Genomic DNA, 135617 nt, shown 5'->3' on the forward strand with positions numbered 1-135617 from the left:
GTGCATGGATATAAGTGATGTCACAGGGCATGGATATAATAGTGATGTCACAGCGCATGGACATAAATAGTGATGTCAGTGCATGGCTAAAAATAGTGATGTCACAGCGCATGTATATAAACAGTGATGTCACAGCGAATGGATATACAGTCATCAACACAATTGTGAAATTTTTGGCTCTATACACCCACCACAATGGATTTGAAATAAAATTAACAAGATGTGCTTTACCTGCAGACTGTCAGTTTTAATTTGAGGGTATTTAGATCCAAATCAGGTGAACGGTGTAGGAATTACAACAGTTTGCATATGTGCCACCCACTTGTTAAGGAACCAAAATTAATGGGACAATTGGCTTCTCAGCTGTTCCTTGGCCAGGTGTGTGTTATTCCCTCATTATCGCAATTACAATGAGCAGATAAAAGGTCCAGAGTTCATTTCAAGTGTGCTATTTGCATTTGGAATCTGTTGCTGTCAACTCTCAAGATGATGTAATGACCAGCGTCACGCAAAAGGAGGGAAAGGGGAAGGCCCTGCCCAAGGGAGAGGGAAAAGTGGTGACCCCTGACTCACCTTGCAGCTGGCACCTGACGTCCCTAGACGGGTTCCTCACCCGTACGCCGATCAGGTGCCTTAACCCTGGCTTTCCCTAAGATGAGCCCTAGGTAGTGAACGGGGCGGTGGGATCACTAGTCCGCACCACTGACACTAAGAGGAAAACACCAAGGAGAGGACAGACAATACAGACAAACATATAATCCCAGATGGGCAACAACAGCAGACCACAAAGGCCCAACAGGGATCCGGAGGGTAACATTCTGGAACAACAACCAGAGAACGCAGCAACACAGCTCCAGTGGGTCAGTATAGAAGTCCAGGCAGGAAGCTCTATATCTGGCAACCAGAGAAGTGTGAGAGGGGAATATAAGGAGGTTGGGAGTGCTGGACAAGGAACAGCTGAGGAGAAGGAGCTACGGATCCCTGAGTGAGCCAAAAAGGGTTGCAAAGCAAACCCAGAAAGCTACCATAAAGAAACAGCCCTATCTTTCTACATAGAGCGCGCAGCCAACCGCTGCGACTTCCTGACCCCGGGTATAACGGAGTCAGGCGTGGTTCTTGACACCCTCGTGACAGTACCCCCCTCTCTACGAGGGGCCTCCGGACACTCAGGACTAGGTCTCTCAGGATGAGAGGCATGAAAAGCCCGAACTACCCTGTCGGCGTTTACCTCAGACGCAGGAACCCACATTCTTTCCTCAGGACCGTAACCTCTCCAATGCACCAGAGATTGAAGAGAGCGGCAGAACCGACGAGAATTAACAATTTTGGATATCTGAAACTCTAGATTACCATGCACAACAACAGGAGGGGGTGGCAGCGGTGACGGTTCTAGAGGTGGGACATATTTCTTGAGTAACGACTTATGAAAGACGTTATGGATTTTAAAAGTCTGAGGTAGCTCTAGGCGAAAAGCCATGGGGTTAATGATGGCTACAATTTTGTAAGGGCCAATGAACCTAGGACCCAGTTTCCAAGAGGGAACCTTTAATTTAATATTCCTAGTAGACAACCACACATAGTCATTCACTCCTAGGTCCGGACCTGGCGACCGTCTCTTATCAGCCATGCATTTGTATTTACCTCCCATATTTTTCAAGTTAGCTTGCACCTTCTGCCATACCGATGAAAGAGATGACGAAAACCGTTCCTCTTCGGGAACCCCAGAAGACCCCCCCTCTTTGAAAGTACAGAATTGGGGATGAAAACCATATGCACCAAGAAATGGTGACTTGCCAGTGGATTCCTGACGACGATTATTTATGGCAAACTTAGCTAACAGTAAATATGATGACCACAACTCTTGGTTTTCAGACAAAACATCTTAGATATGTCTCAAGGTTTTGGTTGGTACGCTCAGTCTGTCCATTCGACTGAGGATGGAAAGCTGAGGAAAATGACAAGTGTACCCCCAAATGGGAACAAAATGCTTTCCAAAATTTAGAAATAAACTGGGTACCCCGATCAGAAACAACATCGGAAGGGACCCCGTGAAGCTTCACGATTTCACTGATGAATACCTGAGCAAGAGTCTTAGCATTAGGTAGTGCGGGTAACGCAATGAAGTGTAACATTTTGCTAAACCTGTCCACTACTACCAAAATAACTGTTTTACCTGCAGACAAAGGTAAGTCAGTGATAAAATCCATTGACAGATGTGTCCATGGTCTATTGGGAATGACAAGTGGTAATAAAGACCCTGCAGGACGTGTATGAGAGACTTTCGCGCGTGCACAAGTAGAACAAGTAGACACAAAATCCATTACATCCTGACGCAACCTTGGCCACCAAAACGACGAGACAATAGCTCCAAGGTTGCTTTACTACCCGGGTGCCCAGCAAGTGCCGAATTATGATGTTCCTTTAATAATTCGAAACGCAGGTTCAACGGTACAAACAATTTCTCTGAGGGGCAAGAGACCAGGGCGTCCCCCTGGGCCTCTAATACCTTCCCCTCCAGAGCAGAGTGTACCGCAGAGACAACCACTCCTCTTTGTAGAATGGGTACCGGATCACTCACATTACCCCCTCCAGGGAAACAATGAGATGTGCATCAGCCTTGGTATTTTTTGCCCCAGGACGATAGGTAATAACAAAGTTAAACCTGGTAAAAAATAGCGACCACCTAGCTTGTCTAGGAGTGAGACGCTTAGCTGATTCGAGGTACAGAAGGTTTTTGTGGTCCGTAATCACAGTGACGGGGTGGATTGCCCCCTCTAAAAAGTGACGCCATTCTTCAAACGTTAGTTTAATAGCTAATAGTTCCCTATTGCCAATATCATAGTTCTTTTCTGTTGCAGATAGTTTTTTTTCTGTTGCAGATAGTTTTTTAGAAAACCTCTGACGCATCGACTTCAACAATAAAAGGCTGGGAGACATCAGGTTGGACTAGTACAGGTGCCGAAAGGTAAACCTCTCTTTTAGAGAGGAAAAAGCAATTTTAGCGGCGTCAGACCATTTAGAAAAATCAGTCCCCTTCCTAGTCATGTCAGTAAGGGGTTTTACAATAACTGAATAATTTTTAATGAATTTCCTATAGAAATTTGCGAAGCCCAAGAACCGTTGCAGTGCTTTGAGGTTCTCAGGAAGATCCTAATCTAAAATTGCCTGGACCTTCCTAGGATCCATACGGAAACCTGAAGCAGATAATAAATAACCTAGGAATTGTATCTCCTGAACGGCGAAGACACACTTTTCAATTTTAGCATATAATTTATTCGTCCGTAGGACCTGCAGTACTTGTCTGACATGCATCTCATGTGTTTTCAGATCCGACGAATAAATTAAAATATCATCTAGGTATATTACCACAAACCTGCCGATAAGATGACTAAAAATGTAATTAACGAAATGTTGGAAGACAGCAGGAGCATTGGTCAGACCGAAAGGCATGACTAGATTTTCATAATGCCCCTCAGGGGTGTTAAAAGCTGTCTTCCACTCATCCCCCTCCTTGATACGAATCAGATTGTAGGCCCCCCTAAGATCAAGTTTGGAGAACCACCTAGCACCCGCAATCTGATTAAACAGGTCAGGAATGAGAGGAAGAGGGTATGAGTCTCGGATGGTTATCCGGTTTAATTTGCAAAATCTAGGCAAGGACGCAGGCCCCCATCTTTCTTTTTAACGAAGAAAAACCCTGCAGCCACGGGTGAAGAAGAGGGTCTGATGTGTCCCTTAGCCAAGCTCTCGGAGATATAATCTTTCATGGCTTGTCTCTCCGGACCCGAAAGATTATATAACCTGGTCTTGGGTAATCTTGCGTCGGGAATAAGGTTAACCAGGCAATCATAAGGACGGTGAGGTGGTAACTTCTGACAACCCTTTTCAGAAAAAACATCCTCAAAGTCCGAAACAAATGTAGGTAGGGTAGCTATGGAGGCGACTAAGCAATTGCTATTTAAGCCATTTCTCTGCAATGCTGGATTGTGCGCTACCAACCAGGGAAGGCCCAGCACCACCGGAGTGGGAAGCCCCTCCAGAACATAACATGAAAGCATCTCGTTATGGTGGTCCCCTACCCGAAGGTGTAAGTTATGGACAATGTGGGTGAGGTTTCTCTGAGACAGAGGAGCAGAATCAATAGCGAAAATGGGAATAGGTTTCTGTAGCGTACAGAGAGACAAACCCATAGTGTGGGCAAAATGGGCATCTATCAAATTTACTCCTGCTCCACTGTCTAGAAAAAAAGAAATAGTCTCCATCTTAGCGCCAAAAACAACAACCGCTGGCAACAAAAATTGCGATGTTCGTGTGGAGGAAACATATACCCCCCGGCTGACATCCTCCACACAGCCTGGGGTTAGTCGTTTTCCGACGGTCTTTTGTTTTTGAGGAAAGAAGGACAGACATTAATGAAATGACCCCTCTCCCCACAGAAAAAACAAACCCCACGCCTACGGCGAACCTCCGGAGGATGGACCTGACGAGTAGTTCCTCCTAGCTGCATAGGCTCGTCTAAGTCCGTACAGACTAACTGCTGCTTGGAGGGGGTTACCAATTGCTCCGGGTCTTTCAATCTGTCCCTAAGACGTCTATCTATTCGGATAGAAAGGGACATAACCGCATCAAGGGAAAAGGGGGTCTCATACAGCGCAAGCGCATCCTTAACCCTTTCAGATAACCCAGAGCAGAACTGACTCCTGAGAGCCGGGTCGTTTCACTGGGTATCCGTAGCCCACCTACGGAACTCAGGGCAATACTCCTCTACTGGCCGCTCTCCCTGTAGGAGTCTCCGTAATTTTGATTCAGCCAGTGCGACTCTGTCAGGGTCGTCATATATGAGACCCAAGGCCCCAAAAAATTCATCCACTGACCGGAGAGCCTGGGAATCAGTGGGTAAAGAGAACGCCCAGGATTGCGGGTCCCCCTGCAGCATGGAAATAACAACCCCCACCCACTGTTCTTCATTACCAGAGGACTAAGGGCGCAGCTTAAAATATAATTTACAGGCCTCATGGAATGTCACAAACTTGTCCCTTCCCCCAGAAAATCAGGGGAAGGGTCAGGGAGAGGGACCTTGGGTTCCGCAACAACCTGGTTGCCAGTAGCAACCGCTGGGCTTGCGGTCAGTTGTAATTGCTGCTGTTGCTGGAGGACCGACGCCTTCAATCCTGCCACCTCCAAAGACAGGCCATGAAATTGCTTTGACAAAGCAGCAATTGCATCCATACTGGATTCTAAGTAGGTAAAAAAAAGTTTTTTTTTTGTTTTTTTTACCTACACAAAATAAGGGCCAGATATAATGTAATGACCGGCGTCACGCAAAGGGAGGGAAAAGGGAAGGCCCTGCCCAAGGGAGAGCGAAAGGTGGTGACCCCTGACTCACCTTGCGGCTGGCACCTGACTGCCCTGACGTCTCTAGACGGGTTCCTCACCCGTGCGGCGATCACGTTCCTAAACCCTGGCTTTCCCTAAGATGAGCCCTAGGTAGTGAACGGGGCGGTGGGATCACTAGTCCGCACCACTGACACTAAGAGGAAAACACCAAGAAGAGGACAGACAATACAGACAAACATATAATCCCAGGTGGGCGACAACAGCAGACCACAAAGGCCCAACAGGGATCCGGAGGGTAACGTTCTGGAACAACAACCAGAGAACGCAGCAACACAGCTCCAGTGGGTCAGTATAGAAGTCCAGGCAGGAAGCTCTATATCTGGCAACCAGAGAAGTGGGAGAGGGGAATATAAGGAGGTTGGGAGTGCTGGACAAGGAACAGCTGAGGAGAAAGAGCTACGGATCCCTGAGTGAGCCAAAAAGGGTTGCAAAGCAAATCCAGAAAGCTACCATAAAGAAACAGCCCTATCTTTCTACATAGAGCGCGCTGCGACTTCTTGACCCCGGGTATAACGGAGTCAGGCGTGGTTCTTGACACCCTCGTGACAGATGAGATCCAAAGAGCTGTCACTATCAGTGAAACAAGCCATCATTAGGCTGAAAAAACAAAACAAACCCATCAGAGAGATAGCAAAAACATTAGGCGTGGCCAAAACAACAGTTTGGAACATTCTTTAAAAAAAAGGAACGCACTGGTGAGCTCAGCAACACCAAAAGACCCGGAAGACCAAGGAAAAACAACTGTGGTGGATTACCGAATAATTCTTTCCCTGGTGAAGAAAACACCCTTCACAACAGTTGGCCAGATCAAGAACACTCTCCAGGAGGTAGGTGTATGTGTGTCAAAGTCAATAATCAAGAGGAGACTTCACCAGAGTGAATACAGAGGGTTCACCACAAGATGTAAACCATTGGTGAGCCTCAAAAACAGGAAGGCCAGATTAGAGTTCTATAGTAGGTTGGGATGGCTCACCCTCCAGCTAGCAAGGAAAAGGGTGCTCCCCCTAAAAAAGATACCCTAATCTTGTGAAAAGATGCAATGTGTAAAAAGATAGTGGGGCACACCTACATCCGGAGATGACACAGAACACTATCGGGTATTGTTGCTAAATATTTATTGCATAATAGATAAAAATAAATAAAAATATCAGTAGTTAACAAACATCTATAAATATATCGATAAAAATAGCATTTATATATAACTATATACGCAAGATTGTTAAAAGTCTGTTGACCAGTCAATAGGTATTGAATAGGTGCACCTAATAATACATAATGATATAATAATACTGCTATCAACAGTCTTGGATATTGTTATTGGATTGTGGCCAGTAATTAGTTTTTCTTAGGTATCCAACTTGGGTGCACTATTTGTGTGCGTAGTTCCCCTTTATAGGACCACTGAGAAAGGAGTGTGTGTTAACTCCGAAACGCGTCTGGTGTATACAAGTCTCTAAGAAAAAAAAACGCAGTATATGAACTTTCAGAGCACTCCCAATACTGCATACGAACAAAAAACAGCCTTGCCGTGTCTAGATCAAATAGACACGTGGAACGCCGACTAGTAAAGAGGGCCTAACACTTATAGACCCCGGCGTCTAGTAGACTGCTTAGAGTTCAATCACTCACCGTAGAACAAGCCGGAGGTAAAATCTTCTGTGCCGCAACATGTCGGACACCGCTGTAGGCACGAAAACCTCGGACACCATCGCTTCAAACAGTGAGTACGGTAATACAGCCTTTATCAGCAACAGTGTAGTAGCAGATTATTACATCGCAGCTACGATTACACCTTTACTAACTGAGAATATCATTCTTATCTGTATGGTATCATCTATACTGGAACGTAAATACTAACAGGTCGCTGCAAACAATGCCGATATAAAGGGGAACTACACACACAAATAGTGCACCCAAGTTGGATACCTAAGAAAAACTAATTACTGGCCACAATCCAATAACAATATCCAAGACTGTTGATAGTAGTATTATTATATCATTACGGAATTATTAGGTGCACCTATTCAATACCTATTGACTGGTCAACAGACAATCTTGCGTATATAGTTATATATTAATGCTATTTTTATCAATATATTTATAGATGTTTGTTAACTTCTGATATTTTTATTTATTTTATCTATTATGCAATAAATATTTAGCCACAATACCCGATAGTGTTCTGTGTCAACTCCGGATGTAGGTGTGCCCCACTATCTTTTTACACATTGCAGATTAGAGTTTGCCAAACGACATCTAAAAAAGCCTTCACAGTTCTGGAACAACATCCTAAGGACAGATGAGACCAAGATCAACTTGTACCAGAGTGATGGGAAGAGAAGAGTATGGAGAAGGAAAGGAACTGCTCATGATCCTAAGCACACCACCTCATCAGTGAAGCATGGTGGTGGTAGTGTCATGGCGTGGGCATGTATGGCTGCCAATGGAACTGGTTGTCTTGTATTTATTGATGATGTGACTGCTGACAAAAGCAGCAGGATGAATTCTGAAGTGTTTCGGGCAATATTATCTGCTCATATTCAGCCAAATGCTTCAGAACTCATTGGACGGCGCTTCACAGTGCAGATGGACAATGACCCAAAGCATACTGCAAAAGCAACCAAAGAGTTTTTTAAGGGAGAGAAGTGGAATGTTATGCAATGGCCGTGTCAATCACCTGACCTGAATCCGATTAAGCATGCATTTCCCTAGCTGAAGACAAAACTGAAGGGAAAATGCCCCAAGAACAAGAAGGAACTGAAGACAGTTGCAGTAGAGGCCTGGCAGAGCATCACCAGGGATGAAACCCAGCGTCTGGTGATGTCTATGCGTTCCAGACTTCAGGCTGTAATTGACTGCAAAGGATTTGCAACCAAGTATTGAAAAGTGAAAGTTTGATTTATGATTAGGGATGAGCGAACCCGAGCTGTATAGTTCAGGTTCGTACCGAATTTTGGGGTGTCCGTGACACGGACCCGAACATTTTCGTAAAAGTCTGGGTTCGGTGTTCGTCGCTTTCTTGGTGCTTTTTAAAAGGCTGCAAAGCAGCCAATCAACAAGCGTCATACTACTTGCCCCAAGAGGCCGTCACAGCCATGCCTACTATTGGCATGGCTGTGATTGGCCAGTGCAGCATGTGACCCAGCCTCTATTTAAGCTGGAGTCACATAGTCACATAGCGCCGCCCGTCACTCTGCTCTGATCAGCGTAGGGAGAGGTTGCAGCTGCGACTGTTAGGGCGAGATTAGGCAGATTAACTCCTCCAAAAGACTTCATTCAGTGATCGATCTGCAGCTGTGGATCATTGAACTGCTGCTATTCAATTGCTCACTGTTTTTAGGCTGCCCAGAGCGTTTTTCAGTCACTTTTTTCTGGGGTGATCGGCGGCCATTTTGTGTCTTGTGGTGCGCCACCAAGTCCATTTAACCATCACTAGTGTGGTTATTTTTTTTGCTATATCCTACATCAGGGGCTTGGCTGTGCTTGCTATTTTATTGAGGGGTGAAATACAATTGCCAAAATAGCAGTACCCTAAATCTGGTGTTTCAGCTGTGGCCAGCCAATTGTAATACTGTCTGCTGTCTGGCAAAGGATATATTTTTGTTCTGGGTTGAAATACAATTCCCAACTTAGCAATTCCCTAAATCAGTGGTTTCTGCTGTATCAGGCCTACTTTAAATCTATCCCTAAAAGGGTATATTAGATTCAAGGTGCTGATAGGGTCATCCTCAATAACTTCACACACACGCTACGGTGCATATCCCAGTCTAATTCTGTCTGTAAACGTATACCTGTCACCCAGCGCCTAAATAATAGGCCTACAATTTATATCCTGCTAAGGCCTCTTTCACACTACCGTTTTTTTTTTCCGTTTTGCGGTCCGTTTTTTGCGTTCCGTATACGGTCCGTATACGGAACCATTCATTTCAATGGTTCTGCAAAAAAAACGGAATGTGTTCCGTATGCATTCCGTTTCCGTATTTCCGTTTTTCCGTTCCGTTGAAAGATAGAACATGTCCTATATTTGGCCGCAAATCACGGTCCGTGGCTCCATTCAAGTCAATGGGTCCGCAAAAAAAAACGGAACACATACGGAAATGCATCCGTATGTCTTCCGTATCCGTTCCGTTTTTTGCGGAACCATCTATTGAAAATGTTATGCCCAGCCCAATTTTTTCAATGTAATTACTGTATACTGTATATGCCATACGGAAAAACGGAACGGAACAACGGAACAGAAACGGAACCACAACGGAAGCAAAAAAACGGAACAACGGATCCGTGAAAAACGGACCGCAAAACACTGAAATGGACATACTGTAGTGTGAAAGAGGCCTAAATCTGTGGTTACTGCTGTGCCTGTATTAGTGTAATACGGTACCTAAATAGATAGCCAGATAGTGTTAGGTATATAATAGAAAAAGGATGGAATGGTCACTCTTATATGGAAATATAGGACACTTTATTAAGCATATATATTGGAATTATGTGCAATAAAATTACAATAAAATATTAAAACTATATAAAAAAAACGTAATCAATAATACAATATAAAACGGACTAAGCAGATATTGAATGGGTGCTGATGGTTCCCAATAAACCCCTCTCTATCATCCAGACTAATCAAGTCCCAAGTACGATGACTTTGTCAACTTGCAGAGATAGGTTGGTGCAAAACCAGCATCCGTTTAGCTGAAAATCCAAATGGTTGCAAAATACATCAGATATATAAAAAATATTGAAGTGTATAATCCTATATTCAATTAAAAAGAAATATTACACCCTCGGGTCTGTGAGTCTCTGGATTTTTGTTGTTCACTGATGTTTGAACACACTTTGTTCCAACGTCTGTATCAAAGACTGCTGCAAAGACTGATTAAATAGTGTCAGTTTGCCTACTGCTGTCTGTTGCAGTCTGCTATTGTTTGATTTAGTTGTAACAGAAAATCTTCACTTGAATAACCAACCACAGTTCATTTGATTATGCGAGACTTCTAAGTGTAATACCCACTGCTGTGGGCTTATTGGGAACCATCAGCACCCATTCAATATCTGCTTAGTTCGTTTTATACTGTATTATTGATTACGTTTTTTTATATAGTTTTAATATTTTATTGTAATTTTATTGCACATAATTCCAATATATATGCTTAATAAAGTGTCCTATATTTCCATAAAAGAGTGACCATTCCATCCTTTTTCTATTATATATCTCAAACTTTGAGGGGTGACTCAAATTTTGGTTTGGAGCACCTATCCTGAGAGAATAGAGGTGAGCGGATCCCTTCCTTTGAATCTACAGATAGTGTTAGGTGTCTGTAAAAAAAGGCCTGAATTTGAATTCAATACATTGGGCCAAATAATTTTTTTCTTATTGTGGTGAACGGTAACAATGAGGAAAACATCTAGTAAGGGACGCGGACATGGTCGTGGTGGTGTTAGTGGACCCTCTGGTGCTGGGAGAGGACGTGGCCGTTCTGCCACAGCCACACGTCCTAGTGAACCAACTACCTCAGGTCCCAGTAGCCGCCAAAATTTACAGCGATATTTGGTGGGGCCCAATGCCGTTCTAAGGATGGTAAGGCCTAAACAGGTACAGGCATTAGTCAATTGGGTGGCCGACAGTGGATCCAGCACGTTCACATTATCTCCCACCCAGTCTTCTGCAGAAAGCACACAGATGGCGCCTGAAAACCAAGCCCATCAGTCTGTCACATCACCCCCATGCATATTAGGGAAACTGTCTGAGCCTCAAGTTATGCAGCAGTCTCTTATGCTGTTTGAAGACTCTGCTGGCAGGGTTTCCCAAGGGCATCCACCTAGCCCTTCCCCAGCGGTGGAAGACATAGAATGCACTGACGCACAACCACTTATGTTTCCTGATGATGAGGACATGGGAATACCACCTCAGCACGTCTCTGATGATGAAACACAGGTGCCAACTGCTGCGTCTTTCTGCAGTGTGCAGACTGAACAGGAGGTCAGGGATCAAGACTGGGTGGAAGACGATGCAGGGGACGATGAGGTCCTAGACCCCACATGGAATGAAGGTCGTGCCACTGACTTTCACAGTTCGGAGGAAGAGGCAGTGGTGAGACCGAGCCAACAGTGTAGCAAAAGAGGGAGCAGTGGGCAAAAGCAGAACACCCGCCGCCAAGAGACTCCGCCTGCTACTGACCGCCGCCATCTGGGACCGAGCACCCCAAAGGCAGCTTCAAGGAGTTCCCTGGCATGGCACTTCTTCAAACAATGTGCTGACGACAAGACCTGAGTGGTTTGCACGCTGTGCCATCAGAGCCTGAAGCGAGGCATTAACGTTCTCAACCTTAGCACAACCTGCATGACCAGGCACCTGCATGCAAAGCATGAACTGCAGTGGAGTAAACACCTTAAAAACAAGGAAGTCACTCAGGCTCCCCCTGCTACCTCTTCTGCTGCTGCCGCCTCGGCCTCTTCTGCTGCTGCCGCCTCTGCCTCTTCCTCCGCCTCTGGAGGAACGTTGGCACCTGCCGCCCAGCAAACAGGGGATGTACCACCAACACCACCACCTCCGTCACCAAGCATCTCAACCATGTCACACGCCAGCGTTCAGCTCTCCATCTCACAAACATTTGAGAGAAAGCGTAAATTCCCACCTTGCCACCCTCGATCCCTGGCCCTGAATGCCAGCATTTCTAAACTACTGGCCTATGAAATGCTGTCATTCAGGCTTTTGGACACAGACAGCTTCAAACAGCTCATGTCGCTTGCTGTCCCACAGTATGTTGTTCCCAGCCGCCACTACTTCTCCAAGAGAGCCGTGCCTTCCCTGCACAACCAAGTATCCGATAAAATCAAGTGTGCACTGCGCAACGCCATCTGTGGCAAGGTCCACCTAACCACAGATACGTGGACCAGTAAGCACGGCCAGGGACGCTATATCTCCCTAACTGCACACTGGGTAAATGTAGTGGCGGGTGGGCCCCAGGCGGAGAGCTGTTTGGCGCACGTCCTTCCGCCGCCAAGGATCGCAGGGCAACATTCTTTGCCTCCTGTTGCCTCCTCCTCCTACTCGGCTTCCTCCTCCTCTTCTTCCACCTGCTCGTCCAGTCAGCGACACACCTTCACCACCAACTTCAGCACAGCCCGGGGTAAACGTCAGCAGGCCATTCTAAAACTCATATGTTTGGGGGACAGGCCCCACACCGCACAGGAGTTGTGGCGGGGTATAGAACAACAGACCGACGAGTGGTTGCTGCCAGTGAGCCTCAAGCCCGGCCTGGTGGTGTGCGATAATGGGCGAAATCTCGTTGCAGCTCTGGGACTAGCCGGTTTGACGCACATCCCTTGCCTGGCGCATGTGCTGAATTTGGTGGTGCAGAAGTTCATTCACAACTACCCCGACATGTCAGAGCTGCTGAATAAAGTGCGGGCCGTCTGTTCGCGCTTCCGGCGTTCACATCCTGCCGCTGCTCGCCTGTCTGCGCTACAGCGTAACTTCGGCCTTCCCGCTCACCGCCTCATATGCGACGTGCCCACCAGGTGGAACTCCACCTTGCACATGCTGGACAGACAGTGCGAGCAGCAGCAGGCCATAGTGGAGTTTCAGCTGCAGCACGCACGGGTCAGTCGCACTGTGGAACAGCACCACTTCACCACCAATGACTGGGCCTCCATGCGAGACCTGTGTGCCCTGTTGCGCTGTTTCAAGTACTCCACCAACATGGCCAGTGGCGATGACGCTGTTATCAGCGTTACAATACCACTTCTATGTCTCCATGAGAAAACACTTAGGGCGATGATGGAAGAGGAGGTGGCCCAGGAGGAGGAGGAGAAGGAGGAGGAGGAGGAGGAGGAAGAGGGGTAATTTTTAGCACTTTCAGGCCAGTCTCTTAGAAGTGACTCAGAGGGAGGTTTTTTGCAACAGCAGAGGCCAGGTACAAATGTGGCCAGCCAGGGCCCACTACTGGAGGACGAGGATGAGGAGGAGGTGGAGGAGGATGAAGCATGTTCACAGCGGGGTGGCACCCAACGCAGCTCGGGCCCATCACTGGTGCGTGGCTGGGGGGAAACGCAGGACGATGACGATACGCCTCCCACAGAGGACAGCTTGTCCTTACCTCTGGGCAGCCTGGCACACATGAGCGACTACATGCTGCAGTGCCTGCGCAACGACAGCAGAGTTGCCCACATTTTAACGTGTGCGGACTACTGGGTTGCCACCCTGCTGGATCCCCGGTACAAAGACAATGTGCCCACCTTACTTCCTGCACTGGAGCGTAATAGGAAGATGCGCGAGTACAAGCGCACATTGGTAGACACGCTACTGAGAGCATTCCCAAATGTCACAGGGGAACAAGTGGAAGCCCAAGGCGAAGGCAGAGGAGGAGCAAGAGGTCGCCAACGCAGTTGTGTCACGGCCAGCTCCTCTGAGGGCAGGGTTAGCATGGCAGAGATGTGGAAAAGTTTTGTCAACACGCCACAGCTAACTGCACCACCACCTGATACGGAACGTGTTAGCAGGAGGCAACATTTCACTAACATGGTGGAACAGTACGTGTGCACACCCCTCCACGTACTGACTGATGGTTCGGCCCCATTCAACTTCTGGGTCTCCAAATTGTCCACGTGGCCAGAGCTAGCCTTTTATGCCTTGGAGGTGCTGGCCTGCCCGGCGGCCAGCGTTTTGTCTGAACGTGTATTCAGCACGGCAGGGGGCGTCATTACAGACAAACGCAGCCGCCTGTCTACAGCCAATGTGGACAAGCTGACGTTCATAAAAATGAACCAGGCATGGATCCCACAGGACCTGTCCATCCCTTGTGCAGATTAGACATTAACTACCTCCCCTTAACCATATATTATTGTACTCCAGGGCACTTCCTCATTCAATCCTATTTTTATTTTCATTTTACCATTATATTGCGGGGCAACCCAAAGTTGAATGAACCTCTCCTCTGTCTGGGTGCCGGGGCCTAAAAATATCTGACAGTGACCTGTTCCAGTGTTGGGTGACGTGAAGCATGATTCTCTGCTATGACATGAAGCCTGAATCTCTGCTATGGGACCTCTCTCCTCTGTCTGGGTGCCGGGGCCTAAATATATGACAATGGACTGTTCCAGTGTTGGGTGACGTGAAGCCTGATTCTCTGCTATGACATGAAGACTGATTTTCTGCTGACATGAAGCCTGAATCTCTGTTATGGGACCTCTCTCCTTTGCCTGGGTTCCGGGGCCTAAATATATGACAATGGACTGTTCCAGTTTTGGCTGACGTGAATCACGATTCTCTGCTATGACATGAAGCCTGATTCTCTGCTGACATGAAGCCTGAATCTCTGTTATGGGACCTCTCTCCTCTGTCTGGGTGCCGGGGCCTAAATATATGACTATGGACTGTTCCAGTGTTGGGTGACGTGAAGCCTGATTCTCTGCTATGACATGAAGACTGATTCTCTGCTGACATGAAGCCTGAATCTCTGTTATGGGACCTCTCTCCTCTGTCTGGGTGTCGGGGCCTAAATATATGACAATGGACTGTTCCAGTTTTGGGTGACGTGAAGCATGATTCTCTGCTATGACATGAAGCCTGAATCTCTGTTATGGGACCTCTCTCCTCTGTCTGGGTGCCGGGGCCTAAATATATGACAATGGACTGTTCCAGTGTTGGGTGACGTGAAGCCTGATTCTCTGCTATGACATGAAGACTGATTCTCTGCTGACATGAAGCCTGAATCTCTGTTATGGGACCTCTCTCCTCTGTCTGGGTGCCGGGGCCTAAATATATGACAATGGACTGTTCCAGTGTTGGGTGACGTGAAGCCTGATTCTCTGCTATGACATGAAGACTGATTCTCTGCTGACATGAAGCCTGAATCTCTGTTATGGGACCTCTCTCCTCTGTCTGGGTGCCGGGGCCTAAATATATGACAATGGACTGTTCCAGTTTTGGGTGACGTGAAGCATGATTCTCTGCTATGACATGAAGCCTGAATCTCTGTTACGGGACCTCTCTCCTCTGTCTGGGTGCCGGGGCCTAAATATATGACAATGGACTGTTCCAGTGTTGGGTGACGTGAAGCCTGATTCTCTGCTATGACATGAAGACTGATTCTCTGCTGACATGAAGCCTGAATCTCTGTTATGGGACCTCTCTCCTCTGTCTGGGTGCCGGGGCCTAAATATATGACAATGGACTGTTCCAGTGTTGGGTGAGGTGAAGCCTGATTCTCTGCTATGACATGAAGACTGATTCTCTGCTGACATGAAGCCTGAATCTCTGTTATGGGACCTCTCTCCTCTGCCTGGGTGCCGGGGCCTAAATATATGACAATGGACTGTTACAGTGGTGGGTGACGTGAAGCCTGATTCTCTGCTATGACATGAAGACTGATTCTCTGCTGACATGAAGCCAGATTCTCTGCTATGGGACCTCTCTCCAATTGATATTGCTTAATTTTTATTTATTTTATTTTTATCCATTTCCCTATCCACATTTGTTTGCAGGGGATTTAACTACATTTTGCTGCCTTTTGCAGCCCTCTAGCCCTTTCCTGGGCTGTTTTACAGCCTTTTTAGTGCCGAAAAGTTCGGGTCTCCATTGACTTCAATGGGGTTCGGGTTCGGGACGAAGTTCGGGTCGGGTTCGGATCCCGAACCCGAACATTTCCGGGAAGTTCGGCCGAACTTCTCGAACCCGAACATCCAGGTGTTCGCTCAACTCTATTTATGATTATTATTCTGTCCCATTACTTTTGGTCCCTTAACAAGTGGGAGGCGCATATGCAAACTGTTGTAATTCCTACACCGTTCACCTGATTTGGATGTAAATACCCTCAAATTAAAGCTGACAGTCTGCAGGTAAAGCACATCTTGTTTGTTTCATTTCTAATCCATTGTGGTGGTGTATAGAGCCAAAAATGTTAGAATTGTGTCAATGTCCCAATATTTATGGACCTGACTGTAACTAGTGATGTCACAGCGCATGGATATAAGTGATGTCACTGCATGTATATAATCGTGATGTCACAGTGCATGGATATAAGTTATGTCACAGTGCATGGATATAAATAGTGATGTCACAGCGCATAGATATAAATAGTGATGTCACAGCACATGGATATGTGATGTCACAGTGCATGGATATAAACAGTGATGTCACAGCATGGATATAAATAGTGATGTCACAGCGCATAGATATAAATAGTGATGTCACAGTGCATGGACATAAACAGTGATGTCACAGCATGGATATAAACAGTGATGTCACAGCATGGATATAAACAGTGATGTCACAGCATGGATATAAATAGTGATGTCACAGCATGGATATAAATAGTGATGTCACAGCATGGATATAAATAGTGATGTCACAGCGCATAGATATAAATAGTGATGTCACAGTGCATGGATATAAACAGTGATGTCACAGCATGGATATAAACAGTGATGTCACAGCATGGATATAAACAGTGATGTCACAGCATGGATATAAATAGTGATGTCACAGCGCATAGATATAAATAGTGATGTCACAGTGCATGGATATAAACAGTGATGTCACAGCATGGATATAAATATTGATGACACAGTGCATGGAAATAAATAGTGATGTCACAGCGCATGGATATAAATAGTGATGTCACAGTGCATGGATATAAACAGTGATGTCACAACATGGATATAAACAGTGATGTCACAGCATGGATATAAATAGTGATGTCACAGCGCATAGATATAAATAGTGATGTCACAGTGCATGGATATAAACAGTGATGTCACAGCATGGATATAAATATTGATGACACAGTGCATGGAAATAAATAGTGATGTCACAGCATGGATATAAATAGTGATGTCACAGCGCATGGATATAAACAGTGATGTCACAGCATGGATATAAATAGTGATGTCACAGCGCATGGATATAAACAGTGTTAAGCAGGAGAGAACATAGGCCGGGGATCATCCCCCAGCGCTCACCTGTTCAGCTCAGCAGGAGCAATAACGTGACTGTTCCCCTGATGAATGGAGCACATATTGTGTTAAGGGGCGGGGTGCTGTAGAGGTCACTGTTAAGGGGGCGGGTTGTTGTGGAGGTCAAATTTTAAGGGACCAGGACTCTGTAGAGGTCACTGTCAAGGAGGCGGGTTATTATGGAAATCACTGTTAAAGAGACTGGGTACTGTGGAGGTCACCAATAAAGGGGCGGCCGCTGTGGAGGTCACTGTTAAAGGGGGGGCGCTGTGGATGTTACTGTTAAGGGGGCAGGCCGCTGTGGAGGTCATTGTTAAAGGGGCGGGGTACTGTAGAGGTCACTGTTATAGTGGATACTGTCAATATCTTTAACGACACACACAAACAATAAGTGAAATAGATGAAATATACCCGTGCGAAGACAGGTCCTTCTGCTAGTATGATAATAAACATAGTGATGTCACAGTACAGCTATAATAAACAGTGATGTCACAATATAGTGATAATTAGAGATGAGCGAATTAAAGTTGACTAAGTAGAATTCGATCCGAATTTCAGGAAAAATTTGATTTGCACCAAATCCAAAATTTCCTGACGCATTTGGTAACTAATCGCATTTTTCCTAAAATGGCTGCTGCACATGTTAGGACATGGAGCAAAGAACTAGGAACTAGGGGTCACCCACAATGCCATGCATGCAGCCAATCAGCAGCCAGCCAGCCCTGTGATGTCACAGCCCTATAAATAGCCTCAGCCATCTTGGATTCTGCCGTTTTCCAGTGTGCTTAGTGCAGGGAGAGACGTCAGCAGGCGCTAGGGACAGTGTTAAAAAAACTTAATTGTGCTAAAAAATCGATTTACAAGTGCAGGGCAAGATTATTCGAGGTGTAGGGAAAGGATAGGGAGGCATCATCTACACTATAAAAGCAGAACATGGTGCAATAGGAGAGTGTACAGCCTGGGTAATAGAAGCGATTCTGTTACACCTTGCTGCACTAATTGGGGATCCTAATTGCCATTATACGGCTGCTTTTAGGTTTGCACTAGATGATACCTCTGTAATTCCAGCAAACCTTGTTTGTTATTGAGGTGCAAGTGCTTTGTTGCAGGGTGTATTTATAGGAAATACACGTACGTCATATTAACCGTTCTGCGGCGCATTTAAATAGTTCTACAGTTTCTTTTGGGGTGCATTAGTGTAAAAAAAAGGACGTCTGATTTGCCATTCTGTGGTGCAGTTAAATTGTTCTACACACTTTTTTTTGGGGTGTTTTAATAGTCTAAAATTTACATTATATTTGCCGTTCTGCGGTGCAGTTACTTTGTATTACAGCCTATTTTGGGGTCTTTAAGTGTAAATCAAATCTTATTTGCCATTCTACGGGTCAGTTACTTTGTGCTAGTGTTTCTTTGGGGGGGTATTATTTTAAGTTAATTCTTTTATTATACAGTATGTCAGACAGACAGGTGACAGGCCCTTCAAAGGGAATGGGCAGTGGCCGCCAAAATATTTCTGTCGCACGCAGCAAAAGAAAGGGGGGGGGGGAGCAGGAGTCGCAGCGAGAGGCCTGAGCTCCCAGTGTCATCTAGCGGTCATGTCTTGACCAGCAACTCAGTGGTGCTTGAATGGTTGATTCAGTCTTCTACACCCCTAGCCAACAATCGGTGACACAACGCTTATTTGGCATGGCCCCGAGCAGGCCCTGTGCCCTCACTTGTCCTCAACCTGCCTTTGTCCTTTTCTGTTCCCTCTGCTAGAGAACTATTATATGCTGTAGGCTCCGCTCCACTTTTCAGTGAGAACGAGTTACTAGAGGGCAGTCAGCAGCTACTGCCCAGCCAAGATCTGGAAGAGCCACCGATTCCTCCGGTAGGCGGGCAAGTAGTGATGATGAGAGTCGCGTTGGGAGCTGGTGTTACGAGCGGTCAGGCTCCTGGTCCTGAGACCATTGAGGGGGACATCAGTGGCGTGCAGACAGTAGCGGATGATGATGAAGTCGATCGCACTTGGGAGCCGGGTGAAGAAGGGGGTTCATCATCAGGAGAAGAGGGTGGTGTCACGGCGGACAAGCACTCAGACACACAGAGAAACCAACAATCAGGGTCACCTCCTAGCTAACCTCTCTCCCTGCACTGCTCAGCCCACAGGCAGACCTTGGTGGTAGGAATGCTGTGTCCTCGTGCCTGGGCTAATTCACCCTAAATTCCCTGAGATGGTGAAAAGGGGAAATAGGAGCAGCCTGCTCGCACAGAACCTAGATGGGAGAGATGACACAAACACAACTACAACAGCAAACAACAAAAACAGAAACCACACTTATCTTATCAGAGCTGGGACAGAAAACCTTCCTTCCTTGCTTGCTTGCTTGCTAGGCCAGACTGATTTCTATAACCCGCTCAGGACACTGGAATTGAAAGCCATTTAAACTAATGACCCCACCCAGTGCACCTGATGGGAGGCGGATCCAGCACGACTCCAAAACAAACACTACACACGTGCAGCTATTCTAGCCTCCGCACATAGTCAGAGCCGGGCATGACAGGTGGCAGCTTGCACGTGAAGCTGCGGCTAAGCCAACAAGGTGGTAGCGTGGCCGGGAGTCAGCAGGGTGGCAGCAGTGGGAGGTCGGGAGCCAAACATGCCCGGGGTAAACTGCCCGCTTCGCAGGAGACTACCTGCCCGGAAAGTAGCGATGCAAGGATTCACAAAGGCAGCGGTAGCAGGCAGTCAGTACAGAGTGTTGGGGGGAAAATGCCATACTCGGCGGTGTGGCAATTTTTTGTTAGGCCTCTGGAGGAGGTGAACATGGCCATTTGTCAAATTTGTGGGCAGAAGGTGAAGCGTGGCCAGTGTGTCAATGTTGGCACCACGGCCCTGCGTCTTCACATGCAGCATCACCAGGGGCGTAGCTAAAGGCTTACGGGCCCTGGTGCAAGAGTTCACCTGCGGCTCTCCTTCACTCATTGCTTTGTGGCCAGGGCAGAAAAGCACATAGCCTTCGTGGTGCCTGAGGCAAAAATTGAAACAGCAATTCCCCCCCCCCCCCCCCTCATGTCAAATTCTTGATCTAGCCCCTTCCCTCCAGCAAACGTTGTAACTTGACCAACATGTACTTTCTATAATACTGGTGTCTTCTTATGCACTACAAGGGTCTTTGGGCTCCCTCAGGCTTCTGGGCCCGGTAGCGACTGCTACCTCTGCACCCCCTATAGCTACACCTCTGAGCATCACCATAAAAGGGGCCTGGGAGAACCATGGCTCCGATGTGGTGGTGTCACGGAAGGTATATCAGCAGGGAAATAACCAAACACAGGTAAAACAAACTGAACAATAGACTAGGCCCAAAAGCCCAGGAGAAAGGGTCACCTCCTAGCGATCCCTGAAGCTTTCCCTATACTGCTGTGCACATGTGCATACCCTTATGGTGGATATGCACATGCCCTCGTGCCTATGTCTATATACCCTGGGACAACTCTGAGCAGAAGGGAAAGGGGAAGAGGCGACCTGCTTCCTCAAGCAGGAGGAAGCAAGCGTCTCCCTAGAGGCCTAGACGAAATACAACAAGGGAAGAAACAGAGAGGCCTTATCTTGAGCTTAGCTGGAGCAGACAATCCACAACACATCCAAAGCCCACAGGAATGAACTATAACCCGGGAGAAGGAGGAATAAATAGCCTCACTAACAATCAACCCAGTACACCTGAGGGAAGGAGGATCCAGCTCAACTTAAACCAAAACAAAGAGATGAGTCAAACATGTGCAGCCAGCCTGTCAGATCTCCGCACATTCACAGGGCAACCCAGTGGCATGCACCCAATTTCATGTACTTAAGGCTCCACCACCTCAGCCGAAAGGGAGCTGGCTGCCCTTCTACTCCTCATCAGTCATTCCGTCAGCAGTTAATCACCAAAGCGATTGACAAGAGACAACAGTATGCGTGCACTCATCCAACGGCGCAGAAGCTGAATGTGCTCCTGGCCAAGTTTCTGGTGCTGCAGTCCCTCCATTTCCAAATGGTGGACTCTGCACCTTTCAGAGAACTGATGGCTTGTGCCGAGCCGAGATGGAGAGTCCCAAGCCGTCATTTCTTTGCGAAAAAGGCAGTACCCGCCCTGAACACATATGTAGAACAGAAGGTGGGGCAGTCCTTGAGACTGTCGGTGTCGCCGACGTGTGGAGCTGTAACTACGGTCAAGGACAATATATGTTCTTTACGTCCCACTGGGTAAATGTGGTTCCTGCTCAGCCACACCAGCAACTTGGCCAGGTGACGCTGCTTCCGCCTCCACATTCTCATGCCGTTGGTCCTGCGACAATGTCCGCCTCTGCCTCCTCATCCTCCACCGCGTTCTCAGCCTCCACTGCAGGAACAATTCACAGTGCCCCACCCCATGTGCAGGGCATGGCGGTGTCATGCTGTTCTGCAACTAGTTTGCCAGGGCGAACTGAGTCACACATGGGAGGAACTGCTCCACGTCCTTTATCAAGAAATCGAATCCTGGCTTTCTCCTCGACAACTCAAAATCAGAACCATGGTGACAGACAACGGGAAGAACATGGTGTCTGCGCTGCGTCATGGAGGGATGAGCCATGCGCCCTGCATGGCGCACGTGTAAAATCTGGTTGTAAAGTGGTTCCTGAAGTCTTCCGCCCATCTAAAAGACATCCTGAAAATGGCCAGGAAACTTTGCATGCCCTTCAGCCACTCGTACACCGCAAAGCACGCCCTCCTTGAGCTACAGTGCTATAACGGCATCCCCCAACATAGGCTGATATGCAACGTTTCCACCCGTTGGAATTCCAACCTCCATATGTTGGACCGATTATATGAACAGAGAAAGGCCATAAACGATTTCTTGATGATACAAGCGGACAGAGGTACTCCCCTGTGTAACTTAGATGTTAGCCAGTGGCAGCTCATGCGTGACACCTGCTGTTTACTCAGGCCCTTTGAGGAGGCCACTTTATTTGTCAGTCGCCAGGACTACAGGATGAACAACGTCATTCCACTGGTTCATGTCCTGGAACAGATGCTGCTAAATCTGGCTGGACAGTAGACGTGGCGACTACATCGGAGGCTGAACTGGAGGAGGAGGAGGACATTCGAGCCCAAGCAATGCGTAGAGAAGTGGGTGGTTTTCCTACACAGGTGACAGGAAAGGAGGAGCAGGAGCAGCTGGAGGAGCTACAGGGCGATAAGGAAGACGAGGCAGATGACCCAGACACACAGTGGCAGCATGCAGTGGAGATGAAGGCAGGGAGTCCCTCCGAGTCACTTGCGCAAATGGCCCAATGCATCCTCAGTTGCTTGCGTAGTGACAGACGAATTGTCACCATTCGGCAGAGGGATGACTACTGGCTCCCCACCATGTTATACCCTCGCTACCGGTCCAAAATGGGGTCTTTTTTACACCCGCTCAGAGGAAGGACAAACTGAACTACTATTGAGAAATCCTATGTAGTCAGTTAGCTGCTGCCTATGTGCACCATCGCCCATGCAGGTCTGCCCGGGGGGGCCCTCTGCTTTCACGTTCCACTGCCATGGCTGCTTGGGGGAAGGGGGGGCAGGGGCAGTACCAGCTCCATCAGCAGTAACTTAAGTCTAGAGTCGCTCATGAGCAGCATTCTTCACCCGCCTACTGAAGAAACTACTCACCAGCAGCAGCTAGACATAGAGCAAAACCTGAACCTGCAGATTGTGGCATAATTGGAGTGCACCCTGCCACCCCATATCGAAGATCCCCTGGACTACTGGAAAGCCAAACTCGATTTGTGGCCGCAACTGCTCGAGTTTGCCCTGGGCAAGCTTTCCTGCCCGGCCAGCAGTGTGGCATCAGCTGGCGCCATAGTTACCCCAAGGAGAACTCGCCTGTTTACCCAAAATGTGGAGAAACTGACATTTGTGAAGATGAATCAGGCGAGGATCAGCCAGGATTTTCAAACGCCAGTGCCTGATGCATCAGACTAGATCATCCATGATACCACACCTACATTTTGACAAAAGTCCTGTTTCTTCTGGCTACCTTCTTAAGCTACTGTTCTGATGCTGCCACCCGCCTGATGCCAGGTGCTCCTATTGCCAGCCAACATCTTCAGCTGGTACTGGTATTGCCCCTCACCTCAACACTCTGTCACTGTACCACTCTGTGGTCTCCTCATGCTGCTGCCACCTCAACACTATGTCACTGGGCTACTCTGTGGTCTCCTCATGCTGCTGCCACCTCACCACTATGTCATTGTGCCACTCTGTGGACTTATCATGCTGTTCCCATCCTCCCCACTTCATGACTGGGCGACTATTTTGCCTTTTTGGCCTGGTTGACATCATCGTTTATTTGACCCTTCTTCTGATCTGTCAGAAGGAAGGAAAAATGAGACGCACAGCGGATCCTGTCCTTGTAGCAGCTTTAAGGCCTGTATGATATGGTCCCATCAGAATTGGCTTATGATTTAGTAGCCAAAAGCAGGAATGGGTACATAACATAGAAGACATGCAAATATTCCATTCACGTGTCATCTGTTTTGGATCCACTCCTGTTTTTTTTGGGCTTTAGCAATACTGATGGATTACTGACCAAATGTTGACTTAGTAAAGGTGGATGCTCCACAGAAAGGATCAGTTTATTTGTTATTTGTTGATCAGTTAATTCAGGTGTTTAGATCTGATGGACACGTCACGTGACTCATCAATTAGACCTATTTAAACAGGTAACCTGCTGGCCACAGGTTGCCTGTGATTATTGTCTTATTACTTCACTAGCGCTCTCTGTATGTGTGACTTTGTTTGTTTAACTTCGGCTTGTATTTGACCTTGACCTGGTGTTACCCCTTGTACTGACTCGATCTCTTGGCTCCTGACCTCGGCTCGTATTGACTTCAATTTTGTATTAACCCTTTGTGCCTGTGTTACCTCCTGGCTCTTGACCTCAGCTTCCAGTTGTTCCTGTTGTGGTACTTTCCCAGCCTGGGAAACTTTGAGCTTCTATTTGTTCTGTCTTTGTCTTTTGTTTTCTTCCCTCGTTATTACCTTCCTTTAGGCCCCTGCACGTATGTAAGCTAGGGACTGCAACCCAGTTGTACCCTGTCGGTTAGGATGGACCGTGCAAATAGGTAGGGATAGAGGAATTGGTGGAGTTTAGGGCTGCACTTATCGCTACCTTTTTGTGACAGAATCACAGGCCTTACCTAAACCATGGACCCTATGCGAGTCTTTACGGATCAGGTATATAATCTCGCCCAAATGGTGCAGGAAATGGCAGAGAGGCTACAGCAGCAGGAGTTGCTTCAGACCCCATCTATAGCGGCCTCCTCCTTTCAGAATCCTGAACCTCATGTTAATTTTCCAGATCGTTTTTCTGGGGATCGTAAGCAGTTTCTGACATTTAAGGAGAGCTGTAAGCTTTATTTTGGTCTACGCCCACACTCATCGGGTTCCGAACAACAAAGAGAAGGCATTTTTATCTCTCTGTTGCAAGGAGACCCACAAGAATGGGCTCACTCACTTCCCACGGATTCCCCTTGCCTAGCTAGTGTTGAAACATTTTTTCAGGCCTTAAGTGTACTCTATGATGAATTCGATAGGTCGGCTGTGGCAGAGTCTCAATTAAAGTCTCTTAGCCAGGGAGACAGACCTGTGGAGGAATACTGCCTGCACCAAATTCCCGAAAAGGTGCGTTTCCCCTGGCTGGAACGATCCAGCGTTTAAATGTCAGTTCAGGGTAGGGCTCTCTGAAGACTTGAAGGATATGTTGGTCAGTTATCCCATCCCGGACACCTTAGAATAGACTATGACTTTAGCTGTTAGACTAGACCGACGAATAAGGGAAAGACAAAGAGAACAACTGACGTTTCCACAGGTGGTAGCTAAACCTGACTCCTCACCATTGAGAGTCAAATTGGAGGATCGTCTAGAAGAGCCCATGCAGCTCGGAATGACCATGAGGGATAAAAGACGTCAGAGGGGTGCCTGCTTTTTTTGTGGAGAATCGGATCACTGGTAATGTAGTGTCCCACTAGGTAGGGGTGGGCACTACACAAGGGTCAATTGGTGTGCGCGTTACTCCTACTCACAAGGAACAGAAATGTATTTAATTCTGTATTTAATGTATGTTCTGATGTGGTTTTTACATGTAATGTACCCCTGTATGATGCAACAGCAGGCCTAGTTGGGTGTAGTTAGACATCCCAGACACTAGAGGGAGATAGGGAGCCCCTAGTATAAATGTCCAGGCCCAGACAGGGAGAGTTAGAGTGCAGAGTCAGGAGTCTGAGAAGACAGAGGTTAAAAAGCCTGCTCCTGACATGCAGCTGGATAGCCCTGGCTGCTAGTGATGTCCAGGAGGCTGTTGAGAAGCTCCAGCCTGCCTGAGAACAAGAGAGCCTAAGTTAGCTCTGAAGATACCCCAGTTGCAGAATCCAACCTCCTGGGAGAAACCTACAGTTATCCACCTTATAGGAGAAGGCGACCCAGGGTAAGCTGTGACCCTGATGGGCAGAGGACCTTAGACAGTGCAGCAAGAATCTAATACCTGAGGAAGTCAGTAACCAAGGATTTAAGCCACCCTTTTAGGCATCCGGGCCTTGGGAGATATAGAGCCAGAGCGGGAGTTCTAGAAAGGACACTGTACATTGATTCTGAGGAAAGGTACAACCTGCTGCTGAGTGCTTGTGAAGTTTACCCTCTGCGTATCTTGCATATATATATTGCCTGCCATTTTGTGAATAAGCCTCCTTGTGGAACTGTGTATGAAAGACTGTACTACTACCTGCTGTACAAAGTTGGATTGTCCAGTAAAGTTTACGTTTGGTTCACTGTATACTGGTGTACCTTCATCATTCCAACCACCAACCGGCGTGCCACCGTCCAAAGGCACTGGCGTCACGAATACCACAGGGACCTTGCCCCAGGCACACAAAATACCTGTAACATCCAGGGCACCTCATCCACCATCAGGCCTGGTCCCTATCTACAGAGCGTGCCCCAGAGGAACCGTGTCTACCTCTCCTTCACTGCCACGCGCCTGCCCAGGGTTCTTCAAATATAGTGAGTACCCTCGATTGCCCATAACCGGGACCTCACTTCGTCTACACCCTGCAGGTCTGGCGTGTTGCATAAATTGGCGTCATGAACAGGATCCGAATATTCCTGCGCCATAGCGGATTTAAAAACTGTGTGCTGAAAATTGTCTTAAAGTGACATGCCCCAATTGTTTTATTGAAAATTGCTGGGCCAAAGTGAACTGTAAATAATTGCGGTTTGAAAATAGCATTGTGTGGACTGTTTTCTACTTATTTAACCACCTCCCGACCGCCGTACGCATATATGCGTCCGGGAGGTGGTTGCTTTATTCCTCCTGGACGCATATACGCGTCTTCTCGCGAGACGCGAGATTTCCTGTGAACGCGCGCGCACAGGCGCGCGCGCTCACAGGAACAGAAGGTAAGCGAGTGGATCTCCAGCCTGCCAGCGGCGATCGCTCGCTGGCAGGCTGGAGATCCGAATTTTTTAACCCCTAACAGGTATATTAGACGCTGTTTTCATAACAGCGTCTAATATACCTCCTACCTGGTCCTCTGGTGGTCCCTTTTGTTAGGATCGACCACCAGAGGACTCAGGTAGGTCAGTACAGTCCCACCAAACACCACACTACACTACACTACACCCCCCCCCCGTCACTTATTAACCCCTTATAAACCCCTGATCACCCCATATAAACTCCCTGATCACCCCCCTGTCATTGATCACCGCCCTGTCATTGATCACCCCCCTGTCAGGCTCCGTTCAGACGTCCGCATGATTTTTACGGATCCGATCCATGTATCCATGGATCCGTAAAAATCATGCGGACGTCTGAATGGAGCCTTACAGGGGGGTGATCAATGACAGGCGGGTGATCACCCATATACACTCCCTGATCACCCCCTGTCATTGATCACCGCCCTGTCAGGCTCCATTCAGACGTCCGCATGATTTTTACGGATCCGATCCATGTATCCATGGATCCGTAAAAATCATGCGGACGTCTGAATGGAGCCTTACAGGGGGGTGATCAATGACAGGCGGGTGATCACCCATATACACTCCCTGATCACCCCCTGTCATTGATCACCACCCTGTCAGGCTCCATTCAGACGTCCGCATGATTTTTACGGATCCGATCCATGTATCCATGGATCCGTAAAAATCATGCGGACGTCTGAATGGAGCCTTACAGGGGGGTGATCAATGACAGGGGGGTGATCAATGACAGGCGGGTGATCACCCATATACACTCCCTGATCACCCCCTGTCATTGATCACCCCCCTGTCATTGATCACCCCCCTGTCAGGCTCCATTCAGACGTCCGCATGATTTTTACGGATCCGATCCATGTATCCATGGATCCGTAAAAATCATGCGGACGTCTGAATGGAGCCTTACAGGGGGGGTGATCAGTGACAGGGGGGTGATCACCCTGATTACCCTGATCACCCCCTGTCATTGATAACCCCCCTGTAAGGCTCCATTCAGACGTCCGCATGCGTTCTGTGGATCCGATCCATGTATCCATGGATCCGTAAAAAATCATGCGGATGTCTGAATGGAGCCTTACAGGGGGGGTGATCAGTGACAGGGGGGTGATCACCCTGATCACCCTGATCACCCCCTGTCATTGATAACCCCCCTGTAAGGCTCCATTCAGACGTCCGCATGCGTTCTGTGGATCCGATCCATGTATCCATGGATCCGTAAAAAATCATGCGGATGTCTGAATGGAGCCTTACAGGGGGGGTGATCAGTGACAGGGGGGTGATCACCCTGATTACCCTGATCACCCCCTGTCATTGATAACCCCCCTGTAAGGCTCCATTCAGACGTCCGCATGCGTTCTGTGGATCCGATCCATGTATCCATGGATCCGTAAAAATCATGCGGACGTCTGAATGGAGCCTTACAGGGGGGGTGATCAATGACAGGGGGGTGATCAGGGAGTCTATATGGGTGATCACCCCCCTGTCATTGATCACCCCCCTGTCATTGATCACCCCCCCCTGGTAAGGCTCCATTCAGCCATTTTTTTTGGCACAAGTTAGCGGACATTTTTTGTTTGTTTTTGTTTTTTCTTACTAAGTCTCATATTCCACTAACTTGTGTCAAAAAATAAAATCTCCCATGAACTCGCCATACCCCTCACGGAATCCAAATGCGTAAACATTTTTAGACATTTATATTCCAGACTTCTCACGCTTTAGGGCCCCTAAAAAGCCAGGGCAGTATAAATACCCCACATGTGACCCCATTTCGGAAAGAAGACACCCCAAGGTATTCCGTGAGGGGCATATTGAGTCCATGAAAGATTGAAATTTTTGTCCTAAGTTAGCGGAAAGTGAGACTTTGTGAGAAAAAAAAAAAAAAAAATCAATATCCGCTAACTTATGCAAAAAAAAAAAAATTCTAGGAACTCGCCATGCCCCTCATTGAATACCTTGGGGTGTCTTCTTTCCAAAGTGGGGTCACATGTGGGGTATTTATACTGCCCTGGCTTTTTAGGGGCCCGAAAGTGTGAGAAGAAGTCTGGGATCCAAATGTCTAAAAATGCCCTCCTAAAAGGAATTTGGGCCCCTTTGCGCATCTAGGCTGCAAAAAAGTGTCACACATGTGGTATCGCCGTACTCAGGAGAAGTTGGGGAATGTGTTTTGGGGTGTCATTTTACATATACCCATGCTGGGTGAGATAAATATCTTGGTCAAATGCCAACTTTGTATAAAAAAATGGGAAAAGTTGTCTTTTGCCAAGATATTTCTCTCACCCAGCATGGGTATATGTAAAATGACCCCCCAAAACACATTGCCCAACTTCTCCTGAGTACGGCGATACCAGATGTGTGACACTTTTTTGCAGCCAAGGTGGGCAAAGGGGCACCTTTCGGATTTCGCAGGCCATTTTTTTACACATTTTGATTTCAAGGTACTTCTTACACATTTGGGCCCCTAAATTGCCAGGGCAGTATAACTACGCCACAAGTGACCCCATTTTGGAAAGAAGACACCCCAAGGTATTCCGTGGGGGGCACGGCGAGTTCCTAGAATTTTTTATTTTTTGTCACAATTTAGCGGAAAATGATGATTTTTCTTTTTTTTTCTTTTTTCCTTACAAAGTCTCATATTCCACTAACTTGCGACAAAAAATAAAAAATTCTAGGAACTCGCCATGCCCCTCACGGAATACCTTGGGGTGTCTTCTTTCCAAAATGGGGTCACTTGTGGGGTAGTTATACTGCCCTGGCAATTTAGGGGCCCAAATGTGTGAGAAGAACTTTGCAATCAAAATGTGTAAAAAATGCCCTGCAAAATCCGAAAGGTGCACTTTGGAATATGTGCCCCTTTGCCCACCTTGGCAGCAAAAAAGTGTGACACATCTGGTATCGCCGTACTCAGGAGAAGTTGGGCAATGTGTTTTGGGGTGTCATTTTACATATACCCATGCTGGGTGAGAAAAATATCTTGGTCAAATGCCAACTTTGTATAAAAAAATTGGAAAAGTTGTCTTTTGCCAAGATATTTCTCTCACCCAGCATGGGTATATGTAAAATGACAGCCCAAAACACATTCCCCAACTTCTCCTGAGTACGGCGATACCAGATGTGTGACACTTTTTTGATGCCAAGGTGGGCAAAGGGGCACATATTCCAAAGTGCACCTTTCGGATTTCACCGGTCATTTTTTACAGATTTTGATTGCAAAGTACTTCTCACACATATGGGCCCCTAAATTGCCAGGGCAGTATAACTACGCCACAAGTGACCCCATTTTGGAAAGAAGACACCCCAAGGTATTCCGTGAGGGGCACTGGCGAGTTCCTAGAATTTTTTATTTTTTGTCGCAAGTTAGTGGAATATGAGACTTTGTAAGGAAAAAAGAGAAAAAAAAAAAATCATCATTTTCCGCTAACTTGTGACAAAAAATAAAAAATTCTAGGAACTCGCAGTGCCCCTCACGGAATACCTTAGGGTGTCTTCTTTCCAAAATGGGGTCACTTGTGGCGTAGTTATACTGCCCTGGCAATTTAGGGGCCCAAATGTGTGAGAAGAACTTTGCAATCAAAATGTGTAAAAAATGCCCTGCAAAATCCGAAAGGTGCACTTTGGAATATGTGCCCCTTTGCCCACCTTGGCAGCAAAAAAGTGTGACACATCTGGTATCGCCGTACTCAGGAGAAGTTGGGCAATGTGTTTTGGGGTGTCATTTTACATATACCCATGCTGGGTGAGAAAAATATCTTGGTCAAATGCCAACTTTGTATAAAAAAATGGGAAAAGTTGTCTTTTGCCAAGATATTTCTCTCACCCAGCATGGGTATATGTAAAATGACACCCCAAAACACATTCCCCAACTTCTCCTGAGTACGGCGATACCACATGTGTCACACTTTTTTGCTGCCAAGGTGGGCAAAGGGGCGCATATTCCAAAGTGCACCTTTCGGATTTCACCGGTCATTTCTTACACATTTTGATTGCAAAGTTCTTCTCACACATTTGGGCCCCTAAATTGCCAGGGCAGTATAACTACGCCTCAAGTGACCCCATTTTGGAAAGAAGACACCCCAAGGTATTCTGTGAGGGGCATGGTGAGTTCCTAGAATTTTTTATTTTTTGTCGCAAGTTAGTGGAATATGAGACTTTGTAAGAAAAAAATAAAATAAAAAAATCATCATCATTTTCCGCTAACTTGTGACAAAAAATAAAAAGTTCTATGAACTCACTATGCCCATCAGCGAATACCTTAGGGTGTCTACTTTCCGAAATGGGGTCATTTGTGGGGTTTTTCTACTGTTTGGGCATTGTAGAACCTCAGGAAACATGACAGGTGCTCAGAAAATCAGAGCCGTTTCAAAAAGCGGAAATTCACATTTTTGTACCATAGTTTGTAAATGCTATAACTTTTACCCAAACCATTTTTTTTTTTGCCCAAACATTTTTTTTTATCAAAGACATATAGAACTATAAATTTAGCGAAAAATTTATATATGGATGTCGTTTTTTTTGCAAAATTTCACAGCTGAAAGTGAAAAATGTCATTTTTTTGCAAAAAAATCGTTACATTTTGATTAATAACAAAAAAAGGAAAAATGTCAGCAGCAATGAAATACCACCAAATGAAAGCTCCATTAGTGAGAAGAAAAGGAGGTAAAATTCATTTGGGTGGTAAGTTGCATGACCGAGCGATAAACGGTGAAAGGAGTGTAGTGCCGAAGTGTAAAAAGTGGCCTGGTCATGAAGGGGGTTTCACCTAGCGGGGCTGAAGTGGTTAAGTCACCGCTTGCTGTCAGTGAATAGACAGCTATTCTGCTCAAAGATGGCCGCTGAGCTTGATTGAAATTGTTTGCTGCGTCATCTTCATCTTAAATTGGCGGGAAAAATTGGCGCCTTCTGCTAAAAGTGCGGGAAGGCTGTATGCTGGCGCCACCGCCCTGTCTGGACATTTGCATGTCTGCTGTAATGGACTCCGCCTCCCCCATACTGGAGTACCTGGGGGGCGGCCTCCCAGTGCAATGGGAGGATCTGTCTGAACTTGCTGGCGCCACCCTGTCGCTCTCCAGAGAAGGATCGAGCATGTTGAGGAGTGAGGACTTTCCTGCTGATATGTCCGCGCCTGATTTATTAACCATGAACGTGACTGGTGTTGAGCAAGAGGATGCTCCACCGGCCTACTCTCCGGGACCGGAGAGACCCGCCTGCCCGCCACCGAGGACGCAACCGGAGACCTACTATGGCTCCTGGAGAGACTTCTTCCAGCCCTCATTCAAGTGGTCAGCTCTGATGGCAGAGATCCGGGAGGCCGCCATAAAGAAGACAACTAAAACCAAGATATACTATGAAGAACTGGCAAAGACCGTTCATGAGTGCCACACCGACACACAACCCCGCCTGGAAAGGAGAATGGGGTTGGTTGTGGCCTTTGACAAGGACCGAGGCTTCGGTTTCATAAAAGACTACCTGACTGGAAGAGACTTATATGTCAATAGGAGGTCCGTCAAGCGGAGCTACCTCCCAGAACGTTTACATAACCTCCGCGAGGGAGAGGCGGTTGAATTTACCCCTGCTGAGGGCCTGCGAGGCCCCTACGCCACTGCCGTGTCCCGTCCGAAAAAGAAATCGGAGGACTGGGACCTTGATGAGGACTACTCTGGCTGCGAGCACGAACCTGTGTGCTCTCCGGAGGACAACCCTGGCTGCGAGCGCGAACCTGTGTGCTCTCCAGGCCCGGCCCATCATGCCTTCCAGGAACGGGGCTCTTTCATTGGCCCAAATGTATTCTGGCAGCCAACAGTGGTGGAAAAGAGGGTTAGCCCATGGCCCTCACCTGAGTTGCCTCGCAGGGAGAAAACTGTCCGTGAGCTTCAGGATGCCGAGAGATTCCGAGCTACCCTGGAAAATATCCGCAGAGGGAGGAAAGCAGACGCCTCACCTGAGCCTGCAGCGGCTGCGCAGGACGAACCACCCACCTTCCAAGTGCCGACAGCGACAGCGGAGACCAGCGATCCCGACTCCGAAAGCCTGGACGACCAGATCGTGCGGCTGGAGCTGAAATTGCGGGAGCTACGCCAGACTGCCTCCGCCAGGATCCGGACTCCACCTGACCTACAAGAAAGAGGACGTAAGGACTCGGACGTCTCCGGGTCTAAGGTGAGAGTACCTGTCCCTGCCAGTCGTCCCTCCTTAGTACCGGCACCTGCGGTGGGATCCTCATACGCTGTCGTTCCAGAACCCACCGGAGCCAGTCGTTCCAGAACCCACCGGACCGCTTGCAGCAGCGGTACCCAGGCCAGTGCAGCAGCCCACGATTGTTATGCCTGCTCCGGTGAGGTCAGCGACTTTGATTACCCCTAGGCCTATGGGGCCTATACCTATCAGGGGTCCGTTTATGTTGCAGTTGCCCCCCAATACAGTGTTGTGGGCACATCCATCTGTTGAATCTCAATACAGGCCCAATATACAAATGGAGCCAGGGAGCACCACTGAAATGCAAAGTGAATATGATATGCCCCTGTGAATTGGCCTGCTAGGCCCTTGATGTTTGCTTTATTTACCAAGGGATCCTAAAGAAGACTTAACCCTTCCAGGACAGGAGTCCTTCGTTGTTTTGGCCCTCTGTTGCTGCTGCCAGTTACCCACGGCTCAGTGGAGGCAGCAAGTCACTGAAATACCACATGCAGCAAGGCCATCTTGTTTTACAGGACCTCCTGCCTGCTTTCTCCCTGTTTGGTGGAAAAGAAAAAAGAACCTGGGTACGGACTCATTTTAAATGCTTTGAGCCTCCAAGAATTGTTATTTAATAGTTTTTATATTTTCCATGGACTACAACTGTTCTATCATGGACAATTTGCACTTATGGACTATCCTGGTTTATTGTTACGCTGTGCCAGGTCAGCGCCCCTGTTCCCATTGTGTTATCCTGAGAGAAGATCTCTGCGTCCTGACGTCCAGAAGGATAAGGTACTCCCCAAGGTGGTTAAAGAGAAAGTATTGTTACCTGTGGTTATTTCTTTTGGCACTTGTAAGGGTTCTGGGAAGGCATTTATTGATTCTGGGTTCGCCTCTAATTTTATTGACCACAATTTTGCTTTGTCTCTTGGTGTGCCCATTTTATCTCTTGCTAACCTCATTCATATTATTGCTATTGACTCCACTCCCTTGGTGGGTGGAACAGTAGAGTATTGTGACCCTTCGAGGATGGGGTAGGGGCAGTACAATCCCAAGGGGCATCAACTCTCACCAACCTGAGGCCTTGCGCTTTCTTTTCTCATAAGTTCTCTTCTACTGAGAGAAATTATGATATTGGTAATCAAGAGTTACTTGCTATTAAATGGACCTTAGAGGAATGGCGTCATTTTTTGCAGGGGGCTCAACATTGTGTGACGGTGCTTACTGATCATAAGAATTTAATGTTTTTGGAATCTGCTAAACGTTTGAATCCCAGACAGGCTAGGTGGGCATTGTTCTTTACACACTTTAACTTTTGCATTACTTTCAGGCCAGGAAGTAAAAATGTCAAAGCTGATGCCCTATCCCGGAGTTTTTGTGCCTTTCAGTCTCCTGATACTCCACTAGAACCTATTTTGCCGGCAGGTATCATTGTGGCTGCGATTTGATGACAGAGATTACTGCGGGACAACACTTAGTTCCGGTACAATCCCCTAAAGATACGTTGTTTGTCCCTGGTCATTTGCTCCTCTGACTATTAGGTAAGTGCCACAATTCTGGTTTTAGTGGGCATCCTGGCATAAATGCCACCAAGGAACTTGTTTGATCTATGCCCCCATTACGCCAGAGATCTAACTTTTATAATATGCTAATTAGCCTCTAGGAGCAGAGAGGGGCGTTGTTCCTGCTCCTGGAGGCTCCGTTCTCCCACCTTTGTCGCCTCCCTCCAAGTCCTGATTGACAGGGCCGGGCAGCGCTCGCATCTGTCTGCCAGCCTTGTGCTGTGGTGAAATCTCGCGCCGTTCAGCATTCGGCACAAGCGCGGTGAGGGAAAGACGCTGGCAGCCTCCTCACCACGCCTGCGCCGAATGGCACGAGATTTCTCCAGAGCACAGGCTGGCAGACGGATGTGAGTGCTGCCTGGCCCTGTCAATCAGGACTTAGAGGGAGGTGACAAAGGTGGGAGAACGGAGCCTCTAGGAGCAGGAACAACCCCCCCCCCCCCGCCCCCGCTCCCTGCTTCTAGGGGCTAATTAGCATATTATAAAAGTTAGATTTCTGGCGTAATGGGGGCATAGATAAAAGTAGGAACAGGCTAGTTAGCTTTAGCTGACATTAGCACATCGCTAATGTCAGCTAACTTAATAGGGTAAAATCTGGTGACAGAATCAGTTTAATTACTTTTTAACCCCCTCCCCCCATATCTTGTCCTGAAGTCTCAGCATAAAAATATTGAAAATGTTGTCGTCACAAGAACATAACTGGACCTCTACAACCCGATAATAGCCGTTACTTTCTAGCACTCATTGCCTATTGAGTCCCCAGCACAGACCAGGGCCTGACGACTCTTTTTTTTTTTTTTTTTTGACAGACCAGCGAAATCAATAAAGTTTTTTTTTAAAAAGTGGCAAACTAAGCCCAAAAGCAACATGGCCGCCGCGATAGCACACGGACTACCACGTGACGTTCATTGTGCATTTCAATTGGTTGCTTGGAGTTCCGCCGGCTGTTCGTGACTGGAGCTTGCAGTTTCTCGCGATAGCTGCTTTTCCCTCTTTCCACAAGAAAGATGTCCGCCGGGGGAGAGCTGGTGGAGCGGATGGTGGTTACGTCGGAGATTGGCGGCTCCAACGCGGCCGCTGCTCCTTCCTCAACCACCTCCCCAACAGCAGCGAGCACAGCCACCGCTACTACAGTGACTGCGGGCGAAGGAGGCGGGGATGAGGAGGAAGAGTGGCTGTATGGGGGTACGAGTCTTGCGTGTGTTGTGCGTGGTTGTAGTGTGGCCTGCAGTGAGAAGCCTGGTGGCCGCACGGTGTGAACTCATGTGCTTCCTCCGTATTGCGGTTCCATGAGCTCAGTATTGTGGCAGCACGTGTCACCCTAATGTCCTCCACTGTCCAGCACATGTCAGCCATGTTATCAGTCCCTTCTGGCCATAAAGGTGTTCTCCCCCTTGTATCCTGCTCCCACCCACAGCTTCCAAGGGGTTTCCCCACAATAGACACTTGTCACCTATCCCCTGCATGAGCGCATGCTCAGCGCTGGCCTATGCATCCTCTTCCTCACTGTAGTCGTGCGGAACCAAGTTATGGTCCGTGGTAGCGGAATCCATAACGCGATTCTAAGATACGCTGAACTTTAGACGCCGAACTTAGAAAAACACAAGTTCGCTCAACACTATTCAGCCCCCAATCCCGCTGGGGTCTCAGAGATTCCCGGTAGCTGCCTTCTCTCTCCGTATGCAGGTGTATGGGCCCCTGACGGATGGCTTTACACGTACAGCTTTCTATCCAGTCAGTGGCCTATTGATCTGATTGAAATTTATCTTATTCGTCAGAGATCTCCTGGAAAATCATTGACTATTACATTATGACTGTAATCCTAGTCATCAGTGTTTAATGCCAGAGATTTATTGTACAAGTCATTGTAACTGAGAAAGCGGGTGTCTCGCAAAAGGCCTTCAAGACATTATACAAGTTGTCCAGTTGCTTGCTGCTATGCCATGCTCTGGATGAATGAGAACCTTCACCGAAGTATCGAGGTCTCTTCAAGACTGCGTGTCACCACAAAATGTAGTGCCATCTGCAGACCGCCAAGCAGATTGATAGTTTTATGGAAAAACTGTGTAATTTATACATTCATCTCTTTCTGGGCACATCCTCTGCTGCTTCCTCCTCAGACATCACATCCATTGCCCTTGTGTCTTCTGCCTGGTGCTGGAGCATGGACGCCCTTCTCATCTATGTGGACAGGTTCCCCCCATTCTCTAGTAGAGCAGAGAACTGAATAGATGGTTGCTAGACAGTGAAAAACCCCTCCAAAGCTTACAGGGCGGTCAGGCGAGGGGAATATTTGAAGTCTGTTTTCCCTGAGTCTGGCTTGATCTCCTCTTTGCCACACATTGTTAAATCAGGCTTACCTTTGGACCTAACACCTTTTGTCTAGAAATGCTTCTCCAGTTTTCTGCACCTGGAGTGGCTTTGAGACATAAATCTGGAGTGAAGCTCATTAACATGGCGAACCATGCCCACTCATTTATCTACTTTTCAAAACTGGAGCAAGTGGTGTAAAAATGCAAAAAAGTTTCCCCAAATTTTCGGCAAGCGAGCTAAAAAGTCACAAGTCCTATTGGGTGACTGAAGACAGGATTGTGGAGCGCAGGGCTGATAGTGTTTCCTACGTGCTGTGCCCCTGTAAAAAGCACTTGCTGGTGGAGCTGGACAGGGTGTTTTCCGATATGTTTGCATGAGAAAATGTTTCTTCCTATGAAATGGAGGACATGACATTATAGGGGTTTTCCCTGGAGCTAAATATTTATGATCCTTCCTTGAAATAGGCCATCACTATCAGTTGATTGGGGTCTGAGCACGCGGTACCCCTGCTGATCAGCTGTGGGAAGCTTCTCCAACCTGTGACGTCGGGTCAGCCCGTTCTCCAACCTGTGACGTCGGGTCAGTCCCATTCAAGCTGCAATACCAAGTACAGCTGCTATACGACGTATAAGGCTACTTTCACACTGGCGTTTTGGCTTTCCGTTTGTGAGATGCGTTCAGGGCTCTCACAAGCGGTCCAAAACGGATCAGTTTTGCCCTAATTCATTCTGAATGGAAAAGGATCCGCTCGGAATGCATCAGTTCAGTCTCCATTCCGTCTCCATTCCGCTTTGGAGGCGGACACTGCTTGCAACGTTTTGCTGTGCGCTTGACGAAACTGAGCCAAACGGATCCGTCCTGGCACACAATGTAAGTCAATGGGGACCGATCCGTTTTCTATGACACAATCTGGCACAATTGAAAACGGATCAGTCTCCCATTGACTTTCAATGGTGTTGAAGACGGATCCGTCTTGGCTATGTTAAAGATAATACAAACCGATCCGTTCTGAGCGGATGCAGACGGATGTATTATCTGAACGGATCCGTCCATGACGGATCTGCACAAAACACGAGTGTGAAAGTAGCCTGAAACTGTGCCTGGGGATACTGTAAGGAGGCTTGAACCTCTTCAGACAACTGATCAGCTGGAGTCGGACCCCCACTGATGTGATATTGACGACTTGTCCTGAGAATAATACACCTATATTTAAAGGGAATCTGTCCCCAACGTCCTCCCTGTCAAACTGTTTGCATAGACACATAGCTGTGGTTCAACTGCTCTTATTTTGTTGATCTGAGTCTCTGTTCCCAACTTCTAAATATGCAAATTAGGCTTTTGGTGCAATGAGGTCGTCACCGTTGCTCTTGTTGCACCCAAGTTCCGCTCCTTTTGTGTGGTCAGTCCCTGGCTGCTTTCATTGACAGGGCTAGGCAATTACAAAGCAACGAGGGAGGGTCTGGCCACAGAAAGAAGTGGAGCTTGGGTGCAATAAGAGCAATGGTGACACCCTCGTTGCACCAAAGGCCTCACTTCCATATTAAGAAGTGTTATGACTCTGGAACGGAGCCTCAGATCAACAAAAGAAAACCTGGCTTTAAAAGGGTTTTCTGAGATTTTTTTTTTACCGATTTAAATATCCTTGTCTGATCGCTGGGGGTTTGACACCCAGGACACCCGCGGATCAGCTGTTTGAGAAGGCATTAGTGCTCCTGTGGGCGCTGCGGCCTTCTGGCAGTTCACCAAGAACAGCGCCGTACATTGTATAACGGTTGTACTTGGTGTCGCAGCTCAGCATCATTCACTTGAATGGAGCTGAGCTGCTCCTAGGCCACGTGAACGACGTCACTGAGAAATGGCTGTGGCGCTCCTAGCTGATCGGCTGGGGTCAGACCCCCGCCGATCAGGTACTGAAGACCTTTCCTGAGGATAGATCATAAGTTAAAAAAAAAAAAAAAAAAAAATCTCTGAAAACCCCTTTAAATCAGGTGAACCACAGCTATGTGTCTATGCAAATAGTTTGTGGTCATTGGTGACCGATTCCCTTTATCTCCCAGAAAACGCCTTTATAGGGGTTGTCCGGGATTTTACAAGCGATGTCCTATCTTCAGGAAGGCCGTTTGATCAGCTGTGGTCCAACACCTTGCATTTCCAGCTGTTTGAGTAGCTTTAGTGCCAGAACTCCACAGCTCCCTCTATTGTGTGGTGGCCAGAGCTGGTTACTGCACAGCGGCTCCTATTCACTTCATTGGGGGCAGCGCTGCAGTAACCAGCTCCATCCTCTGCACATTGTCAGGGCTGAAGGATGTCGGATAACCAAAAAGATTGGATTATGTGAAATTCAGCTTCCATTTTTGTCTGTTGTGTGTTAATATAGAGGAAAATGAAGCTGCTGGGCCGGAGGTTGACGATGAAGAGGACATGTCAAGGTGAGGCTTTGTAGCAGTCAGATCGGCTTTTGCTTGCATGCCGCATAATTGTCGCAGAAATGTCTGACTGAAAAAGTGGGTTGCTTCTGCACGTAATTCGTCACGGTCACCCTTCTCATGTATGGGAAAAGTTGATGAAATAAACTGCAGTTCACAACAGGGCACATCTACAACAGTTGTACAGCAGCCGTCTGGTTTACAGTTCTCAGCCGCTCCTGTCAGAACTTAACGGAAGTGGACAGTGCTCCAGCGGCCCGTCTGATCTACAATCGTTAATGCATGAAAACTGGCGGAAAAAATAGATCCTTGATTTCAGTTTCTGGTGCTCAGACGGCACAAGTTGGGGCATCTTTTAATACATTTTCCACATCTTACCCTGGGTGATTTTTTTTTATTTTTTTCCCTTCATGTCGTATAAAAGGCCAGTCTTCATAAATCTGCTCCATTGTGTTTCGTGGATAGTCAGTGATCATGTCCCTATAGTGTAGGTATCAGTGAACCTTCACAGTAGACTACTAGTGCATCCCAGCAAATTTGAATATCATTGAAAAGTTAATTAATGTAGCAATTCAATTCAAAAAGTATAACTTGTATATTATATATATTCATTAAACACAGACTGACGTATTTCAAGCGTTTATTTATTTTAATGTTGATGATTATGGCTTACTGCTAATGAAAACCCAAGAGTCAGGATCTCAGAAAATGTGAAAAAGTTCAATATTATAGACTGTCACACTCTAGTCATCTAGTCAACACAAAACTCCTGCAAAGGTTTCCTAAGCCTTTAAATGGTTTAGTAGGCTACTCAATCATGGGGAAGACTGCTGACTTGACAGTTGTCCAGAAGACAGTCATTGACACCTTCATGCTAAAGAAGCCGGCTGTTCACAAATCACTGTATACAGACATATTAATGGAAAGTTGAGTGGAAGGAAAAATGCGGTACAAAAATGTGCACAAGCAACAGGGATAACCGCAGCCTTGAAAGGATTGTCAAGAATTTAGGGGAGATTCACAAGGAGTGGATTACGGCTGGAGTCAGTGCTTCAAGAGCCACCACACACAGATGTATCCAGGACATGGGCTACAACTAGTACACTCCTTGTGTCAAGCCACTCATGACCCAGAGACGATGTCAGAAGCGTCTTACCTGGGCCAAGGAGAAAATGGACTGGACTGCTGTTCAGTGGTCCAAAGTCCTGTTTTCAGATGGAAGTAAGTTTTGCATTTAATTTAGAAATCGAGGTCCCAGAGTCTGGAGGAAGAGCAGAGAGGCACACAATTCAAGTTGCTTGAGGTCCAGTGTGAAGTTTCCACAATCAGTGATGGTTTGGTGAGTTCTGTCATCTGCTGGTTTTGGTCTACTGTGTTTATATCAAGCCTGAAGTCAGCGCAGCCATCTACCAGGAGATTGTAGAGCACTTCATGCTTCAGTCTGCTGACAAGCTTTATGGAGATGCTAATTCCATTTTCCAGTAAGACACTGCCCACACATCCAAAAGTACCAATACCTGATTTAATAACTACCGTATTACTGTGCTTTATTGGCATGCAAACTTGCCGGACCTAAACGCCATAGATTTTCTATGGGATATTGTCAAGAGGAAGATGAGACACCAGACCCAATGATGCAGACGAGCTGAAGTCCGATATCAAAGCACTGGGCTTCCATAACACCTCAGCAGTGCCACAGGCTGAACGCCTCCATGCCACGCCACATTGATAGAGTAATTCATGGAAAAAGAGCCCTGACCATGTATTGAGTGCATATCCTGTACATACTTTTCCATAGACCAACATTTCTGTATTAAAAATTATTTTTTTACTTGGTCTCGTATAACATTTTAATTTTCTGAGATCTGTCTTTTGGGTTTTCATTAGCTGTAAGCCATAATCATCAACATTAGGCCTCATGCACACGACCGTTGTTCTGTTTTTCGTGATTTTCTGTGGACCTTATGACTTTCAATGGGTCAGTCGAAAACTCAGCTAATGCACCGTTTGTCATCCGCGTCCGTGGTTCCAGTCCGTCCCAAAAATATAACCTGTCCTATTTTTTTTCACTGAAAACGGTTCGCGGACCCATTCAAGTCAATGGGACCGTGAAAAAACGCGGAGGCACACAAGATTGTCGTCTGTGTCTGTTTTTTTTCCTATCATTTGCATGGCAAAATTGACTTTTTTTTTTTTACTTTCCTTCATGTCTGGAGAGCCTCCAAAAATAAAGGAAGACACACGGAAACAACAACGGTCGTGTGCATGAGGCCTTAAAGGGAACCTGTCACCTGGATTTTCTGTATAGAGCTGAGGACATGGGTTGCTAGATGGCCGCTAGCACATCCACAATACCCAGTCCCCATAGCTCTGTGTGCTTTTATTGTGTAAAAACCCCCCGATTTGATCCATATGCAAATTACCCTGAGATGTGTCCTGTATGAGAGAGGAGTCTAGTGTGAAGGAGCCCAGCACCTACCCGCATCCTCCGAATCTCCTCCTTGCTCCCCAACGTCAGAAAGCCAGAGCACCTTAATCTCGCGATGCGCGAGCGTCGTCATAGTGTTCCTTCCCTGTGCTGGCATCAGCCCCAGGGAAGGAACTGCGCATGCGCTAGCTCGCGCATCACGAGATTACGGCACTTTGGCTTTCTGACGTTGGGGAGCAAGGAGGAGATTCGGAGGATGCGGGTAGGTGCTGGGCTCATTCACACTGGACTCATCTCCGGGACAGGACACCTCTCGGGGTAATTTGCATATGGATCAAATCGTATTTTTTTTACACAAAATAAAAGCACACAGAGCTATGGGGACTGGGTATTGCAGATGTGCTAGCGGCCATCTAGCAACCCATGTCCTCAGCTCTATGCATAAAATCCCTGTGACAGGTTCCTTTTAACAAAATCAACTTATTGCAGTAAATCAGTGTAACGTTTTGATGATATTCTAATTTATTGAGATGCACCAGGGGTTTCTCCTCTTTTGCAGGCATCATATGAATATTGAATATGGATATTGTTCCTAGTGAATGAATATTTTATGAATGTAATTTTACTTAAGACACGGCAGTGGACAGGGATGCCATACTGTATATTTTCCTTAATTTTCACATTTTTTCCATAGCTCGCATCCGCTACCTGTTGTTGAAGTGGAGACTACTGAGAATGGTGTGGCCAAAGCGGTGAGTTTACAAAACACAAGTCTTCATGCTCCATTTTTTTATTTTTCTAATGGATGACATGGGTGTGAAAGGTGTTGGGGTTGTGCAGTGGCATAATATTCATTACCTATTCTCAGGATAGGTCATCAATATCAGACTGGCCGGGGTCCATCTCCCCGCACCTCTACCGACCGGCTCATGTGAGTGCTGCATCCTCTTCAATATTTGCCTGCACAACTTTTCCCTTGTGGCGGTGCACTGTAACTACAACAGTCCATCACATTTATTTTTTTGCTTTTAAATTGGTCTTAAAAAAAAAATCAATGTTTTTCACTTTAAAACAGAAGTACTGTAGATCAGTTTAGGAGTTTTCCCCGCACATTTTTGAGTAGATTTCTCAGCCTTTCCGCACCAAATTTACTTGCTGTTTTTTTGTTGTTGTTGAGATTTTGCCCTGATCTCTCCCTTAGCATTGCAAAAGGTAAAATCCACACAAAAAAATGTGCAGAAACAATGAAAATGCTGCAGATTTCAAAATCCACACAGCAGGTCAATTTCCCCATGGAAGAAAAAAAGCAAAGTGTTCATGAGATTTGTCAAATCTCATTCCCTTTGCCGGTACCGTATTATGCTGTGGTTTTTCCACACCAAAATCCACAATGTGTACAGGTATGGACTCCCAAGCTTAGTGTGAACTTAACCTACGGAGAACTTTTTTCCCGACACTCGTGTGGTATAGGAATGGCAACTGAGAGCCAGGCCTGATCGATCAACATCTTGGTCAGGCTGCCTAATGGCGAGGCGATAATGTAAAGTAAGGAAAGTGGGGACCTTTGATTCCTTTGGAATAAGTAACGTTTGGCCTTTGGACCCCTAGAGTATATAGAGCTGTAATTTATTACACGTTTATTATGTTTAGCAAATGTAATGCATGTTTACTTACATTTCTGCATTTTTATTTTTTCTACCTGTGTAAGGTGACCGAAACAGAAGATGACAGTGATAGCGATAGTGATGATGACGACGACGACGTCCATGTAACTATAGGAGATATTAAAACAGGAGCTCCTCAGTATGGGTATGTAGCTACTGCTTTAAAGCTAGGTTGAACTTGTATGCAATTCATTCTCATAACGTTTAAATACTTATTCTTTTAGGAGCTATGGGACAACCCCAGTTAACCTGAATATTAAAACTGGAGGCAGAATCTATGGATCTTCTGGTAAGCTACAACTTAGTTATTGCAATCTTGCCATTTACGGATGGGTTATCCTCTTTCAGAAAAATAAAAAGCAGCAGGACATGCTAGAAAATGAAAAAAATACAATTACCTTTTCCATTCCCCACTGATCTAGTGCAGACGCTCTAGTGGTCCCTCCAGTCTTTGTTTGCTGTAGGCCAACACATAACAGTTGCAGCCAATCGGTGGTCTCAGCAGTCACATGCCATACTACTACTCTCACTGGCTGCAGCTGTCATGTCCTGGCCATTTGCGAACAATGACTGGGGGAACCACCAGAGCATGTGTGCTGGATCAGTGGAATTGAAGAGATGAATAGTATGTTTTTGTTTTGTTTTTCCTCTCCATATTTAGCTCATATGCTGCTGTCTTTATTATCCTCCTTAACCCCTTCCCTACATATGGCATAATAGTACGTCATGGGGGCAAGTGACTTGCTGCATTTTGAAGTACTATTACATCACGGTGATCCGGGCCCCTGCTGTATCCGCCGGCATCGCTGTAAAAGCAGACGCCGGCGGATTAACCCCTTCTATGCCGCGGTCAGCTTGGAGCGCGGCATAGAAGGTGCATGCGGCAGGTGAGGTTGCCCATCGGGTCCCCGCGCTGCTGTGGCGGGGACCCCATGGGTGACAAGGCAGCCCCATGCCATGCACAGGCTGCCCAATGCTTTGCACGGCATCGGGACCTGCCTTCTACAGGCATGATTCGTTTGGTGGTAAAAGCAGAATTGAGTTATGGATTCCGTTACCATAGACCACAATGCAATTCTATGACGAGGTATTCCGTTATTCATTCAGTCATAATAGAAGTCGATGGGCTGCAAAACGGATCCGTCCCGTTTCAGTTAAGCAGGGTAGTCCTCTCCCGGATCAGTAGTGACGGCCATAGACTTCTATTATGACGGAATGAATAACGGAATGCCTTTAGAGGTAGGTGCCTTTGTGAGGCTGTTTTGGCACGGTTTTTATTTTTTTTACAACTTTCATCTGACAGGGTATATCATGTGCTATTTTTATAGAGCAGGTTGTTACGGATGCAATGATATCAAATATGTCTACTTTCTTTGTTTGTAGAGATGAGTGAATTTCATGTTATGAAATTCGTTCACGCCTAGTTTGGTGGTAAAAGCAGAATGGCGCTAGGGATTCCGTTACCACGGACCATAATGCAATTCTATGATGGAATGCATAATGGAATGCCTTTAGGGGCTTTCGGTTATTCATTCTGTTATAATAGAAGTCTATGGCCTGCATAATGGATCCGTCCTGTTTCCGTTATGGAGGAGATGACTCCCCTGCATAACGGAAACGGTACGGATCCGTTTTGCAGCCCATAGACTTCTATTATGATGGAATGGTTAACGCAATGCCTCTAAGGCTAGGTCTACACGACGACATTTGTCGCGCGGCAAAAAGTCGCGCGACATTTTGTTGCACCAATGTCGCGCGACAATTTTTATAATGGCAGTCTATGGTGTCGCACTGCAACATGCGACATGTTGCGACTGCGACGCGACAGTCGCAGAAAAATCCATCTTGAATGGATTTTCTGCGACTGTCGCAGTCGCAGCATGTCGCATGTTGCAGTGCGACACCATAGACTGCCATTATAAAAATTGTCGCGCGACATTGGTGCAACAAAATGTCGCGCGACAAATGTCGTCATGTAGACCTAGCCTAAAGGCATTTTGTTATGCATTCCATCATAGAATTGCATTATGGTCCGTGGTAACGGAATCCCTAGCGCCATTCTGCTTTTACCACCAAACGAAGCGTGAACGAATTTCATAACATGAAATTCGCTCATCTCTACAAACAAAGAAAGTAGACATATTTGATATCATTGCGTCTGTAACAACCTGCTCTATAAAAATAGTACATGATCTACCCTGTCAGATGAATGTTGTAAAAAAATTAAAACGGTGCCATTTTTGGGCTACCTTGCCAAAAAACTAAATATAGAGCAATTAAAATCATATGTACCCCAAAATAGTACCAATAAAACTGGCACCTTATCCCCTACTTTCCAAGATGTGGTCACTTTTTGGGAGTTTCTACTGTAGAGGTGCATCAGGTGGCACAAATGGGATTTGGAATCTAAAACCAGTCCAGCAAAATCTGCCTTCCAAAAACCTTATGGCATTCCTTTCCTTTTGTGCCCTGCCGTGCGCCCTTACATCAGTTTACAACCACATGTGGGGTGTTTCTGTAAACTGCAGAATCAGGGTAATAAATATTGAGTTTTGTTTGGCTGTTAACCATCGATGTGTTAAAGAAAAAAATGGATTAAAATGGAAAATCTGCCAAAAAAGTGAAATTTAGACATTTCATCTCTATTTTCCTTTAATTCTTGTGGAACAACTAAAGGGTTAACAAAGTTTGTAAAATCAGTTGTGAGTAACTTGAGGGGTGTAGTTTCTACAATGGGGTCATTTATCGGGGGTTTCCACTATGTAAGCCCCACACAGTGACTTCAGACCTGAACTGGTCCTTAAAAAGTGGGGTTTGGAAATTTTCTTCAAATTTTTAATAATTGCTTCTAAATGTCTAAGCCTTGTAACGTCCTAAAATAAAGTGACATTTCCAAAATGATGCCAACATAAAGTGGACATATGGGGAATGTTGAGTAATAAATATTTTAGGAGGTATCTCTTTCTGTTTTAAAAGCAGAGAAATTTAAATTTTGAAAATTGCGAAGTAATCATGAAGTACAAAGTGTCATGAGAAAACAAGCTCAGAATGGCTTGAATTTTTTACATTTTTTTGTGGGGTGAATTAAAAATAAAATAAAAAATATTACGATGTTTGTTTTGTTCTAAAAATGACATGACGTCTTTATTTGCTACAATGACAGCAGTACTAAATTTGCATTGTTTTTCTTTTGTTTAACTACTTTGAAAGAATTCAAATTTTCTTTGTATTGCCATTGGATCTATGAAACTTTTTTTTTTTTTTTTTTTTTTTTTTTTTTTTTAAAGGTTAACTATAGGCTCCACAATTTTGTTGTGGAGATTCCTATTGAAATGCAGAAGGAGCTCCTTCCCTTTCCTAACCCCACAAATGCTGCAGTCACTATAGGCAACATCTGAGGGGTTAAATGACCAGGATCAGCCTCATTGCTGATAATTGTCATTGTCAATGGGTGCTGGCTTGGTTCAGGTTTTTTTTATGCTAATTTTTCCTCTTTTTTTTTTTCTTTTTAATAATGGCTATGGTAAATTGGTGTGAACAGAAAATATAAATGTTATGGCTCTAAAAGTGCGGGGAGTAAAAAATGAAAATTGAACATTGCTCATTCCTGAAAGGGTTAATGACCACTGTTTGGTGCACTGCACATTTTTGTATGTTACCTGCTGCTCATTGAACTAAAAAGAAAGTAATGCAGAAATGTGAGTTATTCTTTATTTTACTTTTACAGGAGGAAAAGTAAAGGGAGTGGATTTGGATGCCCCTGGCAGTATTAATGGAGTTCCTCTGGTGGATGTGGACTTGGATTCTTTTGAGGACAAACCTTGGAGAAAGCCAGGTAATTTTATGGACCATGTTACTGTCTGTTTACAGCAGGAGGAGTGCACATCCTAATTACAGGACCATGGTCTTCAGCCACTGGTACTACCTTCACCTATTGGTGTCTATAGGAACGTTATTGTAGAATCTTGTTTCTGATTTCTAGGCGCTGATCTCTCTGACTACTTCAATTATGGATTCAACGAAGATTCCTGGAAAGCCTACTGTGAAAAACAGAAGAGACTTCGGATGGGTCTGGAAGCACTTCCAGTCTCATCGTCAACGAATAAAATTACGGTACAATGAAAGACAGATTTGTATTTTACCTCTTGTAAAAGAGTAAGAGTATGTCCAGCAGCCAACATCTGTGGCCTATATATGCCAGTAGTAAGGAGGAAAATTCTGGCTCTTGTCCCTCACTAGTCTATGGAGAATGAAAGACTCAGTCAAGGAAGCACTCTTTCATTAAAAAAAGGTAAAAAGTTAATTCCGAATTGTCAATCCTACTTTGAGCACTGCAGGTTACGGATGTGGTGGGTCCTGTTCACACCGCGCTGCTCTCCAATAACTCCACTCTAACCACTTCAGCATGTGCCGACAGTCATCAATACGCCAATTACGGTCTTCTTGCCACATATCTATTCTATATTGGTCAAGACCATGAGTACCGCAATGAGTTTTAATCCCAAACCAGCTTTTATTATACTCACAAACTTGAGGAATACAGGCATATCAGATAATTTGACCGGTTTCCCCATCTATCACCCTGGCTTTGTCAGGGGTGCATATCCCGCCCATCAAGGGCGTGTTTTTTACATACAGATTCGGCTCCTCCTTCTACCTGCATAACATCCTCCCAATTTGCTTGTGCATTACAATAAATATTTAAAACCTTAAAAATACATGATTAAAAAGCATACAAAAAAAAATCGTTTTTACATCTAAAACAATACTGTCAAACAAAATCTCATCCCCTCTTATCAATGACCTCTCTTTCCGTTTCATAATCACATGTCCATGTATGGCCAATTAGAGATCATAATCCATTCATACAATCCCTACTGCCCCTCCCGTTGATTCCTGTTCACACCATCTAGTCTATACCTACTATAAGAATGATTTTTTATATATAGTTCCCATTCTATACTCCTCTTACAGAAACATTATAATTTTACACACAGAAAACACAGAAATATACAAACTAGCGCCTCCTTGGCGAAAGACAACATGTTTCTTTTTATACCAAACAGGGTTTCAAATCAAATTCCACATTTAACCCTAAAGGTTGCAGGGTTCCCAATTTGTAGATCCACTCTACCTCGCGGCGTTTGGACCCCCCTCCCCCCCCGCCATTTATTAGTCACGTGCAACAAACTTTAACCCTGATGGGTTTTTATTTTGTGCTTTTTTTTTAAATGTGCTAAAACACTGTTTCTAGTCCTTCTTTTTTTTTTATATTTCTAACATGTTCCTGTATGCGAGTTTTTAATTTTCTCAGGGTTTGTCCTACATACTGGAGTCCACATGGGCAATCCAACATGTAGCCGTCCCTATAGTTTCACAAGATAGTTCACCTTCAATCCTAAATGTACCCCCATTGCTTCTAGATACCACTTTTTTCTGACTCTTTTACCATGGCATACAAAAGCCGCACTCTATTTCATAGTCTGTCTCTACAGTGCATTTCATTCTCCTAAGACTACTGTGTAATATGCCGCATAGTCATAAGATTAGATATATCCAAACTGTTATCACAAGGTGGCAGCTCTTCCATAAGCCAGTTAAGCTCATATTAGACGTGCAGATTAATTCACGGATCAATGCTAACAAGCGTTCGTATGAATGCTCCTCAGCGATCTAGCAGTGTAATACTGCTGCCGATTACCCGTTCATTGGGCAATTGGAATCTTTACGAAGGTTTAAAAATGATTGTTTGCCGGGGGCAGGTCACTTTCTGCCTCCGGCAATGAATCATTGATTGCTGGAGGCAGAACGTGATCTGCCCCGGCAAACAATCATTTTTAAACCTTCGTAAAGATTCCAATTGCCCAGTGAGGGACGAGCCATACTGAGGAGGAGATCGCTGCATGTAATAGTGGTCTCCTCTGTTGCCAGAAAGGAACACTTCCTTCCCGACAATCGCCTGGATGATCTACTCGTGTATTTTAGAGTAGTTTCTTTAATGGTTGTGGATCAATTATTAGTCCATCGTTACCACATGTGACACTGTTAGCCTATGTGGATAGAGATTTTGGAAATGACCAGTATTTTACCAATCCAAGAGTTGCAATATAACCCTCGTGTCCTATAGCTCTTTGTGACACTGATGCTATAAGTCTTACAGTTATGCATCTTCTGTGTCTATGGTGTGAGGTTTGTATATTTTTTTTATAGGTACAGCAGGGAAGAACTGGAAATTCTGAGAAAGACGGTGTCTTACAGACAACAAAACCAGAGTTCACGTCTCCATCATCTTTATTTAAATCTGGGGCACCACCTCCAAGGTAAGAGTTTGTCTTGCTTGACCTCTACAGGCAGCTGTGCATGTAGCCCATAATAGCCAAGAAGATAGCAGTTGTATGTTTGCCCATATCCTTTACCTATGGGTAGTACCATCCATCCCCACCATCTGTGAATATGGTTGGGCTCTTCTCAATAACTCATAACTGAATCCTGGCACAGAGTAGTAAAGCCAATGTGCAGGGAGAACCAGTGCAGTGCTAAACCAACTCTGTGGCTCCGTCAGTTCCAGGATCAGTGGGGCCCTGACTTGTATGGATGGAGTATGCTAGAGATTAGAGAAAATTCCCAGGGATTCGAATCGCTGAATGGGTTTAAAGGGTGCACTTTCACAGACACTTCATTTTGGAAATGAGCCGGGCTCATAGGCTCCCAAGGATCATTTAGAATTGTTTAGGCTGGATTTCCTCCTAAATTTGCAAAAATGTTTAACGTGAAATCACTGGCTTTCTGGTGCAGTCGAGAATTGCCTTCAGTTTTCTGGTATTGGACCTATTTGCCCTGTTCTTGCTTATTCTGTATTTATATATATTCTATATTTGCTTGTTACATGTTTGGTGACAGTGTTTCAGTATTTTCCTGCTATTTAAATGTTTTCCAGTAGAAAGCTCTCGGGCACAATTGACGTCATTGGACAAACCACCACAATAACTCGCGTGGAGGGCCGCCGACGAGGCGCTAATGAAAGCAATATTCAGGTATAGCGTTCTGCCACATTGACATGCTGTGCAACTGTTTATATCAGTACTGGTGATTTAAAGGGGTTGTGTCTGGTCCATTGAAGTAAATGCTACAATACTACTCAGCACAATTGTATTATTTTTAAGTGGTCATGCTTTATGTTTCATCCTGGACAACAATTTATTTGTTTTATTTTTTAATCATTTTTGGCAAAAAAAAAAAATTATTTTTCCATGTCACTATATATATATAAAAAAAGTGTGTAATCCTGCAATTTTCACACTGGCCACTAGGCCTAAAATATATTAAAGGGGTTATCCAATACTGCCCCCCCATATGCCAGGCCCCTCACAGGGAATATACTTACCCCGCTCCCTGCGCCACTCTTGGTCTTAAATTGCGCACGGGTTTACTTGCACTGCTTGCTGGGATTTTTGTTTATTCATTATCTTGTTGGGCTTTTTTTAATTGAATGATTAAACGTTAAGTATTATAGATAGGGCCACTTTTCCGTTTATTGCCTTTCAAGTGCACTTAGCAGCTGAAGACATCTGTGTTGGTCCCATGTTCATATGTGCATGCATGGCTGAGAAGTTTTAATATATGCAAATAAGCCTTGAGGCGCAACGGGGGCGTAGCCATTATTCTTAGAGGCTTTGCTCTCTCTGCAACTACAGCGCCCTCTGCCCCTTGATTTACAGGGCCAGGCAGGTGTGATGAACTTTACACTGTCTGACCTGTCATAGTGCAGAGGATGCAGCAGTTACAGAGAGAGCTGAGCCTCTAGGAGTAATGACAACACCCCTGTTGCTCCTAGAGGCTCATTTGCATATATTAAAACCTCATTTTTCTCAGCAATGTGGACACATATGAACATGGGACCAACACAGATGTCTTCAGCCAAGTGCACATGTAGCGGGTCAGCCAGTGTCATAGGTACAAATCTGCTGACAGATGCCCTTTAATTTTTAGGTTCCATTGACTTATGTAAGGTATAGCCAGTACTGATGTAGAGATTGTCAGATATATATATGGTACTATGCACTACTAATGTAAGCTAGGCACATATGTTTCTCAAAATATTAGATATAAATATCTATCTATACATCTGTTTATATACATTAATTTAGAAAATAAGCTGTAGTGCCGTAATTCTTCCCATAGTTATGGGCATTTTAGAAAATTAGGATCTGAAGGATTTTGCTCCATGTGCTCCACTTCCGTTAGCTGATGTGCTTGTGTTTTTGGCTGATTTGCTATGCCCAGCCTGTTTCATTCCAGTAATCAATAGGGGGTGTGAATATTTTTGCAATGTTTTTAAGAAGGTTCTGATGTGCAGTTTCTTTATTTTGGAGCGCTTTCTCCATTTCTCTACGAGTTCCATACAGATCCCCCTGCAGTGGTAGCAGGAGCTTCTAGATATGTGACAGGTTAAGGCTCCTTTCACACTAGCGTTCGCTGGTCCGCTCGTGAGCTCCGTTTGAAGGAGCTCACGAGCGGACCCGAACGCAGCCGTCCAGCCCTGATGCAGTCTGAATGGAGCGGATCCGCTCAGACTGCATCAGTCTGGCGGCGTTCAGCCTCCGCTCCGCTCGCCTCCGCACGGACAGGCGGACAGCTGAACGCTGCTTGCAGCGTTCGGGTGTCCGCCTGTCCGTGCGGAGGCGTGCGGATCCGTGGGGATCCGTCCAGACTTACAATGTAAGTCAATGGGGACGGATCTGTTTGAAGATGCCACAATATGGCTCAATCTTCAAGCGGATCCGTCCCCCATTGACTTTACATTGAAAGTCTGGACGGATCCGTCCGAGGCTATTTTCACACTTAGCTTTTTTTAGCTAATATAATGCAGACGGATCCGTTCTGAACGGAGCCTCCGTCTGCATTATTACGATCGGATCCGTTCAGAACGGATCCGATCGAACGCTAGTGTGAAAGTAGCCTAACTGTGTGATAACTGGGGACTGATGGTCCATACAGTAGAAGTGCCGCATTGTCTTAAGCCCAAAAAATCTTGAGTAATATGGATTTCTGCAAAAAAATATTATTTTTATGTGTATTGTCATGGGCAGCTCAGAAAGGTAGGAAATAGTTTCCGATCTGTAAACTTCCCGCTGCGGGAGAGTTTCCTCTTGCTAATGTGGTCCAGTTAAAAACCTTAGAGAGAGGGAGAAGAACTGCTGGCATTTGTGAATTTTGATACGGCAGAAAAGTGTTTCTTCTGGCTGTTTTCCAGCTTGTTCTCATAATTTTCAAGCCTTCATAGGGCTGCAGCACATTTGCTGTTAGTACAAGGCCTTTTGTGTGCTTTGTGCTGTGGTTCTAATGACACAGCAAATTCCACAAACTGCACAAGCGCCAATTATACTGACTTTACAGGGCTACGCCAGAGTGTTGTGTGTTAAGATTAACAATTAAACCTACGAAGAAAAGACTTAAAGGGGTTGTCCGGGTTCAGAGCTGAACCCAGACATACCCATATTTTCACCCAGGCAGAACCCCTGATGTTGGCATCGGAGCATCCTATTTTACTGGCTAGGGCAGTGTTAAAGCCCGCCTTTCAGTGCCAGTGACGTCACCGGGCTTCCTGGCAGCCCATGGAGAGCTCTATTCGTCACCAGAACTCCTGAAAATGCCCTGCAAAAACTGCCCTGATGCTCAAGTGAGGGGGGGGGGGGGCTGCCTGGGTGAAAATAGAGGGATATCTGTGTTCAGCCCTCCCTCCTATTCCCTAGTGTCATCCCTAGGTCCGGTTGAGATCCCGCATCTGCGTGCTGCGTCGCTTGGCCGGCGCCTGCACACTAGTTAAATCGATGCCGTACGCACAATGTGCATCACAGTGTGCATGCCCTGGCCCACCGAAGCAGTGCACTGGCGCGGGATCTCAACCGGACCTAGGGATGACACAAGGGAATAGGAAGGCGGGTAAAAGGAAGAGGCTGGGGAGGCGTAACGCTGAAAGAAGGCAGAGCAGCCTGGGCACCTACACACTGAACGCCGCCCCTGGGCTCTTGCCAGGTCTCATTTGCATATGAATTAAACGTCGTTTCTCGCCCATTTTCCTTGGGGGACACAGACCTTGGGTATAGCTCAGCTCCCTAGGAGGCGTGACACTAAGTAAAACTGTTAAGCCCCTCCTCCATCAGCTATACCCTCAGCCTGGAGATAGAGGCTACCAGTTTTAGCTTAGGTGTCCAAGGAGGCAAGACACTCCCTGCTACTGCAGGGCTGTTTTCTCCTTGTTATTTTTACTTTTCCTTCTAATTTTGTTATTTTATTTTTTCCTAGGGATACCAGAGACGCATTAGACCTCTCTGCTCTCCCGGGGTTGAGCTGCGCCAGTGCCAACTTATCTGCACTGCTGCCTCCCCCACAGAAGCAATAGGAGGATCTGGGCAGCAATGGCTCCCCTACATCCCGCCAGCTAGGGGGTCGCCCGCACGCCAAGCCCCTCTTCCAGCTTCCTGCCACTGCGGTGCCAGTGGCTGAAGGGGCGACCCTGCTGGAAAGGACTGAGGGTGAAGACGTCGGACGGTGAGATGGCTATTCCAGCCCATACCCCGTCCCTATCTGCAGCATCTACCCCTCTGGGTAAGGGGGGCACCCGTGGTCGCTCATTCTGAGCGCTCATCTGCAGGACAATGCAGCACAGCAGCATCCTCAGCACCCCCACGCCGTTCCCCCCCACGCTGCTATCTTTCTCCCCCCCCCCCCCCCCCTCATTCGGGGCTGACTCCATTTTTCTCTTCTCTCTCTCCCCTTCCCGCCGCCGCCCGCTCCGTTCCGAGAACGGGGGCGGGGCTTAGCGGTCCCGGCAGGGGGCGGGGCTTACGCGCGCGTCATTTTGGGGGCGGAGCTACGTTCTCCTTCACAGGAGACATTTCAAGCGCTGGAGGGGGCGGAGCTTGTTCCCCGCGCTTTCTGCTGAGGTTTCCCGCGCTTCCTCACTCCTGACAGGAAGCTGGGACACGGTGGGGGACTCTAACCTCCTGTGTACATCGCTCGGCTTCTGTGGGCGCTCTCTGCTGCTCTCTGCTGCTCACTGCTGTTCACTGCTTCTCTGCTGCTGCTGATCTGGGCCATCTCCTGACGTTCTTCTGAGGCACTGGTAGGACAGTTAACCCTCTCCTAACCCTCCTGGTCATAGCTGCTATAACCCTTTGTGGTCTCTATATTAGAGTACAACCACACTTCAGCATGTCAGATCCCACAGGTGCCCCCAAACCCTGGTACCATGCCTGTACCGCCTGTAAGGAACTTTTTCCGCGTGGGCAATCTGAGCCGCATTGCCTTGCATGTCAGGCCCCGGTGCAGGGCCCGCTTCCCGCTGCGCCCCCCGGTGCCTCTGAACCCCCTGACTGGGCTAGGTCTCTGTCTCAGGCGGTGGAAAGCCTTACACACGTAGTGGGCCGTCTCGTGGATAGACCGCCTCTCCCGCAGGCTGCCACAATCCCTGTCGCACCCGCTGGGACTACCGTTTCTGCCGCCCCCACTGGTTCCCTGCCTCCCAGCGAATCTTCCAGGGCCCTGGCATACTCAGAAACGTTCAAGGGTTGAGCGCACATCTTCTCCAGATGCTTCGCTCTCTCCGCCATGCGTGCGAGCTCAGTCAAGTCTATCCTCTCAAAGGGATACGCTTTCTGAGGGAGAACTGGCGGATTCGGACGTGGACATGGACTCAGAGCTTCCGTCCAAATTGGCGTCCGCGGTGGGGCATCTTGTCACTAGCATCCGTGATACCTTTCAGCTACACGATGACCCCCCCAGCTCTGAACAGGCCGGCGTGTCCTTTCTCCGCCCCAAACAGGCCTCCAAGGTTTTTCCCATACACGCTGATTTTTCTTCTGTGGTATCCAAGGCTTGGACTCGGCCTAACGTCCGCTTTATTACACCCAAAAAGCTGGACATTTGTTATCCCTTTCCAGCGGATTCTGTGACCACGTGGACATCCCCGCCTAAGGTTGATCCTCCCGTGGCTCGCCTGTCCAAAAGCACTACTATTCCTGTACAGGACGGATCTTCCCTCCAGTCTGTTGAGGACCGTCGTACGGAATCCCTCTCCAAGGCCATATTTACTGCCTCTGGTTCGGCCCTTAGACCGGTCTTTGCCTCCGCCTGGGTTGGCAAAGCGGTCTCTGAATGGGGTTTGCAACTGGAACGGGAGTTAGGGTCGGACGTCCCTGTTCAGGACCTCCGTTCCTTAGCCCAACTAATTGTTCAGGCCGGAAAATTCGTCTGTGAGGCCTCCCTTGATGCGGGTGCCCTCATTGCCCGTTCCTCTGCCCTGGCAGTTTCTGTCAGGAGGGAACTCTGGCTGAAGGTTTGGGCGGCGGACGCCGCTTCCAAACGCTCTTTGGCCGGCCTACCATTCACGGGTTCCCGCCTGTTCGGAACCCGTCTGGACGAACTTATATCAGAGGCCACGGGTGGGAAGAGTACTCACCTCCCCCAGTCCAGGCCAATGGGCGCCCCCCGTGGTCGCGCTGGTTCGTCCCGTTTTCGGTCCTTTCGCAAGCCCACCGGGTCTAGACCCGCGGCCAGTTCTTCTTCCTCTGGCCCAGCCCAGGATAGACGCAAGAAGCCGTTTTTTCGGACGCAACCTACCTGGCGCAAGTCCCAGCCTGCACGGGCTCCCACAGGCCAGCAGCCCTCTGCCTGAAGGTGCGCCCCCACCCACCCGGGTGGGGGGCCGCCTTCTCCTATTCAGGAACGTATGGCGGGCCCACATCTCAGACGCATGGGCGCTCGAGATTGTATCTTGCGGATACAAAATCGAATTTGCGTCCATTCCGCCAGACCGTTTCTTCCGATCCCGTCCTCCGCGAGATCCCGTACGAGTGGCCGCCTTCTTCGCGGCCATTCACTCTCTAATGGACAAGGGTGTCGTCGCCCCCGTGCCTCCGACGGAAAGGTTCAGGGGGTTCTACTCGAACCTCTTTGTGGTTCCCAAGAAGGAAGGCTCAGTGCGTCCGATCTTGGACCTAAAACGCCTGAACCGTTTTCTCCGACTGCAGAGATTCCGGATGGAGTCTCTCAGGTCCGCAGTGGCCTCCCTGGAAAGAGGGGATTTCATGGCCTCAATCGACATTCAGGATGCATACCTCCACGTTCCGGTTGCTCCATGTCATCACCGCTTCCTGCGCTTCGCGGTGGGGGACGATCACTTCCAATTCGTCGCCCTTCCCTTTGGTCTGGCGACGGCTCCTCGAGTGTTCACCAAGGTCCTGGCCCCTGTCTTGGCCCTTCTACGTTCAAGAAGTGTTTTTCTTCTCCCATACTTGGACGACATCCTGGTCAAGGCACCCTCCTTCTCTCAGACATCCCGCAGTGTGGAACTCACTCTGGAGACCCTGACGCGGTTCGGTTGGATTATCAACCACCCCAAATCTTCCCTTACCCCCTCCAGACGGCTGATCTTCCTGGGGATGCTCCTGGATACAGAGTTGGCGGAGGTCCGCCTTCCGTCGGACAAGCGTCTGGCCCTTCGCGGGTCGGTTCGCAGTCTCCTCCGTCATCACCGCCCTTCCCTCAGATCCAGCATGCGGTTGTTGGGAAAGATGGTTGCCTGTTTCGAAGCGGTGCCGTTCGCACAATTCCGATCCCGCACCTTTCAGAGGGCAATTCTGTCGGCCTGGGACAAATCACAGAGGAGTCTGGACAGGACCTTTCTTCTGCCTCCCCTGGCTCGGGCTTCCCTCGGCTGGTGGTTGCATATCCCTCTAAGGGGGAAGTCCTTCCTTCCACTGAACTGGCTGGTGATTACCACAGATGCCAGCTTACGGGGGTGGGGGGGGGGGGTTTTCCCTCCCCGGTCCGTCCAGGGCGTTTGGTCTCTATCGGAGTCCAGACTTCCAATCAATATTCTGGAACTGAGGGCGATTCTTCTGTCCCTCAGACACTGGACCCATCTGCTGAGGGGCCACCCTGTTCGGATCCAATCGGACAATGCCACGGCTGTGGCATACATAAACCATCAGGGAGGCACTCGCAGCGATGCAAGAGGTGACCCTCATTCTCCTCTGGGCGGAGACGCACGTGCCGGCCTTATCTGCGATTTACATCCCGGGGGTGGACAACTGGGCGGCGGATTTCCTCAGCCGGTCCACCATCGACCCGGGAGAATGGTCCCTGCACCCAGAGGTGTTCGAAGTCCTTTGTCTTCGCTGGGGTCGCCCCGACGTGGACCTCATGGCCTCCAAATTCAACCACAAGGTCCCCCTATACCTGGCCAGGGCACGGGACCCGAAGGCATACGGCGCCGACACGCTCGTCCTTCCGTGGCGCGAATTCTCCCTTCTGTACGTCTTTCCTCCTTTTCCCCTCCTGCCACGGGTTCTTCGGAGGATCGCGGCAGAGGGCGTCCCCGCGATTCTAATCGCCCCGGATTGGCCCCGCCGGTCTTGGTACGCCGACCTAATGTTGCTGTTGGCAGACGCACCGTGGCCACTGCCCTCCAGGGAAGACCTTCTCTCTCAGGGACCGATCTTCCACGAGCATTTAGGCTCGCTACGTTTGACGGCGTGGCTATTGAGACCGCCGTCTTAACGCGACGGGGTTTCTCCGCGGACGTAGTCCGCACCATGATCCGTGCTCGTAAGCCCGTATCCTCTAGGATCTACTATCGGGTTTGGAGGTCCTATCTGGGGTTCTGTGAGTCCCGGAGCATCCCACCTCTCCGGTTTTCTCTTCCCACAATCCTGTCCTTCCTCCAGTCGGGTCTGGACCTGGGGCTGTGCCTCAGTTCTCTGAAGGGTCAGATTTCGGCGCTGTCTATTCTTCTCCAGCGTCCCCTGGCCCCTCTAGGGCCAATTAAGACCTTCTTACAAGGGGTGGCTCACTCTGTTCCGCCGTACCGCCCTCCAGTTCCTTCCTGGGACCTGAATGTGGTGCTCTCGGCGCTCCAATCAGCCCCCTTCGAGCCTTTACGGGAGGTCTCCCTTCGCCTTCTGTCCTGCAAGGTCATCTTTCTTGTGGCCGTCACGTCTCTCCGACGGGTGTCGGAGTTAGCGGCTCTTTCTTGCTCCGAACCTTTCCTGATCTTCCACCAGGATAAGGTTGTGCTTCGGCCTGTCCCGACTTTCCTGCCAAGGGTGGTCTCCGCCTTTCACATCAATGAGGACATCGTCCTTCCGTCGCTCTGTCCCTCTCCTTCCCACCCCAGAGAACGGGAACTGCACCGTCTGGATGTGGTCAGGGCGTTGAGGATTTACTTGGAGGTCACCGGGTCCTTTCGGCGCACGGACTCCATGTTTGTGGTTCTGGAGGGTTCGCGCAAAGGGTTGGCGGTCTCCAAGGTGGCTATTGCCCGTTTCATTAAACTGGCGGTGTCTGAGGCTTATCGAGCCAAGGGCAGACCTCCGCCTTTCGGCGTCACTGCTCATTCCACCAGAGCAGTCGGAGCTTCCTGGGCGCAGAGGCATCGGGCCTCGGCTGAACAGTTGTGCAAAGCAGCCACTTGGTCCTCTCTGCACACTTTCACAAAGTTCTATAGGGTGCATACGCATGCATCAGCGGATGCTGCTTTGGGCCGCCTGGTTTTGCAGGCAGCGGTTTCCTGATGCTCTGGTGTTCCGCCTTGGGTTTGTGGTCCCTCCCTTCTTGGACTGCTCTTGAACGTCCCAAGGTCTGTGTCCCCCAAGGAAAATGGGCGAGAAAAGGAGATTTTTGTATAACTTACCATTTAAATCTCTTTCTCGCTCTTCCTTGGGGGACACAGCACCCACCCTTCTGTGTTTGGTTACAGGGTTATGGTCTGGCGCCCCGTTGGGTTGCTGGCTGGTTGTTTCCGTTATTGGTTGTTATCCTTTCACTACTTGGACACGCAACTGGTAGCCTCTATCTCCAGGCTGAGGGTATAGCTGATGGAGGAGGGGCTTAACAGTTTTACTTAGTGTCACGCCTCCTAGGGAGCTGAGCTATACCCAAGGTCTGTGTCCCCCAAGGAAGAGCGAGAAAGAGATTTAAATGGTAAGTTATACAAAAATCTCCTTTTTTCCTGCTTCTGTAAGTCTAAAGAAAATAACAAAGGTACCGTTACATTCATGTATAGGTGTGCTACAGAGCCATGTAAGCACTGTATATGGCCATATAGTGGTGACAGACTCTCCTAAAGGAACTTTCTACTATTGGCCAGTACAGCGCAGTACCTAAATAAAGAAGTCCATTCACATGCCCCCCGCCGCTTGGTTCCAGCTCAGAGGCTCCTCTCAGCCATGCTTCCGTAACATTCGGACGGGATCTCGTGCGTCTCGGTGGCCATTAACTGGTCTCTGCAGTGACGTGTCCCCTAGTGGTAGGTCATTGTCAGGTCATGTGCTGCTTGCGGGCATATCACCACTGAGGCTAGTGATTGGCATGTATACAGGCCTGGAACCAGAAGCTGAAAGGAGCCTCTGTGCTGGAACCGAGGTATGGGGGCAGGTGAATGGATTTCTTTGGTTAAGTGAGGTGCAGTACTGGCCACATGTAAAAATATATATATATATTTCATTATCCCTTTTTTCGAAGAAATGTTTAGCCAACAAACAAATGGTTATTGACAGATTATAAAGGATTTTTGGTATAACGAGATCCGTCAGATAACCCCTTTAAACAAATCTTACTTTTTAACAAGAAAGATCTGGTTTCAATTCTTTTATAAAATAAAAGGGGTTATGTAAGGCTGGGTCCACCCCATGTCTTAGCCTCCCACTGGGCTTTACTTCAGGAGGCATACATTGTGTTCAGTGAAGAGGACTTGCTTGCTGTCTGTGTCCATCTGTTTTACCAGACCAAACAATGGTAGACTGAAATGTCGAGCAGGAGCCCAAAGATGACTCCTTTGGACTTATTGAAGTAAATGTAGCTGTCACAGTATACATCCGAGTAGAGTTTTCGGATATTCAAAGGTATACACCTAATGGAAGTCCCAGCTGGGGTCTAAAACTTAGTGTGAACCCAACCTAACACTGAAAAATGTTCTGGTCTTCTGTTGAAGAGTTTTTATTTTTATTATTGACATCAGTTTTTAATAAAAAAAAATTAATATGTGACTTTGTATTTTAGGTAGTCACAGAACAGTCTCCTTCAGAGGTGGATAATTTTATCAAGCCACCACCACCTTTTTTCCCTCCTGGCGCACCCCCACCACACCTTCCACCACCGCCATTATTTCCACCACCTCCAAATGTCAGCTCTGCCCCTCCTCTTATACCTCCACCAGGTAAGCTTGGAAGGTATTACTTAGAGCTATTTAAAATGTGCTTCTTTTGAAAGTATTCCTTTTTGTCATCATGTTGGCCTGTGTGGGTGGATGAAAGGACAAGTCTCTCTCCCACCATGTCTCTTGCCTTTATATTTTGCTCTTTTCAGGATTTTTTAACAGGTGTCAAGTTTTCATGGCAGACATTTTTTCCATCTTATCTGAATGGGGCTTATAAAAAAAATCTCATGCGACATGAACAGATTTATTGAATGGTTTGTCAGTCACAACGAATCAGCCACCTCTGTATCTTAGGCTACTTTTACACTAGCGTTTTTGATGGATCCGGCAGGGTTCAGCAATAACGCTTCCATTACTGATAATACAACCATCTGCATCCGTTATGAATGGATCTGGATGTATTATCTTTAACATACCAAAGACAGATCCGTCATGAACTCCATTGAAGGTCAGTGGGGGATGGGTCAGTTTTCTATTGTCAGAGAAAACGGATCCCCCATTGACTTGCATTGTGGGTCATGACGGATCAGTCTTGCTCTGCATCCCAGGACGGAAAGAAAAACCGCAGCATGCTGCAGTTTGCTCTCCGGTATGAGAACGAAATACATTTTGGAGCACTCCGTTCTGTTCAGTTAAGTTTTGTCTCCATTGACAATGAATGGGGACAAAACTGAAGCATTTTTTTTCGGTATTGAGACCCTATGATGGATCTGAATACCGGAAAACATTAACGCTAGTGTGAAAGTAGCCTAATGGAGTTTTCTCATGAAGATGCGCCCTTTTTGGTTTTGGCATAGACTGGTCAGGTCGGGCAGAGGGACGTCTGTTCTTACACAACAGTAGTCTGTTCTGGCTCATAATAGGAGGGATCGATCCCGAGTAAAAAGAAAAAAAAAAGCTGCCTTGTGTGAACCTGTTAGTATACATTTAATCTGTTCATTTCCATTTTGCCCTTGAAAAGACTCTATCAAACTCCTTGACCAAAGTCGATACATTTTTATAAATATAACAAATGTAATATTGTATGCATTTTGATAACTTGGTGTTATTTTGTGTTTCCGGCTCCTATGCAGACCTTGTGTTTCCATGGTAACAAACTGCAAACAAAGCCTGTGTAGTCTGACCCCCACAATCATGTTCTATTTTATGTGTTGCTATGCTACTGAATGTAGGGATGAGTAAATCAGTTTGTATGACTTGTTTCATCTGAATGAATTCCCCTCTGTGCTGGAAGATTACCGGGGCCATGATCTCGCGCATGCGCAGTTACTGCGAGTATCAGCGAAAGTACAGATACTATGCCTACAAAAGCTAATCGCCAATTGTCCACGCTCTGCTAACACTTGTTTAGTTGCGCATGCAAATTCGTAGGCATATCATCCGCGCATGCTCCAATACTTGAAGTAACAGCTCATGCATGAGTTTGTCAAGGTCTCGAGAGATGTGCGGCCATGTTAATCTTCCGGCAGAAGGACCGTCTAGAGCGGTGGGGACGCTCCCTCACAAGTGTACGTTTGTGCAGATGAACGAATCGATTCACTTATCTGTAACACAGCGTATTTGTTGCAGAAATTTCTGCGTCCATTACATACATGTGAATAGGGTCATATCTGCAGCATGCGCATATATTTCTGCAGCACTATTTAGGTATGTCACTATAGAATAAGTAGCTGACCGATGAAAGGGAGAATGGCTTGTTAGTCTGTTACCATGGTGACACAATGGCATGGATAGGATCTGTATACATAAAAATGATAGGGCAGTCTTCTTAAATTAAGACCACTTGCAATGTTTTCACTGTAGATGCATTGGATCAGTAATACGATATTGATTGCACTTGTGGACAATAGCCTTTAATGTGTTTCATAGTCATGCTTTTAAACAGTAACTAAACTTTTATCTTTTTATAAAATATGTTTCAAATGACCTAAAAATAATTTGTGTAATATACTTTATTACCTATATTATAGTTTTACGAAGAGTACTTTCACACTTGCGGCAGAGGATTCCGGCAGGCAGTTCCGTCAAAACGTATGCAAACTGATGGCATTTGTCAGACGGATCCGGATCCTGATCCGTCTGACAAATGCATTGAAATGCCGGATCCTTCTCTCCGGTGTCATCCAGAAAAACGGATCCGGCATTTATTTTTTTTCACATTTTTTTGCGCTCTGAGCATGCGCAGACCGCAATGCCAGATCCAGCATTCTGGCAAGTGTTCCAGAATTTTGGACGGAGATAAAACCGCAGCATGCTGCGGTATGATCTCCGTCCTGAAAAGGCAAAAAGACTGAACTGAAGACATCCTGAACGGATTTCTCTCTATTCAGAATGCATTAGGATAAAACTGATCAGTTCTTTTCCGGTATTGAGCCCCTAGGACAGAACTCAGTGCCGGAAAAGAATAACGCTAGTGTGAAAGTACCCTAAAGAAATAGGCACCCACATTACTGGTTGCTTATCAGCTTTAGATTCAGTATAGCCGTACATCGCTTACTCGTCCGCGGAGTATGGATCTCACTATACTGGAGCAATGGGTCCTTTGCTCCCTCAGCTTGGCTAAATCCTGGCACAGCGCTTACTGATGTGCTATGCCAAGACTTTGCTGAGCAGATCGGGCTCCTTAAAGGGGTTTTCCTTTGCTCCTTTAACAAGATTCTGCAAATGGCCCCTGAAACAGAAGATTGATCCTTACCTGCTCCACGCCTCTGCTCTCCATTTTCTGGTCCCCGCACTGTTCACATCCAGCTGGCTGCGGACATGGTCACATGCACCACTCAAGCCAATGACTGGCTTCCACAGTGACACGCTGCTTATGACCAGCCAGCCATTGGCTTGGAGCAGTACCATGCCCATAGCCAGCTGGATGTAAACCGTGGCGAGGTAGAGCAGGTAAGTATGAACCTTCTGCTTCCTAAGGCAGACTGCAGCAACTTGTTAAAAAAAAAATATATCATTTTTACTGGAAACTCCCTTTAATAAAGTACATTACACATCATTTTAGGGCATTTGGAACACTTTTAAAGAAAGTCGGCTAAAAGTTTAGTTACTCTTTTGTGTAAATGTCAACGGTTCCTGATCTACAAAGCCTGTGCTCCTATGATGTCTGCTCCATAAGCAAGTTCCTGATTTTCTCCTAACCATGGCCATCAATACTTGCTGCACATCTGCAGTAAACCGTGCAGGCCTGTGGCTTTGGCTCCTACTAGGCCCTATTTTATTTGTGCTGTAGCCAGCGCTTTATCTTCAAAGCCGTTCCAGAAATAGCACTTTGCCATACCTCCCTGGTTCAAATGGGGGGAGAAGGCCCAGTTGTTACCTCATATTAGCTAGGCGGGTTGGCCAAAATATTCAGAATTGCAAATGTAAAACATCCTGTGGAAGGTCTTAGGAGAGCAGAAGCCACTTTGAAGTCTGCTTCGTAGACTGTCTTCTCTTTATTGTGAGGTTTGTAGCAAGAAAAGCACCGATTGATTTACTACTCGGTGTAGGCGACCTGGGGTATTATTTAACACCTTCACTGCCACATACAGCTGTAAGATATAGGCAGTGAATGTCTGGTTATAGCAGATGTTGGATCGTGCTGTTACTACTGTAGTCTTGGTATTTTCTGATTTTGCTGGCAGGAGGATCCCGAGTCCAGATTAGTAATGTGTGGATGTGTTCAGCAGTCTTAAGATGAAGGGTTCCCAGGCTGCATTGTCTTCTCTAATTGTCTTAAAATAGATCCAGATGCGGCCTCCTTTCAGGAACGTAATGGTATCTTAATAACTTGGCCGCGATTTTCTGCCCATCAAAGCATGTCAGAAGATGCCTTTCCCCATATAAGCAATTATACGCACGGTGATATCGGCCTTCCAATAGTCACAGCTCTGTTATCTTGCCAACAATGAATGCAAATCACTGTATAAATCATGCCATTATTTCTTCTAGGATCTGGATTGCACTTATCTTTCTCCATGCAAAAACCATCTAGATATGGTATAGTGGCTTTCCTACTACTCATGACTACCAGATTGATTTTCAGGCGTAGCTGTGGATGCTGATGATCTCTTCATGAGGCGTAATGGTGTTTGTGGTGTTTTGTGAATGTGTGTTCTGGAAGTTTATATGAATCAAGATTCCAAGTATCATTAGTTTACCTAAACTTGAGCAAAATGCTGGCGGTAGTGGAGTGTGTGTCGCTGGCATGTCCTGTGCCCAGTTGTGCCATATATATATTTATATATATATATATATATAATGTGTAAGGGCTATACTTCTCTACAGGTATAGGTTCCACTAGGGGCTAATGTCAGTGGAGACAAGCATGTCATTTGGCCATAAAGAGGAGAGGAGCTGAAAAGATCACAGCAGTGTTTTTTTCAGCATCTCTCCTGGACTTAGTCAACTTTCCTTACTAAAGGCTCATGCAGATGTGCAAGGTTCATGCCCTGGTGCTTTCCGAGTGTAGAACAGACTGCGGTCAGACTGAACACGGACCCACTGTAGTTTTTGGTCCACTCCATATGTGCAGTTTCTTCGTGGGCCACCTGTCCATGCAGAGAAAATTGCAGCTTTCACAATCCAGCTCCAATTGTCTTTGCAGGACTCACTCATTCAAGAGAATTGGTCTGTCAAGGTAAATGGACCACACATAGCCACCGTCCTTGTGTGGTCTATTTAAATACTTGTCTGCGTTTACCAGCCGGAACACCGACGAGTTTCATATCGCTCCTGAAAGAGCTCTAAGTGACAGATCCAATCTGTATTGCCGGCTTGGTGCTTTCACACCATGTTTGCCTGGTGTACGAAGAGGCTGCGGCGCTCCGCGAGCACTTAGCCCTCTTTCTAGGCCATGTGACAGTGCCTTTATTGGTCACATGGGCTAGGAGCAGCTCAGTCCCATTCAATTGAATAGGGCTGAGCTGCGATACCAAGCACACAGTCGTTGTCAAATGTATGGCGATGTGCTTGGTGACCTGAGAGAAGGCCGCGGAGCTCTGGTGAGTGCGGCCTCCTCAAACAGCTGATCAGTGGGGGTGCCAGGAGTCAGACCCCTGCCGATCGCATATTGATGACCTAGTCTAAGGATAGTTAATAAAAAAAAATGGCTGCACATTTCACATACAAACAATAGAGATGAGAAATGGGGATCATTCTAAATTAAAGTGGTATAATTAAAGTGGTATTATAACTACTATAAATGGAAAAATAGAAGCTCTTTGCCCACATTTTTGATCAAATTGGGCCCATCTACCAGGCATCAAGGTGGCTTCCACAGACAGGTACCCAACACTAATATACCGCCTCTCTTTGGACTTACCTAAGCCTACAATTTTCAGGGCAGTGTAGGAACCAGCTACATAAGTACACTGCTCAGAATCCCCAGGCTTTTGGTAAGTCCAAGAGAGGCGGTATATTAGTGTTGGGTACCAATCTGCGGAAGCCACCTTGACGCCTAGTAGATGGGCCCGACACATGTTTGATCAAAAATGTATGCAAAGAGCTTATATTTTTCCATTTATAGTAGATATAATACCACTTTAATTTAGAATGATCCCCATTTTCTCAGTTATATTGTTTGTATGTGAAATGTTGTGCAGCCCTTTTTTTTTTTTTTTTTTAACAACCATGTTTGCTTGATGGATATACACCTGTGACTATGAATATGAATGTGCTAGTCTAAATTTTCTTCTGGTCTAAGGGATAGATCATCAATGTGTAAATCCCAGAGAACCCTTTTAAATTCTGGAATTCTGTTCTGGCATATGCTGTACACCACTGGCGCCTGATGGTGCTATATATTATACTGGGGACCATTAGATGTCTGGCATGAGTACCGGCTTACTGCCAGACAAAATACTGCTGTGTGACCTGTATGGGGGGTACCAATAAATTGTAACTTTTATTATCAGTTAAATCCCTAAGTATGCATGATATACACCAAACGCTGTGCAAATGGTGGCCCGGAAATGCAGCGCAACCGTCTGGACCGATACTTGGGGGGCAAAGATAAGTACTATGCTATTTAATACACTACTGTAAGGGTGTTCATCTTCCCCATAGCATGTGATTATTGCACTGTAAACAAGTGGGAAGAGGTGGGTTTGAGTCTGGGGTTACAAACATAGCCCAGTAAAAGTGACTACCACCTCTGAAACTGGGATTATTACCAACAGGTCCCCTGATGAGTTGGACCTATGTCCAACAAAACGCGTTGGGATGCTTAACAGGACCATAAGAATGATATTTTATTAAGATTAACATACTGGTGACAGGGCCCCCCACCACAGCGTGACGAAGCTGGGCAGTCTCCATTGCTGTGCAGGGACAGGGAGGGCCTTATAGGTGTCCACTGGCAATTTGGGATTTCTGTGGATAGTACATTGCCACCTCAAGGTACATCCAGTGCAGGGTGAGATTAGTCATCAGAGACCCAGTACTAGTCTTCCCCTATCCCTAGTTCCAGGTCACCATTTGCACAGCGTTTGGTGTATATCATGTATACTTAGGGATTTAACTGATAATAATAAAAGTTAAGATTTATTAGGAATATATATATATATATATATATTTGTGGATTACGATACCGACCTTCTCAGGCAGTGACCAATGCGCAATTTGGTCGTGTTATTAGTTGATTATACCTTTATGGAGGGGTACAAGGTGTAAAATTAAAAAAAAATAGAGAGAATATATATTTAAAAAAAAAAAAAGTGCCCCCCGCGACCATAACCCATACATCCTGTATATCAAAATGATCATTATGGAAAGGAGACATAATTTAAAAAGAGGATTTTAATTGCTTTCTGTGCTAGTAAAAAAAAAAAGGTACAAAACAGACAGTTTTTCCAGTTTATTTAGTTTACATTTAAAATAAAAGAAAATAAAGCCCCATGTATTGGCAAAGTGGCGCAAAAACTATTTACATAAGCAAGCTAAAAAAAAAAGGGAAAGTGGTGGGGTCGGGGAGGGAATGGCCTGGTCTTTAACTTGTTAAAATACAAACTGCAGTCCCAGTGTCCCAGTAGGGACTTTAGAGATGGATTCATTGTGCCACTCATGTCATTCATGACGCAACAGAAGGCTCTAATGCCGGGATAGAAATGTTGCATCGCACTACTGTTCTTGTGAAATGTTATACATCTGGATTTTATTTTGCTACCTAGCCATACACGTTAGATGAGCCTGCTGACACTCCAAGGCTCTGTTCACATATCTTTTTTTCAGGATTGACCAGGAGCATAACCCAAATTATGCCTTTGATGTATGCCTCCAGCTTAATTCATACAGTCACATATGACAGCCATTGATTCCTATTTAAGAAAAGAGCGTATGGACCATGCTGCTTCTTACAGTACATACGTATTGGCCCGGTCTATGCCAAAGGGCACATATTTTGACATATACGGGATACATAGGGTCCTATGGGCACATTGGAATATATGTTGGGGGACATTTCCTGCATATACCTCCGATGTAAGATGAGACCAGTGTGAGAATGGAGCAGCCCGGGCATCAGCCAGCAGCTATCTTCTGTGTGTGCAGAAAGCTCCTTCCATGGGGTTCTTTGTGATAAGTTGATTTAGGAGGACTGGAGAACTGGTTGGCAGCACAAGTAGATTGTCTTAGTGATTGCAGTGTGTGTTCTGCACCTTCTGACTTTAGCGCTGTCCTGGTCAGGCCAAGACACTGGGGCACATTACTAAAGATGGGAAAGTCATAAACCAGTCTTAGGCCTCATGCACACAACTGTTTGGGTCCGCATCCGAGCCGCAATCAATGGGGGCCGCAAAAGATGCGGACAAGAATAGGCATTTACATTGCTGGCGCCCGTTCCGCAAATTGCTGAAGGCAACACGGGCGGCTTCCGGTTTTTTTGCGGATCCGTGGCTTGCGGACCGCAAAAACACGGCACAGCCGTGTGCATGGGGCCTTGGTCTGTCTACTCTATGGATATAACAAATAGGCCAGAGATTTGAACGTTAGTAGGGATGTCTTAAAAGTCTTCTCCAGCTCATATGATAGGATGAAAGATAAACTCTTACATTTGGAGCCAGCATTTGGCGCATATGCTGAGAAGCGCTCCCGGCTTATACACTAAGCATATCTGTAGGGCTCCATTCACACGGTTATATCAGTTGGTTTACTTTATTTTCTGTTATGGAATAGCGTAGCAGGCTACCCTATTTAATGCTCCAGATTTAGAATTTATAAATGGCAACAAGACTTTTTAGTCTGCCGATCACCCTCATAGGCTTCAGGCTTAGAAGGCCTGAAGCCTATGTGGTGGTAAATACCCGCACAGGTGTGCGTGATGACATAATCACGCCTGCCTGCGCCAGGACACAGTGACGAGATGTGGCCGTAGACCAGAAGAGGTTGTGGCCTGCACCGTGAACACCGGCGAACGTGGGATACAGGCGAGTTGTTTTTTCACTGCCAACTTGGAGGCCTTTACTAACAGGAAGGATAGCACTACAGGGGGCATGATACTGAGGGGGGCACTTTGGGGCATTACTCAATGGGAGCACTATGAGGGACACTACTGGAGGTGCACTGTGGGGGACATTACTACAGTGGGGGCACTGTTAAGGACATTACTACAGGAGAAACACTGTTGGGGACATTACTACTGGAGGGACACTGTGGGGGACGTTACTACAGGAGGGACATTACTACTGGAGGGGATCTGTGAGGGACATTACTAATGGAGGGGCACTTTGGGGGAAATTACTAATGGAGGGGAACTGTGGGGGACATATCTACTGGAAGGGAACTGTGGGGGACATTACTAGTGGAGGGCGCTGTGGGGGAGATAGCATTGGGGAGCACAATGGGCACAGGGCTGGGAGGGACAGCTGGATGACATTGTTGGGAAACCAGGGTGGGGAAATCGTGTTGAAAATGTGGGGAGGCTTATAGAGAAATTAAGAAATCTGTTTTTAACAAACTCTGCAGAGCCTAGATGCGGCTTAAAGAATCTGTCATGGTGGAAGTGGAAAGAGAACATCTACATGACAGGAGATGTCAATGGATGGAAGAGGTATGTGTTGCTTTAGTCTCCTATGTTCCCTAGTTCTGGCAGGAAGTATGCTGTGTGTAGTGCTGGATCACTACTGTCTAATTTTCTCAAAGTCTTTTTATTTATAATTATATGTATTTAAAGGGAACCTGTCACCAGGATTTTGTGTATAGAGCTGAGGACATGGGTTGCTAGATGGCCGCTAGCACATCCGTAATACCCAGTCCCCATAGCTCTGTGCTTTTATTGTGTAAAAAAAAACGATTTGATACATACTTGTAGCTGTACATGGGGCCAGTCTTAAAGGGGTTTTCCCATCTTGGACATTGAGGGCATATTGCTGGGATATGTCCCCAATGTCTGATAGAGGACCGGAGCAGGTTTATATAGGTATTTACCTAAAATATAATTACTGGAAAACCTCTTTAAAGTTCTTAAAGCTATATAACTGTATAAATTATATGATTTACTGAACCTTTACTCACAAAACTACATATCGATCTGCTCAGCTCCTCCTGCTCTATAGCCTGCACTGCATTTTGTGGTGACAGGTTCTTTTTGGAAGTGACTATGCTCCTCTGGATCCAAGTGTTTATTCCTGGCAGTCCAATCTACTGGCAGTATGTTAGAGCAGGGGATGCTGGTCAGATACATAGGGGGTCATTTATCAGTTGCCCATAGCAACCAAACCAATCATTTATCAGTTGCCCATAGCAACCAATCCGATTCCACCCTTCATTTTGAACAGCTCCTTTGGAAAATAAAAGGAGGAATCTGGTTGCTATGGGTAACTAAGCCAGTTCTGCATTACACCAGTTTGATAAATGGCCCCAATAGTTTTGTGTGAGAGGATTCATTAGATTCATAATTCATATAAATACATTTCATGCACTGTAATGTCTAATCTTTCTGCGGTTAGATGTCCAGTGGACGGAGCCAATCAATGATTGACTAGCTTGCCTGTGTAATTGTGCGTGCAGAAATAGCTGTCAGACTCTGTTCACACCATGTTTTGTATCCTCTTGTATGGTACTGTTTTTTTTTTTTTGTTGCCGGATTTGTGCGCAGACCGGTAAAAATTTGAAAAAAGATACAAGACGGATCTGTCTGTCCGCAGGACAAGAGGAGAGACGGATCCATTCTTGCAATGCATTTGTGAGACGGATCTGCATCCAGATGCGTATCACAAATGCTTTCAGTGACATCCAGATCGGCGGATCCGGCAGGCAGTTCCGACAACGAAACTGCTTGCCAGATCACACTGCCACAAGTGTGAAAGTAGCCTTACTGGGACTATTTTACTGGGCTTATTTTACTAGGGCCTAGTATATTCCATATTTGCCTATTGGGCGGCCGTTCCTGATGTAATTAGCCATCTGCTCTGAGCTATTCAGATGTCTCCCCTGACCCTTTCACAGCACAAGTCTCCTACTAAGGGCTCATGTACACGGCCGTTGCCCAGCCGTGTCCCTATTGCGGCCCGCAAGGAATGAAACCCCTCAGAAGCACTACGGAGTGCTTCTGTGGGATTTGTCCATGCCTCCGCACCTCAAAAAAAATAGTACTATTTTTTGCGGTGCGGACGGATCATGGACCCATTCAAGTTGAATGGCTCTGGATCCGTCTGCGGAATCCGCATGGATGTTGCCAAATTGTGGTCCCCAATGCAGAGGTCGGCTGATCGACGGCCTTGTGCATGAGCCGTAACACAGAGGAATAGCTGAGATTCTACAGCTTCATCTCACCCCCGAGGTGGGAGGCCTTTTTGGACCTTAACAGAGCTTTATGAATTGTTGCATACTCACTTGTGTTTATTGTAAAAAAAGTGAAGCGAGCACTCGCTCTATGGCAATACTCAGATTTATTGGTATAAAATGCTAGTTAATTGCACTTAAAATACAATGAAACACAATGGTTAAAACACTAAATAAAAAGAAATATAATAAAACTGTAATAAGGTCGACCTTAATATAACACTGATATTCACATTTGTTGTATGGGACCTTAGTTGAGCATATAAAACTTGCTTAATACATACACATCTTCCAATGGTGTCCAAATAAACCACTGAGATATACCACTGAGATACACCACTGAGGAAGGGATTAGTAATATCCCGAAACGCGTCTGGGCTATCAGACACTCCGTTCACACCTCCTTGCAAAGGACTTTGCATGGCCATGCAACAAAGGGAAAGATTTATTTAAGAACCTGGCACCGGACAATCAGCGAAACAGCTCTAATCATCTGAGTAAGTACTGAGACCGGACGCAAGTCTCACTCGTACTATCGCGATACCGGGTTGGACTGTCAGCTCCTGCAAAGCCGTGAAGACGCAGCGGTGAGCCTAGCGGTCCTTTCCAGCGTTCGAAACCAGCAACCTCTTTATACGGAGGTAAGATTGTTCATACCCTCGAGACAGAGGTAAGACTCCAGTCGATGAGTCTAATCAGACTATCTTGGAACAGTTGAACATTTCCAATGGATTATACTGCCTGTTGCGGTTCATTATATTGAGTGATCGGGACATTTTTTGGTTGCTACAGGAAGCAACACAAAGCGTGCATTGACACACAACTCCAACAGGTGCCCTCTTCACTCACGCACTTATTATCACCATTTATTATTACAGACTTTATTTAAAACTCACTACTTTAACAATTTATCACTTTATCTTCATTTCACTATTTATTTGGACACCATTGGAAGATGTGTATGTATTAAGCAAGTTTTATATGCTCAACTAAGGTCCCATACAACAAATGTGAATATCAGTGTTATATTAAGGTCGACCTTATTACAGTTTTATTATATTTATTTTTATTTAGTGTTTTAACCATTGTGTTTCATTGTATTTTAAGTGCAATTAACTAGCATTTTATACCAATAAATCTGAGTATTGCCATAGAGCGAGTGCTCGCTTCACTTTTTCTACAATTCTTATTACATTAAGGTAGGGCGTCCTTAATTTTTAGTTTGAAGCACCGTGCCACCCACCAGCAATAAGTGAGCCACTCCATTCAGCTAAACCAATCACTTGTGTTTATGTGCAAAAACATTAGGTACGCTTTAACAGAAGTCTGTCCCCATTAAATTGAGTTTCTAAGTAAACATACTGCCGGGTAGTTTAGGTGTCCCAAAACCTAACCATACGTTTCTTGTGAGAATCCAGTCCTCTAATTCTTAGAAACACTTGTTGTTATTTGTATGGCTTTTCAGTGCACAGTGGGCAGGGCCGATCAGTTTGGTGCACCTGGTATCCCATCTGTCATCAGTACCAGCTCTGAAATCTCAGAAACTACCAGTTTTTGCTCATGCACACTACTGGATGTATTTTGCGTACCGCAAAACACAGATGAGCAAAAAATACGGATGAAGTCTGTGTGCATTCCGTAGTTTTTGCAAAACGGAACAGCTGGCCCCTAAAAGAACAAGTCCTATCCTTGTCTGTAATTGGGCACAATAATAGGACATGTCTTCTCTTATAGTGGAAAGGACATACGGAAACTAAATGCACACGGAGTAACCGTAGTTTTAGTACTTTTGTGTTTTGAGTTCCTTTTTAACTCTTTAATGATTGCAGAGTTTTTTTCACAATGTGAAGTACGCTTTAGGTAAGAAGAATAGAATTGAATTGAGTCTGGTAGTTTCTGGGTCACTCACGGTGGCAAGATACAAGTCAGACGGTGACCGGCTTCTCAAGTCGCATTCCCGCGTATACGTCACTATTTGCAATCATTTATTTTTTTTTATTTTTTTTTATTTTTTTCCCCCCCTGAAACCTCTTCTATGCATTTATAAGGGTTCTGTATTGTAAGGGATAAAGTGTTGAAGTCGTTCTTCCCATGACTTGAGTGTAGTTTGCTTTCTGCCCTGTCTGAACTAATTTGCGTTATAGGGGTGGTCTCATGAAGACCACCCCCGTCCATGTGGCCTATAGGCCCCTGCTCAGGACCCACCTCTGCGAGCTGTACGCGTGGCTCTATGCAGTACTTCAAATGCCTGGCTGCGGCTTTTCCTGAGCTGTTCGCCAATAGAGGGACCCTGGGTTTGTGTCTGAGGTGACCACTTAATTCTTGTTAAGATCCAGGACATTTATTAAGAACTTGACTTGCAATTTGCAAAAGGTTGTGCTAAACTTCTGGTAAACTCATGTTGCTTGGAAACAAATTGTAATTGTAAATGATTCTACCCATTTAATCATGAATGTTCTCACGTTGATTCTGGATAACTTATGTGGCATGTGCATGGCCTGTAAGAATATGGAGGCTGATCAAGCGCAGTATGTCATTAGAACCACTTGTGCCAATGCCTAAAGGGGTTGTCCAGTGGTACCTGTGGAGAAATCCATACCTGCTCTGGGGCACCCAGGTTCTCTTCAGTGGACTTCCAGTCCCCCGTCTATCAACTTTCGCACAGATGGGGACACACTGCCTTTGAGGCCAGTCATTGACTTCCACAAAGCACATGACCCCATCGCCGTGGAAGTTGACAGACAGGAATCGTAGGTCCTGAACCCTGAAGTTACGGATCTGGAACAGAGTCTTGGGGAGCATGCAAGTTCTCCACAAGTTCTGCTGTTCGGGGGGACATTAAAAAAAAAGCCCGGACAACCTCTTTAATGTAAAATTCTAACACATTCTATAAACCTAACAAAGACATGGCCTGCCAGATAATCTCATAATCCAAGTTTTAATGCCAGCAGCATTCCCATCTGAGTCAATGCAGGAGGTGGATGGAACGTGAACACCCCCTACCTGCAACATTTCAGGGGAACTCCACCATCTTTCTCACGCGTACTTGCTAGACCCCTCACCAATCTTAAATAGTATGCACAATAAATCGCCTAAAAACCTCAATATTAATACAGTTACCTAACAAAGCCGTATAGCTATGTTGTCTGCTACCTAATAAACATGGCCCCGAGCCTAACCTATCCGGCCATAGTGTCTCAGCATATTACACTAACTGCTCATGCACACAAACGTATTTTCTTTCTATGTCTGTTACTTTTTCTTGCGGACCGTATGCGGAACCATTCATTTCAATGGGTCCACACAAAAAAAAAAACTGAAGTTATTCCATGTGCATTCCGTATGTCTGTTCCATAAAAAAATAGAACTTGTCCTATTATTGACTGTTAGGAGTCAGCTGTTCCGTTACGCAAAATACGGAATGCACATGGACGTCATCCGTATTTTCTGCGGACTGCCAAATATATCCGGTTGCGTGCTTGAGCCCTAAAGCAGAAAAATAGGGCAGAGCTTCTAGAAACGTGGCAGGTAGTGTGTGTTCACGCCCCCATCCATGTCCTGCACGGACTCTGCCGGGAATGCCGCTGATATTAGGCTTCATGATGAACTTGTTATACTGGGTGCTATTTCTGGAATGTTTGTAACATAAGGAAGATTATTACATTCAGCATTGCGCACCATGTATTTCTTATAAGAATGATTGAGAGGAGAATGCGGGATCCTGATTTCCACATAGTATACAGCGGCTTTCATTAAATTTGGTGCTGGGTTGTTTGCTACAATCTGTGCAGAGATAGGCCTTCTTGTTTAAACCACTTTACCAGAGGATAATGGGAGATGGTTGAAAGGGAGTCTGTCACCAGTTTTATAGCTGGCGAATATCAAGGCAGCATAGACTGGTGACAGATCCCCTGAGCAAAACGCTGGATCATATTCCTCAAATGGCTTGGTCGTTTTGCTAAAACCTGCATTGAACAGCACCAGAGTCCGCTCGCTACACTGCACGCACTGGAGAGTCCTCCGCTCCCCTGCTGCTAAATGACAGCTCTCTTCCTAGAGCATGTGCTGTGTTTTCAGCGGACTCCAGCTGGTCAGTTCAGATTTTAGCAAAGGAACAAGATCATTTCAAGAGTGTGACCAGTGTTTTACTCAGGATATCTGTCACCATTTTATGCTGGCAATCACGTTGCAGTTTTTGGTACAGTTTCTTGAGCCAAAGCAAGAAGTGCATCTAAAAGGAAGGGACTGATGCATCTCCTTTCTTTATAACCACTCCTGTCTTTGGCTCTGTGGCCCTAAAACTGTGACAAAAACTACAGGTTTGATTCCAGGTGAAAGAATGAAAGGTAATTATCTAGTGTGATTTAAGCTGAATTAATGATTTTTGTATATATATTTTTTTCTCTCTAGGAATACCCATAACAGTGCCACCACCAGGTATGTATTTCACACTCTTGGATTTTCTGTAAATCCAACCATCCTATTTTCTCCGGATCAGCCTTTGTCCTACAGTAAGCTGTCTGGTCCTGTATTAAAATGGTATGCTTTTCTTAGGCTACATTCACAGCGCTTTTGGGTCAATCTGTTGAGGTATAGATGTGGCAGCCAGTATTTCTTTTTAGGGGACCTGTCACCTCGAAATGCAATGCAGTCTGCACTCAGCGTATTATAGAGCAGGAGGCGCCGGGCAGATTGTATCTAGTTTTATTGGAAAAAATTGTGTAGAATTTGTAATTTTCTACATTTAAAGAGGACTTTTTCACCTCTCCTGACATGCCTGTTTTAAGAGCTTCATGCATCCCCCATGTAATAACAATTCTAAAGCATCTATTATTATGTCTGTATGTTGTGCCATTCCTTTATTATTTCTACTGGAAGTTATGAATGAGTTGCTAGCAGTCTGCAGTAAGGGTATAGAGGGGAGGTAACCAGTTGGGGCGGTGTACCTGCACAGTGGGGGTGTATACTGTGCAGGTACACCCCCACAACTGGTTACCACCACTTGTACCCTTACTGCAGACTGCTAGCAATTCATTCCAAACTTCTAGTAGAAATTACACAGGAATGGCACAACATAGTCATAAGAATAGATGCTCCAGAATTGTTACCTGGTGAATGCATGAAACCATTAAAATAGACATGAAGTGGTGAAAGGTCCTCTTTAACCTCTGCTATTTCTGAGCTCAGAACGGCCCATTCATCTATTACAGTGATGACTAACCTCCGGCACTCCAGCTGTGGTAAAACTACAACTCATTCATTTTTATGAAGTTCTTAGAACAGCCAAGCAAATGTGCATGTTGGGAGTTGTAGTTTTACCACAGCTGGAGTGCCAGAGGTTAGCCATCACAGATCTATTATGCTTTTTACTTAGAAATCCTTAGAAATTATATAACCCTATACATTACAGTTTAGCTTCTCTTCCTTCATCATATCCATGGGGCACGAGAACATTTTTTTATGATATTTTTTTTAGGCCAAGGCTACACAGCAACATGTGTTGTGCAACAATATGTCCCGCGACAAAAGGGTACACCTACATTGTAACATTGTAATGATAGCCCAGGGTGTCGGACCCCCAACAATCGGATGCTGAGGATCAGTTTACAAGTCTTGGAGAACCAGGGTGGATTTGATTTAAATCAAACTGACTTAAATCACGATTTAAATCTCTAGTCAGTAAGACTTGATTTAAATCATAGTTTTCTACATAAAGACTAATTCTTGCTGGTATAACTTATAATATGCAAGTAGATGAAGATGTTTAGAATAACAACTTTTCATATTAGTTTGATTAGGTTGATTCTGCATTCATAGGTTTGTAGAAGTTAGGATTAAAGGGAACCTGTCACCGGGATTTTGGGTATAGAGCTGAGGACATGGGTTGCTAGATGGCCGCTAGCACATCTGCAATACCCAGTCCCCATAGCTCTGTGTGCTTTTATTGTGTCAAAAAAACGATTTAATACATATGCAAATTAACCTGAGATGAGTCCTGTACGTGAGATGAGTCAGGGACAGGACTCATCTCAGGTTAATTTGCATATGTATCAAATGGAGTTTTTGACACAATAAAAGCACACAGAGCTATGGGGACTGGGTATTGCCGATGTGCTAGCGGCCATCTAGCAACCCATGTCCTCAGCTCTATGCATAAAATCCCGGTGACAGGTTCCCTTTAAGGTCTTTTTCTCAACTCTGTTTGTTATAACATTTTTGCTGTGAAGAAGAGGCATGTGATCTCTGCTGAGTCAAATTCAGTTTTGAGAACTGCAAAAGTAAACCAAGCATCTGTGATAATATCTTGTAGGCAGAGAAACTGCCCAATAATCTTACAAAAACCTCTGGAAGAGCATGACATTGTGAATGGATTAATGGAATTTATTTACCAAATTTTTTTTTTTAACATATACAGCCTTATTCTACATAATTAAAAAATAAATCTTTATTTCATGATGGAATAACCTTTGGATGGTAATATATTTTCCTTAAAGGGCTTCTGTCACCCCCAAAACACATTTTTTTTTTTGGGCTTGTTAAAATCCTTATTTAACGACTATTCCCTATATAGGGCTCTTACCTTTTGTCTGCGGCTTCGTTTCCTTAAAAATCGATCTTTTAAAATATGCAAATCACTTCACTACCAGCAAGTAGGGCGTCTACTTGCTGGTAGCCGCCGCAAAAAACCGCCCCCCTCCTCCTGTTGATTGACAGGGCCAGAGAACACTCTCCTCCTCCGCCTGGCCCTGTCAGGATTTCAAATCCCACGCCTGTCTTCATTCTGCGCAGGCGCTCTGAGAGAAGGAGGCTCGCCTCCTCAGCACTCCCTCAGTGCGCCTGCGCCGATGACGTCTTCTCTTTCGGTGATGTCATCGGCGCAGGCGCACCGAGGGAGTGCTGAGGAGGCAAGCCTCCTTCTCTCAGAGCGCCTGCGCCGACTGAAGACAGGCGCGGGATTTGAAATGCTGACCGGGCCAGCCGGAGGAGGAGTGTGTTCTCTGGCCCTGTCAATCAACAGGAGGAGGGGGCGGTTTTTTGCTGGTAGTGAAGTGATTTGCATATTTTAAAAGATCGATTTTTAAGGAAACAAAGCTGCAAAGGTAAGAGCCCTATATAGGGAATAGCCGTTCAATAAGGATTTTAACAAGCTCAAAAAATAATTGTGTTTTGGGGGTGACAGAAGCCCTTTAAAGGGTTTCTACCACTTCGCTGCACATATTTAGCTGTCAGACACTAGCGATCCGCTAGTGTCTGCTCTGCCCAACCATCCTAATATAATTGCTTTTGGGGCAGCCGTTTTGCTAAAAAAAAGAACTTTTATTAATATGCTAATGAGCCTCTAGGTGCTATGGGGGCGTCATTAGCACCTAGAGGCTCCGTCTACCTTCAGAAACTGCCGCTGCCCAGCGCGTCCCTCCAGCCCGCCCATCTCCTCCTGAATGCGATCCTCCTTGTGAGCGTATGTATTCTGCGCATGCGCAGTGAATGTCTGACCGCTTCCTTGCTCAGACATCTCCACTGCGCCTGCGCGATGACGCCATAGTGCTCCGAGGAACAGGCGCAGTGGAGATGTCTGAGCAGGGAAGCTGTCAGACATTCACTGCGCATGCGCCGAATACAGGCGCTCACAAGGAGGATCGCATTCAGGAGGAGATGGGCGGGCTGGAGGGACGCGCTGGGCGGCGGCAGTTTCTGAAGGTAGACGGAGCCTCTAGGGGCTAATGCAGCACCTAGAGGCTCATTAGCATATTAATAAAAGTTCTTTTTTTAGCAAAACGGCTGCCCCAAAAGCAATTATATTAGGATGGTTGGGCAGAGCAGACACTAGCGGATCGCTAGTGTCTGACAGCTAAATATGTGCAGCGAAGTGGTAGAAACCCTTTAAAAGCATTTTATATATATAAAAAAAAATTCTTGATTTTTTATTTTTTATATTTTTTAAATCATTGATTTTTATCCACCCTGTGGAGAACCCTCTATAATTCACTGAAGTTCATGGCAATTAATATAGGGTAACTTGGTATGTGATCATTTCAGGTTTCCCTCCTCCACATGGCGGGCCGCCACCATCTCTTATACCGACAATAGAAAGGTATGTTACTTATTCTACTGTTTTGTCTCACAGACGTGTCTCAGGGATTTGCTATCACCGCTAGTCTAATGTCTGTGGTGGCTACCAGATCCTGCTAGAGAACCACTGATGGAGAGACAGATTGAGCAGCATAGGTGCTTCCTTTCTGATCTTCTTTTTCTAGAAATCGGCAACACCAGCTATGTCGCCCACACTTTATAAAAGAACTTGCGCTAATCTTGTGCTGTAATGAGGAAATCAAAGAATTTAGCGTGTCCTTCCTCATGATTTTTGTTGGTTATTATCATTCGTGGACACGGGAGTAAAGCATACCTCCGTATTTTGATTTTTCTCCTTCATTACAAAGCACTAGATTATTTTTTGTCTATTCAGAATGTTGCCTGAATATACAGTGTCTAATGCACATGACAGGCATATGTAGTACGTTTTGCAATGAGTGTTAATGACTGTCAAGGTAGTAAAATGGGTCTTCATAGTAGTCAAGTGCAGTGCATACTTTCATAAAATAACATGCGCCCTGGCTCCTGTGTTGTAAATTGTGGAGCACATGCTTCATACATATTGTGGTTGTTCTGAACAGCTAATTTCTCAATTTATTGCACCAGATAGTTGTCATTTTCTGTTACTGCGTTCACTGTATGGGATAAATACGTTTATATTCTAATAGTGAGATGTCTTTGCATGTCATCTTCATTTTTCTTATTGTTTAATTTTATCATGTGGAAAAATGTGATTAGAATTTTTACTTTTTACATTTTTTTTTTTTTTTTTAATACTCTAGTGTGCTTGAATATGTGACCATCAGATCACTTGTCTCGATCTTCAGATCACTTGCAATATATGGCAGATTCGCTCATTCCTTATAGAGCCCTGTCACCTGCAGGCCTCCAGAAGAACTACAGCTTTAATAGCCTGGGTTTCTTCAGAGAGACTCAGGAGGAAGCCATGCAGGCCTTGGAAGAGAAGCTCTCCCAGGGGAAAGCCGCCTCGGATGACGTGGTCACAATTGACCACAGCTTCTGAGGGTTTAAATGTCTGCGATCGGTGTTGTCGCCTATCTCAGACATTAGCCCAGGGTGTCTGCTGTGTGAAACAGCAGGCTCTATCTTTAAAGAGACACCATGCGCCATACATGTACAGAGCATGTCATCAAGGGCTTAAAGCGTCTCTCCAGGCTCAATGACCTCAGCATGTGTGGGAATTATCTCATAATTATTTTCTCACTGGTAGTGTAGTAATCTGTACTCTATAATTACTGTGCCCTTGCTGTGAATTGGCTATACACGTTAAATAAAAGTTGGATGAACTCAGCATGAATGGACAACCAGCAAAAGTTTATAATGGCCTCCTGACGGCAGATGTTAGGGTGGATAAGAATTGGGCAGTTAGATTTTAACTAGGCTATCTTTTTTTTTTTTTTTTTAGGGTCCATTCACACGTATGCAAAATGGGTCCTCATCCTTTCCGCAATTTTGCGGAATGGGTGCAGACCCATTTATTTTCAATTTGGCCTGCAAAAGATGCGAACAGCACACTGTGCTGTCTGCATCCGCACTACCGTTCCGTGGCCTCGCAAAAAAAATTGCACGTCCTATTCTTGTCCGCAGACACGGACAAGAAAAGGCATTTCTATTATAATGCCAGGCATGTGCTGTCCTCAAAATGCAGAACACACATGGCCGGTGTCCATATTTTGTGGATCCGCAATTTGCGGACCTGCAAAACGGTTGCGGGCATGTGATTGGACCCTTATTCTGTGGAAGATCTGGTAGCGTCTTTTTCCCCACTCGCCATTCAGAGCACATGCATGCTCAGCCGAGCATGTCAGAGAGGAATTGGGAGGGAGGCAGAACTGCATGGGGAAGGGAGATAGCAGCAGCCTGAGCCAGTGATAAGACTCTAATTGAGCAGACAATGAGCGATCACTGAGGAAAATAAATATCCCCTGTAGATAGACATTTGCATATAATTTTTGAGCTCTTGACTACATAGCCAGCTGCTTAAAGTAATTGCTAAAGAGAGGTCTGTACTGGCACAGAATGAAAACTCCCATGGTTGGAGTGGAAGGATTGTTACTGAGCGTCCCGTGTGATGCAATGTATTCTGGAAATGAAGGCTTGCTGTGATATTACCCTGCCAGGCTTTGGAGTGTTTGCTGACAGCAGTTGAGTTGTTCTTGCATCCTCAGAGCTGGCTTCATAAACCACATGGTTAATAGACGGTTCTTTTTTTTTATCTCTTTAGAAGTTTTTGGGATTTGTACATATCTTCAATTATCTTAAATTATACTTGGCAACGGGTGGTGTACAAGATATTGCAGGATATACTCCCTTCTAGGGATTGGAAAATGTTTTCTTAGCGGGTGCTGCTGGTAAACAGGTTTTTCAGGAATTGTACGGGAGTGTGTGTGTATATGTATATATAATCTCAGATATCTCTCTCTCTCTCTATCTATCTCTGACCAAATGTTTGGACAAACCTTCTCATTCAAAGAGTTTTCTTTATTTTCATGACTATGACAATTGTAGATTCACACTGAAGGCATCAAAACTATGAATTAGCACATGTGGAATTATATACATAACAAAAAAGTGTGAAACAACTGAAAATATGTAATATTCTAGGTTCTTCAAAGTAGCCACCTTTTGCTTTGATTACTGCTTTGCACACTCTTGGCATTCTCTTGATGAGCTTCAAGGGGTAGTCACCTGAAATGGTCTTCCGACAGTCTTGAAGGAGTTCCCAGAGATGCTTAGCACTTGTTGGCCCTTTTGCCTTCACTCTGCGGTCCAGCTCACCCCAAACCATCTCGATTGGGTTCAGGTCTGGTGACTGTGGAGGCCAGGTCATCTGGCACAGCACCCCATCACTCTCCATCATGGTCAAATAGCCCTTACACAGCCTGGAGGTGTGTTTGGGGTCATTGTCCTGTTGAAAAATAAATGATGGCCCAACTAAACGCAAACCGGATGGAATAGCATGCCGCTGCATGATACTGTGGTAGCCATGCTGGTTCAGTATGCCTTCAATTTTGAATAAATCCCCAACAGTGTCACCAGCAAAGCACCCCCACACCATCACACCTCCTCCTCCATGCTTCACGGTGGGAACCAGGCATGTAGAGTCTATCCGTTCACCTTTTCTGCATCGCACAAAGACACGGTGCTTGGAACCAAAGATCTCAAATTTGGACTCATCAGACCAAAGCACAGATTTCCACTGGTCTAATGTCCATTCCTTGTGTTCTTTAGCCCAAACAAGTCTCTTCTGCTTGTTGCCTGTCATTAGCCGTGGTTTCCTAGCAGATATTCTACCATGAAGGCCGATTCACACAGTCTCCTCTTAACAGTTGTTCTAGAGATGTGTCTGCTGCTAGAACTCTGTGTGGCATTGACCTGGTCTCTAATCTGAGCTGCTGTTAACCTGCGATTTCTGAGGCTGGTGACTCGGATGAACTTATCCTCCGCAGCAGAGGTGACTCTTGGTCTTCCTTTCCTGGGGCGTTCCGTATGTGAGCCAGTTTCTTTGTAGCGCTTGATGGTTTTTGTGACTGCACTTGGGGTCACTTTTAAAGTTTTCCCAATTTTTCGGACTGACTGACCTTCATTTCTTAAAGTAATGATGGCCACTCGTTTTTCTTTACTTAGCTGCTTTTTTCTTGCCATAATACAAATTCTAACAGTCTATTCAGTAGGACTATCTCCACAACGCAACTGATGGTCCCAACCCCATTTATAAGGCAAGAAATCCCACTTATTAAACCTGACAGGGCACACCTGTGAAGTGAAAACCATTTCAGGTGACTACCTCTTGAAGCTCATCAAGAGAATACCAAGAGTGTGCAAAGCAGTAATCAAAGCAAAAGGTGGCTACTTTGAAGAACCTAGAATATGACATATTTTCAGTTGTTTCACACTTTTTTGTTATGTATATAATTCCACATGTGTTAATTCATAGTTTTGATGCCTCCAGTGTGAATCTACAATTTTCATAGTCATGAAAATAAAGAAAACTTGAATGTTTGAATGAGAAGGTGTCCAAACTTTTGGTCTGTACTATATATATATATATATATATATATATATATATATATAATGTTTGTCTGTTCTTTATGCGCGACCAAACAACTGGACCGATCTGCACCAAATTTGGCACACAGGTACTTCAGGTGTCCGGAAAGGTTTTAGACCGGGTCTCAGCTCTCTAGGACGTACCGTTCCTGAGATATTCCCCAAAAATGCAAATATGGCACCATCACATGACCTGCATTAGCCAATAGAAGCCTGCAGGTCTTTCTCCTCATATCCCAACTGCCATACACATGGTCACATGAACCTTATCAGCCAATAGAATAGGTCCTTCAGTTTCGACATGCACACAGTTTTACTTCCCACAACAACCCAGCCATTTTTCTTCACTGCTGTAGGTCACATTTAACCTCTTAAGGACACAGGGCGTACAGGTACGCCCTGTGTATTTCCGATCACCGCGCGGCGGTGGTGATAAGAACGGAGTGCCTGCTGAAATCATTCAGCTGGCACTCTGTGACAATGCTGAGGGGGTCCTGTGAACCCCCCCCCCTGTGACAATTCACGGTAACGGCATCATCCCTGTCCCTGTGCGTGGGTACCGTGGCAACGGTCCTCAAGCCCGATTGTATCGTGGACTACAATCGGTATATGGGAGGAGTTGATCTCTCTGATCAAGTCCTCAAGCCATATAACGCCATGCGCAAAACCCGGGCATGGTACAAAAAAGTTACGGTCTACTTAGTACAGGTTGCTTTGTACAACTCTTTTGTGCTGTCCCGGAGCGCTGGCAACACAGGGACATTCCTTCAGTTCTATGAGGCAGTCCTCAAGGCCCTGATCTTTTCTGACCGGGAAAGAGCAGGCCGTAGTACCTCGGGAACTGGAGGCACCCGGATCGTCCCTGGCCAACACTTTCCAGGTGTGGTCCCCCATACTGGAACGAAGGGGCGGTCCCAATTAAAAGTGGAGTGTGTCACAGGAGGCAGATACGGAAGGACACCACACACAGTGTGACACGTGCCCCGATCATCCGGGCCTCTGCATTGACGGTAGCTTCAGGGAGTATCCATGGTGATGGATCATGTGATGAGCTTAGTGACATCATCAAAGGTCCTTTTCCTCACAGATGAAGACAGAAGAGATGCCGGCTGCGCGAACAAGTGGATTAAGGTGAGTAAAATTTGATTTTATTTTTTTACCCCTCCAGCCCTATTGTACTATGCATTCTGTATTCAGAACGCTATTATTTTCCCTTATAACCATGTTATATGGGAAAATAATAACGATCGGGTCCCCATCCCGATCGTCTCCTAGCAACCAAAGTTTTTTTTCTTTTTTTTTTCTCCTTACAGTCTCATATTCCACTAACTTGTGACAAAAAAAAAACTTCCATGAACTCACTATGCCCATCATGAAATACCTTGGGGTGTCTTCTTTCCAAAATGGGGTCACTTATGGGGTAGTTATACTGCCCTGGCATTTTAGGGGCCCAAATGCGTGCAAAGTAGTTTGAAATCAAAATCTGTAAAAAAAATGGCTGGTGTAATCCAAAAGGTGCTCTTTGGAATGTGGGCCCCTTTGCCCACCTAGGCTGCAAAAAAGTGTCACACATGTGGTATCGCCGTACTCAGGAGAAATTGGGGAATGTGTTTTGGGGTGTCTTTTTACATATACCCATGCTGGGTGAGAGAAATATCTCGGCAAAAGACAACTTTTCCCATTTTTTTTTTTTAATACAAAGTTGGCATTTGACCAAGAAATTTATCTCACCCAGCATGGGTATATGTAAAATGACACCCCAAAACACATTCCCCAACTTCTCCTGAGTACGGCGATACCACGTGTGACACTTTCTTGCAGTCTAGATGCGCAAAGGGGCCCAAATTCCTTTTAGGAGGGCATTTTTTAGACATTTGGATCCCAGACTTCTTCTCACGCTTTAGGGCCCCTAAAAAGCCAGGGCAGTATAAATACCCCACATGTGACCCCATTTTGGAAAGAAGACTCCCCAAGGTATTCAATGACGGGCATGGCGAGTTCATAGAATTTTTTTAATTTTTTTTGGCACAAGTTAGCGGAAATTGTTTTATTTTTTGTTTTTGTTTTTTCTCACAAAGTCTCCCTTTCCTCTAACTTAGGACAAAAATTTAAATCTTTCATGGACTCAATATGCCCCTCACGGAATACCTTGGGGTGTCTTCTTTCCGAAATGGGGTCACATGTGGGGTATTTATACTGCCCTGGCATTTTAGGGGCCCTAAAGCGTGAGAAGAAATTGTGCCAAAAAACTTGTGCCCAAAAAATTTCTGAATGGAGCCTTACAGGGGGGTGATCAATGACAGGGGGTGATCAGGGAGTCTATATGGGGTGATCACCCCCCTGTAAGGCTTCATTCAGACGTCTGTATGTGTTTTGCGGATCCGATCCATGGATGCGTGGATCCGTAAAACACATACGGACGTCTGAATGGAGCCTTACAGGGGGGTGATCAATGACGGGGTCATCAGGGAGTGTATATGGGGTGATCACCCCCTGTCATTGATCACCCCCCCTGGTAAGGCTCCATTCAGACGTCCGTATGTTTTTTGCGGATCCGATCCATGGATCCGTAAAACACATACGGACATCTGAATGGAGCCTTACAGGGGGGGGTGATCAGGGGTTCATAAGGGGTTAATAAGTGATAGGGGGGGGGTGTAGTGTAGTGGTAGTTGGTGCTAATTTACAGAGCTACCTGTGTCCTCTGGTGGTCGATCCAAGCAAAAGGGACCACCAGAGGACCAGGTAGCAGGTATATTAGAAGCTGTTATCAAAACAGCGTCTAATATACCTGTTAGGGGTTTAAAAATTCGCATCTACAGCCTGCCAGCGAACGATCGCCGCTGGCAGGCTGTAGATCCAGTCTCTTACCTTCTGATCCTGTGAACGCGCGCGCCTGTGTGCGCGTGTTCACAGGAAATCTCGCCTCTCGCGAGATGACGCATGGATGCGTCCAGGAGGAATGAATCGACCGCCTCCAGGACGCATCCGTGCGTTAGCCGGTCCTGAAGCGGTTAAAGCCTTGCAGTGGCGAGTACTGTTGATCAATTGTTATGTGACTTCTTGGTCTCATGGTGTCAAATTGTGAACAGCATGATGAGGAGGACTGTTAAAATACCAATTCGAATTGAACCAGGAAATGTATTGGGCGATTCATGGATCAAACACCTGTTGTGAATTTTGCCGTTAAGCTCATTGTTAGAGAACAGCAAGTTGTGCAGAAAGTACTGAAACACTGAACAGGTGGACATGTCCATTCAAAAGTTTAGAGATGGTCACGTTAAGTCCACTTGTAAAGATGAACTGAAATTTCACCCACAAGCTAGTAGTATGTGTGTGTATATCGCTCTCTCTCAATGCCTCCTTTTGACGCGTACGTTACTAAAAAAAAAAAAAAGATCTAAAAACCCTTGTTGTATACTTCAGTCCGGTAAAAAAAAAGCGTTTGAAAATAAATAAATGGATTTCTATGGTCAACAGATGCCACTGTATGGCATCAGTCTAAGGCATCCGTTTAACGTATATGTTTTTGTACACATTAAACGGATGGGAAAAACTTGGTTACCCCAACTTTTGTCTTTATATAATGTGTCTTTATTTTACATACTTATGTCAGCGCTGTCATATTCCGCAGCATAACATTAGCATCAGTCTGTCCCCAATAAGCTCAGAATCTATTTTCCCTATCAGTATGTCTTTGGAGTGTGGGAGGAAACCAGAGAACCCGGGGGAAACCCCCCCCAAAAACACGAGGAGAACATACAAACTCCATGTAGATGTTGTCCTTGGTCGGATTTAAACCGAGGGCCCCAGTGCTAACCAATAAGCCACCGTGTGTGTATATGTGTGATGAGCTGTATATATCATCTCCGCCTTGCGTTCACAGTTTGGCATGCTAAGGTGTGCGTTCAGAGCTCTAGAACTGCTGGACTTTGTAGCAGGGCTGTGGAGTCGGTAGATAAATGGTCCGACTCCTCAGTTTTTGGTACTTCCGACTCAGACTCCTTTGTATTTAATATGCGAATGTCATTAACACAGAACTACTGGCTAGGAAGCTGCTGCCTTCTCCTTTGTGTGCTGATCTTCTGCTGAAGATAGTGCAGTGGGAGGATCCAAGAAGGGGCAGGGGAAGGGGCATTTATTGTAAAACATGATTTCCCTAGTAGAATCCCATAGTCATGTTTAAGCTAACAATTGAGTTTTTATAGCCTTAGCTGAATGACAGCAGTTTTTCAAATGGTTTACAGCTTCAGTCTTGAACTATTGACTATCCATTCCCTTCACTTATACAAGTGTCTAGTCCTTCAAAAAACATATTTACTTAATCAGTTATCAGTGAGAGGCTAGGGTAACCATGGGCGTTGCGTTCCCTGTAACAGCGGAACACAACACAATGGAAAGTATAAGTATTGTCGATCCTTAACTGTGCGTTGCGTGCCATATAGTGAAGCATATGAAAAGCATGCTTCTTCATGGTCACTTAAAGTGTTCGTTTTGCAGTAACGTGACGCACTGCATGCATTGGTCTTTATTCTAACAGTAGAGAAGTACCGTTTTTTCCGCAAAAGTAGGGGAAAAATAGCAGTGCGTCTTATGGGGCGAATGCTACGACCGTCCGGTGAATAGGCTGAGAGGGAGGAGGGGCTGGGAGCCGGCATCTGTTTCTGTAATTGCATCGGGCTCCGCTGCCGTCACTGTATTCTACTACACCGGGCCCTGCTCACTGTAGTATACAGTAATCATATCTAACTTGTGGGTATTGTTAAACTATTCCAATTATCTTAAAAACTTCTTGGCAGTCAGGAGGCCGGGCGGGCGCTCGTAGCGTAGCTCACTACGTCACGCGCCTGCTCCGCCCACTTTATGAATGAAGCAGGCATCGGGCCCCACTGCCATTACAGAAACAGATGCCGGCCCCCATTCACTACACAGGGACACTGTTATGGGGGGGGGGTGGGATCTGTGGATGACACATAAGATAAGATGCTATATATGTGTCATCCACAGATGCCCCCACAATGATCCCCCATAACAGTGCCACCCACAGACCACCATTAGTTCAAAACCCACCAAAAGCACACCTTTTGGTTCAAAATATTTTTTTTCTTATTTTCCTCAAAAACCTAAAAATACGGTAATTGGGACATTTAAACTTGCTTTGTTTTATTTTTATTCCAATTTAAATCTAGTAGGAGTCGGTTCATTTTTTTCCGACTGCAGGTACCCAAAATTGCCTCCGACTCCTCGACTCCGACTCCACAGCCCTGCTTTGTAGTTCACGACACTGGATGCAGTCTCAGAAAGGAGAAGCTTCAGCTATATTGTGCTCATTCATCTGCAGTATTTTACCAGAAATGGGAGGGGGACAGGGTGTCATTTTTAAATCCGTATTTATTGCTGAGTGTTGTCAGTAAACGTTGGCAGCTTTGTGTAGCTGAGCACTGTGCTTGGCTGTCCCTGACAGTCCCATAGAGAATGAATGGACCAGCAGGGCGCATGCTCAGTGTACCGCTCCTTTAGAGCGGGGGAATGGGAACTCTGTTCCCTGGATTGCTGGGGGTCCCATCAGTTGGACCCCCAGTGATCATTTATCCCACACTCTATGGATAGGGGATAACTTGCAAACGTGCCACTACTCCTTTTAATATGAGATGGTTCCTCTAGTTGTTTGTAGATACTTATGAATGCTTTCTGCTTCTAGTGGACATTCTTCTGGATATGACGGACGCTCCACACCGGCTTTCCCCTATGGAAGTGGTATGTGTTCATTTATTTTTCCAGTATTACTAGATATACTTTAACACCCTATGCTTTTTGGTTTAAACGGGTTCTTAGGAGACAAAGACTGTAGGTTTTAGGTCAAATTCACACTTTAGTTTTCTAGTCAGTTTCCATCAGTGATTGTGAGCCAAAACCAGGTGCTGGTCAGCAGTACAGAACAGGTGCAGATATTTCTGTTATATCTTATCTGTGTGTAGGCTTCACTAGTGGTTTTGGCTTCCAATCACTGGTGGAAAGCACTGACCAAATAATTTAAGTGTGAACTTAGCCTTACCTGAGTCAAGTTTTGTGTTTGTCTCAAGAAGACAAACTAAAATTATTCTTTGTGTAATGAAATGTTAAAGGGAGTCTGTCGCCTAATCTGAGCATTTTAGACCGCTCAGATCAGGTTATAGACTCTTTGACCCTCATTACAATGGTGCCTTTCTTTTCTGTGTCCCTCGTCGAGATCATAAAAAAGACACTTTTTAAACGTATGCAAATGAGCTTCTGCCGGTGCCAGAAAAACACACCCCTTTCAGCCCTCTGGCCCGTCCTTCTTTCCTATTATTACCTCCTCCTCTGCCTCCAGCCGGAGGAAGTCACGGCGGGCCAGCAAGTATCAGCGCACCTGTATTTAGTTGGCTGGCGCATGCGCAATATGAAAAGCTGTTCCTCTGCCAATAATGGGCAGAGCAGTGCGCAGGTGCGGGCCAACTGCGCTGAGGCCTGCCGGCCCGCCATCCTATGGTGCCGCTCGTGACTTCCTCCGGCTGGAGGCAGAGCAGGAGGTAATAGGAAAGAAGGGCGGGCCAGAGGGCTGAAAGAGGTGTGTTTTTCTGGGCACTTGCAGAAGCTCATTTGCATATGTTTAAAAAGTGTATTTTTCATGATCTTGAGGGGACACAGAAAAGAAAGGTACCATTGTAATGAGGGTCAGAGTCTATAACCTGATCTGAGCAGCCTAAAATGCTCAGATTAAGGCCTCATGTACACGACAGTATTTTTTCACAGTACGTAAAATGGGGTTCCGTTGGTCCGTGATCCGTGACCGTTTTTTCGTCCGTGGGTCTTCCTTGATTTTTGGAGGATCCACGGACATGAAAAAAAAGTCGTTTTGGTGTCCGCCTGGCCGTGGAGAGCCAAACGGATCTGTCTTGAATTACAATGCAAGTCAATAGGAATGGATCCGTTTGACGTTGACACAATATGGTGCAATTGCAAACGGATCCGTCCCCTATTGACTTTCAATGTAAAGTCAGGAGTCCCTTTTATACCATCGGATCGGAGTTTTCTCCAATCCGATGGTATATTTTAACTTGAAGCGTCCCCATCACCATGGGAACGCCTCTGTTAGAATATACCATCGGATTTGAGTTACATCGTGAAAACTCATATCCGACAGTATATTCTAACACAGAGGCGTTCCCATGGTGATGGGGACGCTTCTAGTTAGAATATGCTACAAACTGTACTATAATGGATCAGTCTGGTTTCTGCTAAGCAGAAGTTCTCTCCTGTTGTGTGCTTTTTTTTTTTTTTTTTGGTGAAAGATTTTTAGCTATGACTTCACAATACCAGTGTTCAGATAGGACTAGACATCACAACCAAAAATTAAGCTTTATTAAGGGAGTTGTCCCTCAACTAATGCAAAAAATGAATATCAGATATGATATGGTACCTTTCTGACAAATCTAGAACCAGCCCGGTACCTCACATGGATCCAGAGATTTTTTCATTCTTAGCTCTGCTAGATTTATATCCAGCTGGAAGCTCAAGGGGAGTGTCTCTTCTGCTGCAGCTCAGGAGGTGTGTCTTGGCTCTCCCTATCACAGCTCAGGAGGTGTCTTGGCTCTCCCTATCACAGCTCAGGAGGCAGTTGGAGGATGAAACTGAGCATGTGCGGCCATCTCAGTGAGCTGGACAAAGAGAGAGGGAAAAAAAACTGCAGGTGGCGCTATACAGATAGATTTCAGTGACTAAATCGGTGGCTATGCTAAATGTTTAATTACATGCAATTACAAAATTATTCAGATCCAGGAGCTGGTTTAAAAACTAGAATATTATTTTTTATTTTTTTTGTGGGACAACCTCTTTAATCTTCTCAGGACCGCCATACGCAGGATTGTGTCCTGGCGGCGGCCCTGCTATTCTGGGTGGACGCATATGCGCGTCCTCTCGCGAGAGGCGAGATTTCCTATGAACGCGCGCACGCAGGCGCGCGCGTTCACAGGATCGGAAGGTAAGCGAGTGGATCTCCAGCCTGCCAGCCTTACAGGGGGGTGACGCTGTTATCAAAAATGCCAGGGCAGTATAACTACCCCACAAGTGACCTCATTTTGGAAAGAAGACACCCCCAAGGTTTTTTTGTGATGGGCATGGTGAGTTCATGGAAGTTTTTATTTTTTGTCACAAGTTAGTGGAATATGAGACTTTGTAAGAAAAAAATAAATAAAAAAAAATCATCATTTTCCGCTAACTTGTGACAAAAAATAAAAAGTTCTATGAACTCACTATGCCCATTAGTGAATACCTTAGGGTGTCTACTTTCCGAAATGGGGTCATTTGTGGGGTGTTTGTACTGTCTGGGCATTGTAGAACCTCAGGAAACATGACAGGTGCTCAGAAAGTCTGAGCTGCTTCAAAAAGCGGAAATTCACATTTTTGTACCATAGTTTGTAAACGCTATAACTTTTACCCAAACCATTTTTTTTTTTTTACCCAAACATATTTTTTTTTTTTTATCAGACACGTAGAACAATAAATTTAGCGAAAAATGTCATTTTTTTTGCAAAAAAAAATCGTTAAATTTCGATTAATAACAAAAAAAAGTAAAAATGTCAGCAGCAATGAAATACCACCAAATGAAAGCTCTATTAGTGAGAAGAAAAGGAGGTAAAATTCATTTGGGTGGTAAGTTGCATGACCGAGCAATAAACCGTGAAAGTAGTGTAGTGCAGAAGTGTAAAAAGTGGCCTGGTCATTAAGGGTGTTTAAAGGGGTTCTGCACCTTCATTTAACTGATGATCTATCCTCTGGATAGATCAGCTTCTGATCGGCGGGGGTCCGACACCCGGGACCCCCGGCGATCAGCTGTTTGAGAAGGCAGCGGCGCTCCAGCAGCGCCGCTGCCTTCTCACTGTTTACCGCCGGGCCGCCCGCCCACTGACGTCACGACTTGTATCAACTAGAGTGGGCGCGGCTAAGCTCTGTTCACTTGAATGGAGCTTAGCCGCGCCCACTCTAGTTGATACAAGTCGTGACGTCAGTGGGCGGGCGGCCCGGCGGTAAACAGTGAGAAGGCAGCGGCGCTGCTGGAGCGCTGCTGCCTTCTCAAACAGCTGATCGCCGGGGGTCCCGGGTGTCGGACCCCCGCCGATCAGAAGCTGATGATCTATCCAGAGAATAGATCATCAGTTAAATAAAAGTGCAGAACCCCTTTAAGCTAGGGGGGCTGAGGTGGTTAATCTTAATCAGTCTAAAAATGGTTTTTGGTGTATCATCACCAAAATACAGAGCTAATGTCTTGTCAAGATATAAATGTGAGATTGCTGCAACACTCAGCATGCAGTTATGCCTCAAGCAGATAAGTACAGTCATGTGAAAAAATTAGGACACCCTTTGAAAGCATGTGGTTTTTTGTAACATTTTTAATAAAAGGTTATTTCATCTCCGTTTCAACAATACAGAGAGATTAAAGTAATCCAACTAAACAAAGAAAACTGAAGAAAAGTCTTTTCAAGATCTTCTGTAAATGTCATTCTACAAAAATGCCTATTCTAACTGAGGAAAAAGATAGGACACCCTCACATGTATTCCCTCTTAAATTGGCTCAGATCTCACACAGGTATATCACACCAGGTGCACATAATTAGTAGATCGTTACTCTGCATGTTGAATGAGGCTTGCCCTATTTAAACCTCAGACATTTAGTTTGGTGTGCTCCTGACTGTTGAAGTGAGAGTGAGCACCATGGTGAGAGCAAAAGAGCTGTCAGGAGGACTTCAGAAAAAAGATTGTAGCAGCCTATGAGTCTGGGAAGGGATTTAAAAAGATCTCAAAAGATTTTGAAATCAGCCATTCCACTGTCCGGAAGATAGTCTACAAGTGGAGGGCTTTCAAAACAACTGCCAACATGCCCAGGACTGGTCGCCCCAGCAAGTTCACCCCAAGAGCAGACCGCAAGATGCTAAAAGCGGTCTCCAAAAACCCTAAAGTGTCATCTCGAGAACTACAGCAGGCTCTGGCTACTGTTGATGTAGAAGTACATGCCTCTACAATCAGAAAGAGACTGTACAAGTTTAACTTGCATGGGAGGTGTGCAAGGAGGAAACCTTTGCTTTCCAAGAGAAACATCGAGGCCAGACTGACATTTGCCAGAGATAAAGTTGACAAAGACCAGGACTTCTGGAATAATGTTCTTTGGACAGATGAGTCCAAAATTGAATTATTTGGACACAACAGCAGAGGACATGTTTGGCGTAAACCAAACACAGCATTCCAAGAAAAGAACCTCATACCAACTGTGAAGCATGGAGGTGGAAGTGTCATGGTTTGGGGCTGCTTTGCTGCAGCAGGACCTAGTCAGCTCACCATCATAGAATCCACGATGAATTCTACTGTGTATCAGAAGGTGCTTGAAGAACATGTGAGACCATCAGTTAGAAAATTAAAGCTGAAGCGGAACTGGACCATGCAACATGACAATGACCCAAAACATACTAGTAAATCAACCAAAGATTGGCTGAAAAAGAAGAAATGGAGAGTCCTGGAATGGCCAAGTCAAAGTCCAGATTTGAATCCCATTGAGATGCTGTGGGGTGACTTGAAAAGGGCTGTACGTGCAAGAAACCCCTCAAACATCTCACAGCTGAAAAAGTTCTGCATTGAGGAGTGGGGTAAAATTTCCTCAGACCGATGTCGAAGACTGGTAGATGGCTACAAGAACCGTCTCACTGCAGTTATTTCAGCCAAAGGAGGTAACACTCGCTATTAGGGGCAAGGGTGTCCTATCTTTTTCCTCAGTTAGAATAGGCATTTTTGTAGAATGACATTTACAGAAGATCTTGAAAAGACTTTTCTTCAGTTTTCTTTGTTTAGTTGGATTACTTTAATCTCTCTGTATTGTTGAAACGGAGATGAAATAACCTTTTATTAAAAATGTTACAAAAAACCACATGCTTTCAAAGGGTGTCCTAATTTTTTCACATGACTGTAAATGATTACTGGTTCGGTCCGATTAGACAATGGGTATTGTCACAAGGGCTTAAAATTGCTTCTCCTGCTGCCCAATAAAAAAGGCTCTCAGATGCTACTTATGTACCATGTGTACTATGCACATTTTTGGCAGTTGACATAGGGGTGGGCGAAATGCGATATAAATTTGTGCCACGATATGGATTTTGTGCATATCGCCGGACCACGATATGACCACGGAGCGGTAGTGAAGATCGGTTACCATGGCAGCCAGGAGTCGCGCTACTGAAGTCCTGGCTGCCATGGTATGTTAGTAAGCAGCATTATACTTTTGTGCGCTGTGGTCGCCGGTCGCTCCTTCTTCTGTCTGTGCGGCGCATTGCTAATGCTTACAGCATTAGCAATGCGCCGCACAGACCTATGAGAAGAAGGAGCGGCCACTGTGCACGTGAGTATAATGCTGCTCACTAACATACCATGGCAGCCAGGACTTCAGTAGCGTCCTGGCTGCCATGGTAACCGATCGGACCCCCAGCATTACACTGCTGTGACTCCGATCAGAACTGCCCACTTCCACCAATGATGGGGGGGGGAGGAGGGGGACCCTGTGGCCACTGCCACCAATGATTAATACTAGGGAGGGGGGGGGGGGGTGGGTTTGAGTTACCAGAGGGGGCTGATCAGAGCCTGGGGGGCACATGAGAGGCAGGGGGGCGGATCAGAGGCTGGGGAGCACATGAGAGGCAGGCTGCAATGGTCAGCTCCCTGCTGTTGTGTGCACAGGGCAGCAGGGAGAGTGTAAAGTCCTATTCACCCTAATAGAGCTCTATTAGGGTGAATAAGACAAGGGTTCTAGCCCTTAAGGAGGTTAATAGTTATTAAATAAAAAGTAAAAATAATAATAATTAACCCCCCCACACCAAATATAGAAAACAATATATCGCAATATAGATTTTAGGCCATATCGCCCACCCCTAAGTTGACAGACTTTGTGAGGGGGTGCATCCCTGGACTGAGAAGCAGGATGGTAATTTCAATGAATTGCCTGCCTTCTAGGCTGTTCTGACTTAGCTGTTGGGCGCAGTGGTTATTTGAGGGCACTCGCACACTGCGGACAGGCTCTGGACGTACCAGACATACTACCAGTAGAGAGGATCACTTGATCCCCCGACAAGTACAAGTCCTACAGTTTCATTTTCGCCCATCTGTGCCTGGACCATTTCCGGGTGCTTAGCTGAAGGACATTTGGCGCCCATTACGTGTCCCGCCATTGACAGCCAGCCGCTAGTGTTGAGTGAATCAGGTTTGGATTGCTGTGTCTGATTAGTTAGTAAACTTCGTTCACAATAATAATGATTGGCCTCTCTGCTCCTATTGCTGTATTTTAGGGTGAGACCTAATTGATGAGGGCTGTGATCAAATGACTTGAGAAACCCAATGTGGCATCCTTATTGCAGCACGTCATATTTAAGCACAAGTTCTTTCATATACCAGCAGAATCTTGAAATGAAGCAAATCTATAGGCCTGGATTTTCCATGTAAAGCCCCCATAGACACTACACATCTTGTTGACATCATGACAAGGAAATTAGTGGCCAGTGAATCCAGCTGCTGCTTGCTATTCCTGGCCGCTTTCCCTGTGCGGGGAATTTGACTATTGGCAGATGTGCACTTATAGGATATTGCACTTCTCCGCTTTAACTCTATATAGTCACGGTTCGTGCAGCATTCGTATATTTAGCTCACACCAGATTGTGTCTACGCTTATATGTATCGGATATCATAGTTGTAGTTTTACGTTCCACTTTTGTCTTATTATTGGACTAAAATAGGAGCATCCCACAAGATGGAGGGAAGTTTTCCCATACTTTTGTCTATCACCCCTCTCCCCATCCTCAGAATAGGAGGGATTCTGCCGCTGTGGTGTGGAAGCAGGCACGATAGCATTTAAGATGGAAGCATTGACACCTACATTTTCAGATATGCCTGCAATTTGTCTTTGCCTAGCAATTCCCCTATATAGAACAGATTCACAGTTACGCCTTTTACGGACTTTTTGTGCCACTTTCACCTTAAGTGTTATGTATTTTTGACTGGCTGGCTGCTGTTGATGCCAGCCCCAATGGCATGGTAAAGGCTTTTCTACTATATATTTTTGTAACCAATAGTATAGTTTACACTGCTGTTCCATACCACAAAAAATGTATGCCAACACATGCCGCCCAGAGTGTGCCAAAAGAAACGCTGGGTTAGTGGTGTATACAGTTTACTGAGGCATACACTGTACTTAAATCCAAAATAAGATGTGAACAGACCCCAAGATCTAAGCTTTCCAGTCCCTTATTAGCATGGTGGTGTAATATCAGTAATACAATCAGGACGCCCTGTGGACAGTAAAGCCTCATTCACACGTCCGTGTTCTCCACAGACGTGTGCTGTACATCCCCTTTCATTTTAAATTGTGTACTCACACATCAGTGTTTTTAGCACGGTCCGTGTTTTTAGCATGAGTGCATGCTCTATTCTGTCCGTGTTCACTGATCCATCACGCCCATTATAGTCCGTGGGTCCGTGAAAACCACGGATGAGTGTTGCGTCTGTGTTTCACGGATCATTAGGAAGAGATGCTTTGAAAAATTATTTTTCAGCTGTTCATTGTCTGTGAAACATGGATTATACACAGACAGCAAAAAACGGACACACGGATCCTTTACGGACAGCTTCACGGATGCATCACTGACCACCTTCTCACGGATGTGAGCACGGACGTGTGAATGAGGCTTTAGTTGGTCATAGGGTGGATATAAACTAAAGTGCACTATACATCCAGTATGATATAGGTATACAGGGAGCCGCGGGCAGCCCACAGCCCTCACCTCTACTGAATAGAGATTTGGAGCCCGTCTGCTTCATTCTGCTGTGATTTTGACTACATTGTCTTCCAGATTAGTTTGATGGACTTTTTTCTGAGTATACATTCAATAGCCAGGACTTAGGATACATACAGCGCTAATATTGCTTTATGACACAGTCTAGCCTATAATAACATATCTGACAGATTATGCAACAGATAAAGTGCAAGGCGATCTCTGTAAGACTGTTCCTAACACTGACTACTACCTGTTGTGCTCCATAAATGGCTGCCATAAAGTTCAGGAAGTGTTGGAAGGTTTCTGCCATGGCAGCGTGCACCTGCGCACTGGGAGGTGCTGATTAACCCCCCTTTCTTTGCAGATTTACAATGCTGGAGATGTGGCACTCCAGCGAGTTGTGCACTCCTGATTAGCCTGTCTGCTCCATAGGCTGATTTTAATTAGTCTCAGTATAAAGCTGTGGCCTGCTCTCACTACATTTATTGGAAGCTGTCTGGCACAAGGAGAGGTATAGAGTGGGCTCGGCTTGCATATTGGTACCTGCATCCCTTGTAAGTAGTGATGAGCAAACTTCTGTTTTAAGTTCGGCGTCTAAAGTTCGGCTTCCGGTTAGCGGAGAATCCCGATATGGATCCCGATATGGATTCCGACTTCCGTTGTGGTCCGTGGTAGCGGAATCAATAATCGGCCATTATTGATTCCGCTACCACGGACCACAACGGAAGTCGGAATCCATATCGGGATTCTCCGCTAACCGGAAGCCGAACTTTAGACGCCGAACTTAAAACAGAAGTTCGCTCATCACTACTTGTAAGTAATCGGGGCCATTATGGCACCAAAAATGGTAAAAGGCAGAGTGGACCCAGCATGCATGTGGATCCAACACTTCCTGAACTTTATGGTGGCCATTATGGCGCATAACAGGTAGTATTTAGTGTTAGGACCCGTCTTACAGCATCCCACTTTATAAATAAGCGTAGCATTAGCACTATAATATTTTTTGTGACTATGGCATTATTGTACTTTATCTGTTGCAGGGTGCTATTGCATGGTCTTTTTTTTTTTTTCACCCTAGGTTTCTGCCAAGGCAGCGTGCACCTGCGCATTGGGAGGTGCTGACTGACCCCCTTTTCTTTGCATATCTGACAGATTAGACGTTACACGTTAAGTGGTGATTTTGGAGAGTTTCCCAGTCCCCACTTGGCAGTGTTCCTTTTGAATTGAAATTGTGGGATTGATACTGTATGTGAGATTTATATATATATAATTTCTTGTTCACACCTAGAATAAGTGCGTAGAATGGGACCCTGCCCGCCACTCCAAAATCTGCATTTTAATGTGTATCGTTGAACGAATTGTGTGGGAATTTTGACTTAAAGCTGCTCCACACTAATCATTGTCTGTAGGTTAATGAGGTTGTCCACCTTTTGGGTTTTTATTGGCATCACTTCTCCCAGGGGCAGACCTGCAAAGCATAGCATACTTACCAGCTCCCTGGCGCTCGATCCTGACTCCTTCACTTCGTGGCCTCGGCTGCCTCACTCGGGTCCCCCCACTTTAACGACATGCAGCCAGTGGCTTGTTGCAGGTGGTGACCTGCTCCCCTTGCGTCATGTCAATAGGTCACGTGACACCAGTGGGCATTTCACCCCTACCGTCAACGATTTCTTGCAGTGGCGGCAAAGTGGATGTTTAAAGTGGGTGACCCGAGTGAGGCGGCCAGAGAGCAAATTAATCAGGAGCCAGGTCGGGTAAGCAGGTAAGTATGTTTCCCTTTACAGGGCTGCCCAGGCGTGGGGATTTTCCCAAAACTCCACAAAGGGTGGCCAACCATTTTAAGGGTCCACACATGGCAGGTTCAATTTGAAAATTTCTTTGACTGTTCCATACATCTGAAAATGGTTGCAAAACTACATGTACACAGTGCAGAACCGACCCCATTCGGATGCTCAAAGCAGACTTTCCTCAACATTTTTGTGAGTTAGAAACAGGTATATTTTTTTTCTAACGACCCCTTTGAGAACAAATGGCTTATGCTCTGCTTTTTATGTCTTGCTACAGTTTCCTTTCCACACATGCCAGGGTCTGCCGGCCCATGGTCCAGTCTTGTAGAGACTTCCAAGCCATGGGACTACTATCCTCGAAGGGAGAAGGACAGAGATCGGGAAAGGGACCGGGAGAGAGATAGAGAAAGGGACCGGGACAGAGAACGGGAAAGGGACAGAGAACGTGAACGTCCAAGAGAGAGAGATCGAGAACGAGAGAGAGAGCGTGATCACAGTCCCAGTGTTGGAGCTTACAACAGGTGAGAGAAGCTTTTATTAATATGAATGCATATGTGCTTGAGGTTTGTATTTAATGATACCTTCTGTAGACAGCAAAATATCTTTCATCTAATTTTCTATTTTTCAATTAGCAGGAAAGCAAGAAAATAAAAAAATGAAGGCATGCTAAGTTCCTTATAATATCTGTGTGCCGGAGTGAGATTCTCTTAATTTATTAAGAGGCTCTTACCTCTTAATAAATTAGTTGCGTCTCTCATAGTCTGTCCTCCAGAAGTTATCGAAAATCCATAGGGCCGTATGAAGCTACACTACTTTTCTCTCCACTTTAAGTGTCGAAGCCCAAAAAGTTGCAAATATGACCTATGTTTTTTACGGACTGCATAAAGTTGTTATACTTACCATTCCAAACCACCTCTGTTCCCGTGCTGCTGCCCTATCCTCACAGCTGGCCTTTGTTGTCCTGACTGCAACAACGACATGCCTGTACACCATACCTGACCGCTGCATCCAGTCACTGGCCTCCGCAGGCTCATGTCATTTACTGCTGAGGTCAGTGATTGCCTACAGTGGGCATGTGTGGCATATGGGCATGCAGCCAAAACTTGATGTTGCTGCTGCAGTAGTGAGGAATATAGGAACTTGGAAAGAGGAGGAGTTTTGGAGCAGTAAGGCCTCTTTCAGATGGGCATTGCGGGAAAATGTGCGGGTGCGTTGCGGGAACATTGTAATGCGTTTTGCACTCGTGTGAGAAAAATCATGCGTGTTTGGTACCCAAGAAGTTCGGGCTTGGGAATGGTGTTCTGTAGATTGTATTATTTTCCCTTATAACATGGTTATAAGGGAAAATAATAGCATTCTGAATACAGAATGCATAGTAAAATAGCACTGGGGGGGTTATAAAAAAATAAAATAAATTTAACTGACCTTTAGTCCAGTTGATCGCGCAGCCCGGTTTCTCGTCTGTCTCCTTTGCGGAACAGGACCTGTGGTCAGCATTTATTGCAGGAACAGGACCTGTGGTCAGCATTCATTGCAGGAACAGGACCTGTGGTCAGCATTCATTGCAGGAACAGGACCTGTGGTCAGCATTCATTGCAGGAACAGGACCTGTGGTCAGCATTCATTGCAGGAACAGGACCTGTGGTCAGCATTCATTGCAGGAACAGGACCTGTGGTCAGCATTCATTGCAGGAACAGGACCTGTGGTCAGCATTCATTGCAGGAACAGGACCTGTGGTCAGCATTCATTGCAGGAACAGGACCTGTGGTCAGCATTCATTGCAGGAACAGGACCTGTGGTCAGCATTCATTGCAGGAACAGGACCTGTGGTCAGCATTCATTGCAGGAACAGGACCTGTGGTCAGCATTCATTGCAGGAACAGGACCTGTGGTCAGCATTCATTGCAGGAACAGGACCTGTGGTCAGCATTCATTGCAGGAACAGGACCTGTGGTCAGCATTCATTGCAGGAACAGGACCTGTGGTCAGCATTCATTGCAGGAACAGGACCTGTGGTCAGCATTCATTGCAGGAACAGGACCTGTGGTCAGCATTCATTGCAGGAACAGGACCTGTGGTCAGCATTCATTGCAGGAACAGGACCTGTGGTCAGCATTCATTGCAGGAACAGGACCTGTGGTCAGCATTCATTGCAGGAACAGGACCTGTGGTGAGCATTCATTGCAGGAACAGGACCTGTGGTGACGTCACTCCGGTCATCACATGATCCATCACCATGGTAAAAGATCATGTGATGACCGGAGTGACGTCACCACAGGTCCTGTTCAGCAAAGGAGACAGACGAGAAGCCGGGCTGCGCGTTCAACTCGACTAAGGTGAGTTAAATTTATATATTTTTTTTTTAACCCCTCCAGCGCTAATTTACTATGCATTCTGTATTCAGAATGCTATTATTTTCCCTTATAACCATGTTATAAGAGAAAATAATAATGATCGGGTCTCCATCCCTATCGTCTCCTAGCAATAGTGTGTGAAAATCGCACTGCATCTCCACTTGCTTGCGGATGCTTCCGATTTTTACGCAACCCCATTCATTTCTATGGGGCCTGCGTTACAACGTGAAAAACGCACAAAGAGGAGCATGCTGCTATTTTCACGCAACGCACAAGTGATGCGTGAAAATCACCGCTCCATGTGAACAGCCCCATAGAAATGAATGGGTCGGGATTCAGTGCGGGTGCAATGCGTTCAACTCGCGCATCGCATCCGCGCGGAATACTCTCCCGTGTGAAAGGGGCCTAAGTATGGCCTTTTTCTTAATCTAATAAGTTCCCTGTCTTTTGTGGGTAAAATTTTTTATTTCTCGTGAATGGCATTGGGGGACACAGCACCATGGGTATATGCCCAGCTGACACTAGGAGGCTGACACTAGAAAGAAAAAGTGTTGGATCAACCCAGGTGGGCTATACCCTCTGCACAGGCACTAGACTAACCAGTTTTACTCTAGTGTCCGTAGGAGGCTGATATGACCTGCTCTTTTTTTGCAGGTCTTTGTGTCTCTCACAGCCCAGGGTCAGTGGTGGAGTCTTCACTGCAGATCAATGTCCTGGAGCTCAGGGCCACTTTCCTAGCTCTTTCCCGTTGGACTCCCCTCCTCAGCGGTCTCCCGATCTGGATCCAGGCGGACAATTCTACTGCTGTGGCTTATCTGAACCACCAGGGGGGCACCAGAAGCACGGCTGTCCTAAAGGAAGCCTCCCGCATCCTGCGTTGGGGCGGAGGAACTTGTTTCCGCCCTCTCCACATCCCCGGAGTAGACAATTGGGCAACAAACTTCCTCAGTCGCCAACGTCTGGACCCGGGCAAGTGGTCTCTCCACCCAGAGGTGTTTCTCCAACTCTGCCAGCGTTGGGGAACCCCCGACGTGGACCTCTTTTCCTCCCGTCTGAACTGCAAGCTTTCTCTTTACGTTGCCGGGTCTCGGGACCCTCAGGGTCTGTCGGTGGACGCCCTTGTCCTTCCATGGTCCTAGTTCAGCCTCCTGTACCTCTTCCCTCCCATTCCCCTTCTTCCTTGGGTGCTCAAGCGCCTCAAAACGGATCGGGTCCCTGTGATTCTGGTGGCCCCAGATTGCCCCCACAGGGCGTGGTACGCAGATCTCGTGTTTCTGCTCGCCGACGTCCCATGGCGGCTCCCACTGCGTCCTGCCTGAACTCCTTTCTCAAGGTCCGCTGTCCCATCCGAGTTCACCTCGGCTTCATTTAACGATGAGGCTGTTGAGGTCGCGGTCCTGAGGTTCCGCGGTCTCTGAGTTTGTCATTCAGACCATTCTTCACGCACGTAAACCCCAGTCGGCCAGGATTTACCACTGTACCTGGAAGGCTTATTTTGCCTGGTGTAAATCTGGCGAGGTTCATCCTCTCCTTTTTTCCGTCCCTAGGATCCTGGCTTTGAGAAAGGTCTTCGTCTGGCCTCTCTCAAAGGTCAGATCTCGGCCTTGTCTGTTCTTTTCCAAAAGCCCCTGGCTTCCCGTTCCCAGGTGAAAACCTTCCTCCAGGGGGTCGCTCATCATCGTCGTCCCCCCCCCCCCCCCCCCTTCCGTTCTCTTGTGGAACCCTGGGATTTAAATCTTGTCTTAGACGCCCTTCAGTCCCAACCTTTTGAGCCCTTGAAAGAGATCTCGCTGTCTTTCGTCTCCTTTAAAGTTGCCTTTCTGGTGGCAATTACCTCCATTCGCAGAGTCTCAGAGTTAGCGGCGCTCTCTTGTCGATCCCCCTTTTTGGTGCTTCACCAGGACAAGGTGATCCTACGACCAGTTCCCTTTTTTCTTCCCAAGGTGGTTTCTTCATTCCACATTAACGAGGAGATGGTTGTTAAGGGTGTTTTTTTCACCAGGGTAATAATTATTCGGTCATCCACCACTGTTGTTTTCCGTGGTTTTTCGGGTCTTTTGGTGTTGCTTAGCTCACTGGTGCGTTCCTTCTTTTTAAGAATGTTCCAAACAGTTGTTTTGGCCACGCCTAATGTTTTTGCTATCTCTCTGATGGGTTTGTTGTGTTTTTTCAGCCTAATGATGGATTGCTTCACTGATAGTGACAGCTCTTTGTATCTCGTCTTTAGAGTTGACAGCAACAGATTCCAAATGCAAATAGCACACTTGAAATTAACTCTGGACCTTTTAGCTGCTCATTGTAATTGGGATAATGAGGTAATAACACACACCTGGCCATGGAACAGCTGAGAAGCCAATTGTCCCATTACTTTTGGTCTCTTAACAGGTGGGAGGCACATATGCAAACTGTTGTAATTCCTACACCGTTCACCTGATTTGGATGTAAATACCCTCAAATTAAAGCCGACAGTCTGCAGTTAAAGCACATCTTGTTTGTTTAATTTCAAATCCGTTGTGGTGTATAGAGCCCAAAATGTTACAATTGTGTCGATGTCCCAATATTTATGTACCTGACTAGTTCTGCCCTCTTTCTGCCTCAACCCCTCTCATCCCAGAGAACGGTCCCTCCACCGCCTGGATGTTGTTCGGGCGCTTCGGCTATATATTTTGACGGATTCCTTCCGTCATTCTGACTCCCTCTTTGTGGCTCCCGAGGGCCCCCGTAAGGGTTTACAATCCTCCAAAGCCACCATCTCCCACTGGATTCGGTCGGCTGTCAAGGAAGCCTATGTGGCGAAGGGTCGTGGTCCCCCTTTTCGATTGACCGCTCACTCCACTAGGGCAGTCAAGGCTTCTTGGGCGGTACGGCATCAGGCCTAGACTTCCGAGGTGTGCAAGGACGCCACCTGGGCCTCATTTCACACGTTTTCAAAGTTTTATCACATCCATTCCCTGGCCTCTGCTGATGCCACTCTGGGTCACAAGGTTCTGCAAGCGGCTGTGCGTTAAGTGCTCCGCGTGGCTGTTTCTTCCCTCCCTCGGGGACTGCTTTGGGACGTCCCATGGTGCGGTGTCCCGCAATGCTATTCACAAGGAAAATAGATTTCTGTACTTACCGTAAAATCCTTTTCTCGTTGCATGTTTTGGGGGACACAGATCCCACCCTTGTTGTTTTGTTTAGTTCAGGTTTTCCTGGGATTTTTTTGTTGATGGTCCTCTCTCTGATTTAGGACATGTTGGCTTCTCTCGTTCTGGTTTTTGGGCTCCTACTGCGTTAGTACCATCTGGTTAGCCTAGTGCCTGTGCAGAGGGTATAGCCCACCTGGGTGGAGCCAACACTTTTTCTTTCTAGTGGCAGCTGGGCATATACCCATGGTTCTGTGTCCTCCAATGCATCCAACGAAAAAAGGATTTTATGGTAAGTACAAAAATCCATTGCTCTCGGACAACCCTTTCAAAGTAACATCAAGTTGCAGTGAAAATTGACCGGTGTTTATTTTAAATCCGCAGCACGTCTATTCATGCTGAGACCGTCCACCACAGATTTCATACTTTCCAGTGCCGACGTTGTGAAACCCCCGCAAAATTTGTGACCGATCCGCATGTAAATCATGCAGATGTTTGCTCAAATTTTGCTGATGCAAATTACGTCCCATGTGGACATAATGTTAAAAGGATTCTGTCACCAGGATTTACTCTATAGAGATATTTATATTTGCCCATCAGTCTCCTTGTTTTGTATTAAATGATCCCACTCTTACTGCTCTGTGTCTTTTATTCTATCAAAAAGTGATTTTATGGATATGTAAATTACCTTGCTAAGGAGCCCAAGGGGTTGTCCCCTGATCCGTTGGAGACCAGCACCACCTACCAGTTAATTTATTCACTGCACTTGCCCTGACGTCAATCCTTCCAAGCGCCGTAATCTTGCGCAGGCGCAGTGTACATAGAAGTCTGCGCCTGTGCGGACTACTGGCACAGGCTACGGTGATCTAACTGCGCATGCGCCGGCTCCCTGCGCACGTGAGATTACGGCGTTTGGAAGGAATGACATATGGGCAAGTGCAGTGAATTAACTGGTAAGCGGTGCTGGGCTCCGGAACGACGGGCGCGGCTGGGCTCCAACGGATCGTGGGACAACCCCTTGGGCTCCTTAGCAAGGTAATTTACATATCTATAAAATCGCTTTTTGGTAGAATAAAAGACACACAGAGCAGTAAGAGTGGGTTCATTTAATACAAAACAAGGAGACTGATGGGCAAATATAAATATCTCTATAGGGTAAATCCTGGTGACAGAATCCCTTTAAGGGAGTCAGTCGTGATAATAGACCAAAACTACATTGCTTAGTGGTAGCGCTAGGAGTCAGTGTTGCCTCTGATTTTGGTTGTTTACAGCATTTATTTCTGCAGTTTTTACCTCCCCTCCCTGCGCCAACCCAATAGTTTGCGGTGTCAGGTAAATACTAGGCATCAGTCTGCAGATCAGGCCCCGGCGACTGGAAGATTTTTGTTTTTCTCTGCAGTCGCTGTGTTATGGCCCTGTAAATGGCGTGTGTCTTGTGTTACAAATTACAGGGTGAATGTTTTGGAGTTTGAGCCTTTTCCACATATGTTGAACAGACAACTTGATTCTATTCCAAAATGTAAAGGAACATTACTGCTTAACCCATTCAGGTCGTTCTTCTCTGCTCCCTGGTCTTGGATCTGAAGCAGTTAACCATAGCAGACTTAATAGCTTCCAGACAAAGCCAAGTCTCTGAGCTGCAGCCAGCTATAAAAACACTGAGGCTTCTAACGGCCTCCACTTTTCTCTCTCTTTAAATTGTCCCCTCTCCTTACCTCTGCCATATGGCTTTTCCTAAATGAACCAGCCCTTGCCATGATTACAGGCGGCCATGAAGTTGTGGTCAGAGGAGCTTCATCTTGGTCTTCCTTGCTGCTCAGCTCTGCGCCAGTTTCTTGTAATGCATACCTGTATTCTCCACATCAATGGCTTTATTTCTGGGGCAGAATTAAGGTTTGTACAGTAAAGAAAGTTACTTTTAGAACATTAATTCCTAGCATCAGACATGAGACCTGTGCTGGTTACTGTGTTTACAGGCGTGCTCACTAGTCTGCACATACATACTGCTGTATTAGCAAGTAGAGGTCGTTTTTAGTCTCATTTTGGTGTGTTGGTATTTTTTGGGGAAGAGGAAAATAACTAAGGTTGCTGAAAGTAAGGCCTTATGCACACAACCGTATGTATTTTGCGGTCTGCAGAATATGGATATAGTTTGTGTTGCATCTGCATTTTTTTTTTGCAGATCCATTGGCTTCGATGGGTCCATGGTCTGCATTTTTCAGCCAAGTATAGAACGTTACATGTTCTATCCTTTTGCGGAATGAAAATATGGAATGCAGAAAGCACATGGATCATCCAAGTGCTTCCCGCATCCTTATGTCTGTGACGCCAAATGATAGAACATGTCCACATAAGGCTACTTTCACACTAGCGTTCTGCTGTCCGCTCGTGAGCTCCGTTTAAAGGGGCTCACGAGCGGAGCAGAACGCCTCCGTCCAGCCCTGATGCAGTCTGAATGGATGCGGATCCGCTCAGACTGCATCAGTCTGGCGGCGTTCAGCCTCCGCTCCGCTCGCCTCCGCACGGCCAGGCGGACAGCTGAACGCTGCTTGCAGCGTTCAGCTGTCCGCCTGGCCGTGCGGATCCGTCCAGACTTACAATGTAAGTCAATGGGAACGGATCCGCTTGAAGATGACACCATATGGCTCAATCTTCAAGCGAATCCGTCCCCCATTGACTTTACATTGAAAGTCTGGACGGATCCGTCTGAGGCTATTTTCACACTTAGCTTTTATATGCCAATATAATGCAGACGGATCCGTTCTGAACGGAGCCTCCGTCTGCATTATTATGATCGGATCCGTTCAGAACGGATCCGATCGAACGCTAGTGTGAAAGTAGCCTAAGGCGGACGAAGGACCCGCTGAAGTCAGTGGGTTCGCAAAACTGCGCGTGGCACATGGACTGCATCCACATTTTTGCAGATTCGCGATTTGTAGGTCCCAAAATAGATGCGATCTTTTGGATGAGGTCTTATAGTAATTAGCAGTGGCATAAGCATATCCTAAAGCCTGTCACACATGGAAGATTGCTGGCAACCCAATGCTCATTCGACCTCTCTATACACATGCAGGCTTGACTCATAGCCTTGGATCGGGCGGGTGCGCTGTGGATTTTCCGCGGCCTAATACTGTGGCAGCAAAGTGGATGTCGTCCACATGTTTTGGATAAAATTTCTGTAATTAAATCTGCACATAACGTTCACCTGTGGTGCAGTTTTTAATTCTGCAGCAGGCCAGTTTGTATTGCGCTTTTCACTAAGGATTTCTGCTTTTGCAGAACAGTCTGTGAATTGCACAACAAAATGTTGCTGCCGTTGAATTCCAGTAGAGCACTCGTCCTTTTTGGATGGTATCTTAATACGAACACTAGATTTTTACCAAAGACCATTTTTCAATGCAGTTTTCATCTTCGCTTAACAGGTTTTACTGTAATTTACAGTATTTCTATGTTTATGCATTTAGTCTTAGCACCCATAACTGACCAGTGTGAATGTGTCCACAACTCCTGACCTGTAACTTCCCATTGTAATAGTCCTGGAGCACCTTAGCTCTATGTTGTGCCATTACTCCTACTACAGGCTTATTAATCAAGGTCCTCAATGGGAGTTACAAGTTGGGGGATGTCCAATTATTGTTGCCCTGTCAGACTGTGGGGGACCCCCCCCCCCCTAACTGGTACCACACAGATGGACCTTTATTACAGACTTCTGCCAATTCATTAATAATCTTCTAGAAGAAATAATAAGGGAATTGTACAACACAGTCATAAGAGCCGATGTTGCAGAATTGTATTTACATGTGGAATGCACGTAGTTAATAAAACAGACCTGTCAGGAGAGGGGACAGCTGATTTTTAAAAACGTGTGTTCTCTATCAAATTGTAATTCCTTAGCATTATTTCTTAGAACTCTGCATTGTGATGTTCCTATTTCCTCCTGGAAATGCATAAACCTAATTACACCTAGGTGTTACCATTCCTCGTGTTATTGGGGGTGTCCTTATCTGGAAAATGCCTTGATAAAACTGGCATATCTGCAGCAGCCAGGTTCTTTTAAGGATGCCTTTACACGGCAGATTTTGTAGCAGAAAAACATTTCCTTTCATCTGATTGGGGATACTTTGGATGCAAACATGTGGATTTCTGCAAGCTCCATTCAGAAGAATACACATTTTCTGCAATTAAATGTCCCGTATGTGAAGGCATCCTTAAAGGGCATCTGTCAGCAGATTTGTACCTATGACACTGGCTGTCCTGTTACATGTGTGCTCGGCAGCTGAAGGCATCTGTGTTGGTCCCATGTTCATATGTGCCCACATTGCTGAGAAAAATGATGTTTTGTTATATGCAAATGACCCTCTAGGAGCAACGGGGGCGTTGTCGTTACACCTAGAGCAGGAATGGCCAACCTGCGGCTCTCCAGCTGTTGCAAAACGACAACTCCCAGCATGCCTAGGCTGCCCACAGCTTTCAGCCTACAGCAGGGCATGGTGGGAGTTGTAGTTTTAAAACAGCTGGAGAGCCGCAGGTTAGCCAGCCCTGACCAAGAGGCTCATTTGCACATATAGTTACTACTATTACTATTGCATTAACTATTACTACTGTGTGTTGATTTTTCTACAGGACCTCTAATTTCTCCCCCCACCCACCCAAGAATATGTGAGGGGGATCTCTTGCAATCTACCTTTTTTGGGGGGTGAGGGGATAACTTTGACCTGGAATACTCTTGTAGATTGTGACCTTGTGAATTGGATTTGTCCATGCCATCTTCCGTGTGTGTGTTCCTGTGAGGCATCAGTGTATGCGAGATCCATGATAAGTGATGTATTCAGCGGTTGTCCTACACCATGTTGTGGTGGTGTGGGCTCCTCAGACGTGGCCGCTGCCAGAACGCGCTAGACAGCATGACGTAGTGCAGTGATTCATATCAGCAGTTACATTTACGAGAACTGCAGGAGTCAAAATAGAGCAGCATTTCCAATCTCCATCTCCGTGTCTTTACAGCTGAGAATCGTATCTGCCCTGTAGGTAGTAATGCAGTTTACAGGATGTGACGGGTTTACAGAGACTGGGTACGAAAAGTTCATTAATGGACAGGAGCCAGGGATTTCATGTTCGGTAAACAGTTGTCAGAAGGAGCTACAGTTTTATATTCACCTATAGACTGAAGTTTAGGTGCTCTACCCCCCCGTTGTACATTGTTAGGGTGGCTGCCGTTATCCTCCCTCTCTTGAAGCCTGCTCCATCATTTGCTCCTAAATGCAGTTGTCATATTGTGCTCGGTGCTCCTTTGCTGGTATATATCAGTATAATAATTTTGTTGTGTAGTGCAGCATAGTCGGCTATTCTATACAGAGGCGTCCAATGGAAGCATAGATGCTGTGTGCACCTTCTGGGATGTACAATACGAGACCATGTAAGACCAGTCTTCTGTGACTTCTGTGAGTCATGATTTATTAATACTTATCTTTCCCGTTAGATGGAGAGCGGTTATCTCTTCCTGAACTCATTTGGCTCAGTTTATGACTCTTTATCTCTAATGGTAGGAGCTTCACTAGATCAAGGGATTGCTTGTGGGGAAGCAAACTGCCCTCTCTGATCACATCTGGTCCTTATCTCCCCTGATGCTATCATTCAGTGCGATCTGTGTATTCAGTCTGGTGTCAGAAGTTTATTATCAGAGATTTATACTAGGAGTAAAAAAAAATTGAGCATAATGTAAATGTTAAGGAGTCTGGCTTGAAAATATATTAAAGGGGCTGTCTGAGATGACTTTAAAAACCTGATGATCTGATGAAACAAGCTGCACTGGCCTATATGTCCTACCACACCACTGCCTCTGGTCCCCACTGTCTCCAGACCCACCTGAAAGGGATGGCATCTCGTTTGTCTATACGTGACTGCTGCAGCCAATCACTGGCTTAACTGGTCACGTGCTTTGGTCCATCCCCATGGAGATGGCGACGCTGATGACGCCAACCTACGTCACCACAGTGTGGGAGGTTGCCCTTCTCAGCGTCGGGCCTCAGGGGAAGGGCGGAAGTAGATCTTCGCAACGGGTTATGATTGGTCATGCACCACATGTTCATTTACGTAGACTCCGATAGGTTACAGTCACCTTAATACCACTCCCCTGCATCCCCTAAGCCTCCTCTTCTGAAGGAGCGAAACGCACGTTGAGGGGACGCTGTCATTTTTCACTCACTTGGATCCAGGTATGCTACTCGTAGAGGTCCGATTACCACTGCATGTATTCCTAACAACTTCCACACTAGGAGTTTATATGTTCTAATCTATAGAATAGGCTGGGGGTCATTTTTACTTGGAGATAACACTCCATCATACTTTCAGAGTTTGTTGTTCATCCCCGATCTAATCAGCCATCTAGTAGTAGTTCACCTAATGTGGTCAGTTGCTTTTCTAGGAAATAAATGGATGTTGTACATTATTGTATATTGGTAACACATGCAGTATTCACACACTCCTGTATGACCATTTTAGAAGAGAAATGACGCAATTTATTTGTATCCCTACTGTTATTATGAAATAATTTTTTTATGATATTTAATAAGTGTATATTTTTAAAGAAACTTGATAGTGCAAATTTTTATGGTTTCTTTCTTGTAGCTTTTTTTGTTTTTTTATAATTAGGCAGCCCCTATAACAGTGGTGGCTAACGTAAGGCACATGTGCCAGAGGGGGCACTCGGCGCCCTCTCTATAAGCACTCTATGGTGTACCAATATGCCTTAGACTTTTCCTGCCATTCATCAGCACAGGCAGCACATTGAATGTAGGCAGGCTGTTACAGCTAAATGATAAAGTACATGGAATATATACTATATTGGACTGTAGTATTCAGGGTAAATTGCTGTGTTGGCACTTGTGATAAGTGGGTTTTGGGTTGCAGTTTGGGCACAGTCTCTAAACAGTTTGCCACAACTGCCCTATAATATGACAAGGCTAAAGATGCATTTCATTGTGGTTGAAGAAAATGGTGCATAACTCATCTCTTCTGCTCTACCTGAACTTTGCTTTTTTGCATTTCTTTATTTCACCCTGAAGAAAATGATTGGAATCACTTACCTCTTGAGTCACGGTATCTTTGCCTCTGCAAGAATTCATCCTTAGTTCTAGTATCCTCCTTTTTCCAAAGCAGAGCTTGAGACTGTTACCCTCTACCTGCTATCGACATTGGTGGTCTACACTGGGTATTTATTTTAGAGGTGAACCTGTGAAGTAAGGGAGCAAAATTTAAAGGGAACCTGTCACCGGGATTTTGTGTATAGAGCTGAGGACATGGGCTGCTAGATGGCCACTAGCACATCCACAGTATCCAGTCCCCATAGCTCTGTGTGCTTTAATTGTGTAAAAAAACAATTTGATACATATGCAAATTACCCTGAGATGACTCCTGTCCCTGAGATGAGTCACATACAGGACTCATCTCGGGTTAATTTGCATATGTATCAAATAGTTTTTTTTACACAATAAAAGCACACAGAGCTATGGGGACTGGGTATTGCGGATGTGCTAGCTGCCATCTAGCAACCCATGTCCTCAGCTCTATAACCAAAATCCCGGTGACAGGTTCCCTTTAACAAGACCTAGTCCCGTTACTAAATCTTTCAATGTGTTAGCGTGACGTCGGCCCCTGCATAGTGCGATCTCATCGTGAGCTTTTTCTTTCTCCACAGTGAAGAAGAAAGGTACAGGTACAAAGACTACGAGAGGACAGAGAGAACAGAGAGGACAGAGCGGAGCTACGATCGGCACAGGGAGAGAATTAGCAGAGAGAAGGAGGAGCGACATAGAGAAAGGAGGCATCGAGAGAAGGAAGAGTCCTCGCGGCATAAATCATCGAGAAGGTAATATCAATTTAATTTATGACCCCAGAAACGTACGTTTTTTTTTTTTTTTTTGCCCATAGCAACAGTTCACAGCATTGCCCCCCTACTGATTTCACAGGCTGCCCGAACAATATCTGAGTGGATAAAGTTTAGTCATCATTTTTGGAAACCCCATATAATTGATTATTGGTATTGCCAACAGGCGTTATGGTGCTGCATTAAAATATTCTTGCAGCCACATGTTTTTTTTTTTATCCATGATTGTCATGAAATTCTCAAAGTTATGTGAATGACTGTAATTGTCTGCACTAAAAACATACATGTGTTTAAAATGTCAATAATAGTACATATTTATTACATATTCAATATAAGGAGCCAGTACATAAAATAATAAAAACATCTATAAAATACAACACTATATAATAGATCAGGACCTTATTCGATTGCAGAAAAATCGTGATTATTCATAAAAATATACTCCATAAAAATCGTAATGGCGGGGGAGCAATTTCCATGGTGTATCAGGCCCTATTAGAGGATTTCCTTAAGGGATATCCGTTAACGAGTAGACGTCAGTGGGAAAGAGATCTGGGTGAACTCACGGATGAGCAGTGGACGGAAGTGGTGGAACTTACCCCTACTCTATCCCTTAGTGAGGCGGCGCGTTTATCACATCTGTATTTAATACATAGGGTGTACAAGACCCCAGTATTTTTGCATAAAATAGGCTATAGAGATAGCCCGGCCTGTCCGAAGTGTGGAAGTATGGAGGCTGATCTATTGCACATGCTGTGGACTTGCTCATCACTGACGTCTTATTGGAAAGCAGTACTACACCTGGTGAACAAGGTGTACAGTGCTAATCTTAAGTTGGATCCCAAACTGTGTGTATTAGGCTTGGTACCGGATAATAATTTACAATCTGTTATAACTACTGGTATAGGAAGAATGCTATATCAAGCTAGGAAAACATTGGCAGCAAAGTGGATCCAATCCATACCTCCTGACATATCAGAATATATTGCTAGATTAAATATAGTAATTCGCTTAGAAAGAGGAGTATATCAGAAAAGGAAATGTCTATCCAAATTTGAAGCAATCTGGGGCAGCTGGATCGATAATTCTGGGTGTTGCAGCTCCTGGTTGGCGCTTACAAGGAGTTTTTCTATATAAGGTTAATGCAGCGAGGATGGAGGATACATAGGATATTGGGTGGCAGCAGGTGTGTGGTGTATATACAGATGCTTGTTGGTGAATGGGTTACCTGACATTGAAGTGAGGCTGTATGGGAAGATGGCTGCTGGATTGTGATGTCTTATGAAATATCGGGGATTGGAACTTGATGGTGGAAGATGGTTTACTGAGGGGTATTGTGGTGCCGACACCCCGGGAATGTTGGAATAACAGAGGTGACTATATATGTGTCCTGCCTTATTGGGAATGGAAGGGGGGTGGGTTATGGGTCTTTTTGTTCATGGAAAATATTAGTATTCGTGCTAGATATGTTTTGATATCTGTGCTTCTTTGACGATTTATGTCATGTCTTTCGTGGATATGCGTAATATAATGTATATGGTATATATATTGTATGCGATAGATACGGTATAGGTCTGCGACCTGAAAGAACTGTCATGTTGATGTGATAGAACATGTCTAAAAAAATGTTAATAAAGAAACATCTGATTTAAAAAAAAATCGTAATGGCGAATATATGGCAGTCCACACAGTGCTCGTTTGAGCGATTCTTTGTAAACTTAGAATGTCAATTCTTATCTCCGGCCTAATGAAAGGCTCCAAATAAATCGCACGGAAGACCTTAGTGTACAAGGTAATAAAACACCACACGCTGTCCAGATTCGATCCCGCTAGCTTATTCGGATCATCCGATATAATAGTCGTGAGGGATATCTCTTACCAAGGATCACCTTGGTGATGTAATGTGATTCTGAGATAGGTGGTAAGTGAGGTTCAGCAGGGATACAGTAGGATGGATTTTCTCTTATGAACTATTGCCATTGTCTCGAATTAGAGGCAGGATCGTAAGAAGGGTCCGATACTTTACAGCTGCCAAGCCGAGGAGTCACGTGAGACGTCACGTTTGAGACTCCATACCACGTGGGTCGCCGCGTAGGGTAAGAATCGGCAGAATTTTAGATTGAAATATCGAGTTGGTGACGACATATGGTAAGAGATATCCTTCGCGACTGTTATTATATCGGATGATCCGAATAAGCTAGCGGGATCGAATCTGGACAGCGTGTGGTGTTTTATTACCTTGCACACTAAGGTCTTCCGTGCGATTTATTTGGAGCCTTTCATTAGGCCGGAGATAAGAATTGACATTCTAAGTTTACAAAACATCTCCTGCGATTATTTACAAAGAATCGCTCAAACGAGCACTGTGTGGACTGCCATATATTCGCCATTACGATTTTTATGGAGTATATTTTTTATGAATAATCACGATTTTTCTGCGATTGAATAAGGTTCTGATCTATTATATAGTGTTGTATTTTATGGATGTTTTTTTTATTTTATGTACTGGCTCCTTATAATGAATATGTAATAAATATGTACTATTATTGACATATTGACTGAGCACTTGCTGCTTTTTTTTCCCAAACGTGGAGTGCCCCTCATTATCTATTGCTTTATCTATTTTGTTTATACGGTCTGGGTGGACCGAGAGGCGTGCACCCTGATCCATTCGGTCGAGAGGTAGAGTCGCTGTTTTCCATTATGTGTTTAAAATAATGGCTGTTGGCTCTCCAAACAGAAATGTGGTGTGATAGAGGTTTTCTCTACAGACCATGAATTGAGGCGAGCTTCTCATCAACAGTTCTTGCCACCCTCTTGAGCAAAAAAGTATTTTAGCAAATTTTCAGTTTCTCCAAATTTTTGCAGTTTCCTGCCCAGAATGTTCCATAACATCATCAGCCGATTTGGTTGTTTTTTTTTTTTTTTGTTTTTTTTTTAGTTTCTGTTCCACCTGGTGTTTAGTTTTATGTGGGATTCTGTAGGATGTAAGATTATTATGTTTCCAGTCATTTCTTGATTTATGGTTTGTTCTAAAAGATCTTGCTGGTATAATAAACCTTTAAAAATATACATATAGAGAATTATACGTAATTTGTTCCCTACTGAATGGAATTTTCTTTTGATGTATGTTTTTTGTTTGATTATTCAATGATTATTGGAACAAGTAAATTCAATTTCAATTCCTTCTTACTAGTTTTATTTGTTTTTTTGGTGATTTACTGATAAAAACAATGCAGAATGATTTAGAAATATTCAGTTAATGATGAAGTCCACAAGCTGTGAGCTTCTTTCAGTAGATTCATATACAGCAAATTAGTTACAAAAATTTCGGCAACCGCCCTTTTGAGTATTGGAGAAGTCTATGCTGTTGATGCAGAATTGACCTCATTCAGGTGTATGGAATAGATTTTAATCCCAGACGTTTCACATGTTAATATACCCTAGATACCCAGAACATATTCGGATACCTGCCTAGTCCGTTACCTTTTGTGACGTTTCCACTGATAATTGGTGGCCAGGGTTGCCGAAGTAGCAGTTGCACCCAGCACTCATGACAGCCTCAAAGGGTTTGTCTGCCGCAGAAGCCTAGCCCTTGTTATAGACCTATATTGGAGCTGAGGACCTTCAAGTTATTCCCGAGTTTCAGAGGAGTGTATCCCGTTCAGAAATCACGCTTCGTGTGTGAGCGTGATTTCCTATTATGGACACTGCTGGTTTCTCAGGAGTGCGCAGCATTATTATGATTTATAATGCTGTCTCTCTCTGCAGGACCTGTATGTACTGAATTATACCGAGATAACACTGTAGAAGTAAGGTCATGCAGAGACAGCATTACAAAGAATGCTGAAATGAGCAGTGTCCATAACAGGGAATCATGCTCACACATAGTGACTTCCATACAGGACCTGCTAGTCTGAAACGGGCCTTAAGATTGTGTTGCAAGGAAGCTTCTGAACCATGAACCTCATAACCATTGTGTACTTATATGCTCCTCTCCTAGCAGCAGCAGGCGCCGCCATGACAGTGAAGAAGGTGACAGTCATAGAAGACACAAACACAAAAAATCCAAGCGGAGCAAAGAAGGCAAAGACACAGGAAGTGAACCTGCCCCAGAGCCAGAGAGTGTTGAGGCGTCTGCTGACTAAACCTGCGAAACACGTGCCCAGCAAAGAAACGACTACTCATTTTACCAAAACTGATTCACAGGACAGGATGTCATTGTTAGAATTACAAGTATTTCTCTTCAGCGTATTAAAATATAAATCTTAACATTTGTTTGTTAGCATGGCATTGTTCACAATTTCTTTTGTATTTTTCTGGTTTCTGGGAAAAATAAAGTGATTTTTTTTTCATGTTTTGTTATTTGTTAATCCTGTAGTAGATGTAATATATTCACCATGGTGAATGTGTGCTAGCTGGATGAATAACAACATCTCTAGAACTGAAGATTTTGTGGGGTGTTCCAGTATACAGAAGTTAGTGCCTACCAAATGTGGTCCAAAGAAGGACAACCAATGAACCAGTGACTGGGTACTGGGCACCCAAGACTTGCTGCTGATGAATTCCCAACCTCATAACTTACAGAAATGAAAGCATCTTCTGCTAATGTCTTGATGCCACACACCAGTTACCTTTCTGGAGTTCTTGTGGAGTCTTTGACTCAGAGTCAAAGCTCTTTTGGTGGCACAAGGGGAAGCTATGCAATGAAGCAGGGGACTTAAATGGTATGGCTGATTGGTAACCCAAAGACTCTTGTGACCATTAACTTTTTAGACATTTCTGGCCTGCTAGGAAATTCTAATGTTTGCATGGTGCAGTTATAAAAAAAAAAGTTTGATAAATCAATAGTACGAGCAATGAGAAGAATTATTGTAATATATCCTATTAGAGAAAAATGCCTCTTTCTCCACTTATCCGGATTCTCTCCTCCCCAGTTCCCTACACTGTTTATATAGCACATTGACTGAGCAAAACCTCCAGGTCATCAATGTCTGATTTGCAGGTATCTGACTCCTAACCCTGTTGATCAGCTGTTTAGAGTACTCTTCCTGGGCCAGTGATGTCACATTCATCAGCCTATTTTCAGATCAGTCCTATTCAAGGGAATGGACCCGGGCTGCTAATACAAAGCACAGCCACTATACGATGTATGGCACTGTGCTTGGCGTACTGTGGACACCAAGTAATCAGATACTGATAGCCTATCCTTTAACCTTTTAAGGACCCAGGAAGAGAATGCTCTTCCTGAATGGCTGGTACTTTGTGCCCCAGGACGAGCATTCTCGTCCTGCTGTCCTTCCCTCCCCCCATGTATGGTGCTGTGATCAGCAGCAGGAATCCGGCTGTTACTGACCGCTAGATCCCTACTGCATTCACCAGCATCTGTGATAACACTGATGACGGTGGATTAACCCCTCATATGCCGCGGTCAGCGATTACCGCGGGAGGTTTGCGCTCCCTCTGCTCATATTTCCGGTCCCCGTGCTGCAGAGGCTACTCTCCTTTTTCCTTTCATTCTTGTGGAAGGGTTAACCAAGTTTCTAAAATCAGTTTTGAATATCTTGAGGGGTTTATTTTCTACAATGGGGTCATGTAAGCCCCACAAAGTGCCTTTAGAATTGAAGTGGATTTCGGAGATTTTCTTAAACATTTGCTTCTAAAATTCTAAGCCTTATGAGATCCTAAACAATAAAACTACATTTACAAATTGATGCAAACATGAAACTGGACATATGGCAATTGTAAAGTAATAACTCTTTTATGATGTATCACTGCCTTAAAAGCAAATAAAAATTCAAATTTGGGATTTTTTTTTTTATAAATTATATTGACAACATTTTTTCACTTTCATGAAGTACAATGTGTCGCGAGAAAACAGTCTCAGAATGGCTTGGATAAGTAAAAGCATTCTGAAGTCATCACCACATATAGTGACACGTGTCAAGTTTCCAAAAAAACACCTGGTGAAAAATGGCAAGGTCCTGAATGGGTTAAGGAATCTGTTTTGCTTTCGATTCCCGCCAATGTTTTTGTACTATGCTGGAGCTTCAAGAGAATGGCAGACAAGTCTGTAGGAGGTATTACTCCAGTATTTTAGGTTTCTTTTTTGTTTGTGTTGGGAATATAACCAATTCACATTCATTTCTTACAAAAGCTGGAACATACAACGAAGTGTAAGCACACAGTGTTTTCTTATGTTGGTTTCCAAGAAGAAAATAATTTTTCTGCCTTTCTGAAGGATCCCCTAAAGACATTCCACCATTTTTCTTCTGTCATTTTTGTGAAATTATTTGGAATAAAATTCTATATTTGAAATTCCTCCATAGCTATTTTTCCCTGAGAAGGGCAGCTACTCTGCATCTGGACTCATCCTCTGATATGCTATGTCCCATACAGTCTTTGTTCTAGTTCACATGTGTGATAACTGCTTTATTTCCTCCAGGAAGCCACCTTGACGCCTGGTAGATGGGCCCGACACACATTTGATCAAAAATGTACGCTAAGAGCTTCTATTTTTTCATTTATAGGAGGTATAATACCACGTTAATTTAGAATGATTCCCATTTCTCAGTTCTATTGTTTGTATGTGAAATGTTGTGCTGCCATACTTTTATTAGCTTTTTATTCCCTCCAGGGACTGCAGTCTCTACTTCTTGTGATTGGTAAGGGTCCCAGTGGTCGGACTCCCTGACCAGATACTTATTCCCTATTGTGTGGATAGGGGATAAAATCTTTGTTGGACAACCCCTTTGAATGGAAGCTCTCTCCAATATATTCATGTTAAGCAGGATCCCAACCCTGCTCCTGCTGATTGACAACTTTTTCCCTATGTACAGTTCTATGTTATACCGGTAGTTATTTTTGCCTTTTTTTTGCCATCTACCAGGCCAATGTTATTGTGCCAACAAAATCCGGGGGCACCAGCTGGTGGGTCAGTATGCATGTTGGTTGAGTTTCGCTGTTAACTGCTTCTTAAAAGGGTTTTCCAAGACTTTAGAACTGATTGCCTATCCTCAGGATAGGTCATTCGTATCTGTTGGGTGGGGGGTCTAAAGCGTGGGATCCCTGCTGATCAGCTGTTTGAGAAGGCGTAGGCCTTGTCATAGTAACATAGTACATAAGGCCGAAAAAAGACATTTGTTCGGCCTGTCATCCTGCAAGTTGATTCAGAGGAAGGCAAAAAAAAAATAACTGTGAGGTAGAAGCCAATTTTCCCCACTTTAGGGGAATAAAAAATTCCTCCCCGACTCCAATCAGGCAGTCGGAATAACTCCCTGGATCAACGACCCCTCTCTAGTAGCTATATCCTGTAATATTATTGCACTCCAGAAATACATCCAGGCCCCTCTTGAATTCCTTTATTGTACTCACCATCACCACCTCCTCAGGCAGAGAGTTCCATAGTCTCACTGCTCTTACTGTAAAGAATCCTTTTCTATGTTTGTGTACAAACCTTCTTTCCTCCAGACGCAGAGGATGTCCCATCGTCACAGTCCTGGGGATAAATAGATGATGGGATAGATCTCTGTACTGACCCCTGATATATTTATGCATAGTAATTAGATCTCCCCTCAGTCGTCTTTTTTTCTAACGTGAATAACCCTAATTTTGATCTTTCTTACTGTAGTTGCCCATTCCAGTTATTACTTTAGTTGCCCTCCTCTGACTATGACTAATGATTTGTAAAGTGGTAGGACTATGTTCTCATCACGGGCATCTATGCCCCTTTTGATGCAACCCATTATCTTATTGGCCTTGGCAGCAGCTGCCTGACACTGGTTTTTGCAGCTTAGTTTGCTGTTTATTAAAATTCCTAGATCCTTTTCCATGTCAGTGTTACTGAGTGTTTTACCATTTAATATGTACGGGTGACTTGCATTATTCCTTCCCATGTGCATAACTTTACATTTGTCAGTGTTAAACCTTATCTGCCCAAGCCTCCAGTCTATCCAGATCGCTCTGTAGTAGTATACTGTCCTCTTCAGTGTTAATTACTTTACACAGTTTAGTCATCTGCGAAAATTGATACTTTACTATGCAAGCCTTCTACAAGATTATTAATAAATATATTGAAGAGAATAGGGCGCAATACTGACCCCTGAGGTACTCCACTAGTGACAGTGACCCAATCTGAGTGTGTACCGTTAATAACCACCCTCTGTTTTCTATCACTGAGCCAGGTACTTACCCACATACAGACGTTTTCTCCCAGTCCGAGCATTCTCATTTTATATACTAACCTTTTATGTGGTACAGTGTCAAATGCTTTGGAGAAGTCCAGATATACGACATCCATTGATTCGCCGCTGTCAAGTCTAGAACTTTTCCTCATAGAAACTGATTAAATTAGTTTGGCATGACCGATCCCTCATGAAGCCATGCTGATATGGCGTTATTTGCTTATTTCCGTTGAGATGCTCTAAGATGGCATCTCTCAGAAAACCTTCAAACTGTTTACCCACAACAGATGTTAAACTTACCGGCCTATAGTTTCCAGGCTCTGTTTTTGGACCCTTTTTGAATACTGGCACCACATTTGCTATGCGCCAATCCTGCGAGACTTTCCCTGTCAGTATAGAGTCCGCAAATATCAGAAATAAGGGTCTGGCTATGACATTACTTAATTCCCTTAGGATACAGGGGTGTATGCCATCCGGTCCTGGCAATTTGTCTATTTTAATCTTTTTAAGTCGCTGATGTACAGTACAGACCAAAAGTTTGGAGACACATTTTCATTCAAAGAGTTTTCTTTAGATTCACACTGAAGGCATCAAAACTATGAATTAACACATATGGAATTATATACATAACAAAAAAGTGTGAAACAACTGAAAATATGTCATATTCTAGGTTCTTCAAAGTAGCCACCTTTTGCTTTGATTACTGCTTTGCACACTCTTGGCATTCTCTTGATGAGCTTCAAGAGGTAGTCACCTGAAATGGTCTTCCAACAGTCTTGAAGGAGTTCCCAGAGATGCTTAGCACTTGTTGGCCCTTTTGCCTTCACTCTGCGGTCCAGCTCACCCCAAACCATCTCGATTGGGTTCAGGTCCAGTGACTGTGGAGGCCAGGTCATCTGGCGCAGCACCCCATCACTCTCCTTCATGGTCAAATAACCCTTTCACAGCCTGGAGGTGTGTTTGGGGTCATTGTCCTGTTGAAAAATAAATGATGGTTCAACTAAACGCAAACCGGATGGAATAGCATGCCGCTGCAAGATGCTGTGGTAGCCATGCTGGTTCAGTATGCCTTCAATTTTCAATAAATCCCCAACAGTGTCACCAGCAAAGCACCCCCACACATCACACCTCCTCCATGCTTCACGGTGGGAACCAGGCATGTAGAGTTAATCCGTTCACCTTTTCTGCGTCGCACAAAGACACGGTGGTTGGAACCAAAGATCTCAAATTTGCACTCGTCAGACCAAAGCACAGATTTCCACTGGTCTAATGTCCATTCCTTGTGTTCTTTAGCCCAAACAAGTCTCTTCTGCTTGTTGCCTGTCATTAGCCGTGGTTTCCTAGCAGATATTCTACCATGAAGGCCTGATTCACACAGTCTCCTCTTAACAGTTGTTCAAGAGATGTGTCTGCTGCTAGAACTCTGTGTGGCATTGACCTGGTCTCTAATCTGAGCTGCTGTTAACCTGCGATATCTGAGGCTGGTGACTCGGATGAACTTATCCTTCGCAGCAGAGGTGACTCTTGGTCTTCCTTTCCTGGGGCGGTCCGCATGTGAGCCAGTTTCTTTGTAGCGCTTGATGGTTTTTGTGACTTCACTTGGGGACACTTTCAAAGTTTTTCCAATTTTTCGGACTGACTGACCATTTCTTAAAGTAATGATGGCCACTCGTTTTTCTTTACTTAACTGCTTTTTTCTTGCCATAATACAAATTCTAACAGTCTATTTGACTATAAGCTGTGTATCCACTTGACTTCTCCACAACGCAACTGATGGTCCCAACCCCATTTATAAGGCAAGAAATCCCACTTATTAATCCTGACAGGGCACACCTGTGAAGTGAAAACCATTTCAGGTGATTACCTCTCGAAGCTCATCAAGAGAATGCCAAAAGTGTGCAAAGCAGTAATCAAAGCAAAAGGTGGCTACTTTGAAGAACCTTGAATATGACATATTTTCAGTTGTTTCACACTTATTTGTTATGTATATAATTCCACATGTGTTAATTCATAGTTTTGATGCCTTCAGTGTAAATCATAGTCCTAAAAATAAAGAAAACTCTTTGAATATGAAGGTGTGTCCAAACTTTTGGTCTATACTGTACTTCTTCCTGGGTCAGACAGGACACTTTTAATGGGGAATTTATTTTTACATTCAGCATTTCATCTGCCAGTTTATTTTCCTCAGTGAATACATTGGAGAAAAAAATATTTAATAGCTTTGCTTTCTCCTCTCTGCGACTCCCCTCTCATTACTCTTTAAAGAGCCGACACCTTCAGATTTATACTTTTTAACATTTATATAATTGAAGAACATTTTAGGGTTAGTTTTACTCTCTTTGGCAATTAATTTCTCGGTCTCTAGTCTGGCCGCTTTTATTAGTTTTTTACATGTTCTATTTTTTTCCTTATAGTTTTTCAGTGCTTCCGTGCTACCCTCCTGTTTTAGTGTTTTATATGCTTTCTTTTTGTCATTTATTGCTTTCTTTACAGTTCTGTTTATCCACATTGGTTTATTTTTGTTCCTTAACCTTTTATTCCCATACGGTATGTACCTCTCACAATGAGATTTTAGGATGTTTTTAAAGATATATCTCATTTTGTGGCTATATTTTTATTTTTGAGGACTTTGTCCCAGTTAGTTAGGCCTATGGCCTCTCTTAGTTGGCTAAATTTAGCTCCATGTATCTCTACCCACAGTGACTCCACATGTTCATGTCCCTCACTTATATCTTCCCGGAGTGTGGACTTTAGACAGGACTTTACATAAAAGTAGACCCCTTCCCCTCTCCGGTTTTGACGATCCTTTCTAAACAGACTGTGACCTTGTACATTAACTGCCCAGTCATAGCTATCATCCAGCCATGTCTCAGTTATTCCCAATATGTCATAGTCCTCCTCACACATCACTAATTCCAGTTCCCCAGTTTTTTTGTTTGTCGTATGAGCACTTTGGCTTCTCTGTGGTTACCAAGCACCGCGCCGTACATTGTATAGCGGCTGTGCTTGGTATCGCACTCCGCCCCCATTAACTTCTGTGGAACTGAGGCCATTTCCTCACGGAAATAAATCTGCAAAGTATACATGAGATTTGTGTAATCTCAAACTTTTATGGTACTGTACTACACTGCGTTTTTCCGCATGGGAAAAAACATGTATTCCGCAATGTGTGCAGGTGGACACTAGAGATAAGCTAATTTCATATTTTGAAATTCGTTTGGTGGTAAAAAGTGAATTGCATTATGGATTCCGGTTCTTGCGACAGGTGGGTGGACCCCTCAGTGGAGTAAGGCCATGCAACGTTTGAACCCCAGATCCATGGGTAAGAGGAAGCAGCCCAGAGGGGTATTGCATTCCACCGCATGCAGCACAGATCCATGGAGGGTCTGCCTCATGGGAACATGTATTCCAGTGCATTCTCTGGCATGCGGCTCAGACGAGGAAGAAGGAGCCTAGATCATGCAGCTCCCATAGCTGTGAAAGAAGGTACTCCCTATAATGACTCTACTTTAGTTACACACCAAATATTTTGGTTGTTTTCCTCATGGCTTTAGGGCCTGGTGGTCTGCCTCATGGCTTTAGGGCCTGGTTGCCTGCCTCATGGCTTTAGGGCCTGGTTGCCTGCCCCATGGCTTTAGGGCCTGGTTGCCTGCCCCATGGCTTTAGGGCCTGGTTGCCTGCCCCATGGCTTTAGGGCCTGGTTGCCTGCCCCATGGCTTTAGGGCCTGGTTGCCTGCGTCCAGCGGTGCCTGGGGTGCCACCAAGTCTGTGGCGGTCTATCTTGGAGGCTATGCATGCAGGGTGTACTAATTCTGTGCCTATGTTTGGTTGTCAATTTGTAGTTTAATAGTCTACAATAGACATAGCACTCCAACAAAGCCCTTTAATACTCCTGATGAGTGAAAAAAATGGGCTGGACCATATTGCTTGAATGGCCTACAGTATGTATGGCGTATCAACAGAGCCCTATATGGCTCCTGGTGGGGAGTAATAAGATTGACTGGAATATTTAGTCTGGATTGCCTACAGGAGGTATGGGGCACAAGCAAACTCTATATAAATGCTTGCCGCGCATTTAGAATTCCAAAACTAAAGGGGCCAGTGTGCTCTTTGGACCTCTGGCGGCAGACCCGTGAGCTCCCTTGGGGGATGGAGGCCACGGTAGTTTTCCATCATGGATACCAGATTGCGAGGAAGGAGATTTGACGTCTAAAGTTCTTCTGGTACATGTAACACAAAGCTTCCAGTGGATCTTGAATCAAAGCATCTGTCTCGCAATATATTCTGAACCAGAGGAATCTGTGTTCAGCAATCATCTTCAGTTGGTCTTTCCTTGTCAAGAGAAGTACTTCTCTAAGATGTTTTGTTAAAATCTGTTATGATTATTTTGATAAACACTTGATGAGAAAGCCATTTGAGATTTCTTTTATAAGATTATGCTAAATTTAAGTGTAATGTCTGGTATTAAAAATTACTAGAATGTTATTGATCCGACCCTTTTTTCTTTAGGTTCGGACCTCTAGTTAGCTTTTAGATTCAATATGCTTCCATCTGGGTATCCTTACCTTTAATTACTTTTCAAGCACTTCTGATAAGGCCAGTAATCGAAAGGAATAAGTCGCCTCTGTCCGAACTTTTCGGAGATGCCTCATACGTTACCTAGGGTTAACTAAGGATTGGGGAAGTCCTCTGCGCTTTTGTTTCCTTTTTGGCATAAATAAGGGTAAGGTGGCCTCGAAGAGTTCACTAGCCAGAGAGCTTAGCTAATTTTTTCTCTGGCTTACATCTCTTCTGGAATCACAGCTAAGACAGTAGCCCGTCACGGGTCAGTATGCCAAGGCAGTATAAAGTAAAGTATAGAGTATTCACAGAGTACCACCCTAATTAAAACGTAGCCTTTATTCAAAGTGCTAAAAATACCCAACACAAAATATACAAAACAAAAAAGAAATATGAAATCAAACGGAAAAGAAGCCAAGTACATCAAAATAGATGTTGAGTACATCAGAGTAAAGTGCTGAATACATTAAGTTGAGTCATTGCTCAATACATAACGATGAATAGATGCTCAGTACCATTTCTGCAACATCGAATTGTATCCCGATTAACACAAAAAAGACAACTCCAGTTTGCAAAGCTCATCACAATTAATTTATAGGTCCTTTTATCCCAACGTGTTTTTCCCAGTGTGTAAAGTGGTATCATCAGGGGACATAGATGCAATATTTAGGTAGGCATCAGAGGTGGTATTTCACAAATGACCCAACCTGGTGTCCAACAATTTTTTGTAACACCAGTTGATCATAGGTAAAAGATAGATGTTGATATTCATTCAGCAAAGGCAATAGTGAGAAGGTAGGGAAACCTACTTGCGCAGTCTACCTCTTGGGAGGGGAGGGCTAATGTTTCCATTGTGCAAACCTGTTGGGCTGCCATGTGGTTTCTCCTTCTACCTTACCGTCACTATTGGCTCCAGCTAAATTCTGCCTCTGTTCGTCTGTCGGTAAGAAGTTCTGCAAGTGGTGCCCCCTTCCCCCCGTAAGGAAGGGGTTTTCTTCTCTGTAATTCCTCTCTGTGGTGCTGTTGTGGGGGAAGGGAAAAATTATTATTACACTTACCGGTAATCGGATTTCCCAGACCCCACAACAGCACCCTTCCTTATTCCCTCCCTGATGTTTCTGGTTTCTTAACTTGAGTTGCACATGGTAAAAAATAAATAAAATATATAATAAAACATTTAAAAAATATATATATCTACACAGTTGCAAGAAAAAGTATGTGAACCCTTTGGAATGATATGGATTTCTGCACAAATTGGTCATAAAATGTGATCTGATCTTCATCTAAGTCACAACAATAGACAATCACAGTCTGCTTAAACTAATAACACACACAATTAAATGTTACCATGTTTTTATTGAACACACCATGTGAACCCCTAGACTAATGACATCTCCAAGAGCTAATTGGAGTGAGGTGTCAGCCAACTGGAGTCCAATCAATGAGATGAGATTGGAGGTGTTGGTTACAGCTGCCCTGTCCTATAAAAAACACACACCAGTTGTGGGTTTGCTTTTCACAAGAAGCATTGCCTGATGTGAATGATGTCTTGCACAAAAGAGCTCTCAGAAGACCTACGATTAAGAATTGTTGACTTGCATAAAGCTGGAAAAGGTTATAAAAGTATCTCCAAAAGCCTTGCTGTTCATCAGTCCACGGTAAGACAAATTGTCTATAAATGGAGAAAGTTCAGCACTGCTACTACTCTGTCTAGGAGTGGCCATCCTGTAAAGATGACTACAAGAGCACAGCACAAGAATGGATTTCATGGGGGGATACCACAGAGGAAGCCACTGCTCTCCAAAAAAAACATTGCTGCACGTTTACAGTTTGCACAAGAGCACCTGGATGTTCCACAGCAGTACTGGCAAAATATTCTGTGGACAGATGAAACCAAAGTTGAGTAGTTTGGAAGAAACACACAACACTATGTGTGGAGAAAAAGAGGCACAGCACACCAACATCAAAACCTCATCCCAACTGTGAAGTATGTTGGTGGGGGCATCATGGTTTGGGGCCGCTTTGCTGTGTCAGGGCCTGGACGGATTGCCATCAAAGAAAAAATGAATTCCCAAGTTTATCAAGACATTTTGCAGGAGAACTTAAGGCCATCTGTTCACCAGCTGAAGCTCAACAGAAGATGGGTGTTGCAACAGGACAACAACCCAAAGCATAGAAGTAAATCAACAACAGAATGGCTTAAACAGAAGAAAATATGCCTTCTGGAGTGGCCCAGTCAGAGTCCTGACCTCAACCCGATTGAGATGCTGTGGTATGACCTCAAGAAAGTGATTCACACCAGACATCCCAAGAATATTGCTGAACTGAAACAGTTCTGTAAAGAGGAATAGTCAAGAATTACTCCTGACCGTTGTGCACGTCTGATCTGCAACTACAGGAAACGTTTGGTTGAAGTTATTGCTGCCAAAGGAGGTTCAACCAGTTATTAAATCCAAGGGTTCACATACTTTTTCCACCTGCACTGTGAATGTTTACATTGTGTGTTCAATAAAAACATAGTAACATTTAATTCTTTGTGTTTAATTAGTTTAAGCAGACTGTGATTGTCTATTGTGACTTAGATGAAGATCAGATCACATTTTATAACCAATTTGTGCAGAAATCCATATCATTCCAAGGGTTCACATATTTTTTCTTGCAACTGTGTATATATATATTTGTGTTAGGGGCTCATCATAGTACAGAGTAAAATACCATAATGAACGTAGGATGGTATAAAATGGCAAGTCGGTTGTGGTGTGCCGGAACCAACGATGAGGTAGGCTCGAGAAAGAAGAGGGCTTGCCAAGGAAAACAAAAGAAGAAAAAGGAATATAATGTGGTGTGGTGGGAGGGTCATTCAACGCTGACCTCGAATGGTATGGAGCCAGGTAAGGGGTGTCCCTTAAATAGGCTAGGAGTAAATAACAAGCCCCTCCCACAATCACGGGCCAGCTGGCCTTAATACTTGTGTTAGGGGCTCATGATAGTACAGAGTAAAATACCATAATGAACATAGGATGGTATAAAATGGCAAGTCGGTTGTGGTGTGCCGGAACCGACGATGAGGTAGGCCTGAGAAAGAAGAGGGCAAAAATTAAATAATCAAATTTATTACAAACGACCAATACAAATACACATATCAACCAGAGATGTCTTTGAATGCATTTCTTAATTCTTGTACTGGGTTTGGTATGTAGCGTGAGTAAGAGGAAGATTTCCAGCGCCCCAGTGCTTTAATAACATGAACTGGAGGCTGTGGAGGCTGCTCCTATGCGGAAGGAGTGACCCAAGTAGTTAGCTGGGTTGAGGCCCAGCTGAGTGAGTAAAGACCTGATGTAGGTCATGAAGATCGTAGTGGTGAGTACCGAACCTCGTAAAATGAATAATAGTTGTTATGGTAATGAGTTTTGATGCTGTATGTATGCATCGAGAATCTTGACGGGGCCCCACCTTTTGTGCGTAGGATAGTATGCTACTTCTACTGGTGCCTGCTGACTGGTCTTGGAATGAGGCAGTCACGATGTAATGATCCATGTGTTTTGTTAAGTGGGAACAGAGGAGAATAGGAGTAGATTGTGTGGTGTTGGTCGTAGTGAATTCTCTAGGCCTTAGGAATCCATAGAAAGCTATGTAGATGGCTGCCTTAATGACAGAATGTGTGTTGACGTCGAAAGGTTTTAAATCAAGCAGGTTAGACAATGCTTTGAAAATATGGTTGTCTATAGGTAGCCTCTGTGATGTACGTGTGGGTTCAGATCTCTGAATGCCCCTGTGGATAGTCTTAATCTGGTGAGAGGCCATGAAACTGGTGCTGTATGACATCTTAAGTTTAAGGTGACAAAAAGAAGCGAAACCCAACAATGATGTCATGACAAATGGTTGCATGATGTCATGTTCCAAAAGGAATCTTTTGAATAAGGTAAAGGCCCTGTCGTATGTTTTGTGTGTATTTTTAGACAGTGCCAAATGGGACAGTGTTCTGCTATGATGCATAATGGCATCTAGTCCATTACTAGTTGCTGGAAAGTTGGAGTTGGCGTGGCTGTGAGCACGGCTGACAGGAGTGCTTGATGGAATGCCTGGAATTTAAAACGAGACAAACTGTCAGCAGCTGTGTTACATATACCTGGAACCAGGGGCGTAGCTAAAAGCTCATGGGCCCTGGTGCAAGTTGCTTGTTGGCAAGGTGCAGGGGAGCATATATCCTTCCTGCTGCCTCAAGCACACATTGAAAGGGCACCCCCTCATGCCAAATCCTTAACCTAACCCCTTCCCTACAGCCAGAGGTGTAAATTGACCAGTATGCACTTTCTATAATGCCAGTGTCTTATGTGGCACAAGGGTCTTTGGGCCCCCTCAGGCTCTTGGGCCCAGTAGCGACTGCTACCTCTGCACCCCCTATAGCTACGCCCCTGCCTGGAACATGGAAACAATGCAGGAAGAAATTATGACAAGCAGCCGACCAAGTGAGTTTCCTCAGAAATCTCATAATCGTAAGGGATTTGGAACGACCTTTGTTGATGATGTGCAACGTACTGACAAGTCTGCCCATAAATGACCCCACGCCATGGCAGCTGCCACGATGGGAAAGATCTCGAAGAGAGCTGAGGTAGTGGAAAAACTCTCCACATCCTGAACTGCTGTAGGCCAGCTGCCCCAAAGCCATTCGTTCCCAAAAAATTGCTGCAAACCTGTGGTAGATGCCGCATCTGACCAAATGGTAGGTGATGAGTCAGTCAATTGAGGGAGGAACATACTTTTACCATTCCAAGTGGTTAAAAATTTCTTCCACATGCGTAAGTCTGCCGTAGCTTGGGTATCTAAGGACAACCTGTGTGTGTTGTGTAGGAAGAGTGGAAATAGATACAGGAGTCGTGATATGAAGGAGCGGCCTTGAGGTATGATACACATGGCAAAATTTAGAGAACCCAGCAGGGAGTGTATCTCTTTACGGTTGCAAGTACCGAGCTGGAGGTAGTGGTTGATGTAGGTAAGAATGTTCCCTATCTTGTCGTGTGGCAGGCTTGCTTGCATCGTGATTGAGTCTAATTGAATACCCAGGAATGTGATGATCGTGTCTGGCCCCTCGGTCGTCTTTGGGGAGACTGGGACACCTAGTTGCTCAAATACATTTATGGTAGCTGTGAGGCTACTGGGAGGGGAAGTGTTCTCCTCGACCAGTAAGAAATCGTCCAGGTAGTGTAATACAGTAGGGCATCTGGTTATGTTTAATAGTAACCAGCACAATGCCTCGGCAAATGTGTCGAAAATAGCAGGGCTACTTTTGGACCCAAAAGTTAAGCGGTAGAAAAAATAGTAGTTCCCGGACCACTTGATGCCATGTAGGTGCCATAGAGTAGGGTGAATTGGAAGCAATTTAAAGGCGTGAGTAATATCGGTCTTACTAAGCAATGCGCCGACCCCTGCCTATATGATAGCTGTAATTTGCGTGATCTATGATCGTGTATTGCAGGGATAATTAGGGGTTAGCCGATGAGTGTGGTGCAGACAGGTCAATAATGAGTCTCTGTTTAAAGGAAGATTTCCCTTAGTGCGGCATTCGTTGAATGGAGGAGACTGGAAAGGCCCCAATAGGAAACCCTCAGCAACTTCCTGGGCTATGTGCTGTGCGGACTGTATATTAGGGCATTCCAGAATCCCGGATGGAATACCTGTATGGAAACCTTCTGTTATACCAGAGATAAGAAAATCTACCAAGTGTCTAGACGGGTGATGTGACAGAAATGCTGTAAATGCCGAAATGTTAATAGATGTTGGGTATGGCTTAGGGTACGACCTATGGTAGTCATAAAAGGCTGATCCACCATATCTGTTGCCCAGGTCTACCAGCTTGTGCATATATAGATAAAACACAGATGACATCCCGGTAAATACCAAATGCTAGGACAAACTCGGGGATAGTCAGTTTCCTGTTTAGGCGAGCGTCCCTAGATCTGACAACAACGGACACATCATCATAGGCATGAGTCTTATTTTCAACGATATCCTGGGAGGCAATCAGCAGATAAGCCAGGTTGATGTCTTTAAGTTCCAGGATATCTCTTTTAAGGTGCTCAGGGATCATATGAGCAGGGTTAACTTCCTGGTCCTCATAGGTGATGGCTGGAGCAACTTATAGCAAGTCAGCCGGTGCTGGTGAAGCCGCAGTGGGTGGCCCGGCTAGGGTAAGGGCCGTGGTGACCGACTCGAGCCTCCCCAGCCTGGAGTTGACCTTGCTCATGGATGCCATGAGTGATGACAACATGGAATGTATGTCACCCGGGTTGGAGTGGCTGGGCCCTTCCCCAGCATCCATGTTGTTAGTTGAAGTATGTAGTAGTTTGAAAAGCTCCGCTTTCCTTGCTGTAACGGGGTAGGGGATTTGCAGTCTCCTCAACTCAGTAGTTATACGAGGGATCGGCCAGGATATGATTGATGCTGGACTGGTTACCTCTCCTCCTCGTGTAGGAAAAATTGCTCTAGCCGGGGTGCTAGGTAGGGAGAAATCCTCTACCCCTTCTTGAGACATACTAAAATAAAACTATTTAATTAGTGTATGAAGACCACAGAGTTTGTACTGGCAGGCTAGCTAAGCCAAATGGCGAAACAATTAAACTTGTTTGGTGACAGGTGAGGCCCTACTAGTTGCCAAGTGACTTGAGAGGCTCTATCTATGCTTTGGCACGAGGGGATTCGAGGCCACCCGTTGTAGTGGCAGGATTGTAGGCCTCTCGGTGACTGTAACACAGAAAACAGGGGAAGGGAGTGACAGGTGAGGCCCTCTCTATGCGACATGTGAGGCGACTAGCTCACGTGTGGCCCGATGGGTGTTTGCCTCCGAAACGAGGCGGGGTGTTGGCCTCGCGGGACCACTATGGCAATGCCAAGAAGGTGTAAATACCTAACTGGGGAGCCTGTGACCCTGTTGCCAGTACTCTAAACTAGGGGCGAAGGGGGATGAAATGTATGTAAGAATACTACGTGAGCAGGCGTATGCAGGCGTATGTACCTGGTAGTATGCGTATATTTCTGCGAATTCGTAAGGTAAAATATAAACCTGGAAAAAAGGTAATACAGTGAGAGTGGTCTGTGTGGGAACAGTGTGGTCTGTGTAGCCCGTACCAGAGGGTCTTTAAGGACTTGATTATGGAGATAAACTGGTAACTGGCACGAAAGTGTAGTGAACGTCATGACAACAGACTGTTTACAAAAGGCCAAATGATGCAGTGTTTTTTTAATATAAATATATATATATAAAAGCCAGGATTCTTGCTAGAAACAGAGGAGTTCTATGATGGGGGTAAATAATAAGGGGGAAGGGTAACACGATACTCCAAAGTGAAGATGTGAAGTGTGTATGATAGAATGGGATGCCAGGACATATGATTGGTTGGATCAGTGCGTGTGATTCAACCCGAGAGTTCCCTGTTTGGGAAAGGAAAACGTATCCTCATGTATATGTCGTGGGTCGCAGTTTGAACCCAGAAATGAGGCCTGTAATCGTAGGCTGAAAAACGCGTGACTGAAATGTATAATTATGAAAACCCCTGAAAGCGTGGGAGTCAAATAATTCATCCAGATAGTGAACTTGTGAAACAAAATACAACCTTGATACTTTTTAACAGAAAAATAGATTGTCTATATCCAGTAAGCAAAAAAGCTGAAAGATGAACTAACCTGGGTCGGAGTTGCTCTTATTCTCTGTAAACCACTGAGGTTGGAGAGAGGCTCCACCCTATTATTCTGTAGGTTTCCTGTCCCTGGGGGCGGATCCTCTCTCTCTCTGTCGTGGGGTCTGTGAAATCTGATTACAGACAAGAATAGGACAGGTTCCATAATTTGCCACACGGATGCAGATAGCACATGGATGACTGTCCGTTTTGAAATAAATAGCTTAGTTTAAAAAAAATGCATATTGGACCAAAAATGCGTTAGTGTGCATGGGGCCTAACTTAAGTTCTTTACAGCAGTAGTCTCTAAACTGTGACTCTCTGGCTGTTGCAAGACTGTAACTTGCAGCATAGCCAACACATGGGAGTTACCCGCAGAACAAAATAGAAGCAGAGGTTATAGAATATAAATTAAGTAGACTTTTATTGACAGCAAATATAATTTGTATTCACTTTTACACATTTTAAGAAACAATACTTTTACAAAAAATTATTTCATTAACACATGAGAAAAAAATATTCAACAGTTACATTTGTAGAAACCCATTATCTAGATTAGAAAAATATTTTAAATGGTTTATGACATGCAATTACCAGTCCAAAAATTCACTTTTATTAATTTACACTTCACGAATACAAAACAGTTAATCTGTAAATAGCAATGTAACAGACTGACCCTTAAAAATACAACAGCAAAGACAAGTGTTAGAAAGAAGACAGGAAGGAGTTTCCTCTAGATCTGTATTGAAAATACTATTGTCAGGCACATCTTGTGAGATAGGGACTTGTCAGTGTTATTTCTATATAGGGTATAAGATTATCCGTAATGTGAATTGGGTTTATGTAATTGTGATGCCAGGCTAGCACGTGCTGTATTTGCTGATGTCGGTGTGGGTTGAAGTGGCTGCCCACCCTCATCCAAAAAGGCTAATCATCCACGTGTCCTACACATACTGTAGATACATTCCTACCTACATTGGGTTATGGCAATACAGGAGTGAAACACTTTTACAGGGCAGACACTAAGGCTATTTTCACACCAGGGACTGTTTTTGCAGAGTTTGTAGTCTGCTACAATAGAACATAGAAGCTGTAGACACAAATGATATAAAAATTTTATGAAAGTATACTCCTGTTATATAAAAAAAAAACTTTCCATAAATCAATAGTACAAGCAAAGAGAATTTTTTTTTTAAATATCCTATTAGAAATAAATGCCTCTTTATCCACTTATCAGGCTTCTCTCCTCCCCAGTTCCCCAAACTGTTCACACACTATATTGACTGATCAAATCCTTCTCTGGAGAGGGTTTGCATGCAATTTCAGATTTGCAACTCAACACCCAATCGGTCATTGCCACTTAGATTGGGAAAGTCACTGACTGACGATTGGCATAAAAAAACAGACCATTTTTTTTCAGTGTTGTATGTAGTAGCATGGCCGCATTCACAGACATTACTGCCGTATCAGAGTGCAACCCTTACGATTTTTTTAATTTTTTTTCCATTTTTGGCAACAAAAGAAGCACAGAAATTGATCCAAAGACTGTGTGATCAAAACTTTACAGTAGTGTTTCTCAAGTACTTCCAAAATGTTATTTGAGGATATCCCATAAAAAGATCACATGTGGCTGTTCCTGATGTTCTGAGAAAAATTATCAGTGCTGTACTAAGGAAATTCTGAAAACATGACCCATTGAGAGTATTTGAGGACTGGGTTGAATAAATACTGCCTGAAACCTTATTCAGACGACTATAATGTTTCTACAGATTAGCATGCCTATTTGAACTGTAAATATCAGCTCAACGGTGGGTTAATGGCCCAGACTAACAGCATTATAGATCCATATGTATTACAACTGATTTCAGATCAGTATTTGCACCTATAATGTTGTGGCACTTTGCCCATCTAAATGAGACCTTAGACCCCTTTCGGAAAGGCGATGTCTGACAGCACATGGACTGAACCACCAACCCATCAAATTCAGTGGATTTATTCATTTTCAGAATGTTCTATCTTGGTCCAATTCTCCTGCAAGACATGGGTCTGCGTGAAGAATGGACCACAAACGGATGGACTCTGTGTTTCCAGCCAGAACACAAATAAGCTTCACATTGTTTCTCTGAAACCTCCAAAGAGGTTTCTGTTAGTAGAAATGAACAACGTTGGAGATTCCTCCAATGTTTCCAAGACTGTTAAGGTCATTCGTGAAATGTGACCAATTCTAGGCAGTGAACCTGAAGTTGGCAGTGTTGGTATGGTGCACCATTCCACTTGGAATTCATTTTTGCTTTTTACAGTTAAGATGACTCAAGGCCTTCATTTTGATTCTATGCCAAGGTCCGGACTCCAGAATGAGATGGCTCGTACAAAGCCCACTTGCACAGTCAACGCCTCTTACCATTTCTTTACTTGGACAATAAAACATTTGAGCAATTATTACAGTATCCATTAAACAGGAGCATCAGCTTTTTAGGAAGAATGGAGTGGCCTCATGGGAGTGTCGGCAGCTATGTAAAACTGTTTATTGACAAACTCATTGAAAGTGAATATTTCTGGAAGCAGCACATAGAGAATAATGTTACAGCAGCAATCCAATGTAAACCAGGGTGATGAGCTTTATTTTTGTTTCTTTGGTGTTATTGGCTTGTT

General features: G+C 45.2%; 1 protein-coding gene across 7 annotated transcripts; it reads left to right on the top strand.

Moving 5' to 3' along the window:
- The first annotated feature begins 35595 nt into the window (after positions 1–35595).
- FIP1L1 (factor interacting with PAPOLA and CPSF1) lies at positions 35596–116904 on the top strand. 7 transcript variants are annotated; one of them, XM_044299096.1, is made up of 18 exons: positions 35596–35784; positions 39290–39341; positions 42461–42518; positions 42635–42697; positions 43475–43575; positions 43655–43719; positions 47158–47265; positions 47413–47543; positions 49641–49750; positions 50368–50464; positions 60492–60648; positions 64582–64629; positions 75820–75846; positions 79447–79501; positions 89273–89328; positions 99462–99705; positions 112361–112531; positions 116553–116904. In XM_044299096.1, exons 1-18 carry the CDS (start codon positions 35607–35609, stop codon positions 116695–116697), a joined length of 1866 nt encoding a protein of 621 aa, XP_044155031.1. In that variant the 5' UTR covers positions 35596–35606; the 3' UTR covers positions 116698–116904. The 7 variants fall into 7 exon arrangements, with proteins under 7 accessions (XP_044155031.1, XP_044155039.1, XP_044155047.1 ...); XM_044299104.1 differs by having other exon boundaries at positions 116556–116904; XM_044299112.1 differs by having other exon boundaries at positions 50371–50464.
- The last annotated feature ends 18713 nt before the right edge of the window (positions 116905–135617 follow it).

The sequence above is a fragment of the Bufo gargarizans genome, chromosome 1 (genome assembly GCF_014858855.1).
Source record: "Bufo gargarizans isolate SCDJY-AF-19 chromosome 1, ASM1485885v1, whole genome shotgun sequence".
Taxonomy (NCBI): domain Eukaryota; kingdom Metazoa; phylum Chordata; class Amphibia; order Anura; family Bufonidae; genus Bufo; species Bufo gargarizans.

Coding starts and splice junctions, on each gene's coding strand:
- FIP1L1 (XM_044299096.1), top strand. CDS start 35,607: ATGTCCGCCGGGGGAGAGCTGGTGGAGCGGATGGTGGTTACGTCGGAG. Junction 43,720..47,157: donor CAGAATCTATGGATCTTCTG/GTAAGCTACAAC, acceptor TTACTTTTACAG/GAGGAAAAGTAAAGGGAGTG. Junction 79,502..89,272: donor CTTATACCGACAATAGAAAG/GTATGTTACTTA, acceptor TTCTGCTTCTAG/TGGACATTCTTCTGGATATG.